A 104,455-nucleotide genomic window follows, 5' to 3' on the forward strand; every position below is an offset into this window, starting at 1 on the left:
ATGCTGGTCTCAAATTCACAGAGATCCGCCTGCTTCTGCCTTCCAAGTGCTGGGATTAAAGGCATGAGCCACCACCGCCTGACCATTTCAACACTGCTACAATGAGGCTGAACCAGACCTTGACATTCTAGACATGATATGTGCTTGTAATCCCAGTATTCAGATAGGCTAAGACTAGACTCTGAAGCTGGAGGCCTGCCTGGGCTTTGTTTATGCATAGGAGACTCTATCATGAAAGAAAGACAGACAGACAGGAAAGAAGGAAGAAAGGAGAGATGAGGGGGCCAGACAGGAAGGGAGGAGGAAAGAATGAAAAGTGCCAGCCATTAAAAGGTGAGGCTTTTTAAAAGATCGCAGACAAGCAAGTAAAATGCACTGCTCTCTGACCCCAATTGCGCATCAGCTCAGGGCCCTGCCTGCCTGCCTGCCCTCCTGATTCTTAGCTTTGGAGGTTTTCCAGTGCAGTACATTTCATCAAAGAGAATACACAGCACAGTTGTGGTGTGGGATATTTGTGTGAAGGTATATTGCTGTGATTGGTGTAATAAGAAGTTGAATGGTCAATAGCTAGGCAGGAGTTGTAGCTGGGATTTCCGGGGAGAGAAAGGAAGAAGAGGAGGAATCTAGGTGAACAGGAAAGGAAAGGAAACAGGGGGTGCAAGATGGAAGAGAGGTAACACAATGTGATAGAATGTAGATTAATATAAATGAGTTAATTTAAGTTATAAGAGAGAGTTAGGAGCAAGCCTAAGCTATAGGCCGAGCTTTCATAAGTAATAATAAGTCTCCATGTCATTAGTTGTGAGCTGGCGGCCCAAAGGGAAGTCTGTCTACACAGCTGGGCACCCCCTGCAGAGATGAGAGTGGATGAACCTCTCGAGCATGTGGACCTCACTCTCACCTTTGGTTCTGTCCTTCACGTCTCAGATGACTGGGCCTGACTGGTCAAGAAAAGCCCACTGGCCAGGGCCTGAGCCAGGGAACAACCTGGGTTTCAGTGCCCCACTCAGACATCTCTTAACGCTCCTCTCCTTCCAGGCATCTGATCCATTTGTCTGCTAGTACAGAAGTCTGGTCCCTCCCTCCAAGATCCTGGGTAACTGTCTCTGGTCTGAAGTCGTTGTATGTATGTACGTATGTGCATCAGTGTGTGCCTAGTGTCCGTGGAGAGCAGAAGAAGGCATCGGACTCTAGGAGAGCCACCGTGAAGAGTGCTAGGAATGGGACCCTGGTTCTCTGCAAGAGCAACAAGTGCTCTTAACGGCTGATCCATCTCTCCAGACCCGTCTCTGGTTTAAGGTGAGGGGCTGGCCACCTTCTGCCATATATATGCCTTAGTTTCCCCAGAAGTCATACTTCAATAGCGGGTTTCTTGCAGGAACTATTGTACTGCATTCCTAGTGCATTGGCTAGGGCTGTGAGGATGGAGGATTTGACCACCTGTCGCAGGCTAGAAGAAGTCAGACAGAGAGAGGTCAAGCCACTGTGGAGACTGGCAGAGGATGAGACTTCTGAAAGTGGGGTTGGCTATTATCAGTCTGAGGGGTCCAGCCCCTCCAGGCACTCCTCCCTAACCCAGGCCGGGGTTGCAGACCGGCTGAGTTTAGAACAAAAGGCAGGGGAAGGCGGGGCGGTGGGGGGGTGCGGTCCCGGCGCCGGCGGGGGGCGGGGCGAATGCTATAAGGGGCGGCAGCCCTGCGCGGCCCAGCAGGCCCAGCAGCCCCGGGGCGGATGGCACGGGCCGCCTGTCTCCTCCGCGCGATCTCGCGCGCCCTCCTGCTCCAGCCGCCTCTGCTGCTGCTGCTGCTGCTGCTGCTACTGCTACTGCTGCTCCTGCCGCCGCCGCTGATGGCCCGGGCCAGGCCACCGGTGAGTGCCCGCCGCTCCTCCCCGAGGGAGGGCTGGGCACGCGGGCTGGGCCCACTGGCTGAGCTTGACCCACCGAGCGCCCCCGGCTACCCTAGCGCAATCGGTCCCTGAAATGCCTTTTGGGTTTCTCTGGCCGTGATAATGAGCTTCCCGTCGCTGGAGGTGTGCAAGTGGAGCCTATGAGGCTGGTTAAGCGCGACTGTGCGCTGGACTCAGCTTGGGGACCGGCTTCGCCAGCCCCAGCTAGGGATGCTGGAGTGTGTGTTGGTAGAGGCAGCAGAGGGAGTGGGTACCAGGGCCCCTTGGTTCATCACAGGAAGGAAGCAAAGCAAGTCTAGGGGAGGGTCGGGGGTGGCAGCCTCCGGTGATCACCCCTGCAAGGTGTGAACAGTGGATGGAGAATAAAGGAAGAGCTGGGGAAGGAGAAAATGGGGCCCACGTTGAGAGAGGTGCCTCCACCTGCAGAAGGCAAGTTTGGGAGACTTGGAGCCAACCGAGAATGTACCTGAGAGAGACAGTGTGTATGAGCATCGGGTGGCAGTCAGAATAAAAGGGGGCACTGAAACTGGGTGCTGTAGACACTCAGGGAACAAAAACACAGGGAGAGAAAGGAAAGGGGGTGCAGAGAAGGAGGCAAAGAGGGAGAAGAAGGATCGAGGGGCTCACAGCCTGCGTGTCCCAATGGCTGCATCTTTCCAGGCTGGCCTTTGAGGTACCTGCCACAGTAGCAATTAAGTGGGCTGGGGCTGGAGCGGGGACCACTACAGACCTACAATGCCCACCGGGTACCCTGCCCTTAGCTGCCAGCTGAGCTCAAGGAATGATGGGAGAACGGTATGACAGGCAGGTGTCCTGGGACTGGCCCCTCAGTCCAGCCACACTGGTCCATCTGCCAGTTTTGCCCCACACTGGCCTCGGGAGCAAAAGCATTTGGAAAGGGGGGGGTGGGTATTGAAGGAGGGTGGGTATCATGGATCAGGAGCTCCTCAGGCAGAGTATGGAGTTTCCTGCCCTAGAACTTGGAGCACAGTCGCTAGCAACCCCCACCCCAGCCCCACTGCCATGGATTGAACTCATGCCTTTGGGAGTTTGCACCATGAAACCTTGAGTGAATGCACCCCAAACTCCTTGGTCTATACGAGGACAAAGCAGGAGGGCACGCCAGCACCTACTGTGGGGCACTGAGGATAAAACGAAGCAAGGCCAGGCGCACTGGAGGAGCGCGGTCCCCTGTAGCTGTCACCACTCACCATGCTTGTACAGGGCCTGGGGGAAAGCCTGGGGGGGGGGGGGGTCCGAGCTGAGGATCTGTCATTCTATAGATGCACAGAGAGGGTCACCTCTAGTGTTTTTAATCCCTAGACTGCCATCAGCAGGGCCGAAAGAGTTCTGTAAATATTTATTCAGCCCAGCCCCCAACTTGCTGAGCTGGTGAAAGCCCCACAACCCAGTGGCCAGGGAAGCTGCCTTCCCTTCTGGAGCCAGAGGGGGAGGGGTGGGAAGGGGGTGATTAGACAGAAGCCCAAGTCTGTGTACCAGCTGGCTGTATGACTTGGGCTCTTTCCTTGCCTTCTCTGATGCTCCCCTGCCTCATCACCGCCTAACCAAGTGATTTCCTCTCAAGGTTGCCTACTACTGACCCGCATCATCCGCATTAACTCAAAAGCGGACTGAGATTCGGGAAGGGGCACCACCAGCCTGGTCTTCCCCAGTGGCCTCCTAGTCTGAGGACTTTTCTTATCTACCTTCCGCTGGGTTCCTTCATGGTCTGGATTCGACGGTACTCCTAGGGCTGACCTTGATTGTTTGAGCTATGCCAGGAGGCTGGGTCACCCAGGAGTCCCTTGAGTGTGTCTGAGGCTGTGGATTGGCAGCTGCCAGGCCAGGGGAGGGTGGGGCGGAGTGAGTCAGGGCAGCCCGAAGGAAGGCTGCTAGCTGAGAAAGGAGTGCACTAGAAACAGAAATGCTTCTTCTTAGGAATGTGGGTCTTGGAGATGAGCCAAGCTGGTGGGGAGCGGGTGAGTTCTGCGGAGAGGCATAAGCCCCAGCTCTGAGCCCAGCTCTTGTCTGGCTTGCTGTGTGATCTTGGGCTAAGTCTTTAACCTCTCTGGACTCTGTTCCCATGCTCTGTGATGTTGGGCATTTAGGATAAAATTAATGACTGCTCCCCCAAACTCTCCAGAGCTGTAGATGAGGCCAGGGGTGCTCTGAGCTTACCAGTCTAGCTCATTGGCTCCCCAATAGTCCTGGGAGGGCTGAGAATTTGGGAAGAGGAGATTGTGGGAGTAAAAGGCCTAAGGGGGTAGAGTCCGGGAAGGCCCTCTCGGGGAGATGCTGCTGCAGGAGTTACAGTGTGCCTCTCCGCTCCTTCTTCTGGCACTCTGGCCATCTGACAGACAGAGACGTGGAAGTTCAACAAAGACAGTGACTTGTCGGGGTCACCAGTGCGTAGAATTTGGCTTTCAGAAGCTCACAGCTTCTGGCCATGACCTTGGTGCCTCACAGGGAGGAGGGAGGTGTTGAAGGGACCGTGGTGGAGATGGGAAGAGCTGTGCATCTCCTTTACCTTTTGTTCTCTCATGGCTGCTCTACCAGCCTCACTGGGTGGCAACGAAGAGACACCAAGCAGACAGGCTAGACTTTGAGCCAGGAGGGCCTCCTGGGGGATGACAACACCCTATTAGGGTCTCTAGACTCGCCTTGTTAGAACTGCCTAGGGGAACCTGCCTCTCCTGCTGGCTGCTTAGACAGGCCCTTGGAGCTGGTCATATAGAACCAGGTCATATAGAACCACATCTTCACTGTGACGCTTTGGGGTCCCCAGGTGGAGTTTCAGTGACCCCCTGTGTGAATTACCTCGGATGCTTTGTAACTTTCCCAAAGAAAATCATTGTAATCTTGTCCCCTCGGGGGGAGAATATGGGAAGAATGTGGGAAAACGCAGCTCTGGTCACCATTGCCATCTGTGGTCCTGAGACACTGACAGAGTGGGAACTGATTGTCCTACCCTTTCTGCATCAAAGGGGCAGGAGATCACGGATCTGGCAGGGTGTGGGCAAACGTGTCTCTACTCGGACTGGAATCTCACAGGGATGGGATGCTTCTCAGGAGTAGAGCACAAGAACAGTCAGCCCTGAATTTAATGACCAGCACACCAATGTAGGCCACAAAAAGGGAACTCTGACCTCGGCTACCTGATGCCCAAGGCCTGTGCTAAGTGCTCAACGTGCCTCACCTTGTGTCCTCCGAGCAACACTCATTGGGGTCTCATCCCCATGTGTTAGGCAAGCAAGCCCAGGACCACACTGCAGGCTGGAGCCCCTCCATGCTGGACGAGGGTCATAGGAGCATCCTTAGGAGCTTCCTGGGTACATTTGGAGAACTCAGGGCTTCATAGGCTCATGTTCCCCTAGTTTTAATGTGTTCCCATCTAGACCTCCTTAGCCTGGTCGATAGGAGCTGGTGACGGACAGCCCAGGGCCCTCCAGCAGGGCAGGAGCAAGAGGAGAGAGCCTGATGCCTTGGACAAGTATCAGGACACCAGAGGCTCAACCTAAGGCCAATGGACCCAGCCCTGTGCCAGCATACCTTCCAGCTCCTCCGTTGGCACAGCAGTTCAGTGGGCTAAGCAGGCTGCATTAAAGAACTACCTCTAAAACCTTAGGCTCCGGGGATCTGAGCTGACTTGGTTGTTGCGTCGTTTTTCTTGCCCAGGACAGCCATCGTTACCACCCTGGGAAGAGAGGGCACCAGCTCCCACATGCAGCTCCGCCTAATAGCTTGACATCTGCCCCTGCCTCCCGTTGGGCCCCTAGTCCTGCTAGTAGCTCCAGACCTCCACGATGTGGTGTGCCTGACCCACCTGATGTGCTGAATGCCCGAAACCGACAGAAGCGCTTCGTCCTGTCAGGAGGGCGCTGGGAGAAGACAGACCTCACCTATAGGTAGGGACCAGAGGGCAGGGGAGCAGGACTGCATGTTATCCTTATACCTTCATCCTGAGATGCCCGAGGCCTCATTCACACAGTACACAGACCTGCATGCCCACTGATCCTCCTCCCCCAGCCATTCATGGACCAGTAACCTGGAACTTTGGTCTAGACACGCAGATTATGCCCTCTTGCAGCCTAGAAGAATCTCAGCGCACCTGGGGAGAAGATTTCAGACACTCAAGGCAGGCTTTTTGTTTTGTTTTGTTTTTTCAAGACAGGGTTTCTCCGTGTAGTTTTGCTGCCTGTCCTGGATCTCGCTCCATAGACCAGGCTGGCCTCGAACTCACAGAGATCCACCGAGTGCTGGGATTAAAGGCGTGCCCCACTGCCAACTGGCTTCAGACAGGCTTTATTAGATACCTCTAAGGCTCAGGCCTGGGACCAGTAGTGAATGGGACAGAGCTGCAGCCCTGGTAGATTGTTCAAATCTACCATAACAACTTAGGCCTTTTGTAGGTGGACACGAGTAATGGTGGACTACTTGTTAGTGATACAGGAGGTCCCTTAGCAGGTGGCGAGGAAGCCGAGACTTAGCCTGAGAGACAATGGTCTAGGGTCATAGGGCACTGGAGCTGGGATAGGGGCGCAGAATTTCCCGGTTGGGAAACCAAGTTCCAGCACAAGGCTCCTCACAGTGAGTTGTACTGTCAGGTCTTGGGACTCCTGGTCTTGTAACCTTTCCACTCAGTGTGTATATCTAAACATACACAACCCCATACAAAGGTGAACCCACGTGTAGAAAAAGTTCCCTAAACCTGAGACCCTGGACACTCCTGGCTGCAGCCCTGAATGCCCCTGCCCATTGACCACCCAAAGGCAACACTTCTTTCTTGTGGGGAGGATCTTCTTTCTTGTGGTGAGACAGGATCTCTCATAATTGCCCAAATAGCCCCAAACTCACAGAAATCCTCCTGCCTCAGCTTCTCCAGTGCTGGGCAGAAAAGGCATGAGTCACCACACTCAGCTCTAGGGGAAGCTTGACTCCTCAGTCCTCAGGGGCTTCCTTGCCCCATGCCCAGGCCCCTCCGCCTCCCCCCAGGATCCTCCGGTTCCCATGGCAGCTTGTAAGGGAGCAGGTACGGCAGACGGTGGCAGAGGCCCTCCAGGTATGGAGTGAGGTGACACCACTCACTTTCACCGAGGTGCATGAGGGACGCGCCGACATCATGATTGACTTCACCAGGTGAAACCTGTGGCCTGGGACCTTTCTGGGAACACACCCCACTGTCAGCAACCTCTAACTGTGTTCTTCCCCTCCCCCCACCCCCAGGTACTGGCATGGGGACAACTTGCCATTTGATGGGCCTGGGGGCATCCTGGCCCATGCTTTCTTCCCTAAGACCCACCGAGAAGGAGATGTACACTTTGACTATGATGAAACTTGGACTATCGGGGACAACCAGGGTATGTGCTAGAGACCCATCTTCCAGATGACGCAGCTAGGAAGCACTTAAGCCGGGATCTAGAGATGAATCTGGCGACTGGCCAGTGCAGGAGGTGGAGGTCACTAACTCACCACCCCCTTTTCCAGGCACAGACCTGCTACAAGTGGCAGCTCATGAATTTGGCCATGTTCTGGGGCTGCAACACACCACAGCGGCTAAGGCCCTTATGTCCCCTTTCTACACCTTCCGATACCCACTGAGCCTCAGCCCAGATGACCGAAGGGGCATTCAGCACCTCTACGGCCGGCCCCGGCTGGCCCCCACCTCCCACGCCCCAGCCTTGGGCTCCCAGGCTGGGATCGATACCAACGAGATCGCACTGCTGGAGGTAAGACTCTGTCCCTGTTCCCTGTGCACCCCTGCGGGCCTTACATGGCTCCAGTATGTGCTCTTTTCTGCCTCCTCTATCCCACCCCAGCCGGAAACCCCGCCGGATGTCTGTGAGACTTCCTTTGATGCAGTTTCCACCATCCGGGGCGAGCTCTTCTTCTTCAAGGCAGGCTTTGTGTGGAGGCTGCGCAGTGGGCAGCTGCAGCCTGGGTATCCCGCTCTGGCCTCTCGGCACTGGCAAGGATTGCCAAGCCCCGTGGATGCAGCTTTTGAGGATGCCCAGGGGCATATTTGGTTCTTCCAAGGTGAGTGGGGATTGGAAGTCGGCCAGGAGTAGAGACAGAGGAGTCGGGGACACAGTGGGCAGGGAGACAGTGCCCTGAGGACTTAGAGCCAAGGGAGAGTGGGGCTTACAGATGAGTCTCCCAGAGGTGGCAGCTTTTAAGATCCAAATAGCACTGAAGGTCTTGCACTCTGCAGCTGCAGGCTGATATATTCAACCCCCAAAGCCACCATGTGGGGTGGGGCTTCAGAGATGAGGACTTAGACTCGGGCAGAATGACTCACATAAGGTCTAAAGCTTGGAAAAAGCAGAGCAGGAAACTGATCTGGGCATAGTGACCCTGGAGCCTGTGATTTCAACTCTCATCTGGCAGAGATGACAACCTATAATATTCCAGGTGGCAGGACTTCATAAACACAGGTGAGGCATGGGAACCCTGTATGTGCATTCCAGGGTAGCCAAGGGGCCTGTTACAGGTGGGCTGGGTCCCAGGGTGGTCAGCACACATCTGCAATGGGCAGCCCTCTGTTGACGAGAATAACCTTAACTTGGGCTTATTGAACCCAAGCTTATCTTTCTTCTCAGCCCAACTCATCCCAGCTGGTTCTAACATCCCTCGTGGGGGAGGGTTGCTGAGAAGGTTGCACTATTGGCCAGCAGTGTTTTGCAAGCGAAAGAAACAGGCTGGGAGAGTCCCTGATGGTGGCCAAGCAGATCCACAGTGGCTGGGCATGGCAGTGGTGGCTTGGCAGCTCCTGGCAGCATCTCCTCTCTGGCAGGTGCTCAGTACTGGGTATATGACGGTGAGAAACCAGTCCTAGGCCCTGCACCACTTTCCGAGCTGGGCCTGCAGGGGTCCCCGGTCCATGCTGCCTTGGTCTGGGGTCCTGAGAAGAACAAGATCTACTTCTTCCGAGGTGGAGACTATTGGCGTTTCCACCCCAGAACCCAACGTGTGGACAATCCTGTGCCCCGACGGGCCACTGACTGGCGAGGGGTACCTTCTGAGATCGATGCTGCCTTCCAGGACGCTGAGGGTGAGCTGCGGGGGAGGTGGGGGAGGGCGGGGAGCGAGTATAGTAGCCCTCACACTTCTACACAACAGTGGCTGTCATCCTGTGTGTTGACATCATGTGTCGTCCCTGACCACACACACACACACCTGACTTCATGAGGCCCGGCTCATCCTCACAGGTCCTTTGTCTAGTGTCATCTCCCCTCCTGGTGGCCAACCAGTGTTATGCCCCATGTTACAAATGAGATTGAAGGCCAGAGAGGTACAAGGACTTGCCCAGGTCCCTTGGCCAGAGCCAGTGCTTACCAAGGGCAGACAATGCTTCAGGCACAGCACCAAGTCCTTCCATGTCTCAGACAACTCTGAGAACAGCCTTCTGACATCACAACAGCTGCTGGTTGGTTGGTTTGAGGCAGGGTCTTACTATGTATCCTGGGCTAACCTGGGACTTGCCTTATAGACCAGGCTGGGCTTGAACTCACAGAAGTCTGCCTGCCGCTACCTCCAAATGCTGGTATATAGACAGTGCCCCACCATGTCTGACCATAACAGTTCTTACTAGCATAGTTCCAGAGGGGCAAACAGAGGAACGGGCAGCGAGGTTACTAACCATACCAGATGAACAATGGGAGAGCCAGAACTCCCATCAGCCACTGCTTGTAACCACTGGACCGCAGGGCTTCTCCCTAAGTGCAGAGAAGTAGAGTCAAGCCCAGTGGTTGCTTGCTCCTCTCCTTTAAGGCTGTGCCCACCCCACACTGGGACTCACTGTGAGAACTACTTTGAGTAGCTTCAAGCTCTATACCTCTGGTATTGCCTTCTGTAGTCTGTGGGTAGGTGTGGAAGTAACGGGGAGCTTGGTAACAGTGGCAGTACTTGCTTTCCTGAAAGGTCAGACAAGCTGAGGTTCCCAGTACCTACTGAACCAGACCCTGGGGCCAGGTAGAAGGGCTCCCTGAAGGGAAAGGAGGTTCTGGTAAGCCAGCTCTGGAATCTGCAGATTTATTTATTTCCTTATTTTGAAGGTAAAAGAAGTAAATAAATGTAGCCCAGGCTGGCTTCAAACTTGCTATGTAGCCAAGGATGCCCTTGAACTCTATCCTCCTGCCTGTACCTCCTGAGTGCAGGAAGTACAGACATGAAAGCCACTGTATCCAGCTGTGCAGATTCCGAAGAATTCAGTAGTGGCCATGGCCTGCTCACTCAGCAGTGTCTGTCCTTAGACCCAGCCTGACAGGCAGGTGCAGAGGCCAGTGTCCGCTTACCCAACCTGACTTCCTTCTCTCTTCAGGCTATGCCTACTTCCTGCGTGGCCATCTCTACTGGAAGTTTGACCCCGTGAAGGTGAAGGTTCTGGAGGGCTTCCCTCGCCTTACAGGTCCTGACTTCTTCGACTGTGCAGAGCCTGCTAATACTTTCAGCTGACAACACCTTGGAAGCATTCAGGGGTATTGACCCCTGCCAGGCCACTTATTAAAGAGACCCACAGCCATCTTTGTGGCTTCAGGCATGGGACAGATAGAGCCTATGTCTCCTCAGGGGAGTGAGTTGGGGTATGGCACCATTTGCAGGGAGGGCCATGCTGGTCGTGGTCACCTGTCAGCAACTGTCTCAGACTGGGCAAAGGCTTTGGCATTACTTAAAAATAAGGGAGGTCTTGGGCCAACAGTATCCCACTTACGTAGATTACAGTCTACCTGGCTGCCCAAGGCCTCTATCTCTGCCCCTCAAAGCAGAACCCCCACATGAATTCAGGAACCACAGTGTCTTCATTCGATTCTTGTAATGAGGTTCCTGTGGGTAGTGGTGTTAGTGATGAGATACCCAGGGTACCATTCTGCCCCAGCCAAGCAACTGGGCCTCAGGTCTAATAAGTCAGGTCTGGGGAGATGATGGACTGATTATCTTCTGGTAGGTGAGTCAGAGATGTGTTTCCTGGCCAAAAGGTACACAGCCAGCCAGCCAGCCAGGGAGGCAGTTGCTTCCTCCTGGAGACACTGAACCTCAGAGGCCCCACATACCTCACAGCCTTGCCCTGGGCCATTTCTTCTTGGGGTGGGGGGTGGGGCTTTCCCTAGCACAGGTACCTTCCAAAGCCATGTGAATGTGTATACAGTGTATAAAGCCTTTTTTAAAAAGCCGAGACTGTCATTAAACGTGAGTGTTTTCTAAGCGTCTGTCTGGTTTCTCTTTGCAATTGCAGTCAGGATTTGGGAGCTAAAGTCAAAGCCTTCTTCACCCAGAACTGTTTCCTGGGTCGAGGCCCAATGTTGAGGGTTTCTGCTACTCCACTCCTGCACAAGTAGAGAGGGGCACCTGCAGTGGCTTTTTAGCTGGCCGCCTGTGTTCGCATTTGCCCCTTAAGTCATCCTCCAAAGCAGCGGCCAATTTATATGATCATGCCTAACTACCCCCACCTTTTTTGGGGCGACTGGGGCATGATCTCATACATCCCTGGCTGTCCTAGAGCTCGGAGATCTGCCTATGACTCTGGAATTCTGGAGTGTTAGGATTAAAGGTGGGAGCCACCAGGCCTGGCCCTTAACTTAAAAACTCTGGTTCCCATGGCTATGGAACAGTGGACAAAACTCATGGTTGCCGCGGCCCTTCCTAGCTCTTTAGCATCTCCTTCATAGTGACATACATACTTTACGTATCTATATAAAATCCAGAAACCACAAACGAGGGAAAACATACTTGTCTTTCTGAGATTGGCTTAATTTGTTTAATATGATTATCTCCAGTTGCATCCATGTTCCTGCAAGCAATATAATTTCGTTTCTGTGGCTGAAAAAAAAAAAATTCCATCGTGTCCACACCACATTTCACTTTCTGTTTTTGTTGGTTTATTTTGTTTTGTTTTCTGAGACACTGTTTCTCTACATAGTCCGGGCTGTCCTGGAGCTCACTATGTAGACCAGGCTTGCCTCTAACTCACAGAAATCCACCTGCCTCTGCCTTCCAAGTGCTGAGACTAAAAGGCCTGTACCACCACGCCTGGCCTATACCACATTTTCTTTTCCATTCTTCTATTGCTGAACAGCTACCTAGGCTGGGCTATAACTTAGCTCTTGGAATGTGCTACAATAAACATTGCTCAAACATTTGAGTCACTGCTCTGTTCAACAGATGGTGGACTGCATGGATATCTTCCAGCGGCACTGTCTTCCCGCAGGACTGTTAAGGCCCAAGGGACAGAGGCACGCACCGAGCAGGGCTGGGCTTGTGGGCACCAAGCTTGCAGAGCTAAGGGAAGAATGCAAGCGGCCCTTCCCGTTCACTTGGCACACCACCTGAATCTTTGAATAGCACCAACCTCCATCCAGTACTGTCATTCTTCCCTACTGCCTCGGGAACAGCTGTGGGCCTGCAGCGGAGATAGCTATTCCTAGAGAACTTTCGGGTGGAGAACCTGAGGTCCTAGCCTGGGGTCGCCATCCCACCCAGACTCTCTCAGGCTTCTAGATGGAGCGGTCCTTCTCTCCGCTTTTCGTCTCTTTTCTTCACCCCTGGGCGGAGCGCCAGCCCTGGCTGTGCGACCAGGAAAGCTACCGCCCGAGGCAGGGCCTCCGTGGCTATTTATGTCGCTGAGAAGTTTTCCTCCATACCAGGCTTGGGAGGCAGCCCCGGGAGCGAAAAGCGCTCGGGTTCCTTTAAGGGCCCGCGGGAACGCGGTCGGCCTTGGGTTGCGCAGGCGGCGGCGCGCACGTTAGCGTCAGCCCCCCGCGCATGCGCACGGAGGGCGGCCTGCTCGTCGTCGCCGCGGCCGCTAAGGAACCCAGTAGTGGCACGAGCGCCCGCCCGGCTCGCCCGGCCCGCGCTTCACCTCCCGGCCTCCGTTCCCTTCGGTCCAACGCACCTCGGCCCCGCCCCAGCCCACCGGATTCTTTCCAGCTCGACCCCGGCTGCCGGATTCCCCCGCCGCCATGATGATGATGGCGTTGAGCAAGACCTTCGGGCAGAAGCCTGTCAAGTTCCAGCTGGAGGACGACGGCGAGTTCTACATGATCGGCTCCGAGGTAGCCCGCGGCGCATTCTCGGCTTCCGGGGCACCGGCTTGCGGGCTCGAGCCCGGAGCCGGCCTATGTTTCCCCGCCCCCCCCCCCCCCGAGTGCGCGCCTCCATTCATCGCGGAGGCGGGCGCGTGCTCGCGGCCGGGGCGGGGCCTGGTGGGCGTGGCCGGCACACTCTTGACCCTCTGGGTTGACTTTACCATACTTAACATTGTTCATAACCCAAGCATCTGCCCTAGCTTGGGGCGTCCAGCCGGTACACTGCAGGCAGATGCGAAAAGGATGTCCCGGAAGCCCCTGGGTGCTTGGCGGTGGAGGTGCAGTTCTGCTCTTGAACCCTTTGGCAGCTCTCACGCGCCCCACTGCCATGGTCTTGAAACCTACTTGTAAGCCTGAGGCTTAGGAAGGCCTCCCTCCCCACCTCTTTGTTTTCATGCCTCTGAGGTGGGCTGCGGAAGCGTTATGATCTTTATTATCTGTAGAAAGTGGTTGGAGAAGGATGTTTGCTTTTGGGTAGATGAGGCCCCGAGGCCAGAAGCACCAACACTTTGGACATCTGTGAGCTGATTTTGAGATTTTATAGGGGATAAATCTGAAGGGTCGCTAATTCATAACTGGACAGCCTCTGTTGAAGCAGATGGACACGTTTTCTCAGGAAAACCCTACAATTGGCCCTTTGCACCAGCCAAGTTGTATGAAGGTTTTTTTTGTTTTTGTTTTTGTTTTTTTCTTAACAGATTATCTCAGACTAGCCTTCTTCCATCTAAGGGCAACCACCAGCTAGTTTATTGCCCCCCCCCCCCCCCCCCCCCCCCCCCCCGCTTTTGTTTTGAGACAAGGTCTCACTGTGTAACTCTGGCTGGCCTTGAACTCACAAAATCCACTTAGCCTCTGACACCCAAGTTCTGGGAATCATTAATAGCATATGCACCACACCAGCTTATGTTCATCTTTTTCCAAAAAAGAAAGAAAGAAAGAAAAGATATGGACGGCCAGTCACTGGGGTGCACCTTTAATCTGAGCACTCAGGAGATAAGAGGAAGAGGGTGAGTTTGAGTCCAGCCTGACCTACATAGTGAGACCCTATCTCAAAAGAAAAAAAAGAAAGAAAGAAAGATATGGGTATAAAGTGCAGATGTGCGGATGTCAATTTGTAGACATAGAAGACGTGTGAGGAGGTGAGTGCTGTCCACCATGGAGAGCTAAAGCCATTTCAGATACCAACCTTTACCTCCCGGCAACTGTTTCCAGTGCCATCTACTCCGTTTCATTAGTGTGTGGTTGGATTTTGGTTGCTTGCTAGGTGTTTTATTTTGTTTTTGACAGTTTAGTGCTGCATGATGACTAAAACCTCACAGCAGACAGAGGCTTTAAGGACCCCTCGTGGTTCTTGACATAGCTGTATCAGGGAATGGGGCCAGTGCTGTCAGAAGCTTCAGGACTTAAGCGTTGCCATTTTCACTAAACAAGAAGTGGGAGGTGCCGTGACATGTTCGCACCCTCACTTCAGTGCTGCTGTTCCTCAGTGGCTGTGCTGGGGACGAGCACTCAGTGCCTGTCCATCTCCCACAGCTGGGAATGGTCCTTGTTAGCCGACGGGCATTTGCTCAAATGCAGGGTATGTAAGGCAGTTTCAGCAGTCTATACAGAACAGCTTGTTGAAAGAAACGTTTACCTGATCTAACGTGTGAAAGGGTAAATCTGGCCCTAGCTCTGAGTGGGTGGTGGTAGTTTTGAAAAGAAAATTCTCATCTGGTGGAGCAATTAAAAGACAGCTGATCAGTTGGGGTGGGAAACTTCTCTTTTCTCATGCTCGGAACTGAACCTAGAGCTTTGTGCTCTTCCGTTAAACTCTGTTCTTGGCTGGTCCCATTTTTCTCATGCGTATGAGATGCTTAAACTGGAGATACATGGCTTTTTGAGGTCATCGTCATAGCAGGTTTTAGGTTTTAGAAAGCTAACCACAATCTTCTTTCAACCTGTTTATTCTTGGCCCTCCCAGTTGAATGAGAATAATTATCCTGAGACCAAAATGGACAGGGGTATTTGCTCTTTGGGGCCTGGCTTTGGTTTTGGGAAGAGCTTAGGATCGTGTGGTCCTTTCTGTGGTTCCTGTGGCAGTACTGTCTAGATGATGGTCCTTGGCCCCTTCCTCTTAGACAAAGACTACAGCATTCAGACACCTGGACCAGATGTGGCAGCGCTTGCAGCGTCTCAGGCATTGGTGGAGCTGCTGTGGGAGGGCATCTGCCGTGGGAGGGCATCTGCCGTGGTCTGACTCTGTCAGCGCCATCCTGCCATGTGCCACACAAGTCACAGAACTTTGAAGAATGAATACCCAAATCCAGAATCTTTATTTTGTATTCCAGAGAGGGAAAAGACTGATTTAGGAAAAGCCAAGCCATCTAGCCTTAGTGTCCTAAGCCCTGAAGGGACCTTAGGAAGGAAGGCTCTGGTACAGAAGCCCTGCAGGACCCTCACAGTAGCTGTGGGGGCAACATTGCTGACTTGTTTTTGTTTTAAAGATTTATTTATTCATTCCTTTATTTATTATGTATACAGTGTTCTGCCTGCATGCCAGAAGAGGGCACCAGATCTCATTATAGATGGTTGTGAGCCACCATGTGGTTGCTGGGAATTGAACTCAGAACCTCTGGAAGAACAGCCAGTGCTCTTAACCACTGAGCCATCTCTCCAGCCCTGACTTGTTTTTTAAAATGAATGAAAACCGTACTTTACCTTTGGATAGTAATAACCCACAAACCAAATAGTACCAAGGAGTCTTTGCTGTTCTCTATATAGACCGCTAGGCTCTGGGGCCCAGCAACTCTGGCTGTTGTAAATCAATCTCTCCTGGAAGAAAAGTGGAGAAATGACTTTGTCTTAATAAATATATGCTATGATGGGTAGAGAAGATGAAAAAATAATAGGAGTGATCCTCTCGAGCAGAATTCAGACTGGAGGGCCTGGCGTGGTGGCACGTACCTTTAATCCCAGCACTTGGGAAGCAGAGGCAGGCCCATCTCTGTGAGTTCAAGGCCAGCCTGGTCTACATAGCCAGTTCCAGGCTAGCCAAGCTACATAGTGAGAATCTGTCTCAGGAAAAAAAAATCAGAGTTTTTAAACATTTGACAGGGGAGTAAAGAGGCCCAGATTTGCAGATGGAGCCAGCACCTTGCACCGTATCCCCGGTTGTCCCCATAGTGTGGCTGTGCAGACATCATTTCTGAAAAGTCAGTGAGACCACGGATCTTTAAGAAAATAGTAGGCCTAGCTTTTCATGAAGGCTGTGCTTACAGTATTGCTCTAAACAAGCTGAAGCTAGTGCTTGGGGGAAGTCGTGATTTCTGTGATAGTCAGGGATTATTAATACAGTGCTTTTTAGATCCTGGAAGATCCTTTGGTGTCTCTGGTTTGAGTTTTGTTACTAAATAAAGCAACCCAGGCAGCAGGACAAATTATCTTGCATCTGTCTAAAATTAAAGACATTTTGGTGTTTATTGCCTTGTAAAAATATCAAAGTCTGCTTCTTAAGATGAAAGGAGGTCACAGGAGTCTTAGATTTCAGAAAAGTGCCAAAAACTCTTTAGTCCAGATCAAAATCACAAGCTTCTTACTGAGGTCTGGGATCTGCCCTATTAGACATCTGGCCAGGCCTTTTGGAACTTGGTTCTGATGTCAGGATACAGATTCCAGCCAGATGTGCACTGCTGTTGAACCCTTGATGTCAGCAGAATGTGTTTTATGACTGCTGACAGGCTGGCGTCTGGAGGCCTTGTATCTCGTATACTTGATCCAGCAAATCCTCTATGCCAGAGCCCTTCAGCATAGTGATAGATGGCCTGACCCTCATAATGAGCCTTCTTGCTTTACTCATAGGTGGGAAACTACCTCCGTATGTTCCGAGGTTCTCTGTACAAGAGATACCCCTCACTCTGGAGGCGACTAGCCACTGTGGAAGAGAGGAAGAAAATAGTTGCATCGTCACATGGTAAAAAAACAAAACCTAACACTAAGGGTGCGTCTTCACGAGGGTTTGTAAACCTGTTTCAAAACCACTCGCTTATGTCATGAAGATAAAACGTTTTCACTCCAGTGTCTTCATTGCAGCCTGACCTTAGGTGGGTAGGGAGCATCCTGGGGCAGGCCACCCTGCCAGCGCACACATGATTCAGGTGAGAGCGGAACGGGGAGTCTTCGGTGCTCCGCTGTTGTGTGTTCCTGGCTGGGCCAGTGGGTGCGTGCGGGGCCGGGGCCAGGGCAGTAGCAGGTGCTGTGAAGACATGTTGGTCTCAAAACGTTTTAGGAATGCTGTGATTTGCTGCCATTCGCTGTGAGTGTGTTGCTGTAGTCACCTTCGTGCAGCCCTAGTAGCAGATGGTGGTCCCTTCACTTTCCTCTGGGCCTTTCACCGCTTCCCTTCAGAGCACATTTATCCCGTAATACTTCATCTTGGCAACCAGTGTGCTAAGCTCATGTGCATGTCCCCATTCCATGTGGCCTGCCCTGGGCCGAGCTTGCTGGGCGAGCCGCCTGGTGCTAGTGAAACCAGTGCAAGCTCTGGGCTGTGGCAACTCTGTGCAGAGTGAAGATGCTCTTTAGACATTTGGGGCCTCCAGCAGGGACATTTGGGGATGGTGCAACATGCCGTTTGGCAGGTGGCAAAACTGCTTTCTACTTAGCAGAGGCACCCTGTAGAGAGCTGCCGTGGGCCTGGGTGCGTGTGTACGTGCATGCATGTGTGCTCACTAGCACTTTGTAGTGTGTCTTGTCTGTAGGTGCAAATGTAGTTTTGTCTGTTGTGGTATATTGGGGGTTCTTTTAATGCAGGAGCCAGAGCTGCTTTTTATCCACGACTGAAAGAGATCCGCTGTTACCTAAAACAGTTTCCTTTGTGTCTCCTCTGCCACAAGTGGCGTCCAGTCACTAGCATGGTGGCTGCCTAACTTTGCCAGCCCTTCCCTGAGTTCACATAAGTCTTAGTGGTCTTTCTGCGGTGTGCCTTCCTTCCCTATAACTAAGTGAGTCCTCCAGCAAAGCTAAGCAGGTCCTGCAGATAAGTAGCAGCTCTTGACAAAGGTGAGCTGGGGATCACGTGATATGAAGTCCTGCCTTGCTTTCCAGACAGCACATCTGGCCTGACTCAGGGATGGTAACTTGCTTGGTGTGAAGCAGTTCTTTCCAACTCTCTCTGGGCTCTTGTTTTAAAAGGAAAGGATTCATCTTTCATTCTATCTCTTCCTTGCTTTGTGTTTTAGATTGTGGTGGTGTCAGACCTCTTCCCACTGGGGTGTGTTACCCTGAAGCCTTCCTGGCAGCCCCTAAGCTGCAGCTACCCCAAACATGTCTGCCCCTGAGCTAGTGCTCTTAAGAGGCAAATTTGTCCAAATCCATCCCACCAGAGGCTTTCTCCACTGAGATGTCTAGGTGAAGCCTCAGTCCAGATTGCCCTTTTGGAAGAGGCCAGCACTCAGCAGTAGTGAGTTTGACACCTTGCTTTCCCCACCTCCTGCATGTGAGGACCTCATGTGCTGTATCAACTTGGCTGGCAGCTTGTTCACACTGCTGCAGGATGACCGCAGTGGGGTCTCTCTGCTTACAGATCACGGGTACACCACCCTCGCCACCAGTGTGACGCTGCTGAAAGCCTCAGAGGTGGAAGAGATTCTGGATGGCAACGATGAGAAATACAAGGCTGTGTCCATCAGCACAGAGCCCCCCACCTACCTCAGGTACGCCCTCCTGATCTCGGTGTGTATGCTTCAGGGACATGCGGTAGGTGGGGGTTTCTCATGAAGAACAAGTTAAAGTGAACTGAAATGTCTTTCAACACTTTACTCACTGTGTTTATAACTGCCTGACCTAGGTTTCTAAGTTTCTTCTGTATCTTTTGGAATTTTTAACAAACAGAGGCCAAGTCTTGAATTCTGGAATATTCTGAAACGGACTCATTTGCCCAAAAAAAAAAAAAAAATTGTGACTCAGATAAATTCCCGAAAGAAATAAGATTTGAATGTACACAGGTAAAACTTTGAAAGAGCCTTTTCTTTCCTTTTGAGATAGGGTCTCATGTAGTCCAGGCTGGTCTTAAACTTGCTATGTAGCTAAGTATGGTGTTAAACTTAGAATCCTCCTGCCTCCACCTCCTGGATGCTCTGATTACAAGTGTGTGCCATCATGCCTGTTTATAATAGTGCTGGGGATGGTGCCCAGGACTTTATGCGCATCAGGTAAGTACTCTACCAATTGAACTATATCCTCAGGTCCAAACTTTGTTTTGTTTTGTTTTTGAGTCAGGGTTTCTCTGTGTAGTCCTGGCTGAGTCCTGGAGCTTACTCTGTAGACCAGGCTAGCCTTGAACTCAGAGACCACCTGCCCCTCCCACACCAGTGCTGGGATTGAAGGCGTGCACCACCACCACCACCCAGCCAGGAAAAAATTTTTGTTGTTTTTTGTTTTTTTGGTTTTTTTGAGACAGGGTTTTTCTGTGTAACAGCCCTAGCTGTCCTGGAGCTCACTCTGTAGACTAAGCTAGCCTCAAACTCCGAGATCTGCCTGCCTTTGTGTGGTAATATATTGTGTACCCTAATAAACTTATCTGGGGGTCAAAGGACAGAGCCAGCTACTAGACATAGACATAGAGGCAAGACAGTGGTGGTACACACCCTTAATCCTATCACTTGGGAGGCAGAGATCTGTCTGGATCTGAGTTCATGGCCACCCTGGAAGCATGGTGGCACACGCCTTTAATCCCAGCACTAGGAAGGAAGGAAGGAAGGAAGGAAGGAAGGAAGGAAGGAAGGAAGGAAGGAAGGAAGGAAGGAAAGAAAGGAAGGAAAGGAAGGAAAGGAAGGAAAGGAAGGAAGACGGCAGGGCACAGAAAGGTATATAAGGCATGAGTAAACAGGAAGTCTCTCTCTAGAGGCTGAGAAGTTGGTAAGGTGAGGTTGGCTGTGGCTTGTTCTGTTTCTCTGATTTTTCACCCCAATATCTGGCTCCAGGTTTTCTATTAATAAGACCGTTTAGCAATCCGTGTTATATCTCTGGAGTTATTTTTAAAAATAACTTTTTCATGCGGTATTATCGTAGGGCTGGAGAGCTTGCACGTGTGTGACATGGCATGCATGTGGAGGTCGGGGGCAGCTTTGTGGAGTTGGTTTCCTCCATCTTTACATGTGTTCAGATTACCATACTCCCAAACAAGTGCCTTTACCCACCGAGCCATCTTCCCAGCCTAGAATGGAACTTTTATGAGCGTATCTGTGGCAGTCAAGAGGCGAGTAACTAAAAATGTACTGTATGGTATGTGGTGTCTGCACATCTAGACTTCAAACTGGAGACTGAGGACTCCAATAGATTTGGGGAGGGGTAGTGGTGCTAGAGGTTGAACCCAGGACTCCGTGAGCTTATGTCCACCACTGAGCTACACCCCAGTCTGTAAAACACAAATAACTAGAATGTAGTCCACATCTAGAAATACAAGAGGTAAACAAACATGGGAAGAATGTTTGTCCTCTTCTGTAATCTTGTTCTGTTGTGGGTGGAGTGGAGAATGGAGCCCAGGGCCTCTTCGCTAAAACATGTTCTACTGTTGAGCTACATCCCCAGTCACTCATGTCATTTTAAAAATTCAAAGCTTAATAATAAAAGCTAGTCAGTGTGGCCACACCTGTAATCCCAGAACTTTCGAGTGAAGGCAGGAGGGTCTTGACCTAAAGGCCTGCCTGGGCTACATAGTGAGACATTATCAAAAAACAGAGTGAGAAAAGAAACAAATGTTAATGTATAAAACCCAGAGAGTAGGAAGGGAGGAAGGTATTGTTCAGAGTGATGTGGCTGTGGAAAATCATTTCCATCCGGGTTTGTCTTCATCTTTGTTGTTAGATTGCTTTTCTGGTCCCCCTCAGTCCCCGGAGAAGGTGGCATGCATCCAGGCTGGTGGGCGCTGTAGACGCTTGCTCAGCAGATTCTTGTTTTCCCCACGGGATGTGGTAAGAACATAAGGATAACTGGACCTTCCCAGAAGTTACAGAAGGAGTTATGTACATCTGGATGACACTTTTATGTTTGCACATGTCAGCTGGGAACCCTTTACACAGCGGTAAACAGTTTCTGGATTGTGTCATATGAGCACCAGCTGAGGGAGTAGATGTCCATTGCCTTGGAAGCCAAAAACAGGGATAGGGGTGTCCAGTGTTTGAAGTTAGCAGCTCCACTGCCCAGTCAGCCTGACACTGGGCCTTGCGGTTATCCTGTCACTGGATAATTTGTCCCCTCTTAGGATTCTTGGCAAGTTCTTTTAATAGGAGCAAGGTTGGAGATAGGCAGGATTTGAGGGTCAAGGGGTGGGGTCAGCACAGAAGACTAAATAGTGAAGATCTGCAGTTTCCAGATACAAGCCCAGCTGCACTGGAATTGTCTGGAAGGTGCAAAGAATGCCAGCCCTCTCCAGAGATGGATACTCATTTAATCTGGATAGGGCTTAAGAATTTGCTACTTAAAATTTCACATTCTCATGAACCGTTTGTCCACAGAGGCTGAGATGGAAACTGGGCTTGCTGTCCCAGATGTTGAGCATGTACAGATTAGTCTCAGTTGCTGGGCTGTGGTCCAGGTCTCAAAGGTGAAAGCAGACCTTAAGGTCAGAGTCAGACCTGTGGTGCTGTAAACTTGGTAAAGTCCTGGCCAAACTCGGCACTGTGGTTCATTCCCTGCCCACCCTTGCCCAGAGGGTGCTTTAGCATTACAGGTGTTAAGTGACGCTAGCTTTTTTTCTTCAGGATAAAGGTTACACTTAAAGGCTCTGCCCCCAAGGACGACGTCCTGACCTTTCTTAGAAAGTGCTCTTGGCTCCCTTTGAACTCGAGTGGACAGTTACTACAGGAACCCTGAGTGCAGTAGTGGGGTAGATAGGTCAGTGTTCTGGTTTCCGTTCTGCTGCTGTGCTAAAATCCCCTGGCAAAAAGCAGCTTAGAAGCAGGACCAAGTTTATTTGGCTTACAACTGAAGTTAAGTTCACCATTGAGGGGCAGTCAGGGAGGATCTCAGCTAGTCACCTCACATCCATAGTCACGACAGAGAGACATGTACCCATCTTGCCTGCTTGCATCACCAGCTTGGTTTGTATTCTTTCTGTTTTTGATTGATATTTTTTATTTAATCATTTAATTATTATAGTTAAAGCTAACGCACAGTGGGCAGCACATAGTGGCTCCCTATCTGCCAGCCAGGGTCTCACTAGGAAAGACACACAAGCAAAGCATAGAAGGTCCTAGTGTGGAGTAGCTTTGGGAATTTTCCCAATAGTAACAGCAACCTGGAGTTTGTGGAAAGAGAGAGTTTTTCATGTTGCATGGGCTGGTTGATTATCTCCAGTGCTATTTCCTAGATTATACTTATCAGTCCATTTTCCTCACTTGTATAGTTCATGAGTTTAAAGACTAGAAGCCTTGGCAGTGCATTTTGGGATGGCCAGCACATCTAAAATCACAACCAGCCATCTCTGTAGCCCCAGCTACTCAGAAGGCTTCATTTGAACCCAGGAAGTCAGAGCCAGCCTAGGCAGCATATCAAGACATCGCCTCAGAAATCAATCACATTGATCCTTTTAGGCATTTAGGGACTCCTAGCCAGCAGCTAGGCAAGAACTCAAGGGACGCTGTAATTGGAGCCCTTCACCGAGGCAGTGTCTTTCTCCTGCTGCCGCCCCCACCCCCTCCGTCTGACAGCATCACCATCTTTTGAGAGAGGGTGGAGCGGGAAGGGGTCAGAGGAGCCAGCTTGGCCCCATCATGTCAGGTCTCTATTGCTGCAGATCTTTGCCCACCGAGCCCTGACTCACATCTGACTCCCCTTTCCAGAGCATTCTGGAAAGGCTGTGTCTTACTCTCCTTTCCCTGATAAGGGATGTGCTTCTCTGCAAACCATGTCTGCGAGCATGTAATGCAGTGCATCATGGCCGTGGTTAAGGGCCAACTTGTGCCTGGCTGTATCTAATACCTCTTTCTTTGTCTGTTTTTTGAGAGTGGGTCTTACTATGTAACTCTGGCTGTCCCGGAACTCAAAAGAGATCCACCTGCCTCTACCTCCTGAGTGTTGGGATTAAAGGCTGCACCACCATGCCCTGCCCTGTATCTAATACTTTTGTGCCCTTCTCACACAGGTACCACTAGGTGCCAAGAAGAGTCCTACAGTGTAAGAAATGTGCAGATGTCCTCCACAGGAGCTTGGAGACTAACAGGGGCACAGTAGTGCCCACTGAACAGGAATAAAGTCCAAGTGAGCAGAACCTGACTCCTGGTCTGAAGGGGTTACTTTCTCTCTCTGTCTCTTCAGGGAACAGAAGGCCAAGAGAAACAGCCAGTGGGTACCCACCCTACCCAACAGTTCCCACCATCTAGACGCTGTGCCATGTTCCACCACCATCAACAGGAACCGCATGGGTCGGGACAAGAAGCGAACCTTCCCCTTGTGGTGAGCAGGCGCTGCTGTGCTTGGCTCTGCACAGATGCCCCCCTCCTTTCTCCAGGGCATTTAGGCTCATTCCCAGAGAGGCCCTGTTCAGTGGCCCGTGTTTTCACAAATGCTACCCGCCACTGCCTCAGATGCTGTTCTCTTACTTCCAGGACATCATCCTTGGCTTTCCCCATCCTCCCTGGCTCGCTGCTCTGTTCTCTCCCATTCCCCCCTTCCCTAGCATCTCAGTGTAATTCTTGGGGACATAGTCCCTAGGCCTTTATATGGGTCATCTGATGCCCACAGCCAACCTAGGGGGTTTGGGGTGATATCCACGTGGCTCCCACTCTATCAGTTCTCTGTGGCTGCTGAAACAAAACACTAGTGGCTTAGAACAGTGCAGATTTATGCTCTCCTAGTTCTAAAGGCAGGAGTCTGAAAGAGGTTCACAGACCAAATCAAGGTGTGAGCAGGGCATTGCTCCCATCAGAGGTTCGTTACGCTTTCACCTAAGGCCTTAGTGTTTTTCCACCCCTCTTCTGAGGTGTTTGCTGAGCCTCAAGGGCAAAGGGGTAGTTTTTGTTGTTTTGAGACAGAGTCTCACTCTGTACCCTACAGTGACCTACAATGAGTCCAACTTGGCAATTCTCCTGCCTCGGCTTCCCAAGTGCTAGGAATACAGGCATAAGCTGGCATGTCTAGGTTTTCTTCTTTCTAGAGCAGCAGCTTCCTGGCTCTTCGAGTGCATTTGTGAAGCACATTGCCCCACGCTGTTGCAGAACCTAACCCTAGACATGTTTGAGCTTATTGTTTTTGCCCCCCGCACTCCCATTAGACTGGCCTCGGGACCCCTGTAACCTCTTCTGTGCTACCTCAGTGTTAGATGACAAATGCTTATAAGAAATGGCCTGTCCGTTCCAACCATATTTACAGTGACCCACAGTGCAAAGGGAAGCTAGAAACTTGTGTCCCTGGGGACCTAGGCATAGGGATCCCTGGAGCCCTGACTGACAGCTGCTGTGGTTTCACTTTCAGCTTTGATGACCATGATCCAGCCGTGATCCATGAGAATGCATCACAGCCTGAGGTGCTGGTACCCATCAGGTTGGACATGGAGATAGATGGGCAGAAGCTGCGGGATGCCTTTACCTGGAACATGAATGGTATGTGGATAGTCAGCTTTGCCTGGGCTTTATATGAAATTGACCCACTTTTCAACCAACTGCCTGTCAGGCAGATTCTCATCTTGACATTTGAAACTTTGTGGCATGGTTCTTAAGGCTGCAGATTCTGGGTTCATCCTGGCTCTGCCACTGTGCGCTATTCCTTGTGGACTGGGCATGTGTCTTAGTTGGTTTTCTTTTGCTATAACCAGAACCTGGGCAATTTCTAAATAAATATAAGCAATTCACTCTGTTGTGTGTCTGAAAGCTGGGAAGTTCAAGGTTGGCTACTAAGTAAGGTTTTTTCTGTTGAGGCCTCACACTGCTTCAACTCATGACAAAAAGCAGAAATGAAGTTATTTAGAGAAACTTGAGGACACACTTAATGACAGTCTACCTTTGTAGCAATGAAACCAACATAACAAGAATGAGCTCTCATTAGAGAAGACTGTGCCTGCCTGCATTACCTTCCAGCTTTCAAAGAATAAGCAATACCTTATCTTCCCAGCTGCTAATAAATAATTAAATGTGTGGTTGTACATGGCTTTAATGGCTGGCTTGGTCTGGTCAGCAACATAGAATGTGGATGGAAAAAAAATCAGCATGGGCCGGGCGGTGGTGGCGCACGCCTTTAATCCCAGCACTCGGGAGGCAGAGCCAGGTGGATCTCTGTGAGTTCGAGGCCAGCCTGGGCTACCAAGTGAGTCCCAGGAAAGGCACAAAGCTACACAGAGAAACCCTGTCTCGAAAAACTAAAAAAATCAGCATGGAAAAAAAGTGCATTTCTAGAATTAGGCCCTCTGTCATGTACCTATAATCCTAGGTCTTGGGAAGTAGAGGCAAGAGGATTGCACAATCATGATCAGCCTGGGCTGCATTTGTGAGGCTCTAACAAAAAAGCAAGCACAGCAAAAAAAAAATACAAATAACGACGTCATATGTGAATTTCAGGTTCTGCCTTCCTCCTGTGAGTCAGTTAGCTCTCGAGTGGCGGTTATTCTACATATCAGATACTTGCGTTACGATTCGTAACAGTAGCAAAATTACAGTTATGAAATAGCAATGAAAATAATTTTATGGTTGGGGGTCACCACAACAAGGGTCACAGCATTAAGAAGGTTGAGAACCACTGCTCTAGGGGCTTGGTGTGGCAAGGATGTCTAGTTTAGTGCTGACCAAGGTATTGCTTAGGCTCGGTCCCGTGCCTCCCCACAGCTCCCCTTCAGCTTTGTCCCTGATGTCACAAGGCCACATGTGTGCTCTCATGCCTCTATCCTCGCCCCTTTCTGAGCCCTACTGGTTTGTGACAAAAAGATGCAAATGCAGTTGATTGGAGGAAAGATAGTCCTTTGGATAAAATTATGCTGGAGCAATTGATTATCCAAAGATAATAAACTTTGACCTAATCTCACAGTGAATACTAAACTCTAGAATCATAGACTTGATGTATATAAAACACAAAACCATGAAACTTGTTGGGGAAAGTGTAAGAGAAAATCTTGGGTGTTCAGGGCTAGACAGAGAATCACTAGTCACCATCCGCACAGTCCAGAGCAGAAAATACTAAAACTTGGACCTCATCAAAACTTAGCTCTGCAAAAGACCCTGTCAGAAGGGTGAAAAGACAGCCAGATGTGAAAGTGCATGCCTCTAATTCCAGCACCCAGAAGGCAGAAGCAGGTTGATCTCTGAGCTCAGGGTCTACAGAGCAAGTTACAGGCCAGCCAGGGAGGGCTACATAGGGAGACCCTGTCTCAAAAAGAAAAAGATAACAGGGAATGGAATATGATCAAGATACTTTTATGAAAGAACAAATTGTAAAAACTCAAAGCAAACTATTTAAAATAAGGACATGGGCTAGAGTTAACTCAGAAGTTATGAGCACTGGCTGCTCTTCCAGAGGACCCAGGTTCAATTCCCAGCACCCACATGGGAGCTCACAACGGTCTGTGTAGCTGAAGTTTTCTCTGGTCCTGCCCAGTCCCGTGACTCCGCAGCCACTTATAAAATAATTACTCAGAAGCTTATATTAATTAAAACTGCTTGGCCGTTAGCTCAGGCTTACCACTGACTAGCTCTTACATTTAAACTCAGCCCATTTCTGTTAATCTATATGTTGCCACGTGTTCCATGGCTTTACCTGTGTACTGTTACATGCTGCTTCCTGGACGGCGGGCTGGCGTCTACTGACTCAGCCTTCCTCTTCCCAGAATTCTCCTCTCTGCTTATCCTGCCTATACTTCCTGCCTGGCTACTGACCAATCAGCATTTTATTTATCAACCAGTCAGAGCAACACATTCACAACATACAGAACATCCCACAGCAGGTCTGTAATTCCATTTCAAGGGAATCCAGTGCCTTCTTGTCTCTGTAGGCACCAGGCATGTAAGTGGTGCACAGACATACATGAGGACAAAACAACCACAGACATAAAAATCAATCTAAAGTCCTGTAGAACTAGGACAGAAGACATGAAGGTACATTTCACTGAAGCTATTCAGATGGGAACCGACATTGCAAAGGAGTTCTGCTTGATTAGCTATTCCAGACATGCAAATTAAGACTAGTGACAATACCAGTGAGGAAGGGAAGAACTGAGTCCCTCACACTGGTGCAAATGTAAATATCTGGGCTGTACTGCAAAACCGTTCAAAACCTAAACCTGTTTTACAGTTTGACTACTATATGAGCAAGCAGCTTCAGTGTAGAGCATGTGTCCCAGAGAAGTTCTGAAGGCATCTGTTTACACTGAAACCTACATGTGAATGTTGACAGAAACTTTATGCATGATAGCCAGAAATTAGAAGAAGCCTAGATGCCCTTCAGTGGGTAAATACTTAAATGTGACACCACCACCACCACCACCCACACAGCATACTAATCAGCAATAAAAAGGAAATAACAGCCTGCATGGATCTCTGGAGAACTTTTGGTTGGTTGGTCAGAATGTAGCCCTAGTTGGCTTGGAACTCACTATATAGACCAGGCTAGCCCCGAAATCATAGCAATTCATTCGCCTCTGCCTCCTTGCTGCTGGTATTAAAGGTATGTACCACCATGGCTAGCTTCTCTGAAGAATTTTTCTGACTAGAAAAAAGTTACTCCCAAAGTTGCATAAGGTATGATTTCAGTTCTTCAAATGCTCAAATTATAGAAACATATCACAGATGAAGAGTGGTAGGAGGCAAGTAGCTGTGGGTGCAAAAGAACATAGAGGGATCCTGGTGTTGATGGACATGGCCTGGATCTTGACTGCCCAAGTGTGGTTTTCAGAGCACACTCTGGTTTCATAGGAGGTGAACCATGGGAAGATTCCCCAGGGGCAGGAATCTGAATGATGTGGGCCAGAAGGGAAAGGACGCTTCTTCCTCTGCTGCTCTCAGCGTCTGGGAAGGCCACGCTCAGTTGCCCGGTCATCCACATCAGCATGAGGGGAGGTTTGACAAAGGAGGAAGAAATAGGAGGAGCCAGGACAGGTGTGAGCACCATAAAATGAGGCTCTGCAAATAGCTTGGAATGTTTGCGTTTTCTGATTTCAGAGAAGCTGATGACCCCTGAGATGTTTTCAGAAATCCTTTGTGACGACCTGGATTTGAATCCGCTGACTTTCGTGCCAGCTATTGCCTCTGCCATTAGACAGCAGATTGAGTCCTACCCCACAGACAGCATCCTGGAGGACCAGTCTGACCAGCGCGTCATCATCAAGGTAGGTGCAAAGAGTACTCAGCCCTTGGAAGTCTGTCAGGGTTCCTTGCTTGAGATGCAGTTTCTGGGAAGGCATCTTTCAGCAACAGCCCGACTGTGTCCTCAGGAATGGGAGGGCTGACTTTTCAGAGTGAAGTGTCACATTGAGGGTAGGACAGCCAGTGCTGCTTTATCTGTCAGGCGCTGAGCCACTCCCCAAGTTAGAAGGTGAAAGCAGGGGCTGGAGAGATGGCTCAGGGGTTAAGAGCACTGGCTGTTCTTCCAGAGGTCCTGAGTTCAATTCCCAGCAACCACATGGTGGCTCACGACCATCTGTAATGAGATCTGGTGCCCTCTTCTGGCCTGCAGTCATACATGCTGTATACATAATAAATAAATAAATCTTTAAAAAAAAAAAAAGAAGGTGAAAGCAGCTGGTGGTGAAGTATGAAAGCCCTTAGTGAGATGTGCAGCATGGATGTAATATTCTAGTTAAGTACTGGGCCAGAAATATTTCATAATTCAAATACTTGTTTGTATCCTGCTTTCAGTTCTTCGGGGTTTATACTCACAAGTTCAGATTGCTAGATCACTTGGCTGTCCTTTAATATTTTGAGGACCTACCAAACTTGCACAGCAGTTGAACCATTTTATATTCCCACTAACAATGCACAAAGGTTCCAGTATCTCCCCATAGTTACCAAAAGTTGTATTGCCTCCCTTCTTTCCTTCATCCCTCCCTTACTTCCTTGTTTGGTAATAGTCATCCTGATGGGTGACTTTAGCTTCATTCATTTGTTTGTTTGTTTTATTACTACTTCGGTTTTTGGTTTTTTGAGACAGTTTTTCTGTGTAGCTCTGTCTGTTCTGAAACTAGCTCTGTAATCCAGGCTAGCCTCAAACTCACAGAGATCCACCTGCCTCTGCCTCCCAAGTGCTGGGATCAAAGGTGTGCGCCACCACCGCCCAGCATTTTTAGCTTTATTATTAGTTTGTGTGCTATGATGCATGTGCCTTGCTGTGTTGAATTTTTTTCAACTATTATTAGTATGTGTATGCCAGGATAGATGGAGGTCAGAGGGCAACTTTGTGGAGTTGGTGTTTGGGAATAGGCATGTCTTTCTAAGGGGTAAGGAGTAAATAGGGCAGGTGCACCTGTGGGCTGCTTGGCAAGATGGTTGTAAAGCAGTGACTTTAGGGTATAGACAGTGGCTTAAAACAGACTCAGGGACCCTACGTGGTCAGCATAGCTATATAAAGATTGATCGCCACAGGTGTAAAGGACAAAGAAGACACTTGGTCAGCATGAGATGACAAGGGGGATGAGAAGAGAGGGTAAGGTGCGAACTCAGTGTCTGTTGACAATCTGGGAGGTGTGTGAGGTCAGTCCTGTTTTGTAAACAAGAACTGGACAGACAAGGGCCAGCCTTGGTTCTTAGCTCCTGGGTCATGGGCAGAATTCATGACAACCGAGCATGGCTTGTCCCCACCTCCTCACAGCATCCTGGGCTGCCCTCACTTGTGCTTATTGGTTCTTGCCGCAGCTGAACATCCATGTGGGCAACATCTCCCTGGTAGACCAGTTTGAATGGGACATGTCAGAGAAGGAAAACTCCCCCGAGAAGTTCGCCCTGAAGCTGTGCTCAGAGCTGGGTCTGGGTGGGGAGTTTGTCACCACCATCGCATACAGCATCCGGGGACAGCTGAGCTGGCACCAGAAGACCTACGCCTTCAGGTAGGAGAACTAGCATGCTCATCCTTCCCTCTGGTCTCACGTTTTTGTCCTCTTTCTTGTCTACGTTGGAAAAAGACTCCCCTGGGAACTGGAATGCTTAGCAAAAGCAAGAACAAAGGGCTTTTTGCAAAGACATGGCAAGTCAGGGAGTTTGTTAGTAGGTTTTGGACTCAGCTAAGTTTACCAGACATCCCAAGAATCAGCTTCCATAGGGCTTTCTGTCAGTATGAGCAAGAGAAAAGGTGCTGGAGAGAGGGAACTTCTGTTCGATAGGGATCCAGCGTGCTCTGTGAGCACAAGGAACATAAAGGGTATGCAGACATCCATTTAGGCAATACACCCAACACATAAAATAATAAAAATGTTTTGAGCGAGAAGGAACGAGGCACATCCAAAAGGGTATGAGCCCCCTCAGCCGAAGCCTGTGACATGCTAAGCAGGCACGTGCGTTGCTTGTTGTCACCCTCTAGTAGCCCACTGGCCAAGCAGCTCTCTTTTAGTCTTGCTGTCTGTCCCATGCCTCACCATTCCTGCAGAAAGCCTGCTTATGGGTGCAGCCAAAGTGTCCTTTCACCTTGTATGAAGCCAAGGCCGGGAGGCCTGAGAGCCAATGTAGGACGGTTTTGTTCCCTGGGGTCCAGTCTGAGGTCCTGTGATGCCTGGTGACATTGTATGGGTCCTGGGAGTGACAGTGACACAGAGGACCCATCCACAATCAGTAGTTGAGGGGAGCCCGCTTCGAAACTGTGCACATGCAGCTGGCTGCTTCTAGCAGCAGGTACCGAGTGTTGGCCTTCACGGTGCTGTGTGGCAGCTTCAAGTGCTATGGTCAAGGCTTGAGAGATGCAGCTTCTTGAGGCTCCTGCTGGCCCCTGCTGACATCATTTTCTTCTGTTACCAACTCTTAGCAGCATTTACATTATCAGATCCCAAGTGGCTTCAGGTCCTTGATAAACTCCTGGTCACCTGCAGTTCTCCTGTGCCCCAGAGCAAACCCCCGGAAGCCACCCAATAGTGTTAGGTTAGGACTCAGGGACCATTGCTTGAGTTCTCAGTTATAGACAGGAAGGGCCTGGCTCTGCTGTGGTCCTTAGTTCTGAGTTCAGATTTCAAATGCTTGGGAGTAAGTATAGTTCCACCCTGGGAGAAATTTGAGCAAGCAAACGTCCCTCCCACCGTGGCCTGCCTGGACTCCTGGAACATGTCCTAAGCACTTGTTTTCAGAGTCAGAAAGGGCTGCTTTATCTTCCCAGCCAACAGGACCTGGTGAGCTCTCAACACCAGTCCCTTGTGTTGTACCATCTGGGCAGCTGGGATGCTACCCACACTGCAAGAGACCTAGCAGTGACAATTGGGGTACATCAGAATCAGAGTCTAAAAATCTGGAGGACGGGAGCAGCCAAAACTGATGCTTCCTGTATCCCCAGCACTGCGTCACCTCACCTCATGGACATGTGAAACTTGGGATTTCTTAACCACTTACCACAAGACAGTGACTGTGGTCCCTACCGTCCTTGCGGTTCCTCCCTGGGAGAAGGAGCCCTGGCCTGGGTTCTGCCATGTACAGAGTATGACAAGCACTGAGTTCCATGACCCCTTAAAACAGGTTTCAAGTTCTAAGCTCTGACACTTCATGTTGAAAGCACACTAAGTGTCTGGTGGCCAGTTTGCCTTTCTCTGCATGTCCATGTCCCATCATCCCCTTCCGTACCCATCCCACGATCCCTTGTCTTTGGTTGTATCCACAGAGTAGCAGAGAGAGCTGCTGGTCACAGGGCATGTGGAGCAAGACCATGATGCCCGTGCATTAGATGGCCTGATAAAGGCCATGACAGGAACAAGAAGCATGGCGGGGAGAGGGGGTGACAAACTGGTAAGGGTTCCAGGCTCCTAGAGTACAGAACTGAATGTACAGAACTCCAGCACCACATACATCTCAGAACCAGAATGAGGACAAAAGGGCTCTGGCATAGCTATGTAGGGATGGATCAGAGGTTAGAGCGCTGCTGCTCTTGCAGAGGACCCAGAATGATTGCCAGCTCCCACATGGTGGCTCACAGCCATCTGTAACTTGTTTCAGGGTATGTGGTGCCCTCTTCTGGTCTTCATGTGCACCTAGTACACATACATATATGGAGGTAAAGTAACTCATACACATAAAATTATAATAAAGCAGATAAAATTTTTTAATTCTTTTTTTTTCTTTTTCTTGTTTTTAAGAAGGGCTATGATAAATATGGGGAAATGGGTTTGATGAGGAATGGAGCTAGGTTAGGCAGCAGGGGGCTTGCTGCTCTTAGGAGAATTGTCTACAGAAAAATTACTGATAACTTCTCCTGAGCCAGCCCCTTTGCTCCAAAGCCAGGGACCAGCAAACAGCATCCTGTCTGGCACAGGAGAAAGACATGTGTGTTATGTGTGGCTGCCAGTGTGCTTTGACCCCTAGTGTACCCAACGGCTGGGGGTGGGCACACAGCCTAAGGTGAAGCTGGCTGGGTTAGGAAGGGTAGAGCAGGTGTTCGGATGCCCACTCCAAGCACTGTGTGGAGCTCAGTCACTAGTGTCTATCCCTGGGGCTGCTTGTACCCACAGCCCCGCCAGGATCATGTGCTGGGCAGAAAGGTGAAGGTGTACTCGGTCAGAGGCTTGGCAGCTGAGCCTAAGTGAGGGAGAAACATGGTCCTCTGCTGGTGTAGCATCAGCAGTTAGGTGGGGGAACCTGCTAGAACCCCTTTGAGCTAGTTAGGTGTGTACCAGAGAGGGTAGGTACCCTAGTAGAGCTCCACCAGCTAGCCCAGCCTGGGTTTTATTTTTGTAACAACCCATTGAGAGACAGTTCACACCACACCACTTAGCCGTTTGTTGTACTTTAAAATTTGTTTAATTTTTGCATTTTTAGAGATTGAACCTAAGGCTGTCCTGGAACGTGCTTGTAGACTAGCCTGACCTCAAACTCAGAGATCTGCCTGCTTCTGCCTTCCAAGTCCTGAGATAAATAAAGATTTAGTGTCTTTTTACTTTTTGATTTTGAAGTAGGGTCACACTGAGTTGCTGGCCTTGAACTCATTCTGTAGCCCAGACACGTCTTGAACTTCTGATCTTCATGCTTTTACCTTCCTTCCAAATGATGGAATTATAGGTCTGAGTCACTCTGCCTGGCCTTCTTAAATGTATGTTTGGTTTGGTTTGGTTTGGTCTGGTTGGTTTTCACTCTATGGAGCCAGGGTCCCGCCACAAAGCTCAGGCTGGCACTATTTGGTCTTATAAGCCATATTCCTAGGATAATGTGTTCAGCGGTCATCTATGTTGTAGCATTATCAGAACTTCAGTCTTATGGCTGAATAATATTCCATTGATTAAATATATACATTTGACTTACATGTTCTGCTATGGGTTGCTTCTACTTTTTGGCTATAGTAAATCAAGCTAAGGACATTTGTATGTTTGTGTTTAAACACTCTTGGCAGTTCTCTTGGCTCTCTAATATTTTTGGATTATGTTGTTCCTGGTTAACTTGTGTTTTGCTTGTTTTATTGAGACAGGATCTCACTTTGTAGCTCAGATTAGCCTCTAATATATAGTTCATGGCAGTCCTCGTGGCTCAGCCTCCTCTGAGGCTGGATCATATGATGAGCTGTCATACTTGGCATTTGAGGAGCTGCTAAGCTGTTTTTCACAGAGGCTACAGCGTCCTGCAGAACCCACCAGTGCTGTGGGCCCAGGCTTTACACCCTAGCCAGGGCTTGTCTTGCTGTTTTGACTAGCTATCCTGGTGAGTGTCAAGTGATAGGCTGGAGTTGTGTTTTCTAGTGAATATCTCTTCATTATTATTGGCCCTTTATGTATATATGTCTTTGAAAGTGGCTTGTTCAGGTCATTCACCCCAACCCCAGTTTATTTTTTTCGGGGGAGGGATATGTGCATATACACATGTGTGGATGTCACAGGACAAATTTAGGAGGAAGTTCTTTCTTTCTACCATGTGAGTACTCTGGATTGAACTCAGAACCTCACACTGAGCCATCTTACTAGCCTGTGTTTTTAACCAGTTTTTCTTTTTCTTCTTGATTTCTAAGAGTTCTCCATATAATCTGGATATACATTCCTTAGTAGGTATGATTTGTAAGTATTTTTTCCACCCTCTGAGTTGCCTTTTCACTCTTGATAGTGTCCTTTGCAGCACAAAAGTTATTATTTTGGTAACAGTCCAGTCCACCTGGCTTTTTTAGTTGGTTGCTGTGTGTGTGTGTGTGTGACATTTTAGAAACCATTGCCTAATGCAGAGGCATATTGTATCAGCAGTTTGCCCACAGATTGCCCTTTCCTAGTGAGTATGTGGAACTCTCATCCTGTCCTAAGGGGCATGGCAGCTGTGGCTTGCAAATATAAGGGTGAGTGTAGAATTCGGTCTCCTTTCCCCCCAGTTAGGTGGCCTTAGACAGGTCATTTCTTTCTGAAGTCTCCATTCTCTTCTTCATACAGGGAGGATGATACTGCTTTTCAGCTTGCCTGTACATCACAGAAAAAAGTCCTACATCCAGATCTGGCATGTTGGCACATACCTTTAACTCCAGCATTTGAGAGGCATAGGCAGGTAGATCTCTGAGTTCGAGGTCAACCTGGTCTACATATTGAGTTCTAGAACAGGCAGGACTACACAGAGAAAAAAACAACAAAACTCTTACATCAAAAGTCAACTCGAGGGCTGGAGAGATGGCTCAGAGGTTAAGAGCACTGGCTGATCTTCCAGAGGTCCTGAGTTCAATTCCCAGCAACCACATGGTAGCTCACAACCACCTGTAAAGAGATCTGATGCCCTCTTCTGGTGTGCGGGCAGAACACTGTATGCATAATAAATAAATAAATCTTTAAAAAAAAAAAAAAAAGTCAACTCGAATCCACTCCATTAGCGTCTTCTAACAGCTTTTAAAGGGGTGTTTGTGTGGTCGGAGAATGTCTAGGGTCCTGGCTTACAGACTTGGGGCTCAGGGCAGCATCTCTGCTTGTGTGACCCCATAAAGCCGAGGCAGCTAGTGTTGGCTCAATGCCCATTCCTTCATAGTCAGCTCTAGTAGTTCTATTTTTGAACAGACCCATGGTGTGAAATCTTCCCAGAGTCAAGGAGGTAAACAAAGGGGCCTCTGGGCCTGTTTGCCAGCTCTTATTTAAATTCAGAGAAAAACATGTTTTGCTTCCTTCTGCCTGGGCTTGGCGCCTTTCAAGCCTGCCCTCCCAAGGGAGATGACCTGGAGATGAGGGATGAGTCTGCCTGGGCTGTTCCTGGATTTCCAAATGAAGCTGCTGAGAAGAGGCCTACCCTGGGACCGCGGGGTGGGGGCTGACTGGTGCCTGGCCTCTGAGTCACTAGTAAGAGTTTGGGCTTCCAGGTTCTATGGAGCCTGTGGGTATAGATGTTGTCAGCCGAGCTTCAGTAGTAAGTCAGACCTGTGTCTGCAAGAAGCCAGGGCTCCCCCAGTCTGTGGAACCAGCTTTACCCATACTCTGGCTTTAATCCAGGCTCAAGGTCCCTGAAACCCTTATGCCAAGAATTGGCCCAAGCCCAACCTTTCAGAGTTGGGCTAGGGTGGGCTCTCAGATGCCAGGTTTGGCCTATACTGGCTTAGTGCAGTGATGAAGAATTGTGACTCTACAGTCCAGTCTGGTGTAGGAGTTTGCTTTTGTGAAGTCCACCATTCCTGAAGCCTGGGAGAGGCTGTGTAAGGACTTGTCTGGCTCTGAAAAGGCCTCTGCAGTGAATGTTGGCTGTTTAATGTTAAGCCTCCCGATAGTAAACTCTGCTGCCATATTTCAGACAAAGACCGAAACAACCCAGTCAGCTTGTTTATCCCATTTTTATCTGCCAAGTATCACTTGGGCTCTGTCTCCTCCTTTCCAGAGCTGACAAGGTACTGCAGGACAGCAGGTGGGCACACACCTGATTAAGATTGTAGGTAGAGTAGGGAGGCCATCTCCTCAAGTGACAGGGAGGCCACCTAGCTGGAAGGGCAGTGTGACAGTGGAGGGAGAGGACCGGTTAGAGCCTTGCTGTGGGGCTTCCTGCTAGGCTAGGGTTTGCTGTGACACATTGGGTACCTCCTTAGCTGCCTCTTACAACTTGGAAACCAAGGTGCAGAGCGGCGCAGACACACACCCCAGTACGTGTACCCTTGTAGCCTTCCTCCCATTTTCTTCACACCATTGTGTCCACTTGGCAAGAGGCTTGAACAGATGATTCCCACACACTCTAGGGTGCAGTTAGGTGCTCTCTGAAGGACTCTAAGCCTTGAGATATCATTTCTAGGCCCAGGTCTCTGCCAACCAGCTGTCTGTCTCAAAGCAAATAGGCTGGCTTCTCCAGGGCTTAGTGTGAGAAGTGAGCCAAGGGATAGGTGTATATAGAACAGTTCAGAGCAGGCCCACCCAGTGGCCTTCTGTGAGGAGCTTGAGGCCTCTGGAGAAATCCTTTTACAATTCCACCCCCATCCCTTTGGTGTTTGTGGTGTTTCCCTGATCAGTGGGTCTTGGTGGGTACTGACGCTGGACAGTGTAAGGTAGACAGGCCTGGCTACAGTCTCTATCAGTCAGCTGTACCTGAGACACTATTCTGTCCAAAGAAACTACCTCCATAGCCAGCAGCTCCCTCAGTTCTTCTTATGGAGGAGAATTGGCCTTGAAGGGAGACTGCCTAGGGTGTAGGTCGTACTGTTTCTGCTAGACAGGTTCTGGCACCCTGCATGAGGTTCAGTGACAGAAGTCATTCCGCAGCTGCCCATCGGCATTGCTGCTGGGAGGGGCTGGGACAAGGAAGTGGGCCTTCCTGCTGTGCTCTGGCCATCTGCTAAGGAATAGCAGAGTAGAAAGCAGTGGTTTCGGGGGGACTTCCGAGCTGCCATTCTGTTAACTAGTCCTGGTTCCTCTCCCTGTTTCCCTTCCCTCAGTGAGAACCCACTTCCCACAGTTGAGATTGCCATCCGAAATACCGGAGACGCTGATCAGTGGTGCCCCCTGCTGGAGACCCTGACCGATGCCGAGATGGAGAAGAAGATCCGGGACCAAGACCGGAACACAAGGTACCCCAGGCACCTATCTCCCCTGGCAGAGGCGGGGGCATCTTCTCCCTAGGAACCTAGGTTTAAGGGGAAGTTTCTGTGGGTATCAGGCCCCAGGGTCCATTTCCTTGACGAGAACAACATCCCCTAGCAGGTCTCAGGGTTTTTATAGAGATTAACAGGGCCAGTGCAGCGGACTGGCAAGGTCAAGAAAAAGGCTGGAGACTGTTCCTTCTAGATGGGCCCCACACCACCTACTCTAGAAAAAATAACGTACCTAGGAGGGTGGCCACCCAGAGCTGTGACTGGCCCCAGCTGACCACCTGTTCTCCTACTTCAGGCGAATGAGGCGTCTCGCCAACACTGCCCCAGCCTGGTGATGAAGCCATCCATGCTCAACTTCCACGGAGCATCTCAAAAGACTGCCTTTCCTTCCTCTGTGGTAAAGAGAGAGGCAAAGGGACAGCTGGTGCCATCCTGAGGAATGGGGTAGGGTCTCCCGGGTGCCTTCCTTCAGCACACATTCCATTTGCTAAGCTCCAGCACTGTCCCCCAAAGTCTAACGTCAGGAAGCAGCCTCATTTGGGTTGGTTTTGTTTTTGTATAGGAGCCCTAGACAGAGCTAGCAACACTTTTTAAATAAAAGTAACCAGTTGAGCTTCTTTGGTGTTGAGAGCATAAAATGTGAGCTAGAGCCTGTGTGGATGGAAGAGGGTTTAGTCAAGGTTGATGTGCCAACCCTGCCCTTCTTGCCCTCAAATTCTCAAGTGAGTAAATGGAGATCACTGGGTCTCCACAGCCAGCCCCAAGGTCCCAAAGCAGAGCCAAGTCATTGTTGGTTCTTGTGCCTTCCAGCTTCCCTGTGCAGCTCTGTGCGCAGCAAGTCTCTGTAGAGGTTGAGGCTCATTTGCTGGCCTTGATCCTGTGCATCCAGACGGGCTGCTGCCAGCTGGGGGGACCATATTGCTCTAGAGTCCTTTCTAGAGGACTTGGTCATGTGCGGGCAGCACCTGGACATGACATCACTAGTACACAAACAGGAAGTCTTTTGTTCTAGCAACCCAAAAAAGGTTAACTAAACCCATCTCCACTGTGGCCAGGACCAGCTTCTTCCCCGGCCTGTTGTGAGGTTAGGGAAATAGAACACCAGCCGTGTGCCATCCTTTAAGTTGGCAGTATGTGGAGAAGAGGTACAGCCCTCTACCCCCACCCCAAGCTGTGTGGTAATGAGGTAAGCTCCTCATTCCCCTTGTCCTTGGTTTGTGGTGTGGTATAGAATAGACACAGCATCCATTAAGGTGACAGATGGGTCTGCACTTAGCAAACTGGGCGTGCGGGTTTGTAATTGAAGACAGTGATCCCAGTACCACAGCTACAGTCTACTGCTACCCTCTCTCAGGGGGTCCTCCTGGGGAGTGTTCTACCCCTCTCCCCGTACACCCCTAGAGTCTGCCTGCTTTGAGCACTTCCACACAGCAACACAGCTTCGGCCCCACCAGGTTTCACTATGAAATTGAGTCAGACTCAGTAGAAAACATTTTTGTTGCCATAGAAATAATAAGCAGTGGTTGGGGGAATCCCATGCTGTTGGGCATCCAGGAGTAAGCCCCAGGGGAGCACATGTACAGCAACAAGGAAAACTGGCCACATTGGCATCCTCAGTTCAGAGGAGGTGCGGGTAGGAAGGACTCACAGGCCTTCAGCAAACGGAATGTCCTAGAACTACCTCTGCTACACACAGGGTTCTGCTAAGATAGAGCTCAAGGTCCTGGGCTCACTAGAGTGGCAGAGGACCAAACTTGTTCTCTGCACCTGAGCCCATGGGACTTTTGGGTCACCAGCCGGAGATGAACGTGAACACTTGCTTGCCTTAAAAGAGGACAGAGAGGTTAGGAGGGTGGGCATCAGCCCACAGGCACCCCAGGCAGGACACCTGTAGACTGGGCATGATCCTGGGTGGTGAGGACTTGTTGCCAGTGCTCCAGCAAGGCACTGGCAGCATGAAGATGAGAACTGGAGGTCTGTATTAGTTGAGTTCAGAGCTCTGCTAGGCATCCGTTGGCAGTCTTCACCCTCTCTGGGCCTCATGTCCTACCACCTACAGTTGAGCAGAGATGGTACAGGGGATGTAGGGTGTTGCTGGCTGAGGCACCAAGGTGGGCCTAGCCTTCTGGATGGGTTGCTTGGCATAAGAGAAGGTAGAACTCTGCCAGGAGCCTCAGGCTGACCAAGTGGGCTTACTGCTCCAGGGGCTGCACTCAGGGCTCTGGTTGTTCTTCTGGAAGGGGCAGGTAATTGGGGTCCTCCTGAGGGTCATCGAGTAGTAGCTTCCTGTGGGGAGGGGAAAACTCTACTGAGCTGCGGTAAACACAAGTTTCCCCATGGAGCAGGTAGATTGCCCCCAAAGGAGGGAAAACAGTTGTCCCACACTCACAGAAAGCTGGGGGTCAGCAGCAGCCTCTTGCCTCCAGGCTGGTTGGGAAAGACATCTTCCAGGAAGTAGTAGATGTGGCCCACAACAATGCCTGCAAGAGAGCCGAAGGCTGGCAGAGGCCATCTTTCACAGCCCAGTATAGCCCCAGGTTCCAGAGCACAAGCACCCTGTTATCTGCCATCAGGGTAAGATCAGAACTGGCTTTGAAAGGCATAAAGGGGCCCAAAAGTGGACAGTACCTGGGGAGGGGGAAGGACTAGGGACCTGAGAAAACTGGGGGAGTAGGAGCCAGGAAGCAGAAACTGTAACCACCCCCATGCAGGACCAACTCTGGTGTCTTCAGGTCAACCACAGATGCAAATCCTGTGGGCCAGCTGGACTGCTTGAGGGGCATTAAGAACATGACAGTTAGGACAGGAAGAGGAATTTGGGAGGTGCACGGGAGAAAGGTCTGGTGCAGGGGGAAGGGATATGTGTGTGAGCTGCATACCCTGATGGGAGCAGCTGGCCTGAGGTGAGTGGGAAGGGTGGGCAGGCTCACCTAGCAGGTCTGTGAGGACGGAGTTGCCCAGCAGCATCGAGAAGCCCATGAGGGCCCAGGGCAGGAATGGTGCCTGGAAGTTGAGTAATCCAAAGAAGTTGACCCTCACCTGAGGGCTGCGACGGCTCCATACATAGACCAGCATGGCCATGAGGGCCTGTCCCAGGAAAAAGAGGCTGCCCAGGAATCCCAGCAGCTGGGCCAGAGTCAAGGTGCCCTGGAGCAGTCTGCTGCCCACAGTGCCTCCCTGGCTCTTTCAACAGGTTTCCTCATATCCCTGGTCTATTCCATATCAAGCAGAGCCCCCTCTCTGTGGCGTCCAGGTACCCAGGCTCCATCCATGACTGCTCCTTTCTCTGGCTCTTACATTCATGTTTCAGAGCCTCAGTATTCTACCAGCCTATCCTGTTTCCTCCCTGTTGTGCTCTGCAGAGACACTGATCTAGCTGGGGCATCTAGACTACATGGCTGCTAGGCCCTGAATGTTTGTCTCTTCCGGCCTGGGCACTTCATGTCGAACCCCAGGGCCACGACATAGACAGAGGTGTCCCTTGGCCCAATAATAGTGAGCCTACAGGAAGGATACAGTCATAAGAACACCCCCGAAGAGAAACATGAAGACGAAGTCGGCCTTTCGACCACGGAAAGAACCCTCCTCCAGCATACGGCAGTAGCGGAACCTGCAACACTGGTATAGGAAGTGCCACGCGGACTGGGCCTCAGTTTCCCCGCTCCTAGCCCAGCACACCCCCAATCCGACCTCACCACCCACTCCCGTGGCCCAGGATACACGAAGAGCATATTGAAGAAGAAGCCGAATCCCAGGGGCCCGAAGAAGAGGAAGGTAGTGATGAGCCTCCAGACCTGCAAAGAGGTGGGGGTGGCGGTGAGGCGCGGGGCTGGAGGGCGAGGGCCTGGCTGACAGGTGTCAGAGTCGGGGCCACCTCACCTGGAACTTCCGGAACACCAGGTGCGGGTTGAAGTAGAGCTGGAAGGGGCTGAGGAGTTCCAGCTGCTGTGGGACGGGGAGCGTGTAAGACGCCGGAACCCAGCGACCTCCCTAACCCCCTCTGGCCGGCCAGGGACAGTAACCATGGCGCCACCACGCCCGCCCGGCCGGCCCGCTCACCACTGCGGCGGTGGTAAGGACGCAGGCCGCGGTGTAGGCCCGCGTCACCGCGGGCACCTGCAGGAAGCCCGCCGCCAGCCCCTGCCCTGCCATCGAAAACCCTAGGCGCGCGCGCGCCGGCAAGGCCGCGCTCTTAACCCGCCCCAAGCCCCGCCTCATTCCCTAGTGACCAATCAGCGTCGGAAGAGCCGAGCCTGGGACTGAAAAGCCAATGGGAAGAGGGAGCGGGAAGTCAGGTGTATCGAGGAGGCTGGCCAATGAGGAAGTCCCACGGTAGAGCACGTGGCGGTTGTTGTGGCTGCTATGGAGGCGTGGGGGGGGGTTGTGGCCAATCAGAAATGGTCGCTTGACAGCATCTCGAGAGGGACCAATAGCAAGGACCCACGAGGTCGCGTGGCTATGAAAGGGGGCGGGGCTATGAAAAGAAGCGCAAAGAGACCGACAAGGGGCGGCCGAGATGCAGGGGCGGCCGAGATGCTGGGCCAGCCTCAGGCCGCTCTCCCGCCGGCTGGTAACGTCCCTTTTAGCTTCTGAGAACCCAGGCCCGCTTCACCCACAAGTCCCTAAAAAGTCAAGTCCAGGTAACATTTGCGGGCTCCTGTCCTGATCTTCCTGGGTGTGCGCTGTGGGGAGGACTCAGCCAAAGGACTGAGCCAGGCTGGAGCAAAAGGGCAGATTGGGGAGGCACTTGAAAATTTGGTAGAAGAGAAAAACGCCACTAATCAACCATTTATTGAGGACCTACTGTGTGTTGGGTATTCTGATAAACGCTGGAGATCCTGTCGCCAACAAAGACACTGTCCATTATGGTCCAGTCAGTTCAATACTACAGCGACCTAACGCTGTCTAGACAGGGCCTTGATGGAAAAATAATACCAGAGATGGACCTCCACAGTAAGTAAGGTGACCTGGGAAGCCTTTATAAGAAGGGGACATTTAATTGTCACTTCTAAAAGATCCCTGTGCTCAGTAGAAAGTTATACAAACAAAACAGTAACAAGTGCTGTCACGGTATGAAAAGATCTTCCTGTGGGTTTGTGGGGATTTGTATTCCCATAGCCGCTATGGGAAACAGTAAAGCTAGTACTCAAATATTTAAAGTAAAACTATCACTGGCTGCGGTGGTGCATGCCTTCATTCCCAGCACTCCAAAGGCAGAGGCAGGCAGATCTCTGTGTGTTCGAGTCCAGTCTTTCAACACAGAGTTCTAGGCCAGCCAGGGTTACATAGTGAAACCCTATATCTAAAAAAATGAATATAAAATTATCACATAGGCCTAAAACCCCAGTACCAAAAAATTGGAGGCATAATAGTGAGTTCTAGATCATGACACCTGAGCTACATAACAAAATCCTATCTTGGAAAGCCAAAATAATAATTATTTCATTTTATTTAAATGAAACATAGAATTACTATATAACCTTTAGCAAGTCTACCCAGAAGAACTTAAAGAAATACTTTTGCGGGGCATAGTATCACAGGCCTTTAATTCCAGCACTCGGGAGGCAGAGGTAGGTTCCAGACCTGCTTCCTTGGACTGCTCAAAGCAGACACCTCTGGCCCATTCAGCAACTCTCTACCCAGAGAGCTATTGGTGAGGAAAAGCTCTGGAAACTCCAAGTTCTAGAGAGCTAGAGACACAAGCAGTGCTGGGCACTGTTGGCCTGAGCTACCCTCAAATTCCTGGGTTCAAACTAAATCCCTGCCTCCCCAATAGCTGAAATAATAGATGTGTACCACACAGCCACGTACCCTGGAGGTCCTGTGAAGAAACAGGAGGTGATGGGAATGTCCCCACTCCCAGAGGTCCCTCCTGTCCATCAGAGGGCCACCTTTTCTGAGGGTTTGAGTGTACAGGATCTACCCCTTACAACACTGTAAGTGAGTCTCCATCACAGCTCTAAATAACCCCACCCACAAGTGGCTAGATACTTTGTTGGCCCTTCTAGGCCATGGAGTATTTTTAGCACCAAATTCTGAAACTGCACAACAGCTGTGCTCAGGACCAGAGTGAAAAGGCAGCATACAGTCCAAGTAGGCTGGCTAAGGCCTAGACTTCAGGGCCAGCTACGTGGCCGGACCCCTCTGGGCCTGGTTGCTGGATCCAGACTTTCCAGGAAAGTGTAGGCCTCTGGGTAGGATAGGTAAGAGGAGGAACAGCCTATGTGAAGACCTTGTGATGGCTGGTTTTCTGTCAGCTTGACACAAGCTACAGACATATCTGGGGAGAAAGAATTTTAATTGAGAAAATTCCTCTATAAGGATCCCTGGGCAGGCGGTCCTGGTGATCCAGTCTAGGGGTCTTAATTGGGCTTGTTTTCTCTGCCAGCTAAAGAAACAAAAGGCAGGAAAGATCTGGAATGTGAGAGGTGGCAGCGGAGAAATCCAACACTGCAGACAGAATCAACAGTTGAACAACGGTGTTTATTAGAGGTGAGGAGACACACGTGCAGCAGACACACAGAGAAAAACCAGAGATTAGCTAGACTCCTTGGTAGGTACACAGGTAGGGAGAGAGGGGCTGTGGCCAGGTAATAAAGCTGGTGAACTTCCATGATGGCCGGCTTCTTCCTCACCCTCCCGACTTGAGACAAAAGCCTGGCAGCTCTAAACAAAGGCCTTGTAGGCTTTTGTCTCCCACCAGCAGACCCCCTGCTGATGGACTGGCCCAACAAGGCCAAGGATGGATCAGGACATGTCACACAAAAGTGTGTGTGGTCATTCACCCACTCTCATGGAAGAGACATGGAAATCCTGGTGGATACCCTCCAGATCCTGATCCAGGCCTATAACAGGGATATAAGTGTCTCTTTTTAAAATATTTTCGCTCTTACCAGGATGGCTGAAAGCCAGCAAGCATTAACTGAGTTCACTGCTGATGGAGGCAGAGGTCCCAAAAGACCAGAGGGGTCAGGTTGAACTGGTGGCCGTTCAGCCTACATAGTGAGCCTTATATAGTGAGTCTTATATAGTGAGCCTTATATAGGGGTCCATGTTGCTGTAAGAATAACCCCAGGGAGGGAAAGGAGGGCTCTCAGAGGACCCTAAAAGGGTCCCGGGTCTCAGTACCAGATGTAAGAAAAAGGAGGCGGAGAAGCAGACAGACTGGTTCTCAACAGGCTGAGACTGCTGTATGGGAACATCGAGGGCTTAGTCTTTCTGTAGAATGAAGGTTGAGCACACTTAGAGGGGCCGGGGACAAGTATATATACATCTGTGGGTAGCTTCCAGGTACTTACAGCTATTTCTTGGAGCTTGACTGGAAGCAGGGTGGCTTGTTTTCCATACCCAGGCATATTGTTTTCATGGGTGGAGCAGATCCATCAGGCCAGTGCTAAGCTATTCTTTATGGCTAGTGGCTACTGCTTAGTACTGCCTGACTCAGTTCCTCATAACCTGAGGCTGTTACCCCACAAAAGGGGATTTATCTACCATCGTACAATATTGTTAGGTCAAACGCAGAGATGGGCTAAAGACAGCCCAAGATAACTTGGCTGCAGATCTGCAATACCCCAGATCTCCACAGTTGTAGACATGCTAATCAGTCAGCCCTGTAGTCTCTTTAACACCGGAGGTGCAGCTTCAGAACGGGAGTTGATGGAAAGATGCTCAGGAGAAGGACAAGACTTGCCCAAGCATAGATGCAGGCTTCTCAAAAGAGTTGTGCTTCCACATCGTGGCTGTAGTCGTATATAAATTTCAGCGGCTCTCAAGCTACATTCCAAACGGTTGCTAGGAAACTCCTTTTCTCTCTCTCCTCCTTTTCCCAATTGAGACTATAGGATAGCTCTCCAGGTTCCTTGGATAGGACTACAGTCAATAAGATAGAACTGTATGGGCCATGTGGAGGCCCATGATCAGGAAATTAAAGTCATCCTCAGCTGTGTAGTGATTGTGAAGCCAGTCAGGGTTACTCGAAACTATCGAAAAACAAAACAAAAACACCATGGGTCACAAGGGTTGCTCATGGGGGTTAAGACATGTCTTTTACCGTGGATGAGGTTTCCTATGAGATGCTTAAAAAGATAGTGCCTTTATGGGAAGGGTGATGAGGAAGGCCTCTACATCAGTGATTCACGAAGTTGCCCCAATTTAACACACTTGTTTGAAACATCTCTATATAAAAGTAATATCTTTGGGGCTGGAGAGATGGCTCAGGGGTTAACAGCACTGGCTGTTCTTCCAGAGGTCCTGAGTTCAATTCCCAGCAACCACGTGGTGGCTCACAGCCATCTGTAATGGGATCAGATCCCTTCTTCTGGTGTGCATGAAGACAGAGCACTCATATACATAAAATACATGAATAAATATTTTTTTTCTTTTAAGGATTTGCTATTTATTTTATATATATGAGAGTTCTATCTGCATGTACGCCTTTATGCCAGAAGAGGGCATCAGATCCCACTATAGATGGTTGTGAGCCACCATGAGGTTGTTGGGAATTGAACTCAGGACCTCTAGAAGAGAGCAGCCAGTGCTCTTAACCACTGAGCCATCTCTCCAGCCTGAATATTTTTTAAAAAGTAATATTGTCTCTTATGTAAGTGGCCACTCTCATAGCAAACAATTATTCGGTAATTCTTGACTGTCAGCTTTTGTCAGATTCCAGCCTGAGGGACTCCTTTTCCTTCCAATGTCCCTTTAATTTTCCCTGTCTTGCTGGGTGCTGGTGGCACATGCCTTTAATCCCAGCACTCAGGAGGCAGAGCCAGGTAGATCTCTGTGTGTTCGAGGCCAGCCTGGTCTACAGATTGAGATCCAAGACACTAAAACTACACAGAGAAACCCTGTCTCAAAAAAACAAAAAAAAAAAAACACCTTTCCCTATCTTTTTTCTATCCTGCCTCAATCGCACACATGTGACAGATAGGGTGTCTTCCCCGCCCCCCCCCCCCCCAGTCTCAGAGGACTGGCCATTTCCCTACTCTCTTCTTGGGGAGTCTGCTGACAGAAGGTACTCATACACAAGGATGCAGGCTTCAGGGCCTCCAACAAAAGCTGGTGTAACTGCCATCCCAAGTCCCTGGACTCTCACCCTCCCCTCCAGCTCTAGTTTTAGAACAGCTACTATGGACATTGAAAGGACAAGTATCAGCTCAGGACCCTGCTGAGGGCTGTGGGAGTATACAGCAGGTGACAACTAGTGTCTGACAAGTCGACCCACCAGATGTATAACTCCCTGATGGGGAGCCCCACCTGGTAAAGCTGTGGGGTCACTGGTTGTTTTCTGTCTGTAAATTTCTTGGGTGTCACTGTTATGCCTCCTCATAAGAACAGCTGTGGGGTGCTTTGCACAGCCCTTTGGCAGTGTGTTTTACATCTCTGGACACACGTTTAGTTGTGGATTTTTGTTTAAGCTGTATAATTCTGGTGAACAGAAGTATTACCAGAATATTCTTTACTGACATAGGAAAATAACAGTATTCTCAGTCTCAAAGACAGGCTTTTACACATTTTGCAAAGACCTTAGAACTAGTCCAAAACAGACCAAGCTGTCCCCACAGACTATATACAAAGACTAATTCCCAGGTGTTGTTTATTGCTAAATCAAGGCCAGACTGTTTACATCAAAACACAGTCCTTACAGTAGCTCCCTTTCTGCAGGTACCCTGACCGCTCAAGGTTCAGTCAATTGTTTACTGTCTAGGACCCCTCACCTACTTAGAGCTACGTGCATGAGTCAATGTGACATTACTAGCCTAAGAGAAAATACGTGACTTATCTTGTGTTTTGAGAATGGGTAGGGTCCTGAAAATGTAGAGCTATGTGTGAGCTGCTGCAGAATGTGAGTGAAGTGTGTGTGTGTGTGTGTGTGTGTGTGTGTGTGTGTGTGTGTGTGTGTGCTGGGTGAGAGATGAAGGAGGAGGAGGAGGAGGAAAGAAGTGTGAGGGAGCAAGTGAATGAAAGAGTGAGTGAGTAAAGAGAGAGAACAATGTAGAAGTATGTGTGTGTGTGTGTGTGTGTGTGTGTGTGAGAGAGAGAGAGAGAGAGAGAGAGAGAGAGAGAATTTCGAGCTGCTGCTATGTAGAGGAGCTGTGCCTAGGAACTGTGTAAGTGCTGTATGGTGAGAGAGCATGTAAGTGAGATGTCTCGCTGTGGCTGTGTGGAGATTTGTAACCGTGTTGACAAGGAAGACGAAGCTGTATAGAATAGAGATATAGAAGAGAAATGTATGTAAAAGATAGATGTGTAGACATGTGAAAACAGATGTAATATGTATAGAGATGTATGGCTATATGTGTAAGACATGTAGCTGTATGTGTAGAATGTAGCAATGTGGAGATATGTAGCTGTGTGGAGACAGAAAGAGTCAGAGACTATTCTTAAGATGAAAGAGAAAGTTAACATCAGAAACATGTGTGTTTTCTTATTTTACCAGTCAGATAGATAGAAACTTATTTCTAAATACCCTCAGATAGTCTAGCCCTCACTGCCTTCATGGATTTTCTTACATTACCCTGGAGATGGCCTTGGAGCAAGCTCTCCAATAGGCCCCCGATAGGACCCCCAAGACCCAGTTCTCAGCACAAAGGAGATTTATTTTCCCAGAGGGACAGAGGGCAGGGAAAAGGGACAAAGAGTGGAGATAGAGGAAGAGGGAGAAGGGAAGGGAATGAGGAAAGGGAGCAGGGTATTTGTCCCGGAGGGACAGAGGACGGCCTCTGGATAGAGAGGAGACAGATGTGGCACATAGGAAAATGGCGGTTTAAAAAGGTACAAGGTGGGGGCTGGAGAGATGGCTCAGGGGTTAAGAGCACTGGCTGTTCTTCCAGAGGTCCTGAGTTCAATTCCCAGCAACCACGTGGTGGCTCTCAACCACCTATAATGAGATCTGGTTCCCTCTTCTGGAGTGCAGGCATACATGCAGTCAGAACACTGTATACATAATAAATAAAACTTAAAAAAAAAAAAAGGTACAAGGGGAAACCCCATGTTAAGATGAGATGTTTAATTTTAATTGGGCATGTTAATTAGGTGAGCCAAAGGAGGAATCTGATTGCTGGACTTCAATACTTTGACAGCTGGACCTTGGTAGTCAGCCTCAGGAGGAGGAAGCGGCCAAATAAGGGAACAGACCCTGGTGGCTAGCTTTAGGAATGTAATCTAATGGTTTTTAGCAAGGCAGAGGGAATGGGGGAGAAGGGCATGGCATGCCAGAGCCACATGCTCAGTGGGCTAGTGTCCCTTCAGACATTTTTTCCCTCCTCCTCCTCCTCCTCCTCCTCCTCCTCCTCCTCCTCCTCCTCCTCCTTCTTTTTTGTTCTCTTTTGTTTTGAGAGGCTCTCTCTGGGTACTCCTGGCTATCTGGAACTTCCTATGTAGTTCAGGCTAGCCTGGAACTTCACAGAGATCCACCTGCTTCTACCTCCCAAGTGCTGGGATGAAGGACGTATGCCACCACAGCCCCGCCACATTTCTCCTCCTAATTACACTGGTTTTACATCTCCCCTCTCCAGTCAGCCGCATTGCTTAGTCCTCAGATATCAAAGAACAGCCAGGAGGTGACCCTCGGCCGCAAGGCTGAGTTTATTTTCACTCTTTCTGTCTTAAGCCATTACATTGAAAATAAGATCCAGAACTTGAGTGAACCCTTGCCAGCTCCAGAGATGAGAGGAAGTTTGACTCTGGGTTCAGAGCTGCCCCAGGCCGTGGCCACCCCATCCCCAAACCTGACTTGAGCTATGTAGCAGCTGTTTAACATTCATGGCCTGAGTCTGTCTGGGAAGAGTGTGGCGTCAGCGGAGCTCGGTGTTCACAGAAGGCTTGGTACTGGCACACACAGGGACCTGAGGGCATGACACCTGTGCCCTGGGCCAGTCAACTCTTATACTGTCCCTGTTTTCCAGGTGAGCAAACAGAGGTCGGGATAGAGAGAGCATCGGTAAGAACTGTAAGAACCCCATTGGTATTGCCACAGCCAGCCCTGTGTCTGTCCTGCTAGGCTTAAAGGTGGCTCCCTACTTGCCTGGTTAGCAGGATCTGTTATATGAATGTTAAAAGGCCTTTTAATAAAAAACCCAGTACCAGATATTGGGGTAAATGCTGAAAAGATCAGAGAGACAAAGGAACAAGCCACTGCCACATCTTCCCTCTAGGACTCCTCAGCCTGAAAAAGCTCTAGCTGAAAAGGCTTCCTCAGCCGAAAAGCTCTACTTCCTGTCACTTCACACCTTATATACCTTTCTCCACTCAGCCATATTACTTCCTTCCTAGTGCTGGGATTAAAGGCGTATGACTCCCAAGTACTGGGATTAAAGGTGTTTGCCATCACTGCCTGACTCTGTTTCTCTCCTAGACTGAGTCAATCTCATATAGTCCAGGGTAGCATTGAACTCACAGAGATCCAGACAGATCTCTGCCTCCCACGTGCTAGGATTAAAGGTGTGTGCCACCAGGTTTAATCTAGTGGCTTGTTCTGTTCTCTGATCTTCAGGCAAATTTTATTAGGGTACACAATGTATCACCACAAGGATCTTCACCTTGAGTAGAGGGAAACAGAGAAGGCTGAAGTGGGGAGGCCCCAGCACCCTGAACTCCTGCAGCCACAGACTCTGCTATTCTGCACTTCCTCCATGCCACAGCAGAGCACAAAGACGGGGAGGGGCTGCGGGTCGAGGCTGGAGCTGCTTCGCTCACTGGGGATAATATACAGGGCCTATGAACTCCCCTGTGCCAACAGTTCTACAAGGCTGATTGTCAGAACATGGTGACTATGGGGGTTTGGACTCCTGTGCCTCTAGAGCCACGACTACCCCGGGCTGTCTTGAGTTCCTTTACTAGCCTTTCATTGTTTATCTCTCTACCTGGCCTAGCATGCTCTAGAATCGGGTAAACCCTTTAGGATGATTTTTATCAAACTGCTAACTTCCACAGACCCAAAAGCTAAGACTGGTACCAGGCAGCATCTAAAACCTGCAACTGTGACTTCCTGATACCCCACTCTTTTTTCTCAAGACAAGAGTTTCTCTGTGTGCTGAAACTGTCCTGGAACTCACTCTGTAAACCAGGCTGGCCTTGAACTCCCAGAGTGCTTCTGCCTCCCTGAGTGCTGGGATTAAAGACATGCACCACCACCACCTGGCTGTTTGTTTGTTTGTTTGTTTGTTAACTGACCAAATTCCAGAGCCCAAAGAGGCCTCATTGGAATTTTAGGTACTGGACTAGGATTTTTTTTTTCAAGAATCTTATCATTTATAATGAGCAAGAAAAGTTACTTTACAGATTAAGTTTTTAAATGTTTCTAAATGGCTAGAGAGATGGTTTGGTGACTAAGACCACTTGTTGTTCTCCCGGAGGACACAGGGCCCCTGATTCCAGTACTCACATAGGCGTTCACAACCATCTGTAACTCCAGTTCCAGGAGATCCTCTGCCCTCCTCTTCACTCTGAAGGCATGCATGTGGTACACATCGACACAGGCAAAACACTATGTGCATGAAATAAAAATAAACTTTAAAAAAAATTTTCTGAACCTGCACTAGGAAATTTAAGACAAGATAAATTTACTAAAGAAAAGAACAAAGACATACCCTTTTTAAAAAATTAATGTGGGCACTCGAGGTCACTCAGCGGTTCAAGGTGCTTGCTGCCAAGCCTGATGACCTGAGTTTGATCCCTACAACCCACCTGCTGGATGGGGAAAACAGACTGGAAGTTGTCCAGTGACTTCCACATATGTACTGTGGCACATGCACACACACAATTAAATAAAATTAAGTCTGGCTTCTTCAGAGTATGTAGTCTGTCGCCCCCTGGCGACAAGAGTGTCTGCGCCCCGTGGGAAATCCCCAGAATTAAAGCAGGACGGGGTGGAGCCGGGGCGGGGCAGAGCTGGGAGAGGCGGCCCCCGGCTGAATCTGTGACCAATCCTGGCGAAGCTCCTGCGACCCGGCGCGGGTGGGTTCCCAGTCTAGGACACCCGGAGGAGGCGCAGAAGAGCAGGTGGGCTCCAAGGGGCACCCGGGAGAGGCAGGATGCCCTCTACTGTTCCTGCTCTGTGCCCTCTCCGGGCCTCAGGTCTGCTTGATTTAGGAGCGCAGAATAAAGGAGCAAAAGGCAAGAAAAAGACCAAAATCTGACTTCAGCAGCCTGCGTTTGTTAGCATGGCATCGAGGGGCAGCAACTTTCCCCACCAGAATGGAAGTTGTGCACAGGGAGAGAACTGGTCAGGGCTCCTATAGGAGTGGGCCCTGGGCTTCGGTATCGTGAAGTCGATGCAGCTGTAGAGGTTATGTGTAGGGCAAGACAGGCTTGAGAAATTTGTGACCTCTTATTTATTAACTTGTTTATTTTTTTTTAATTGCTCGCTCAGGCAGAGCAGGCTATCTTGAGAACTGTCTATCGCAATAAACAATTCTCCCTGAGATACAAATGTGTCTGACCAGATGGTTTCAGGAGAGGGATTTCTGGTTTTCTATGGTTGGGGCATTCTATCATTCCCTATCCGCAGAATAAGTGACCCCAGCGTGTAGGAGGGGGCGGAGCAGTTGGTGTCCATGGCCATCTCACCTCCATCTTAGCCTTCTCCCTGGGTAAAAATATTGAGGTGAGGGTCCAATCCCGGAAGCCGGGGGCTGGGAGTGCGTGTGTGTGCGGCGGGGGGTGGGGGTGGGGGAGTCTTTGGACACTCCTGTCCCTAGCTGGTGGGTTTGGCCTCACCTTTAAGCAAAGCCTGCTGGGTTTCCAGACTGGACTCGGCATTTGGATAAAACCAACTCCGATTTTCTGACCAGCTGTAGGCATTATAGGCATGTGCTTAACCTCAAGGTTTCTCTACACAGAAGGCAGAGCCACCCACGTGTGGGGCGTTGAGGATTAGAAACCGGAGAGCAGAAGTGAGTGTCAGGCTGCTGGAAAGACAGCCGTGATTCCAACATCCCTGTCAGTTAACGTTGCTGAGGACCTTGCACTTCCCGGTGAGAGGTTGAGGAAGGAGGGCTTGCACCCATCATTCCCCTGACCCTGACGCTGTGGGCCGGGTTCAGAGTGCCTAGGAAACATCTCAGGGAGATGAAACAAACGGAAGAAACCACCTATCCCTGTAGCAGCGATGGGCACAAGCAGTGTGACGCCTGTTTGTGCCTGCCCCTCCGAGTCTTCTTTCACTTCATGTGTGTGTGTTCTTACAATAATGTAACAGTGGTGGCAGCTACAGATGTTGCAGCTGTTTCCCCCTTCTCCTCCCCCAACCTCCTCTTCCCGTTCTGTCTTTGACTGTGTTTGTGAATCAAGGTCTCCTGTAGTCTAGGCTGACCTTGAACTCTTGCCTCTACCTCTCCACTGCTCGGTTTACAAGTGTGTGTCACCATGCCTGACTTCCAACTGTAAGGCCCCTACAAACAACAGTTATTTCTGCATATGGCAGCACGATGGTTTCATCCATGCCCATACTCTCCCTCTGGTCCAGAGGGAGGTTATTCTATCATATACCAAGATTTATTTCTTCTCTGTTTGCTTGATGAGTAACATCTAAGTTGTTCCCAGTTTTCCTAGGCTGCAAACACTGCTGCATTTGTGAAGAGTTTTTGAATGTGAGAGTAACAGTTTCTCCAAGGCAAACCAAAGACCTGCTGGTCAGCGCTATTTGTCAACACCCAAACTTCTCTCTTGTGTTGCCGTACCAACTTACGTTTTCATGGTCAGTAGAGCAGCAGCAATTTCAGCCAGTCTCCACTGTTGACACAAAACTATGGTCCTCACCTCAGAGGGAATTGGGGATAGTTTATTCTGCAGCCGAATGAGTAACACAGATTTAGGTTTGCACAAATACTGTGTTCCACTGTGGACATGGTTGCAGTAGACTTTATTAGTTGTAGAACAAAGAAAATAATAAATCAAAGTACTTACTGTGGTGGGGGCTGCAGGTCGGGGGTTATAGCAAGTGGGGGAAATTCTACTACAGGCTCCTGATAGTAGCTGGTGACAGTCTAAGGTTTTGGACTGTTAAAAGCTAGTGGTCTGCCAAGAATACATTTTAAGATGTTGTGTCAGACACGGGGTAGACAATGAAGGCTTTCAGAGGGACTAAAAGAGCCCGAGATAATTTGGCTCTGGCTTGCAAGGTCATTTGGCCTTGCAGAATCTTTAACACAAGTGCATCCCACCCCACCCCTTTCTCCTGGGAGCTCCAATTCATATCACCAGCACTTGGCATTGTCAGAATGAAACTGTTCATTTAATGAGGTGGAAACTGTTGAGGGTTTTATCACAGCATGCTGTTGTGAATTTAACTTACAGGTCCTGTTTGCCGATATATGTTGTAACGGCAACGCCCGCGTTACCGTCACCCGTTCACCATGTCCGAGAGAGGGGCTGCGGATTAAAAAATAGAGACAAGAGACAGCCCGTCATTCGCCACAGCTGAATGCCGAATGCCAGCCGAATGCCCTTTATTGAAAGAGGGAAGAAACCTTAAATACAGGCTTACAGCACAATGGCGGATTCCCGGAGGGCAGAAGTTCCCCACATTCTTGCATCTAAGTTGTTTACACCAAATGTAGGATACAGGAACAAAGAACCTCCAGTTGAACGTTAGGTGAAAAGGAAACCCGCAGGGAATCTGAATAGGGAGGACATCTGGTCAAGGTTGGCAAGCAAGGCGGCAGCCACTCACAGTGGGGGGCCAGGGCCCACAATATGTGAGACTCTTGTATGGCTGTAATGTAATTGTGTATTGATTTTGATGGGTGGAGGGGCCTAGCAGTAAGGTGCAGCTCCCCTGATGCCATGCCCGCTCATGCTCTGCTGAGTCAGCATAACGGAAAGGCCTAGATGGAGGATAGACCCAGCCACCCTTGTAGCCTCCAATCAAGATGAGTTGTTGGAGGCAGAATATCATGTATCCTAGGCTGACTTTGATCTTTATGTAGCCGGGGAAGACCTTGAGCTCCTGCTCCTCTAGCTGCCTCAATCCCCATCCACAAGTGTGAACTACCATATCCAGCCTGTTTGTGCTTTGAGACGGGGCCTTGCTGTGTATCCTAGACTGTCTTGAACTCAATGCCCTCTTGCCTCCCACTCTGCCTCCCCAGTTCCCCAGTGCTAGGATCACAGGATACCACCATCTATTTACTCGCTCTTCCCACAGGCATTTACTTGCATGCCATATTCACTGTAGATTCAACAGACCAAGGAGGGATCACTCCATGGCAGGCCTCAATCAGATTCTATACTTGCCTCTCATGAACTATCACCGGCTCTCAAAAGTGAGACTCTTTTGAGCGCCAAGGCTTTTCCTGATCTTTTGGATGCCATTAAATAAAATATTCCATTAAAGGAAATAAGAAATGAAAAGCTCAGTGACAGCCATTAAGCCATCACTAAGGAAGACTTTATTCAAGGGGAACCATGGCAGCCATAGGGACCACTGCAGGAGAAACTGGCCCTACACCTGAATCTACCACCCTTCATCACCTCTTGTAGGGAAGCCCAAGATTAATACTTCATCTCTAACCAAAAGGGTGTCCAGGTTTTCTCCATGCACAGTCTTTCCTAATCACATGGCTTCCAATCATAAGCTGGAAGTGGCAGCTCTGGAGTGTGGCACTCTATGGAAGCTGAGCTACCTGTATGCAGCCTGATCTGTACCTGGGGCTCTATCTCTATGAGCCCAACTCCCAGTCTGAATGGTGAAGAAAGTAATGAAGTAATACTCTAATAAAACACAGCTGTCCTCAAGTATCCCCAGGAGATTGGCTTCAGGACATTGTGTGAATCCTAAAACCTATACGTGCTCTGGCTCCTTATAAAATGGTGTGATTTTTGCACAGAATCTACACGAATTCTCTTGTAGACTTTAAATCATCTTTATATTACTTATAATACCCTGATAACAATGCAAGTGCTGTGTGAACAGTTGTTATAGGAAGTAATGACAGAAAGTGTTCATATTCAGCACAAGTATGATTTCTTTCTCTAGTATTCCAATCTACAGTTAGTTGAATTCAGGGATTCAGAACCTGTGAATACAAGGGATTACCACTCCCAAGAGCTTGCCCAGACAGAGCCTCTTAGAACCTCAAGACACAAGTCATTTTAGGTACTACAGAGGACAATTCACAAAGGAATGCATGAGGCATTGAGAACACACGGGGAAAAGGGCAGTCGTGCAGTCAGGAAAACTAACAGTCTTATTTATTATCCCTTATCATTATCTGATGGCCATATGACCAAGGTTCCATGAGAGGAACATTGCTGTGTTCCCCTATGCCCAGCCAGTCAGCAAGGGACTGGATAAGATGATTCTCAAGGCAAAAGCAGGGTGGGGACACCAAGTGGTGGGCTTGGCAGATTGTGTAACTGGAACTGTATTTGGTCCTTGTCCCTGGTTCCTGATGCTGAGCTGTTTAAAACCCTTGGAATTTCCTGAGTGATGAGACCACCTCTTATTATTTGGAATGATCCATTCTGGTCATACTTGAGTTCATGCTCGTGATGTGAGTTAGGTCTGAAGCCCTCAGCAGCCACAGAACGGAACCAGTCAATAGAAAAGCCAAATGACAAGGGTCAGAAATTCCCCATGCCCTGACCTCTGGAAAGGAGAGGAAACTAAAGATTAAAAAAACACAAAACAAGATAACAACTCTTGAGGCAGGTGAGGTAAGATTGAGATTCCAAGACCAGTCTGGGATATATAATTAGATATTGTCTTAAATCCTACCCCTAAGGGGGAAAGAGGGGAGCAGGGGAGGTTTGGTTTGTTTGTTTGTTTGTTTGAATAAGAAGATGTAATGAGCTTGCAGGTTTGAGAATACTGTGAAGTGCTGGGAAGGTGATGTGCCAAGAGAGGAGATGGGAACTTCAGACACCAGCCTCTCTCTGCCCTATGCATCTCTTTCATCTGGCTGTTCCTGATTTGTATCTTTATAATAAGCCAGTAAACAAAAGGAAAATGCTTATTTGAGTTTCATAAGTAGTTCTAGCAACTTATTAAACCCAAGGAGAAGGTCAGAAGAGCACCCAATTTACATAGCTGATCCGTCAGAATACAGGAAACCTGGACTTGAAATTTTCATTTGAAATAGGGTCAATCTTGGGGACTGAGCCCTTCAGTTGGTGAAAGTTGATGGTAACTTTGGGTAGATAAAGTCGGGATTGGATTACATTGTAGTATTAACTCTATTGCTGTGAAGAGACACCATGACCAAGGCAATACTTATAAAAGAAAGCCTTAACTGGAGGCTTTAGTCCAATATCATCAGTTACCATCATGATGGGGACATGGTGCTGGAGCCACATCTGAGAGCCACATCTGAGAGCCACATCCTGATCCGCAGGCAGAGAGAAAGAGACTGGACCAGGCACGGGCTTTTGAAACCTCAAAACCCAGTGACACCCTTACTCCAACAAGGCCACACCCCCTAATTCTCCTAATTCTTTCAAACAGCTCCACTCCTTGGTGACTAAGCATTCAAATATATGAGCCTGTGAGAGCCATTGTTACTCACACCACAAGCTTAGCATTGGTGTGGAGACAGTTCATGCAGCATTCGGTAAGTAAGCCCACCCCATATTTGTCAGAAGTACTGTGTGAGTGTGTAAAGGGGTAATGTCATCTGAGGTCGGTCAAATTGAGATGGCCATGAACAAAAGAGTGGTTCTCAACCTTCCTAATGCTGTGATCCTTTAACACAGTTCCTCATAGGGTGGTGATCCCAACCATAAAATTATTTTGTTGTTACTTCATAACTGTAATTTTGCTACTGTTATGAATTGTAAACATCTGGAGTTAGGGGTACAGCTCAGTAGCACAGCACGTGACTAGCATGCCTGAATCCCTAGGTTTAATCCCCCAACACCAGATAAATAAGCAAATGGCAAAAAGGATCTGACTGCTCTTTTCTATTCACGAGGCTGGAGGCTGAGTCTTCAAGGCTTACCTACTACTCTTGAAGACCCCACTTTCTCATGCCATTACACTGAGGATTAGGTTTCAACATGAATTTTTTATGGGAACACAGATATTTAAAACATAGTACTGGCATAGTGATTAGGACTCCCCCCAGTGCTAGGTTACATTATTGGGGTACGCATCTAAACTATGTGGGAGTAGGGGTACAGTGCCAAACAAAAGTGGGGCTCTCTCTGTAAAAAGGAAGGAGGCAATAGTTATCGTCTGAACATTTACTGATTCCCGGCAGTCTTACCCTAGATGAACGAAAGAAAGAAATGGGAACTACTAATTCAGCACCTGTGCCTTTCTCAGTGACATCAGATTGCTGTCTCATCCCCAGTGGCAGGGAGCCAGCCTCACGCTTCTTCCCTCCAGTAGTTAGCTGGAGCCTGCTTTTAAGTCGATTCTTTCAGGTATTTTTGCCACAGTAACAGAAAGTTGCTCGACACGGTTATGTAAGTGAGCAGGTTCATTAGGCAGCACCCATGGTAGAGTCCACGTGCATCTTCTGTTCTTGCTACCCTTCCCCTTTGTTTATGAATGGACAGAGCAAACTCTGAGAAAGGCAGCTGAATGCCATGCACAGAGTTGGCTTGTCTGTGTGATTATGTAATCTCTCCTGCCATTGGCCAGAGGCTCTGGTGAGCAGAAACGCAGAGGCACTGGGCCAGGTTCTGAGAGATCTGCCTGTTTACCCTTTCCTTACACTTCCCTGGATCCAGTCTTCAAATACTACTGTGCCTGAGACCTTGCCAACCAAACCCTGTGGCCTTCAGCTTTTGCTTTTGTCACCATCTAAGAAGGGCAGTGGGGCACTTCCCAGTCCTGTTTCCCCACAGACTATGGGGGTGTCATGTGGGACCTGGGGGAGTAGGCCTGAGACAAGACCCTGCAGCTGCAGTAGTCACAAGAGCCTGGACAGTGGTGAGCATCCAAGATGTGGTCCTGCCCAGCTCTTCTCAGAGACTGCAAGAGTCAGCATCCTGTTGCTTTAGAGAAATACTTACCTCAATTAGCTTATAAAAAGTTCCACTACTACTTCTGGAGGTTTCTGTCCCAGATGGAGTACAAGAGCATCATGGTGCAGTGGGAGGGTGTGAAGAAAACCACTCCATTAACAAACCAGGAGCAAATAGGGAGAAGAGGAGACTGGGGTTTCACAATCCCCTTAAAGGGCATACCTGCTGTGAACTAAAAGACCTCCCCCAAAGGCTCTGCCTCTACCATGGCACCTCTCACTAGCAATTCCCTGGCGACCAAGTCTTTAACACAAGTACCTTTGGGGGATATTCAATCCATTGCAGAGACCTCCACACCTAGAGAGATCACATGAACATATGGGGCTACAGTGGAGGGCTGTGATGGGAGCCAATTTGAGAGATGCTTTCCTCACAGAAGTCCAGAGGGCCAGATCTGGGGGCGTCTTGTTCACCCCTTACAATGTATGGGGTGAGAGTGGCCCTTCAGTCAGGTTCCAGACTGAGCAGCGCCGAGGGAGGTGTCACAGTGATCTCTGTTACTAACTGATGTCCCTTGCTGAGCACGTGTCCAGGTGTACGCATGACCATCCAGCCCATGAACCTAGGAGGGTGTGCCCTCAAAGAGCTATGGAGTGCTGTTACCATGACCTCAACTGTCTACACATCCCTGGGGATCGAGATGAGAGACAGGTAGTTAGACTCCAGCAAGATCCCTTAGTGTGTGTGTGTGTGTGTGTGTGTGTGTGTGTGTGTGTGTGTGTGTGTGGTTTTGTTTTTGTTTTAGGTGTATATATATATGTATGTATGTATGTATGTATGTATGTATGTATGTATGTATGTATACAGTGTTTTGCCTACATGGATGCTTGCAGGCCAGAAGAGGGAACCAGATCTCATCGTACATGGTTGTGAGACACTGTGTGGTTGCTGGGAATTGCATTCAGGACCTCTGGAAGAGCAGCCAGTGCTATTAACCTCTGAGGCATCTCTCCAGCCCCAATAAAACCTTCTTTATGCCTAAAATTCTCGCCTACCTACCAAGTGAATTAAGGCATTGATTTGTTTGTTTTGCACAAAGCAATCAGAAGCCTGAATACATCAGTGTGTCTGATATAAAAAGGATATCAATCAACCACATGGCATGTAAATCGCCTTCTCCCAGGACTGGGAATCAAGAATAGGTCTCACCAGAGAGGAGAACAAAAATGTGGACTTTTAAAAGGCAGTATGTCCTGATAATCCTAGGGGGAAGAAGAAAGAGAGCAGGACCCCTGGGGAGGAGATTTACTACGGATGAGGAAGGCAGGGGCCCTGCCCTCCCGCAGTGCCCAGCTGGGTAGAAGGAATGCTGATACTGAGTAGGCAGAAGCATAGGGCTTTGTGACCCTCTGTGAGCCGGAGTCTTGGGGGAAGCTGGTAACACTATGGTAAGGAGGTATCACACTGCCTGTTTTGTCTTTGCCTCTCTAAGGAGCTCCTGGGTGGCCCACAAGCCTGGCCCCTGATGTTAGCCAGCTGCCCGGTACCTGGAGTGCTCCAGCTTGCCTCTCTACTCTTGGTTCTACACTGTCTCATCATTGACTATGGAAACACTGAAGCCTGCCCGGCAGGTGACTTTGGGTCCCCAAGCTACCCTTGATCTAGAGGTACATTTCACCGGAGTCTGTGGGTCCTTACTTCTTGAATTTGTTTGTTTGTTTATCTATTTATTATTATTGTTATTAAGAAAAGGTTGGACTGAGTGTGATGGCATACCCTTTTAATCCTAGCACTTGGGAGGCAGAGGCAGAGGCATAGGGATCTCTGCAAGTTCAAGGCCAGCCTGGTCTACATAGTGAGTTCCAGGACAGCCAGGACCCCACAGAGAAACCCTGTCTCAAAAAACAAAAACAAAAACAAAAAACAAAAAAAACAAACCCAAAAAACCAAAACAATCATTTACTATATCTTTTACTGATTTACTGGGCTGGTTGTGCGATCTGCTGATGTCAACTGTGTTATTCATGGCACTCGGGGTCACAGCCAGTCAAGGCTGGGCTGGGGCAAGTCAGTGATGCAGAAACATCTGTCTTTTCCCTTGTGATTCAGATCGGTTAGCCTAGAAATGTGCTTGTGTGGTGGTGGCAGAGGTGTGAGACGCCACACTCGGAGCACAGTGCTTTCTGATCCTTTAGCTCACTAACTGTTGGCCAAAGAGACTCATGCTTCTGAGGGCAAAGGTAGGAATTGGAAAGTCAAAGACACACATCCAATTAGGTGGACCTGTGAAGGTACTCCACCCCGTTTACCAGCATCCTGTCATCAGGCATGCCTCTGCTGTGTGCAGTGTGTTCAGTTCTGCCAGCATCCAGTTATCATGTGTGTCTCTGTCATGTGCAGAGTGTGTTCAGTCCCACCAGAAGCCCCAAAGTGTCACCCAGCCAGTGTGGGGACTTCAAGTCCTGGATTGGAAGATGACGTTAATTCTGTATAGACCTTTGTTTTCCTTTCTTTTCTTTTCTTTTCTTTTCCGCTCTGTCTCCCTCCCTCTCTCCCTTCTCTTCTTTCTTTTTGACAGTTTCACTATGTATTCCTGGTTGGTTTGGAACTCACAGAAATCCACCTGTCTCACCCTCCAGAGTACTGCAAGTTAAGGCATGTGCCACCACACCTGGCTTTTTGTATGCCTTTATTGACACACAGAGCCAGGGTCTGAAACAAGAAGTCTCTCTGCATTCAGAAATGTAGCAGAAATGTCTGTAGCACTCAAAGGGAGAGGTGGCAGGGGAGGGAGATAGGGAGATCTTGAGGGGAGGAGTCCAGAACTCAGCCCGGAGGAGGCTCAGCACCTCCTCCCCAACTCACCTCAGCCCTACAGCACTTTCGAGGGACATGGGTAAGGAGATGGAAGAGGAGCAGGCTGTGTGCCAGGACTACCAGGCATGGAGCCCATGGGAATAGCTCCAGGGTTGTGCCCTGTAGAGGCACGTGACCAGCCTTGTGGTGCTGAGCAGTGCCACGGAACTCTGTGAGAATGACTCTGGGAGGCCCCTGCTCTGCCCTGTCCCCAGTGCTGGTGAGACTTTCAGTAGCTTGGAGTCAGGGAGCCAGTGCCTCACAGGTACCCCTCCACTAACTCAAACTCAGGTATATGCCTGTGCCTCCTCAGTCTTCCAAGGGGCAGGAATGCTGGCTAAGAAAGTCCAGTATGCCGCCATCGGGACTGGGAGCTTCGAGCTGTGCACAGCTTTTGTTAGTGTGAACCCACCCTCCACCAGCCCTACTGTGGGAGGGCACTTGGGTTCTAATGCTCTTTGGCCTGGAGTTATCTGCATCAAGCCATTTTCTATTCCACTCTGGTAGGACACAGTGAGCTATAACGCACTTACCGAGTGACCAATGTTTGCGAGGTGTTCGCACCACTGTTCTGAGATGAGAAGTCAGTTGGGTAACTGATTGTCCAAAGTTGCCAGGCAAATCAGTCAAGTCAAATTCTCCTGAAACAATAGACTGTCTTGTTTCACAAGGTCTGATTCCCCATTGTCTGTCCCCAAAAGGGACCGTGGCTTGCTGTGGGATGTCTTTCTGTATGCTGTGAATATGTGTGGCTCCCATTGGATAATAAATGAAGCCGTTTTGGCCTATGGCAAGAAAGCTTACAATCAGTCAGGAAATCCAAGCAGAGATACAGAGAGAAGAAGGGAAGAGTTGGGGGAGGTAGAGAGCCTGCTGCCAAAGGAGCAACGAGATGCCAGCAGACTGGTAATATCACGGCCACGTGGCAACATATAGATTTATAGAAATGGGTTAATTAAAGATGAAAGAGCTAGTTAGCAAGAAGCTGAAGCCATAGGCCATACAGTTTGTAATTAATATAAGCCTCTGAGTAATTATTTTATAAGTGGCTGTAGGAGCTTGGTTGGGAGAGATTCATTTGGACTAGGCAGGATTGGAGAAACTTTCAACTACAGTGGCTGGGTGTGGGGGTTTTAACTCAGAGCTTTTCCTTTTGTAGAGTGTGGTGATTGGAAAGGTGGGTGCTGCTGCTGCTGGGGTACTCTCTTATGACCTGCTGGGGAACTATCTTCACATTGGCCCTGTGCCTACAGGTATCTGGATCGGGGAAGGAGTAGCTGGATCCAGCCTGGATGTTGTCTCACTCCTACCCAATCTGCTGTAGAGTTCCTTTCCCAGGATGCCTTACCTGGCCGTATCCTGCATCTTCGTCTTCATCCTCAGCTTTGGTATGGGCTCTGATGAGTGGTCCTGAGGGCCTTTGGCCTTTGAGCTTTGCTGAAAGAACAATGGATGTCTGAATGAGTGATAAAGTAAGGGTGAATGCAATATCACCCATGGACCCTAGAGTCACCTACTAAGGCTTCTGGGATGGAAATGGCTGGAGGAGAACACCCATGCTCACTGGGCAGAGGCCAGGGAGAGGCAGGGCAGGGAACTCTAGCTGGCTTTCTCTTGTTGCCTCTCTCTTGTCCCATGTGCAGCTGCAGTGACAAGGATCCTGGCAACAGAGCTGTGTGACCAGATAGCCTGGCCTGCTGCCTACATGGTCTGTGGGACAGTCTTGTGGTAGGTAGGGGGCCCCGTCTTAGTTTTTGTTCTTGTCACCATGAACACTCTGGTGCTGGGAGACCTCCATCCAGAGAGACAGAGAGACCCTATGTGAGAAAGGGGGGAAGCTGACTTCCCTTCTACTGAGGGCTAATGGGGGTGGTGCTCACCAGCTCTGGGGTCTCTTCTAACCCAAAGAAGGGCTTGTCTCTTTTCCTCTACATTCCTTTCCTCTGTGCCTGTGGGGCCATCTACACTCATTGGTTCCTTCCTGAGATCAATGACAAGACCATCCTAGCAATCACTGAGGAAATGTGCAGACTCACCCTTGCCTAGGAAGACCAGCAACCTCTAATGGAGTCTACTGAGCTCTAGCTGTAAAGGTGTGACTGGGGCCAAAGCCATTTGCTGCCCTTTGTGGTAGGTACACCCTGCATCCACTCACTCCTGCATAGCTAATGCTTAGCATTCAGTCAGCGATGGGACAGGACATTGGATCACTTGGTGCGCACTGCCTATGAAGACGAGCAACTCACAGGAAGCTAGTAAAAACATAATTGCAAACTTGGAGAAACTCAGGGGAAGAGAAACAGGTGGTGTTGTGTGCATGGATTTTGATCTACTAACTTTGCTGATATATAATATATAATCATATTTATCCTTTTTAAGTATGCATTTTTAGACACATGTATACACCCATGAAATACCACCACAATCAATGGATGGTTCACATCATCACCAGGCATCTTCATGTTTCCTGGACCCTCAGCCTACCCTAGGCAACCACTGTCCTTTCTGGCAGTATCAGACATAACTGTTTTAGAATTTGATATAAACCATACACTATAGTACTTTTGTGTCTGGCTTTGCCTCAGATAAAATTTTGAGATCTAGGTACATATTACACATACTAGCACATGTTCCTTTGTGAACATTTTCCACATATGGACACTCATTCCCTCTGGGTGGATATTCAAGTTGTTTCTAATTCTTGATCACCATCAATAAGGTTGATATCAACACTCCTACACCAAATGTTGTATAAACATGTTTCATTTCTGGTGTGTCTTTGTTTGGGCTCCTATAACACAATACTCTAGACTGGATGATTTATAAACAGAAATTTCCCAGGGATCTGACGCCTTCTTCTGTCCTCTATGGGGACCAGCACCAGCACATGTGGCATATACTCACACAGCACGCACATGCATACACATTTAAAAATTAACTTGAAGTTGACCAACAGAATGTAAACTATAAGCCAGAAACATGGTAAAGCTGTTCACTGTGCAAGCCGGGCAACCTGAGTTCAATCCTCAGACTCCACGTAAAGGTAGAAGGAGAGGACCGTTATCATAGAGTTAGTTGTCCTTTGACTTCCACACATGTGCCATAGCACACATGCATGCACACACACACACACACACACATACACACACACACAGTAAATTTAGAGGCTAAAACCTTCAAACATTTAGAAGAAAACAATATTTGGAATATTGGCATAAGCAAAGATATTTCTGGACACAAGAAAGCATGAATAATGAAATTTTAATTGATAAATTGGACTACATCAAAATAAAACTTTCTGTTCTTAGAAAGACTATCACATTCTGGGCCGTGGTGGTGCACGCTTCTAATCCCAGCACTTGGCAGATCTCTGTGAGTTTGAGGCCAGTCTGGTCTACAGAGTGAGTTCCAGGGCAGGCAGTGCTGTTACACAGAAAAAAAAAAAAAAAAAAACAGAGCCAGATATTGGGGTAAATGCTGAAAGATCAGAGAGACAAAGGAACAAGCCACTGCCATGTCTTACCTCTAGGACTCCTCAGCCTGAAAAGCTTTCTAGCCAAAAGGGCCTCTAGATGAAAGGGTTTTAGTTCCTGTCTCCACACTCTTTATATACCTTTCTCTGCCCAGCCATCACTTCCTTCTTAGTGCTGGGATTAAAGGCATGTGTGCTTCCCAAGCAAAGGCGTGCGGTCTTCAAGTGCTGGGATTAAAGGTGTGTGCCATCACTGCCTGACTCTGTTTCTCTCCTAGACTGAGTCAATCTCATGTAATCCAAAGTGACTTTGAACTCACAGAGATTCAGATGGATCTCTGCCTCCCTACTGCTAGGATTAAAGGTGTGTGCCACCACTGCCTGGCATCTATGTTAATCTAGTGGCTTGTTCTGTTCTCTGATCTTCAGGCAAATTTTATTAGGGTACACAATATATCACCACAGAAACCCTGTCTCAAAAGACAAAAACAAAAGGCAAGCCAGGACTGGTAGAAAATATTTGCAATTCAGCAGCTCATATATTTAAAATTTGACAAACTACTGGCATTCAGAATGTATGCTATGATTCAAAACGTGACAACCCAATGAAAATAGTGGATAAGACAAAAGTTCTTCGTAAAAGAAGGTACATGAAAAGTCCTTACTGAGCTGGCCTGGGCTGGGGATGGAAGGTTTCCCATGCGAGCCGGAGGGTATGGAGGTCAAGTGCCAGCCAGCAGGAAATCACTGAGACTAAAGAGAACCAGAAAATGCAGAGAGGTGGCGCCCAGGTGCCCATCTTGGTGGCCTCAGAGGGGAGACCACATTCCAGGGACAGATGTCAACTTCCCATCTCTTCAGCCACATAGGCTCACATACGTACCCACACATCTGCACTTGGAGATAGCATGGTCTACTATGGAGGCCATAAAAAAAAAATGCTTTCTCAAAGGGCCAAGGGGTGAGGAAGCCAAGGAACAGGTAGGTGTTTATCTGCAGTGTTGGAGGGGATCTCATGGTCAGTGCAGGTGTTACTGGAGACAGAGAAACTCCGTGAGTAGACAGAGGGAAGGTGCTGGAAGGCAGCCCCAAGCCCATCTGACCTCCAAGGAGAGGAGAAAAGGTGAACTCGAATCTGAAAACCAAGGAAAGAACTGAGCCGGACGCTCTACTGGTCTTTTCCATGTCACCCCGGGGACCAATGTCCCCACACACTCTGAGGGGCTCTCCTTGACCTCGAATCATTTGACAGACCTTTCCATACTACAAGAGGTGATGGTTCCTGAAAAGAAGCCCCAAAGGCCAGCACTAGAACCGGTCCCTGTGAGTTGCTCACGGCTCTTGTGAGTCCGGGCTTGGTGTGGGGTGGATCCTGAGAAGCCTGGCTTTGGCTTTGCGAGGATCTAGAAAGGGAGAGTGGCTACACAGTAGGAAAGCACAGCTCTTACTTGGTACTGTTAATATTCAGGCATTATGCTGGCCTTCCCTTGGGGACCTAGCAGAATATATCACCAACTACAACTACTCTCTATGTGCATGCATTTGCTAGCATTCAGGTATTACGCTGGCCCTCCCCCAGGGTCCTTACCTGTAGCCACTAAGAGCACCTGCTGTGCTCATGTGCTCGCTAACATTCAGGCAGGTACCTGGCCAGCTCAGGGTCCTGCAGCTACTATGTCACTACATAGTCTCTGCACATGCGCTATGTCACAGTGTAGCCTCTGTGCACATGCACTAAGCACCTTTTAAAATCGAGCTCTGCCGCTTCCTCTCTCTTTTTCCCGCCACTCCTCTCCAGAGGCCGGTCTCTGCACCCTTCCCCTTCCCTTTTCCCAATAAAGCCTCCCACGTGAGTTTGTTGTACAGTGTGATTTGGTGCCGGAAGACTCGGCAGGCCCTCCTGGCCCTCTGAGGCACGCTGGGACAGCCTCACTTTCCAATTAACCGACCCTTGGGCCCTTTGTCCAACGCTGGCACAGTTGGTGATTTGCCTTTATCCCGGTCGGCATAAATGTGTTCCTGGACCCATGGGAGTGACTGTTGAGTGTCCAGCCCCCCACTGGCCTATTTGGAAGCAGGGGAACAACCAACCACGGTCTTAAAGGTTACAGTTGACCCCCTTCGCTGATAGTCACCCCTGGCCATTCCCCACGAGTGAGGCCTCACCTCTCGACCGTGGTTTCTCACCTCTTGGCCCTGCCGACAAGCCCTAGTACCAGGCAACCCACGCCTCTCTCTCAGGCTCAGAGCCCTGGCCCCTGCCCGGAGTGTGACAACTCACTGAGCAGCCTGTGCCTCCTCAAATCAATCGTTCCTGAGTTTTGGGGGATGCTGAAAATTCCAGGCCTTTGGATCTCGTTTTTTCTGCTTCACTCATGGGAACTGTGCCTAGCAGTATAAGCCCAACCTCCCCTCTGGGACACCTTTTAGAGAACCTCAAACCTCTATGCTTAGCGCCCAGCTTAAGGACCTCTAAACATATCCGCCTTTGCAGTCAGACATGGTCTAAATACCCCTTAGACAATCAATCAAAATGGCCACCTGACGGCAGTTTAGACCCCAGTATTTTAAGGGACCTTTCCAACTCTGCCAGCAGTCAGGTAAGTGGAAGGAGGTACCTTATGTTCAGGCCTTCACTTACCTTAGCTCCAAACCCTCTCTCTCTTCTTCCTGTTCACCCACTTGGGTCCTTCTAGCCATGCAATCTAAACTAGAGGAACCCTCCAACTACTCTGGACCCTGATAATGAACCCCCACTATTCCGACCTCGACATACAACTGCTCCTTCAGCTCCTCCAGCCCCTTCCTCCTCTCCAGAAACGGGCTGTTCTAACCCTTTCGCTCCTCCTGTTACACATTCTCACACCACCATGGGACCCCCTCCATCCCTCTCTACCCATTCCAGCCTGGCCACAGTTCTCCCTTTGCGAGAGGTTGCTGGGGTGAATGGACTGGTTAAGGTATGTGTCCCCTTCTCATTAGGTGAACTTCCTCAAATAGAGAAAAAACTGGGGTCTTCTACATGTAACTCAACCTCTTTCATTAGAGAATTCCAATAGATCACCCAGTTATATAGTCTCACCTTTCATTTTATATATATATATATGATCCTAGCTAACAACCTACTTTCTCCTGGCCAGGGCTGAGACATCCCACCCGGGACGCCCATGGGACTAGAATACCCCAGAGGGCATTCTAGCTAGAGATCAGTTTACAACCTGCCTCCTGGCCAGTCTCTGTAAGGCCCTTAAACTCTGGTTAACTATGAAAAGCTCCCAAGAAATCATCCAGGACAAACAGGAAAATCCATCTCAGTTCCTAGAACGCCTCACAAAGGCCCTCTTACAGTATCTAGACCCCACAAACCAAGAGGGCAGACAACTCCTTATGACTGATTTCCTTCATGCCCCTTGTGGCATGGGGACATCAGATGCATACCACCCTCCGGCCAACCTTCTAGGCCTCGCCATGGATGACTGAGGGTACCCAGTCTCTCTTGACCCAACTATTGTCATCTCTGACAGGGAGCCCTGGGTGGTCACCACAAGCGGTAGTTTCAAGGCGGCCCATCTCCTTCCTCTTGGACACCAGGGTCACTTACTCGGTCCTGAGGGAGTTTTGGGGACCCACCTCTCATTGTCTCCCATTGTCAGGGTAGGGAGACAGCCTTACCTACCTCATCAATTGCATTTTCAGGGGGATTCCTCTCACTCATTCATTTCTGATGGTGCCAACTTGTCCTGTCCCCTTACTGGGAAGGGATCTTTTAGCCAAAGAGGGAGCTTCTATTTCTTTTGTTCCCCACATTTGCCTGACCACCTGCTCTCCTCCTAGCCGCCCACCTTACTGGTCCCAACATGTCATTTTCTTAGCTAGCCTCCCAGGTGGACCCCCAAGTCTGGGACACCCAAAACCCCTTTGTTGCTAGACACCATTCCCCCATTATCATCCAATTACAGGACCCTGTCCAGTACATTACCCAACCCTAGTAACCACTCTCACTCCAGAGCCATAGGGGACTTCAGCCTATCATCTCTGGCCCTCTAAGAAAAAAACTGCTTCGTCCTACATCTTCTCCTTTTAACATCCCCATACTTGCAGTTTAGAAACCTAACGGGGGGGGGGGGGGGGTGGGCTGGAGAGATGGCTCAGAGGTTAAGAGCACTGACTGCTCTTCCAGAGGTCCTGAGTTCAATTCCCAGCAACCACATGGTGGCTCACAACCATCTGTAATGAGATCTGGTGCCCTCTTCTGGCCTGTAGGGATACATGCTGTATATGTAATAAATAAATCTTTAAAAAAAAAAAAAAAAGAAACCTAACAGGACCTACTGCCTGGTTCAAGACCACTGGTTCATTGATTCTGCGGCGGTCCCCCTCTATCCTATGGTGCCTAACCCTTACACATTCCTCTCCACTATCCCCTCAGGAACCTCCCATTTCTCAGTTCTGGATCTCAAGGATATTTTTTTCTCTATCCCTCTCAGCACTCAGTCTCAAAATACCTTTGCTTTCATCTGGACTGACCCTGACACCCACCCCTCCACCTTTGTATACAGATCATAAATATAAAACTCTACAGTTATGCACAAGGTCAAAGTTGCAGATCTTACCAAAGCTACTAACACAAAACACCCTAAGAAAAGCCTGCCAATTCTTCACTTGCCAAGTCTGCTGATAAAAACCTATGTCTCAGAGTTTGTGGCACTGGGCACTGCACCCCTCCCTCTGGTCCTGAGACTGTGGAACCTTGTGTTACTATGGTAATGGCTCTGCTCCTTATCTCTGTTCCAGGAATGTGCTATGACCTTGAGGGCTTTGAAACTTTTCTCAGGATTGCAAGGAGTCTCCTGTCAGAAATGTGAGAAGTCAGGCAAGAGAGGAGAATGAGAGCTGAAAAGAGGCTGTAGACTTAGAGAAGGAACAAAGAGAGGACAGCGAAGAGATTAGGGAACTGACTTAGAACGATAAAGTGAATGGACTGAAAGAGTATGGTGTGTGTAGATTCATTTGATATCCTTCAGATTAGAATCCCAGCCACTTGTACACATCTTTTCTGGACTCTGAGAGTTTGTGATAGAGGTCATTGTTTATATACTGTACATTTGTTTACAGATTTTTTTCTTTCTTTTTTTTTTTTCCGCTGCGGTGATGGCGTCAGCGAGACACTCAGACTCACCAGAGGTCATCATTACTCAGATTGCTTATTTTTTGTTTTTTGTTTTTGTTTTTGTTTTTCGAGACAGGGTTTCTCTGTGTAGCTTTGCGCCTTTCCTGGAACTCACTTGGTAGCCCAGGCTGGCCTCGAACTCACAGAGATCCTCCTGGCTCTGCCTCCCGAGTGCTGGGATTAAAGGCGTGCGCCACCACCGCCCGGCCAGATTGCTTACTTTTAATGTGAAGCCTTAGTCCTTAGTTTATTTAGGTAGATAAGACTTACAGATTAATGGTCACCTATGCTTGTCATATTTATAGTTATGTTAGGTTTTCCAGATTTACAGAAGTGTATGTCAGATAGACAGATAGTCTTCAAACACTTCATAGACCTAGAAGCTTTACCCCCACAACCGTACTCAACTTAGCGGATTGGGAACCCCATACGGAAGTGGATGTTTTCCTTCCTGACCCCCTCCATGTTCTTCTGTCTTTATAATTACAACCTGTTTCATCGATTTCTTCTCTATGTATCTCCAATGACATGTTCAAAATCTCTAATCAACTAATTTGCTGTTGTTACAGGACTACCAATCATTAGTCACAGAGCTGGAGGCGTACACACACCCCCAGACAAAAAAGGAGACTCAGAACAGATTTCAATGTAGCTTTATTATTGACTGCTGTGGTGGTATTGTGTTCCCTGAAATACTGTGCACCCTAATAAACTTATCTGGGGTCAGAGACAGAACAGCCACAATATTAAACATAGAGGATAGGCAGTGGTAGCACACGCCCCTTTAATCCCAGCACTTGGGAGGCAGAGCTAGGCAGAAATCCATGTGTTCAAGGATACAGCCAAGCATGGTGACACACACCTTTAATCCCAGAAAGCGAGCCTTTAATCCCAGGGAGTGATGGTAGAAAGCAGAAAGGTATATAAGGCGTGAGGACCAGGAACTAGAAGCATTTGGCCTGGTTAAGCATTCAGGCTTTTGAGCAGCAGTTCAGTTGAGACCCACTCTGGATGAGGACTCAGAGGCCTCCAGTCTGAGGAAACAAGACCAGCTGAGGATCCAGCGAGGTGAGGTGGCTGTGGCCTGTTCTGGTTCTCTGATCTTCCAGTTTACCCCAATACCTGGCTAAGGTTTGATTTTATTAATAAGAACTTTTAAGATGCCTGCTACAGACTGCCCTCCGCAATCAACCACCTGTGTCTCCTGGGTGTCAAGGGGATGCCGTGATGATGGGAAAGGAACAGGTACTTTAAGGTTTATTTATGTGAAGAGAGAAAAGCTTAATTGGTGATAAGGAAAGATGATTTGAGATGTATAAAGGAATGAAACATGTTCAAAATTCCTCTCTCAAGCTATGTTACTATCCATAACTTTAACATTGATAGAATTCTGATAAGCTATCAATCTGGCTCTAGCAGAGTACTAAACACTATTCTCTACCACTATAGTATCATGGCCACAAGCTCAGGATTCCAAATTCCCTTTGGTTGCTTTCTAATGTGTCTAAAACTCATCTCTTTTTGTTAACTCAAAGTTCTTGTAAGCTCCAGGGAGTGGGCTTGGACCCACCCCTAACAGCATCGTGCCAGGCCCAAGTGACACTGGTTCCACAGAGCCTGGACAGTGAAGTGAAGCAACCAGCCACTCCAGGACGTGGCCAGCACCCCAGCTTTCTCAGGTCAGCAGGAAGCAGTCTCAAGAACTAGGCGCTGTCATTCCACCCCACCTGCTGCCCCTAACCCTCACCTCTTTATAATAAAAGGGAGGAATGTTAGCATTCAGGCACTGTGCTGGCCCACCCCCAGGGTCCTTACCTGCAGCCACTAAGAGCACCCCCTGTGCACATGCACTTGCTAACATTCAGGCAGGTACCTGGCCAGCCCGGGATCCTACGACCACTATGTCACTACATAGTCTCTGCACATGTGCTATGGTCTCTGCAAAATCACTAATGCCCCCTTTAAAAGCTAGCTCCCCAATGAAAGAGATATCTTGATAGAGGGAGCCATTATGTGGTTAGGGAGAAACCTGGTGCTAAGGAAGTTCCCAGGAATCTACAAGGATGACCCCAGCTAAGACTCCTAGCAATAGTGAAGAGGGTGCCTGAACTGGCCTTCCCCTGTGATCAGATTAGTAAATACCCTAACTGTCTTCATAGAACCTTCATCCAGTAACTGATGGAAGTAGAGGCACAGATCCACAGCTAAGACCTGGGCCAAGCTCCAGTCGAAGAAAGGGAGGAGGGATTATATGAGCAAGGGGGGTCAAGACCATGACGAGGAAACCCTCAGATATAGCTGACCTGAGCCCGTGGGAGCTCACAGACTCTAGACTGACAGCTAGGGAGCCTGCATGGGACTGACATGCATGTGGGTGACAGTTGTATAGCTTGGTCTGTTGTGGGGTCCCTGGCAGTGGACTAAGATCTATCCCTGGTGCATGAGCCAGCTTTTTGGAGCCCATTCCTTATCGTGGCATGCCTTGCTCAGCCTTGATGTATGTAAGGGGGAGGGGCTTGGTTCTGCCTCAATTTAATGTACCAGGCTTTCTTGACTCCCCATGGGAGGCCTTACCCTTTTGGAGGAGTTGATGTGGGGGAGGGTGGGGGAGATGGGAGGGGAGATGGGGGGAGGGGGAGGGAGAAAGAGGAGGGGTGGGAGGGAGAACTGTGGTTGGTATGCTAAACAAACAAATAAATAAATAGATGAGCTCCACCCATTCCTCTCTCAAGAGGCCGGTCTCTGTACCCTTCCCCTTTTCCCAATAAAACCTCCCACGAGTTGGTTGCACAGTGTGATTTGTCCTCTGTCATCACTGCTAACCTACAACAGGTACCATTAGGATTTCCATCCCGTGAGCCAATCTCATGCTTCAGGATGCTTGGTTACCAGGACGTGAGTACAGGGAACAGTTACTGGGCAGCCTACTCTATGGTAGTAACTTGGCATCTTATCTCATTTAGTCTCACACATATACATGGAAAAGGACTCACCTCTTTTTGAAATGAAGAAACTGCACTCTGAGAACGTATATAACTCAGCTGGGATCACCCTCCTGTTCTCAAGGTCCCAGTGTCCTCTAGAAAGACTGGCCATGGTCACTTGTTCTGTGTTAACTTCCCACTGTGGCAACGTATCTTGAAAAAAAAAAAACATATGGGGAAAGGGTTCCTTTTGCTCCTGGTTTCAGAAGTCAGAACATCACGGATGCTATAGGGTCAATCAATCTCCACTGTCAATTTGAGACCTAAGTCATCTGAGAGAAGGAGCTTTGGGCAGGCCTGTAGGGGTTATCTTGATTATGTTATTGGAGGTGGGGAGACCCATACTCAAAGTGAGTTGGCACCATTTCCTAGGCCTGCGTCCTCTAGAAAGCAGAAAGTGAGCTGAGCGCCGGTGTTCATCCCCCTCTGCTTCCTGACTGCTTCATAGGGTTGAATCATGGTGCCTGAGGTCACCTGAGGAGGAATTCACTTTGAACTTTGGGTTGTTGGCAGATTTCCATTCCTGCAGGTGGTATAAACTGAGAGGACTGGGTGGCCATGCCAGGGCCCTGACAGGCTTCCCTAGCAGCCCTGACACAGACCAGGCCTTGGTTTAGGTTCACTAGAACGGACGGACGGGGCTGAGCAAGCAATTCTCAGGAAAACCACAATTTAGGGGCAGCCAATCAGCAGGCGCCCCCCAGCCTTCTGCTGGCTCAGCAGATGCCCCCCAGCCTCCTGTTAGCTAAAGAAAGCTTTTCCTACCCTCCCATCAACAAGCCCCTAACAACTAGACACCCCACCATCACCAATAAGCCCCTAACTGCTGTGGGATGTTCTGTATGGCAAATGTGTTGCTGATTAGTCAATAAATAAAACACTGATTGGCCATTGGCTAGGCAGGAAGTGTAGGCGGGACAAGGAGGAGAATAAAGCTGGGAAGTGGAAGGCTGAGTCAGAGAGACACTGCCAGCCGCCATGATGACAAACAGCATGTGAAGATGCCGGTAAGCCACAAGCCATGTGGCAAGGTATAGATTAATGGAAATGGATTAATTTAAGCTGTAAGAACAGCTAGCAAGAAGCCTGCCACGGCCATACAGTTTGTAACCAATATAAGTCTCTGTGTTTACTTGGTCGGGTCTGAGCTGCTGTGGGACTGGCGAGTGACAGAGATTTGTCCTGACTGTGGGCCAGGCAGGAAAACTCTAGCTACACCTAACCACTACAGCCTCCAGCCAATCAACTCCCAGACTAATCTTACCTCCGCCAATCAGCTCCCAGATAATCCCTCCTCCCTGGAATTCCCCTGACTCCCCTTAAAAGGAGCTTGTGACCTATTTGCCACCCCAACCTATTGGAAACACTAAACACTTCTGTCAAATTGCATATGTGACGGTTGGTCTATCTTGGGGGCTTCTCTCAGACCCGAACATAAACGGTCTCTGCCCTCCTGCATCTGCGAAGTCAACAACAAATGTCATTTTCAGGGGCCACAGCAGCACCGTGGCTAGGCTTCTCCTGGCCCCAGCCTCCACTAAGCGTTAAGTGTGAGTTTTAATTTAGTTTCAGTTTCGATTTCTGTACCCTGTTAAAGCAGGAAGAGGAGGTCCAGCCAATTGGGTTCAGGCTGACCTCATCCCCTCCTGGCTGCCTATAAAAGGAGTTGGTGCACCAGGTGGTGGCGTACACCTTTAATGCCAGCACTCAGGAGGCAGAGGCAGGCGGATCTCTGTGAGTTCGAGGCCAGCCTGGTCTCCAAAGCGAGTTCCAGGAAAGGCGCAAAGCTACACAGAGAAACCCTGTCTAGAAAAAAAAAAAAATGGTAGCAGCCATTCTGGTGTCTGGCTGGCAGAACCCTGTGGTGGTATTTTACTTGTACTGAAATGTGATTTTAATTGTATGTTAATAAATAAAGTTGTCTGGGGGTCAGAGCTATTAGAGCCATAGCAAGTGCATGGCGGCGGTGGCGCACGCCTTTAAGGACCTGGAGGGCGGTACATTCAGGCAGTGACGAGGCAGTCACATGTTTGGGTTTACAACCAATGAGAAGGCAGAACAGGAAGACTTTAAAGACAGACACACAGGAAGTAGGTCCTTTTCGGAGAGCTCTCTTGGCTGGAGAGGATCCCTGAATCAGGAAGGGTGAAGCTCTTAGCTCTGACCTCTTGGCTTTCTTCTCTGAATTGGCTCTGTGTTTCTTATTTAATAAGACCGTTGGTTACATCTACAGAACCCTGAATGCTGGAATAAACAACACTCTTGTTGATTGCATATGTAAGTGGTGGTCTTTGCTTTGTCCAAATTTCCATTCTCTTCTTTTGAATTTGACATCTGTCACAGCTGACCAACTTAAAGAAATTCTCTGGTTTTTAAGGGGTCATGTGACTAGACTGGACCCACCTAGCCACTGCATGATCATCCCCCTTTTAAGGTTTACACCTCTAATGATATAGGTAAAGAGCCTCTTGCCATGGGATGCTGCATATGTATAGGTATGAATGACTCTGGGGGTCATCTTCCTGATGTCAAAGGATCGAGGAGGTAGGCATACAGCAGTGGTCAAAAAGAGACTGTCTTCCCACCACCACAGGGGAGTGTTTAAACATGAAGCATTAACTCATATGGGAACAGATTCCAAGGACAGGCAGATGTAAGGCACATGTAGGACCTAACTGGACCAGAGCACCCAGGGATGAGATTTACTGGTGACAGAAAGTATGGGCAGGCCACAGCACAGGACCAAGACTGCATCCAGGAAGCTGCAGGCTGGCCCTGATGGACTCAGAAAGGACGGGAGAGGCTGGCACGAGACTATCTCACCCAGGGCATGAGACAATACGACATGCTGGGATTAAAGGCATGCACCACCACTGCCTGGCTTCAAGTCACTTTTAAAAACTTGTGAATGCACACACACAAATGTTGTAGGCATAAGAGCACACATATCACAGTGCGTGTACAGAGGTCAGAGCAGAGCTTTGTGGAGTCATTTCTCTCCTTCCACATTTATGTGGGTGGGTTCTGGGTATTGAACTCAGGTCCCTGGGCAGGCGCAGCAAGTGCCCTATCTCTGCGCCATCTGCCAGCCCCGGGTCTCCCACGTGTGCCCCACATGTGCTTCAGTAACTGCATCTGTGCTAACCTGTGTGCCCTCAAGTGTGTTTTGGCTGTTGGTCGTATATGTCTCTTCCAAGCATCTCTTTCGTCGTGTGTTGAGGTCACTTCATTCTATCAGATGGAGGTGGCACTACCACACCCAAATTGGTGATTCCCTGTGTTTTGAGACACTTATTTTGTACTAGCTGGGCTCTGAGGGGAACTTTAAGGATATGCAAAAGTACACTTTACTTTTTAATGGCACGTAGTATGAGCAAGCACATGCACGTGCACACGTGGGCACACAAATGTGCAGGAACACACCATGGTTAGAGGACAACTCTCTGTCATGTGGGTTCCAGGGATGGAACTCAGGTGATAAGTGGCTTACCTGCTGCGGAGCCATCTCACCATCTCCCCAAAGCACATCCCAGCCTTCCTTTAAATGTGAAACCCTTCTCTGGGAAAGATTCCTCATTCTGCTCCTGTCTTCATGCTGGTAGCCTACAGACATGTCAGAGCAATAATAGCAGATGGCAGTTCGTATTTGGGTGTCAGCCCACCAGAAGTTCGACTCTCTGATGGGGTTGTCTTGCTCAAGCAAGGCTTGCAAGAATACAGACTCCGGAATGTACTGTGCTTCTGTTGTGTCCCTGCACACTTGCTGCTACTGTGTGTATGGTGTGGGGAGTCTCCCACTGCCTATACTGTATTGTGTTCGTCTCACGAATATACTCCATCTACTGGAAACATATTTGTGGATCGTCAGGAAGATGATTTCTCCTTAAGCTGTATAATTTTGATGAATAAAAAAAATATGTTCCACGAGAACTGTGAGACCCTTAGGGCCTGTTTTATATCATAGCTCAGGCTGACATAGGAAAATAGTATGCAGCTGCCTTAGTAGCTGGAAATACAGCTATTAGCTGATTTAAAGCCTCAAAGTAAGTTCTGATTAGACTAGGTTCCTTGCTAATGTGTTTTAAGATAAACATTTCCCAGGGAAAAAAAATGGTAATTCACAAGGACAAAATAGCTGGCTGCCTGATTTGTTGAACCAAGGTTAATGGCTGCAGTGCCAGTCTCTCTCCTAGGTCTGGCTAATTATCTAGGACAGCAATTAACTCTCTGCACATATTCCTAACCTCAGTTTTATGATACAGGCATATACCTGAAAACGCAAAGTTCAGCCAACTAAAATTGTGCAGGTAAAAAAAAGAGTTACGAGTTTCCTTTTTTATAGTCTAAATTTACATGCAGGGCAGAAAAATATATTTCAAGATGTAAAACGCTTTTAATGTCACTGTGTCTGGGAAAGTGCCAAATGGGCTTATATAGGAGACTTAAGGTAAACCTGAGAGTCCAAGAAAGCCCAGCATTTCTGTTCATCACAAAATGTTAATCACACTCAAGCCGGGCGGTGGTGGTGCACAACTTTAATCCCAGCACTCGGGAGGCAGAGCCAGGCGGATCTCTGTGAGTTCGAGGCCAGTCTGGGCTACCAAGTGCTGTGGGATGGTCTGTATGTCAAATATGTTGCTGATTGGTCAATAAATAAATCACTGATTGGCCCGTGGCCAGGCAGGAAGTATAGGCGGGACAAGGAGGAGAATAGAGCTGGGAAGTGGAAGGCTGAGTCAGAGAGACATTGCCAGCCGCCATGATAAGAAACAGCATGTGAAGATGCCTGGTAAGCCACGAGCCATGTGGCAAGGTATAGATTAATAGAAATGGATTAATTTAAGCTGTAAGAACAGTTAGCAAGAAGCCTGCCACGGCCATACAGTTTGTAACCAATATAAGTCTCTGTGTTTACTTGGTCGGGTTTGAGCGGCTGTGGGACTGGCAGGTGAGAGAGATTTGTCCTGACTGTGGGCCAGGCAGGAAAACTCTAGCTACAAATGGCGTCCAACATGGTGGCAAGAGTTTCCACCTAAAAACTGAAAAAAGATTCTAAAACGGAGCTAAAAACAGTTCCTAATTGTCTCTCTCAAATGAGCAGCAGCTGCCTGTTTGAGCTACTGGTGGGTTCCTAGCATGTGCGCTCGACCTGCCACTGTATGGCGGGAATGAGGCCTCTGCAAGTGGCACATTAAGCTGCGTGGTGGATTTAGCCTTTGCTAGTACAAAACAAAAAAAGAGGTTTCTGGGCTACACGCTGCTTGGATGAAAGCATAGACCCACTATTTCTGAGAGTTGATGGCTCCCAGAGCTGGCGGAAAACGTACCATTGCCATGTTGGGAAGCTGAAGTGGGCGGAGCCAGCAGCCATAGCGCCAGCGCCGTTTCAGGCTTAGAAGGCTGCAATTTAAAGCAATAGGCTCAAGCCAATATAAAAAATAAGCCATGTAAAGATGAATATTACACAGAGAATCTGGATTGTGTTGTCTTTGGGATTTTTAACTGCAGAAAAACATTTGATTGTAAAAACTGTTGAGTTATGCCAAAATGTATTTTTTTTTTTTTTTTTTTTTTGGTTTTTCGAGACAGGGTTTCTCTGTGTAGCTTTGCGCCTCTCCTGGAACTCACTTGGTAGCCCAGGCTGGCCTCGAACTCACAGAGATCCGCCTGGCTCTGCCTCCCGAGTGCTGGGATTAAAGGCGTGCGCCACCACCGCCCGGCTAAAATGTATATTTTAAAGGTACCTTGACTTCAAAATTTGGATATAAGGATATGTTGCTTTGGAAAAGAGTCTCTGCTTTTGTTCCCACAGAAAGCCAAAGGCTATGGATTTGTTCCAGATTAAGATACATCAGGTTTGACCAGCCAAGACCCCCTGAAAGGTCTCTGATGACACCATGGCCCAGATGATCCAACATCCAGAATGGTTTGAAGGCAACTGGCTCAGGCGATACAGCCTCATGGACTACTCCATAATCCTAAAATTTTCTTTGTGTCCCCATAAGATACAGCGCCCCTCTCCAGCAGGAAGTAGTAAGAGAAGCTACGCCCAAATTCCCAAATATACCAAGCTGACTTTGGAGATGTGTAAAGGTTAAAACCTTCCTTTTTAAGAAAAGAAAAGGGGAAGTGCTGTGGGATGGTCTGTATGTCAAATGTGTTGCTGATTGGTCAATAAATAAATCACTGATTGGCCCGTGGCCAGGCAGGAAGTATAGGCGGGACAAGGAGGAGAATAGAGCTGAGAAGTGGAAGGCTGAGTCAGAGAGACACTGCTAGCCGCCACGATGACAAACAGCATGTGAAGATGCCTGGTAAGCCACGAGCCATGTGGCAAGGTATAGATTTATAGAAATGGATTAATTTAAGATATAAGAACAGTTAGCAAGAAGCCTGCCATGGCCATATAGTTTGTAACCAATATAAGTCTCTGTGTTTACTTGGTCGGGTTTGAGCGGCTGTGGGACTGGCAGGTGAGAGAGATTTGTCCTGACTGTGGGCCAGGCAGGAGAACTCTAGCTACAACCAAGTGAGTTCCAGGAAAGGGACAAAGCTACACAGAGAAACCCTGTTTCAAAAAACCAAAAAAATTACTACACTCAGAAATATAGGATATATGCACTTATGTTTGAGATTTCTCAGTGGTTTGATTTTATAAAGCTCTCTCTCTCTCTCTAAATAGATAACCATGACTGGTTCTTTCTTTGAAGCTGGGGCTATGAGATTATAGCCCACCAATTAGGAAGCTAAGATTTATTACAAGTGTTTTGTCAGGATGACTCTGCTTCTTATCATTTACTAAATGAAATGTGACCCTCAAATGTAACTTTTATAGTGCCTGAAGGATTCTGTTTGGATACATACATAGCTGTGAAGAACCAGAGAGTAACCATCAGAACACGTGTGTTCAATTCTTACCCCTCAGACAGAAAAGATTTTGCGATGCTGTGGCATTCTCTTTGAGCCCTGCCTGCAGCCCTGAGGCTGGCTCCCTGGGAATATCTTCAGAAGTAACAATTGTCACTGGGAGCCAATGGGGATTCCATTGACTGAAAGTTCCTTGGGGGCTGGAGAAAGGACTCAGTATTTTAGAGCACTGGTTGCTCTTGCTGAGCACCTGGGTTCAATTCGCAGCACCCACATGGTGGTTCACAGCTATCAGTAACTCCTCCAGTTCCAGTGTATCTGATGCCCTTTTCTCACCTCTGAGAGTACTAGGCATACATGTGATGCATACACATACATGCAAGAAAAGCATTGATACACATACATTTGGAAGGTGGGGAGGAAGTTACTGGATTTGGGATTCAAAGGGGACAATGAGGCAGATTGTCTTTTGGGGTTATAAGAGTTATTAATGCCAATAGACAATAGCATGGGAGATCTGAGGAGCGTTAAGATGCGCGGGGCGGGGGGGGGGGAGGCAGGGGGGTTCCCCTTCTTATAGATTGCAGAGGAGGTGTTAGGTTTCATGCCATACAGTTGAGTAGTCCACACACAGGCCTGTAGTCAAGCTGTCCCTGATTCCGAGGGAGAAAGGAATGTGTTGCCCTGAGGATATGGAGAAGGAAAGTTAGTTAAGGTGTATGTATCCATTATGTGGGTGGGTGATGAGCTGTCCCTGGTAGCCTGGTCTTTGAAGTCTTGGAGTCTGGTACTCTGGCCTGTAAAGTTCCTTGGGGAAATGAGAATTATGGTACCTGCTATTCCTCTGGAATTCAGGCACCTGAGGAGTCTGGGGAGTTAGGGGGTTACAGAATCACAGATGGTCTCCCTGTCATTTCTGATATAGGAAGCCATGAGAAAAAGGCTGCTATGGCAATTGGCAATTAGCCTTTAGCCCTTAGCCCCAAACCTAACATCCATAACCTGTTAAGTATAGCAAATTCTAGCTGGGCAGTGGTGGCTCACACCTTTAATCCCAGCACTTGGGAAGCAGAGACAGGCAGATCTCTGTGAGTTCAAGGCCAGCTTGGTCTACAGAGTGAGTTCTAGGACAGCCAGGGCTACACAGAGAAACCCTGTCTTGAAAAACAAAACAAAATAAAACAAAAATACAGCAAATTGTGTAACCAATATCTAAGGACAAACAGAGGCAACAGAGGTGAAAGCTACAGAGAGCATGGAAGGCGTGCCCAGGGAAGTTCTAACAGCCTTGCCAAGTTCTCCCACTGGTGGATAACTGTTGACGAGCCAAAATTACCCAGATATCAAGTATCCTCCCAAGATCATGGGAGAGCTGTGCTCTAAGATTGAGGACCCCCTGGACCAGGACCCAGAAAAATAACCTTGGAATGAGGAAACCTCTGGCTCTATTGAAATCAGATTTGTCCATTTTACCATCAATGCTCCTGGAACTATGAGGGTCAGATCCTGGGCCCTGGCAGTCCTTGGGCACACATCCTCATTAGTCCAATTAAAGAGACAATAATGAAAAGCAGAGAAAGGAGATTTATTTCAATGTGGCCACACTGGAAAGAAGAACAAATAAAAAGTCCAGTGTGGTGGTTTGAATAAAAATGGCCCCCATAGGCCCATAGGAAGTGGCACTATTAAAAAGTGTGACATTTTTGGAGGTGGTGTGGCTTTGTTGGAGGAGGTGCATCACTAGGGGGTGGGCTTTGAGGTCTCAGAAGCTCAAACCAGTTCTCTTCCTGCTTCCAGAATGTAGAATTCCAGATGTAGAACTCTCAGCTCCTTCTCCAGCCCTATGCCTGCCTGCATGCTACCATGCTTCCTGCCATGAATGGGCTAAACCTCTGAACTGTAAGCCAGCCACACTTAAATGTTTTCTAGGAGTTGCGGTGGTCATGGTGTCTCTTCACAGCAATAGAAACCCAAAGACATCCAGTGAGCCTCACCCTCAAGGTCATCTTCCGGGCCTGTGATATGAAGTTTAGGTTTAAATAGAGGGCAAGAGGTATGCATAACTAAGCCATCCTGGTCAAGGTGTGGTCCTCCTAGCGTCAGTTAGCTCTAGTCCCTTCTGCAGGGTGGTCTGACAAGCTTCCAGAGCAGTGTGAAATCTCTTCCAGGGAGACAAGTTCCTCCTCTGCTGCACCTGCCTTTAGCCTCTCCTCAGTCCCAGCCTGAGACGCCTGAGGAAATTCCATTTCCTTGGGAACCATTGTTTCAATAGTCTGGTAGCCAAATGGAGGGGCACAAGTGTCTCTTTAGAATATCTTCATTTCTGCCAGAACCATTACAGGACCTCATATAAACTTTGAAGTCACAGACAGAACTGTCATCATCTACAATGCATCCTGTTGACTTGCTGGAAAATTTTTAACAGAAGTGCAGAAGAATTAGGGAAACAAAGGGAGACCCAAGATCCCAGTGACATTTCCTGGGCACCTGCCGGATATCTGGCTTGTTGATGAGAAAGCGATACAAAGTCTACCAAGGGTTTAGATGTGGGTATCTCTGCTGGATCTAATTTGAGCAGTGCCTCCCTGAGGGCTGACAGTTGCCCAGTTTAGGATTATACCTTAAGGCCTGGAGGAAGAGAACTGGTACCTTTGGCTCAAAACCTGTTCCTTATGCCTCCCCCGAAATCTCCAAGCATTCTCACTTGCAAAGAACAGCAAGGATGCAGGGAACTGACTGGATGGTGGCTCCATTCTGCCTTCTTCCCCATCTACAAGGGTCTACAAGTGCAGGACTGTACGCTTTGTGGACACATGTCCTGGGAGGCTCAGGACACACAAAAAGTCTTAGTTGAAAGTGGCTGGGTTGAAGGTGGCACTGTGCCAGGGGACCGAGGCTGATTTGCAACAGGAGAGCAAAGACCACTAAGGGATGGAGCTCAGCCGATTTCACAAGATTAGAGGAAGTTCCCAAGGTAAGTAAGGGTTGTTCTTTCTCTAAGCACAAGCCATCACGCTTTTGGCTCATTATTTGAGGTTAAATCGTATTCAGTAGAGCCAGTCAGTTCTGGCCCATTGGCAGGAGAGATAAGGCCTGTAGCACCGCTAAGGGTTAAAGTTTCCTCTACTTGGAACAGAAATTTCTTAGACCTGAACTTGCGCTTGCTGTCCGGTAAATCTGTAGCATCTACCAGGAATGCTTCGACAAATCTAATAGAGTCAAGTCCTCGTTACCTAGCTTACTACATGATGCATCCCTTCGTTTCTATCTTAGGAAACAAAGAGCCAAATACACTCCCTAGTGCGCAGAAGCGGACCAAGCGCAGCAGAAGTAGTGCGCAGAAGCGCAGTCACGCCCCGCTTTGGGACGTAACCTTACGTCATCAGAGGCGGAGCGAGGGGAGGAGCCGCAGCCGGCTTGGGGCGGTACTGAGCTGGGTCACGTAGCTCAGGTCCCTGAGTTTGGGCCACATCCCGTGTTGCACTGTCCTCTCGTCCCCGCGTGCAGTCCCTCCGCCACCATGCCGATGTTCACCGTGAACACCAACGTCCCCCGCGCCTCCGTGCCAGAGGGGCTTCTCTCCGAGCTCACCCAGCAGCTGGCGCAAGCCACGGGCAAGCCGGCACAGGTTTGCAAGGAGGGTACAGGAAGAGAGTGGCGTGGGCCCGCCGGGTAGAGGAAGAATGGGAATGGGAGCCAATGCAGGCCGGCGGGTGGCGGCTGGAGCTCTCTGGGAGACCTGTGGCCCGGTAGTCTTTCAGGCGGGCTAACCGTGTGGCCCGGTAGTCTTTCAGGCGGGCTAACCGTGTGTCTATCCCCCCCGCCCCCCCGCAGTACATCGCAGTGCACGTGGTCCCGGACCAGCTCATGACTTTTAGCGGCTCTAGCGACCCCTGCGCCCTATGCAGCCTGCACAGCATCGGCAAGATCGGCGGCGCGCAGAACCGCACCTACAGCAAGCTGCTGTGTGGCCTGCTGGCTGATCGCCTGCACATCAGCCCGGATCGGTGCGTGGTTGGGCGGGGGTGAGGGGCGCTGGGAGGTCGGCACGTGGGGGACGGGCGTTCAGAGGGCACCGTCACGCTCGCCGAGACCGCGCGTTTGGCTGAGCCGGGCTTCATTCTCGCAGGATCTACATCAACTATTACGACATGAACGCAGCCAACGTGGGCTGGAACGGTTCCACCTTCGCTTGAGTGCTGGCCTAACTTACCTGCACCGCTGTTCTTGGAGCCTTGCTGCACGCAGCGTTCTGTTTCGTCCACCCGTAGCGATGCCCACCTTCCGTTCGGGAGAAATAAATGGTTTAGAGACCACGGTTGCCTCAGCTTCTGCTTTCTTTGGCTTGTGGAGGAACTGGTTCAGGGCGGGGACGTTGAATGGAAGCCCAGGCTGCAAAGGTGGGGTGGGGTGTGATGGCGGGCCCGGAGTTGGCCAGTTTGGCTCTCTCAAAAACTGTGGCTTAGATGTCCTTTTGTCCAGGCTTTTCTATGCCGCCCTAACGTCTAAAAGAGGCTGACTTATCTCCTGGGGTGTCATACCAAGAGTCGAATCGGAGCTTCCCAAGCAGTTGTTGCACCCTGAAATAGGTTCTCTGCTCTGGGCGGGAATCCCCAGTTGTGCTCTTACCACAGTGGCAACTGGGGCGGTAATGTGCTTTCATGGAAGAGGGGGTTGCTCCGGTGGGGATTAAATTGATTGGATAGTGGACTGGCTGGTCCTGCACTTTTCTCAAGCCCCACTTTCCCTCCCCAAGAATCACTGCGCTAAGCCGAGTGTTCCAGTTTCTTGTTCTGAAACTGGGCCAGTTTTTAGGCATGTTGGTAGGAGAGGTGACCAAGTTACAAAGTTCTCCCTAGGCCACACTGCCCACTCCCCAACTCAATGTCTGTGCTCTGCTCAGAGGGATAACCCCCCGGCCCAAATCCCCACCTCAGCAGTTCCCTGAGAATGCAGGAGGGTGGAGGAAGTACTTGTCATCTGTTATCATTTATGTTAGGATAGAAAAGGTGCTGGCCCTCAGGGCATCTTCATAAAATCATTGGCAAAGGTCCAATGTGATTTAGATCTCTTCGCCTGGAGTCCTTCCTGCCAAGCCCAGGAACCCCAATGGGTGGCACTGGGCAGAATCCCTGCTTGGGCCATAGGAGCCTACTGCCGCTCCTGAAGGAATTTCTCACTACTCCCCAGTATGAGGACCTACCAGCTAGGGAGGCCCAGCTAAGATTAATCTGTCAGGACTGGCTTGAGTCTTTCCTAAAGAAAAGAGCCGAGCCAGGTGGTGGTGGCACATGCCTTTAATCCCAGCACTCTGGAGGCAGGCATCTCCTAGTTCAAGGCCAGCCCAGTCTACAGAGTGAGTTCTAGGACAGCCAGGGCTACACATAGAAACGTGTGTGTGTGTGTGTGTGTGTGTGTGTGTGTTGTTGTACCACCCTGCCTACATTGACTGCCCTTCCAGAGAAGTCTAACAACAGCTTCCATAGAGAGACTCTTGATGCATGCACCCCATTCCTCAGATTTAGGAAAGGTGGCATCTTGCCTCAGTGGATGCCTGCTGGTCCCAGTTGCCTTGTTCTTCAGCGTCTTGTCAAGGTAAGGACATTCTAGATGAAATGTGGGGTTTTCTTTGTTTTTTTAAGAATCTCAAGGAATTCAAATTTGCTTTTGGAAGCTGAGGGGCCCTGCCTGGGAAGAGGAGCCCCTCAACTCCTGACCGGGAGTGAGGAACTTGCCTGTCTGAGCCTGACAACTGACAGAGGCCTCCCTGTGTGTGCAGAGAGACCTGAGACCTAGTGTGGGTACAGAGTCCTTCCTGGGCACGATTGCCAGGATCCCTGCCCATTGTACTTCATCATTCGTGGAATATTCACGAACACCCACCAGGCCAGACTTGAAACCAATAAGTCGTGGGCATCTTCAGAACCATCCAGGCCCTAGAGGTTGCCTAACCCAGTTTAGGTGCCACATAGATCCACACCCTCTCCTAACTGGCATCTACTGCAGCCTTGGCAGTGCCTACCTAAGGCATGCATCCCGGGCAGCTTGCTAATCTCTTGTGCTGCTTAGGTTTAGGAGTCTTGTGACTCTGGGAGAAGGGAAGCCCCATACCAGACACCACCACCCCCAGCACTAGATCAGGACAGAAGTAGGGACAGGAAGAGTGATGTTTAGAAGGGAGAATCAAAGCTCACGAGATTGAATCTGCAGGCGTTGAGACCCCTTCTCTGTGGAGGCCAGCCATACCCGGAAGTTCCCAAAGCAAGACCCTTCCTAGCTTACTATAACCCACGAGGGGCCTCCAGCTTCCCTCCATCTCATTGTGCATTCATGAAGGCACCTCGCTGCATGCCTCCACACTGGGAGGCAGGCCCTTTCTGCAATCAGAGGTGCAGTCTGGGACCCCTCTTGAGTCTGAGTACCTCTTGTGTGGAGGCTACCTTCCCTCCTCAGCCCAGGCCTTTGCCACATCCCCTTAGTTCCATTGGACCCGTAACCACAGGGTTGGGCTTTACACAAAACTGAGTCCCAAGTCAAAACCTCTTATTTCTGCTGATCTCTTGTCTCGAGCACCTGACCCCACTGTGTGCTCAAGCAAGACTCCCCCCCCCCTCCCCTTCTGCTCTACACAGAGAAAGGGAGGACTCAGGCCTCCCTTGATTTTAGTCCAACTTCCTCATTTCACAGATGAGGACACTGACCCTGAGGTATCTGGCTGTATTACTGCTGTCTCCCAGGGCAGGCTCATGGACTTGCTCAGCGAGGTCTCTGACCAAGCCACATGTGAGCCCGAAGTTACGGTCTCTGTGGCAGGCTCTGGCCCAAGGGCCACATGTGAACCTAAAATGGAGGTCTCCGTGGCGGAGGAGGCAAGTTGATCACCTGCTGTGTGAGAGTGGGGGGCTTGGAGGGAATCACATGAGCCAGAAGAGCCACTCCCCTAAAAAACAAAAGCCTCAATGTTTGTGACTCTGTAACCAGTGGGAGCATCTACAAAGTGGTCACACCTTGGTACCCAAGGAGAAGATGGAACAGGGCCCTATGACTTCAGCCCTTCACAGTTCTTGGTCAGCCTAATGTGTTGCAGGAGGCAGCTGCTGTCTCCCTCCTTCATCCCGGTCATCCCTGACCAGCCCCACTTTCTCCAAAGCATGACCCTTCACTACCCACTGAATGAGGCTGGTTCCTTCTCAAAACCAAGGCCCATGGGCCAGTCAGCTTTCCAAGGGTCAGCTAAGTGGCATGTGCAATGATACCTCAAACCTCCAGGTTGGATAGGTGAAGTTGGGCAGAGAATGCCCCCTGTTCTCCCACCATTGTTCCATAGGGCCATGGCATCTAATGATACTATCAGCCTATATGGTGACCCCTTACCTGTACCCATGGTCACTGTTTGCCAAAGTTGGCCAACTCTGGCAAGTCTTACACCTTTTCTTTCAGGTGCTTTTCCTTCCCCATGGAGTTGCCCAGGCCCACTCTATGTGTGTTCTTCTGGTGCAGAAGACACAATGCCTCTTGCTGTGGGATGTTCTGTATGGCAAATGTGTTGCTGATTAGTCAATAAATAAAACACTGATTGGCCAGTGGCCAGGCAGGAAGTGTAGGTGGGACAAGGAGGAGAATAAAGCTGGGAAGTGGAAGGCTGAGTCAGAGAGACACTGCCAGCTGCCACGATGACAAACAGCATGTGAAGATGCCAGTAAGCCACGAGCCATGTGGCAAGGTATATAGATTCATGGAAATGGATTAATTTAAGCTGTAAGAACAGTTAACAAGAAGCCTGCCACGGCCATACAGTTTGTAACCAATATAAGTTTCTGTGTTTACTTGGTCGGGTCTGAGCGGCTGTGGGACTGGCAGGTGAGAGAGATTTGTCCTGACTGTGGGCCAGGCAGGAAAACTCCAGCTACAGCCTCTGTCTTGGCCCAAGCCTCTTAGATGGGTTGTACCCGAGTGGATTTCCAGGGCTCCTCCCTGCTCTGGTCTTCCGGGCTGCTGCCCTGGGACCTCTTAGAGCTTGGCCCGCGGTACAGACTCTTCCCCAGAAACTCCCTCCAACCCTGCCCCTCCTATCAGGTACAACTGCATCTCAGAGACAGCTCCCCACCCCACCTCCAACCCCTTCTCCAGAACTCGTGCCTGAGGGGCCACCACCCCAGCCCACCCCAAATCCTCACCAGCTATTTCCTTCCGAGAGTCAGATCTCAGTGAGATTAAGATCATCTCCCCGCCTTGGGCCTCAGTTTTCCCCATCTGTGAAATGAAGAGGTTCACCGTTGAACTTGACTAAAAGTAACTGAAGATATTCTACATTGCGGGCGGCCTGTGCCTGTACTCAGGTCTTGATAAATTGTGAAACCCCTCCATTTGTGCAGCACAGTCAGACATGGGGTGTGTGGTGGGACGTCTTAGCTTCCTGAAAGCAGGGTAGTATTAGGCAGATGCAGTGGACAGAGGCCTGGAGCACAGGCTTGAAATGCAGCTGCCAGGAGCCAACACACCCGCTGCTCCCCCCCTCCCCCCCCTCGCTGAAGGGTCCACCACTCTCTAAAGCTGGCAGGTAGCATGACCAGTCTGCTTCACTGCCTTCAGAGCGGCGGCTAAAAATGGAGCAGGGTGGATCTTCCAAAGCAATGCCTCAGTTGTTGGGAGAGTTCAGGAGTGTTCCCGAAGTTTTGGTTGTTCTTCGTTTGTTTGTTTTGTTTTAAACTGGACACTCAGATTCATAACCTATCCCCTTCATTTCTTTGTATTGTAAATGTTTAGGAAGTTTAGGAAACCAATTGGTGAAGAAAAATGGATTTATTTACAGTTTTGGCCAAATTAGTAAGAGGAAAATGGTTTTTGAGTTTTTCTTTGGCTTTCTTATATGAGGGTTTCATCTCCTATAGTAAAGATGAACCAAAGGCTAAAACAGCTTTTGGAGGTACGATCAGCTGGAAGGCAGGTTACTAGACTTTTTAGGAGGGGCATCTCTCCTGGCATCAGCTCAGGCTCTCAACATGGGAGGGAGCACCTGGAGAAATCCCAGTTCCTCCATTTAGTTCCTGTGTTTCTTGTGCCACAGTGATACTTCTAGGCCACTGATCTTGAGTCCTCATGCCTGTGGCCAGTTAAATGCTGTCCCCACACTGCTTCCATTCTCAAGAGGCAGTTCGAAATGAGGTCCCAGACCTGTCTAACTAACTGCCTGGGTAAGTTCCAGCACCAAGAGAGAGACGTGATGCAAACAGACCCACCAATGGATCTCATAGCAGCCTTTGACCCCTACGTCAGTGAAGGTAGGGAGTTAAGATGTTCAGGAGTTGGCCCTGGCCCCCAGTTCTGGAGCCCTAGTGCCCTCTGTCTGGTGAGCATGGAGCCTGTACTCACAATCACCAACTTACTGGAACATTCTTAAACTCACTAAGAGCCAGAGTCCAGTAAGGCTCCAAACTGAAAAGCTGCCAAGGAGACCTCATTCTTTTGACCATAGCCACCTGTTCTTTTGTATATTTCTTATTTTTATTTGTCCCCTCCCTTAAAATTTTTTTACTATTGAGGCTTCGCTCATTGTACTACATTTTCATCAACCCCTTCAGCTCTTCCCAAGTTACATCCCCCCAAATTCATGGACTTTTAGCTATTATTGTATACATATATGTGTATTATATATGCTTATATATATATGCATGTACTTACTATATATATACATATACATACAGTATAATACTGTAAGTGATACAGCTCTGAAGGGAAAGGTATCCTGGCAGTCAGGAGCCAAGGAATACCACAAAATCACACTGTACAACAAACCTCACACAAGAGATTTATTGGGAGGGAAAAACGCAGGAGGGTGGGATGCCACTACTCTCCTGAGAAGCAACAGAATTGAGCAGAAGACAGGGTTTATATAGGATTTCGGGGTGGGGTAGCCAAGTTTTCCAGGGTGGAGATTTCCAGGGTGGGGATTGGTGGGATTTCAAGTCCAGAGCTTGAGCGTCTCTGTAGGGTAGGTGCTGGGTCCGGCTGTTAGAACAGTTAGAATGTTCTCTGAGTAGAGCCTGGCCATTGGAACTCCTCAGGGGGAGGGGCTTGGCCACTCACATGCCTCCAGGAACTTACATATATATATATATATGCATAAATTTATAAATACAACCTGGTGAGTCCCTTTAGTGTTGTTCAATATATATATTATATATGTATATGTATATATATACACATAAGTTTATACATACAACCTGATGTGTACCTTTAGTGTTGCTCATGTGTACATGTGTTTAGGCCTGACCACTAGGGACTGGATAATGTACCAGGGGCCCATCCCTAGAGAACTCCCTTTTCATGTTAGCAGGTAATATATTTAGGTGGCCAAAATTTGGGTGCCAAGGAGCCCCAGAGAAAGGATTCTCTTCTGCCATCTCCCTCTCACCCCAGGGTGACCTTATCTCAGGTCTCTCCAGAGAAGACTTAAGTTCATGCATACCACTCCTACCCCCTCACACCCACCCAACTCCAGCTTTCTCCACAAATAGCATACTTGTTTAAAACTTGGCCAGAGTAACATCTTTTAGCAAAATGTTTAGTTCTTCTCCGTGCCAGACTGTGGCAAAACAGGCCATCCTTTTTCCTACCACGTGTTTGCTGAGACCAGCAAAATCCCTGTTAAGAGCAAGGGCAGTGCATACCTGAAGATGTATCTTTCCTAGAATGGTTTTTATCTTTGCCCTATGTAGTCTGTAGGCAGTCACCTCTGCTGCTTCAACACTAGGGGGCGCTCTGAACCCAGATTTGCATTTGCTCTGGGTGTAGATGGCCGACCACATAAAACAAAAGCTTGGTGAACTGGCGCGGGAGTTTTAGTGGTACAGCCATCCATGAGTAGCCCATGCCATTGTAAGTAATCTGAACTTTTATCTTGCCAAGGTAGATTTGTCAGAATCTTTCTTTGATTTGCTGGGCTCTTGTAATCTGGGGTCAATCGATGTTTCTTTTCAATCTCCCTAGGAAAGTCATACAAGTTTTTTGTTTTGTTTTACTTAAAAGTCTACTCTGCTGACTAAAGATTTTTCAGCTTCCCCCTCTCCCTACCCCCCATGCAGGACAGGCTAGTTAGATCCAATCTAGTGACACGTTCAGGCCATTTTTTTCAGCCTTTGCCCTTTGCTTTGTGTGGAGCTCAGAAAATTGCTTGCTCAGAGATGCTCTCTCTCTCTCTGCAGGGCTCTACTTTCCTTTCAGAGGCAGTGGCCCAGCTGGGCAAGACACAAGAGGCTCTCCCATCCTCATCTTGTCATTTGGGGAACTTCTGGTCTCTCCCAAGCTTTGGCTTTCTACTGGGGCGCGCGCGTGCGCGGGGTGGGGGTGGGGGCAGGAGAGGGGGATCGGGCACCTATCCAGAGAGTGGCCAGACTTTTTCTCACCATTTTGGTCAAACGCTCATGCCCACTTCCCACTGGATTGTTTTTGCCTTAGGAGTTCTTCATCCATCCAAGGACCTATGTCTTGGTTAGTTGCAGCTATTTCCTGGTACTCTCATTGGCCTTTTGACTGTATGTGGGCTCTGTAGACATGCCGCTATCTATCGCCGGCCACTCCTCAGGGTTCCTGCCAATCAGTGTTTTCCCTGATTCACTCCACAGTGGACAAAAACTCTCCTCCATCAGTTCACTTAGGACGTCAGACGATTTTGTTTGGACAGTTACACTTGCTGTCTAGAATTCCTCATTGTGTGGGACATATGGCTCTCTCCTCTATTATTATGGCTAACACTCCTATCCCTTGCCATTTGTTAGATCCCCATGCACTAAAACATCACTTTTATCCCAAATTGATCCCTGCTTTGGCACTTAGGTCTACTTCTGAACTCTTGACCCTGCTCTCTGTATCCATCCACCCTGAAGTTACAGTAGGCAGAGGCAGTTTGCCTCCCAGCCTTGGTGTCACCAGTCATGACAAGCTGGGGAAGTTTTCTATCACCCCTTCAGGGCCTTTCCAGCTCAGGCTTTGCCCTCACCCCACCACAAACCCCCTTTTTCACTGATTCCTGGCTGTCTTCATTTTCTGTGGTTGCCTATCTCCACCCCACCTGTTGAATGCCCGCCCTTCCAGTTCTGTTTTCCTAAAGTGCTCCTGCCAGCCAGTGAGGGTACAGGGGCCTCAGCTGTACCTCGTGTAAATAAAGCAGTTCGCCAATGCTTGGATGGCACGAGGAACAGAAAGGCAGCTGTGATCCATTCCAAAGCTGGCTTAGGGGCTGAGATCTCCCGCCTTAGGAATCTATCCTCTCAGAAGAGCCGGTCTGTCTCAGAGGTATTCCAACCTTCTGCTCTCTCACGACCACACAATATCCTGCTTGAGCATTGCTGACTCTTGGACCTTCTGGATAGTAAGCCCAGCCCATTTAAAAAAAAAAAAAAAAAAAAAAGCTATGTAAACCAGAAGGAACCCAGGTGGAACTCTTTGGAGCTATCTAGCATTTCTTCAGGGAAAAGCCTTCATTCTGCAAGCAATGACTCTTGATTCTAAGATCAACCCCTTTCTTCTTGTCCAGAGGGAAGTGAACAGAACCCTGTAAGTTACAACTGGTCTTTCCTATTCTGCTTATAATACAGGTCAACCCCACTGTTGGATCTTAAGGGAAACTGCAGGTATGGGAGTCAACAGTAACGTGGTGGGAATGGCAGGCAGCAAGATGCCCCTCTCTTCCAGGACCCTGAGGCTCAAGAGAAAGTTGTCTTTCTACTCATTTCGCTTAGAGTTGTATCTCAAAACAGTGGTCACTAAGCTTCCCTCAGGAATACATGTCAGTTACTGAGATACAAACTGTTCTTTGTTCTGATGTTAAACTTACATCCAGGAAAGAATTATGTCCTCAAGTCCATAACATGGGAAGCATTTCTGCCATGCAGCAACTATGCAGGGTCATCCCCCATCCTTGAGGGTGGTAGTGCATTTCCCCTACAGAATATGCTCTGTGGGGCGGCTACCCACCAACCCACAGTTCCCCAGAGTTTTCTTAAGTGAGAGCAACAGGAAATACTAAATAGAAGGATTTAGAGTGTGGAGATAAACAGATAAAAAAATACAGGATAGCCTTGAGAGGGCCTGGAACCTATTCCAATGGGCCCTGACTGTCTCTACTCTAGGGTATTTATAGAAATGCCAAGGGGTAGAGCAAAAGTCGTGGTGTCTCCACCCCACCCCCCCCACCCCCGCCAGCACAGCCAAGTACAGACCATCTCAGACACCTGAACTCAGGCCTGTGGTCCTAATCATCCTCTCTATGCAGACCTGCTGGGTAAAGCCACTAGGAACCTGAGAACAGGCTCCACAGGTTCCCCTTTCTTTTTTTTTTTTTTTTTTTTTTTGGTTTTTCGAGACAGGGTTTCTCTGTGTAGCTTTGCGCCTCTCCTGGAACTCACTTGGTAGCCCAGGCTGGCCTCGAACTCACAGAGATCCGCCTGCCTCTGCCTCCCGAGTGCTGGGATTAAAGGCGTGCGCCACCACCGCCCGGCCCCCTTTCTTAATATATAAAAAATAATAAGAGCTCACAGCAATCTCCATGGCTGTTACACCTCCCAGTATGGGAGCAGAGGATGATAAAGATGGCATTTCTCTTTTGGACTGGGTCCAAGATGACTACAGTAGTCTTTAGCTGCATCCAGCCCTTTCTAAACCAAAAACTCTTAATGTAATTGCAAGCTTAAAGAGTCCCTTATTTCATCATTACCTGTAGCAGGTAAACATTAACACTTTGAAAACTTTTAGCAAAACATTCAAAAGTAGTTTAATAAAACTCTTTACACTTTAAAGTAACCTCTGAGGACACCCATTTGCATTTCTTACTAACAAAACATAACAATCTACTCAAGAAAATATTTTTTAAATTAGACTAAGGAATATTACTTCTTCCTTTTTTTTTTTTATAAATTTTTTAAAACAAAATCTCAAGCCTAGTTAGAAAACCCAAACTTTTCCATTTAAACAGTTCCATTTGTAACACAAAACTAGTTCCATAAGTAACTCCATTTTTACATAAACAGTTCCATAAAACAGTTCCATTTTTAACACAGAACAATTCATGAATCACCAGCATATATGCATACACAAAACTGCATCGAGTCAAGGTAGAAACAATAAATTTCTTCATTTAAACAGTTCCATTCTTAACACAAATAATTTTAGAAAACAGTTCCTAGGTCATCACCATAAGTAAATTCAAAATTGTCCCATTGCAATGAAATCACTATTGTTCATTTCTTAAGTATCAAATTTCAAATAATAAATTCTGGTACCAGCCTTCCGAATATGAAGAAATCCATAACAAAACCCTTTTTGTAGTTTTATCTCTCTTTTTTTTAAGTTCAAAAAGTTTTAAAAAAAAAAAAAAAAAGTGAATTCTGGTATCAGACTTTCACTTCCAAATATGAAGAAGCATTTTACAGCCAAAACTTTTTTCAGTTAAGAATTTTAGTTCAAACAAGCGTCTCTGCAATTTTCATTCTCAAGCCAGAGACCTTTGTAGTTACAGTAATATTTTTTTTTAATATTTATTTATTCATGATGTATACAGAAGAGGGCACCAGATCTCATTACAGATGGTTGTGAGCCACCATGTGGTGCTGGGAATTGAACTCGGGACCTCTGGAAGAACAGTCAGTGCTCTTAACCTCTGAGCTATCTCTCCAGTCCTAGTTACAATAATATTTTAAACTGTACCGCTTTTGCTGTTAGCTTAGGTTTTTCTGTGTTGTGTTGATTTTCCAATAGGTCTCAGCTGTGGATGCTGACATCCGCCATTCTTAGCTTCTTAGTGGCTTCTGGAGCTTTTGGAACCACCTAGACTGCATGCCTTCCAGTCTACTAGAACACTACCTTCTGTGTCTGAGGTTCTTGCACTATATACATTAAGCAAAGACTCACACTCAATATTTATACTTTTTCACAAACACGTTTAACATATGCTTAAGCATAAACTCAATTCAACATTTACACTTTTTTTATAAACTCACATATAACATATTAACATATACTTATTTATACTTCTTACTTAAACTTGCATACTTCTTAAAAGCTTATTATAGGACTACCTTACATATTCTTAAACTCTATAGAACTACCTTAGTAAAGATAACTATATACTTCTTATTTAAATTTACATCATGACCATTTTTTACATGTCTTAAAGAAATTCTATAGATCTATTTTAAAAACATATAGGGCTACCATTAGCATATATCTAACTTAGGAAACACCTAAAGATTTCTTAATACTTAGAAGAGATTTAACATTTTCTAACAAGACATAATAATTTTCTACTTCTTAATCTTAATTATAATCACTATAAATATTAGAAAGAGTCTCTTAACTAGACAGGAAGTACACAAATATTTCTAAAGTTCAGAGATTATAGACAGCTTTGATAGTTCTGAGAGTTCTTTTGAAACAAGAATCTATTTTTATTTATTTATTTATTTTGGTTTTTTGAGACAGGGTTTCTCTGTGTAGTTTTGCGCCTTTCCTGAAACTCTGTAGACCCGGCTGGCCTCGAACTCACAGAGATCCACCTGCCTCTGCCTCCCGAGTGCTGGGACTAAAGGCATGCGCCACCGCTGCCCAACAAGAATCTATTTTTTTAAATGGCTCTCTCTTAACTCTGGGATTTACTGAGTTCTGTTGCTAAACATTTCAGATGTTTTACAACAACTTTTTTTTTTTAAAGATTTATTTATTTATTATGTACACAGAAGAGGGTGTCAGATCTCATTACAGATGGTCGTGAGCCACCATGTGGTTGCTGGGAATTGAACTCAGGACCTCTGGAAGAGTAGTCAGTGCTCTTAACCCCTGAGCCATCGCTCCAGCCCCTACAACAACTTTTTTTAAGAGCTATGTCAGTTTATAGCAAACCCAAAAGGAAAGAAAAGAGAAGAAAAACCTTGTAAGGAATATTCTGTTTCTGAATTGCTTAGCTGGTCATTCCATAACAGGCAATTTCCCAGCAGGAGAAGACAGTTGTCTGAGTTGGAGTGGGGGTTCCAGACCTGCAGCTTTCAGGTCTTCCTATGTACAGAAACATTGCTGAAACATTTTAAACTCCTCAGCAGTCTGGGGCTTTTTAGAGAGATTTTTTTCTAAATTTTCCAAGAAAAGCTTTTAGTTTAAGAGAAAGATTTTTTTTCCCAAGAGAGAAAGACCAACTTTTCCCAAAACTTCTGAACTTTAAACTTTTTGGCTACTTACACCTGAATTTTTGCCTCAGGGAGAAATCACTTTCTCCAGCCACTTGGACTTAGTATTTTTAGCTGTCCCCAAGCTAAAAGCTTCCATAGGAATCCTTTTTTCTGCCTGTTAAGCTCAAAGAAGATAGATTTTTCCCCCCAGTTTGTATTCATAGCCCCCAAAGTTAGATTGAAAACTTAGTTTCTCTGTCTAGTTGCCTAACTTAAGTGAATTTTTCCACACTACCTTACACTTCTACGTTTTTCCTGCACTGTATTGCTACACTCTACCTTCCTTATTTATATTAGAAATTGAGAGAAGGATAGAAATATAGAAATCTTGATAGAGGAGATTTTTGTGCTGCAGGATTGGACATCTTTCCAGTGTGTTTTTTCCTTTTCTCTTGAGGATAAAACCCCCTGTCCTATTTAATATTTATATTCCATTTTGACACGGGAATATCCCTTTTCCACTGGCATGGGATCACTCCTACTTTCACAAAAAACTTGGCATAAAACTAAATATTACTTTTATTATTTTTCCTTTGTCTTTAGTCCCTGTTTTTTTTTTTTTTTTTTTTTTTTTTTTTTTTTTTTTTTTTTGATTTTTCGAGACAGGGTTTCTCTGTGTAGCTTTGCGCCTTTCCTGGAACTCGCTCTGAAAACCAGGCTGGCCTCGAACTCACAGAGATCCGCCTGGCTCTGCCTCCCGAGTGTTGGGATTAAAGGCGTGCGCCACCACCGCCCGGCTAGTCCCTGTTCTTTTGTCTTTAGTCCCTGTTCATGGTGCCATTCTGTGGGGAGGCTACCCACCAACCCCACAGTTCCCCAGAGTTTTCTTGAGTGAGGGCAGCAGAAAATATTAGACAGAAGGATTTAGAGTGTGGAGATAAACAGACAGAAAATACAGGATAGCCTCGAGAGGGCCTGGAACCTATTCCAATGGGCTCCGACTGTCTCTGCCCCAGGATGTTTATAGAAATGCCAAGGGGTGGAGCAAAAGACCACCCCCCCCAGCACAGCCAAGTGCAGACCATCTCAGACACCTGCACTCAGGCCCCTGGTCCTAAATCATCCTCTCTATGCAGACTTGCTGGATAAAGCCACTAAGAACCTGAAAATGGGCTCCAACAATGCTCCCTACCTGCTGAAAAGAAACTGTATTGTGTGGGAACAGAGTCCAGGCTTTGGGAGTGACTCCCTGTGGACACCGCATTAGCTGCTAATTTCACTGTGTGTGACAACTCCTCTTGGCTTCCTGTCCTGATCCCATTCCCAACCAGAGGTGGAACCTCTGAGTCCATGACAGGAGCAGACTCCTCCTAGGGGCACACAGCTTTGGGAAGAACATGAAGGAATTTGTTAGCTCACAGTGTGATGCTGATGTTGCTCAGCTGATGTTGTTCTGAGCATCCAATTATGGGAGCCAGACTGAAGAGAAAAGGCTAGAGGAATCAGCTGGGCAAGAGGTGGCAAAAGTCCTACCTCTCCCTTCTTAATGCAGTCTGACAGATAACCCTTGGTCCAACAATATTTGTTTTCTCAAAAACAAACGAGGCATGGAAGCCCTTTAAGAAGAGGTATGTGGGCTGGAGAGATGGCTCGGTGGTCAAGAGTACTGGCTGCTCTTTCAGAGGACCTGGGTTTAATTCCCAGCAAGGCAGCTCACAACTGTAACTCCAGTTCCAAAAAAACTTCTCACTGAGAGAGAGAGAGAGAGAGAGAGAGAGAGAGAGAGAGAGAGAGAGAGAGAGAGAGAGAGCATGCACCAGGCAGTGGTGGCACACACCTTTGATCCCAGCACTCTGGAGGCAGAGGCAGGTGGATCTCTGTGAGTTTGAGGACAGCCTGGACTACACAGACTCAAGAAACAAAAGGGGCATGCGCCTTAGCTGTTGACTCCTATCCGCTCACAGAACTCCTCTTGCCACAAAACATAAATCAATGTTGTGTGCTAAAAAAAGAGCTGGGATAGATATTTCCAGGAATGATATGCTAAGGTAATTTCTTTTTTTTTTCTTTTTTTTTTTTTTTTTGGACTAAGGTAATTTCTTAGCAAATTGTTTCTGGGCAAAACAAAAAACACAGCCAACAAAGAAAGAAAACAGTTTTTAGAATCCCTCTAAGGACTTAGCTAAGCATTTTAAGGATCATCTTTGTGTTGACATTATGGATAGTAGTGACCATGGGCAGCAATTTTTTTAAATAACGTAATTCTTTATTGACTCTGTAGGAACTTTACATTATGCACCCTAGGGTAGAATTTTTTTGGGGGGGAGTAGAATTTTTAAAAGCCTATAGTTGTATAGTTTAAATATGTAGTAGTTTAAATATTTAAAATATAGAGTATATATATATATATTAAAATTTTTGTTTGTTTTGGTTTTTCAAGACAGGGTTTCTCTGTATAACAGCCCTGCCTGTCCTGGAACTCCCTCTGTAGGCCAGGCTGGCCTTGAACTCACAAAGATCCACCTGCCTCTGCTTCCCGAGTGCTGGGATTAAAGGCATGTGCCACCATTGCCTGGCTAAACTGTATTTTTAAATTCTAATAAGCAGGGTGAGAGCATGTGGACTATGAGTCAGACAAGCAAGAGAGTACATATTTCCATACATGCAGAAATAGACATTCCCAGGGTAAAATATGACTTCATGGGTACCATACAGACTGTGACTTCATGCATTTAAAGAAGATAAAAACTGAGGAGGTGGGTGAAATAGAGGAAGAAAGAAGTATAGGTTGCCCAGTACTTATTACAGTAATAAGTCCGAGAAAAACCCTACAGAGAAACAGCTCAAGGTCATTATAAACAAGAGATTAGCCCACTTGTTGACGGAAGGCAGTGTTGTGAGGGTAACCAATTGTGGGGTCACCACAGACTCAATCAAAACTCCATTTTTTTTTTTGAGACAGGGTCTCACCTTGTAGCCCTGGCAGGCCTGGAACTTTCTAGGTCCCTTGAACTGGCCTTGAATTCATAAGAGATCTTCCTGCCTCTGCCTCCTGAGTTCTGGAGCCTACCCAAAGCCTTTAAAAACATTGTAGATTGACAACCCGATTCTAGCATTTGTGAGATTCTAAAAAGAGCCAAATTGTTCCTTAAAGAAAACTAGGTACAAGCACTCGTTTTCTTGGTGTCAAGGCAGGTTATCAGGCTACATAACCCAAATGAAATGCGGGATTGGTACACAGGCAGTAATGAGATCAGTAGGAGGAAAGTCAAATATGCCTCTAGACTCAATAAACAGGTGAGCAGGCAGCACTAAAATCCATGTAGAGTGTAAGAAGAAAACACACACACACACACAAAGTATATGCCTCCCAAACAACTGATTTTAAAAAATATGAAAGGAAGCATTATTCAACTAGGAGATTTGGCCACCTGCTACAAGGGGAGAGAAATTGAACTCCATATCTACAAAAAAGAAATCAGCTTTATATGTATTAAAACCATAAAGAGCTAGGTAATGGTGGTGCATATCGTTAATCTTAGCACTAAGGAGGCAGACAGAGACAGACAGATCTCTGAGTTCGAGGCCAGGCAGGACTCTTACACAGAGAAACCCTGTCTTGAAAAACAAAGCCAATAACGAAAAGACCATAAAGACTTAAAAGCTCAGTCAGGAGAGTAGCATCTTGATGATTTATTAGATGAGATACAGGAAGAATATATTGATAAGAAAACTGACACCAGAATCAGAATAAGAAGACTTGCTGGCCTTTGCAATTCATATCTTGAGTGACTGGAGGCCCCCCATCAAGAATATATAAACAACAAATTGCTAGTAGACAACTGTTATGATTTGGATCTTAAATGTCCTCCCTGAGGTCATGTGATGAAGGCTTGGTTGTTGGGGTATGTTGTGGTAGTTGGGGATGGTAGACCTTTTAGGACTTACGGTCTTGTGGATGGTCAGGAGGGACATGCTCACCAGGAGGTGGACACCTTTGCTCTGCCACATACTTGTCATCACAGTGCCACAAACCAAAGCAGCAGGACCACACAGGCCTGCACTGAACCCTCTGGAATTATGCAGGACCATGCGGGGCATACGCTGAAACCTCAGGAGCTGTGCCGTCAAAAGCCTCTCCCTTATAGGTACTATTTCAGGTGTTTTTGTCAGTTACAGAAACCTAACACAGCAACTGGATATAGATGAGCAAAGGACTTCAGAACAACTGCATTAAAAATCAGAGACCTGAATGAAATCCATCAAAAGATCCTTCGACAAGCGCCCAGCCACGCTAGTTCTAAGGAATGCCCACTTCTAGGGATATAAACACTAGAGGAATTGGTTTCTGGAAACAACCCAAATATATACCCAAGAAGGATACTGGACAGATTGTGGGATGCTCATTCATGAACTGGTGCACAGCAGTGAAATGAAAAAGACGCAGGTGCTTGGGTGACTGTGGATGGCATGCCATGCAAAATGTGAAGGAAAACCTACAGACACAGATAATATGCCCCTATTTGAAGTTGAAAAGCAGGCAACCCCAAGAAGCTACATTGTGCAGAGGTCCGGGTGCAGGTGGTAAAGCGTACAGAACCTAGAAAAGGGTGCTCCACATGGCACGCGCTAGATCACAGCCCCTCTAACTGCCGCCCCCCCCCCCCGCCCCCCCCCCTGCCGCCGCAGGAATCACATCCCGGGGCAGCTGACAAGAAGGCAGTCCAACCCCTCCCCCTCACAGCTGCAAGATAAATATATAAAATTATGGGACTACCCATGTAGGTTAAGCCAGACTAAATCACATGGTGTGGAACTTCCTGCCAGCCCCTCAAAACCTATGAAGGTCAGGAGATCTCCTTTGTTCAAAGGGATTTCTCTGAATGCCTCTCCCCACCTCCCCACCCCCGTTTCCTTTAGGCCCCCATCATGCACATTGCAACTAATTCTCTTAACTCTTTCACTTAAAACCATCTTGCCTAATGAAACTCCTCTCCGGGCATTATCTTTCCTAATTCACTCCCACCTCAAGGTCAGATCATAGCACCCCATGGTCACAAGGCTCTCTCTCCTAATCTCATTCTCGAGGGTGATTTTGTGATAGCTTCATTCTCTATGAACCAACTGAACAGGATATCTGTTATGAGAGGACTGTGGTGCCACTGATGGATGGGTATGGGTGTGTGTGTGTGTGTGTGTGTGTGTGTGTGTGTGTGTGTGTGTGTGATGGGAACTGGCACCTAGACTAGTCATGTGGTGGTGGTTTCCTCTCCCTGTCTATCTGTCTCTGTCTCTGTCTCTCTGTCTCTGTCTCTCTCTCTCTCTCTGTCTCTCTCTCTCTCTCTCTCTCTCTCTCTGTGTGTGTGTGTGTGTGTGTGTATGAGAAGACAGGGTCTCACTATGTAGCCCTGGCTAGCCTCAAACAGAGATCTCTCTTATTCCCTAGTGCTGAGAAAAAAGGTGTGTACCAGACTCAGCCTATATGGTTTTATTTTTTTTTTCTTGTTCTTGCAAATGCCTGTTTTGTATTTGTATGTCATACTTCATGACATAAAAGACATGGACCAAGGTAAAGGGCAAACTGCTACAGGTAGTCCATTGAATATTATACCGTGCAGAGGGCTTCCCAGTCCTTTCATGTCTCTAGGACTTGACTGGGTTCTGGTCCATGCAGACAGCTGGTCCTATGTTTCTGCATTCTCCCTATCCCATCCCTAGCCTCCCCGAGCTTCCACCACGGCAGTGTTCCTCTGGGATTGGGAGATCCTTCTGTTCTCATCTCATCTTTGTCCCTAAGGTGCTGTTATCCCTGGAGATCTGCTCCCCGCCCCCCCCACATCCCCCCAGGCTCTGGAATAATGTAGGAGACAAGCATCTAGGCATAGCTGTGAGGAATTGTTTAGATGCCTTAGTTTGTGGGCATGCCTGTGAACGATTCTTCTGATTGGGTCGAGGCAGGAAGAGCCAGCCTAATAGTGGGATTCGGTCCTGGACTGTACAGAAGGAAGAAAGCCAGCACAGACATTCATCATTCTTTGCTTTCTGACTGTGACAGTGGATGCAATTTGACCGGCTTCCTGAAGCCCCTGCTGGCAGGACTTCCTTGCCACCATAGACTATACCCTCAAACTGAGAACCAAGAAACCCGCTCTACCTTGAGGTTTGTTTTTGTTAGGATATTTTATTACAGCAATAAGTAACTAAGAGTCACACTTTCTGCACCCCTGAACTGCCCAGTCTGACCCTGCTGGGCACAGGTTGTTGTATGTCTTTTCCTCTCTAGGCATAACATTGCTATTTTGGAGTAGAAATTACCTTGGCTCTGACAGCCATGTAACTAATTGAACAGAATACAGCGATAGCAACGTCTGTGGTAATGGTAATGGCGCTACCTATGACTCCCCAGGAGGAGGACGGAGGGGAAGTTCATAGAACCCTCACCTGGAATTACAGAAGTCCTTTCTCCCGCTCTGCCCTAGTGTGATCATGGACCATGCTCGAGTTTGTATAAACTGGGTTAACTGTAAGGGGGAACACAGTTCCTGTGAATTCTTCATCCGTAGTGGAGTGGAATTCTGAAGTGATGGAGCTGTTTGGGGGTCACTCACCATCCCGTAAATTACCCAATAAACTCATTCACCAGGTTGGACTTGGGTGGAGTCATTCCTTTAGTCTGTGGCTGGTGCCCTGTCCAAGGCAAACAGGCATATGTTCACATCTCCCCAGGAAAAGTTAAGGCAACAGCCCGCTTAGCAGTCCCTGCGTTCTGGCGTGTGCTATTAGCACTGAGGATGAGACCCAAGGCTGTAATTGGACAAAAGGGACGTTTTATTTTAAGCTCCTTCAAACCTAACATCTTGTTCACTGGCTTTAAGTCCAGGTGAATAATTCCTGTGAAAAATCCCAGGGCTTTAGGGGTGCTTGTGTGTGCATGATGGGCCTCCCGGGAGCCCAATAGGCTCTGTGCTTGCCAGTTCCTCACAGTACTTCCGGGGTTGTGTGGTGGCTGGCTTTTAATTAGGGTCCTTGTGTGGGTGGATGGTTCCTCCCTCTTCCTAGGAGTAGGGTCCTATGGGAATGTGACAGAAGTAGCTTGGGGTGGAAACTCGGAGTCATGTTCTTTAGTAGGTGAATTGTCAGCAGAGCCTGGGCTGCAAAGTCAGGTGAACAGCAGGAGATTAACCTCCCCCCACCCTCCCCCCAGCAGCACAGTAGAGGCAGCAGAGATTGGAGGCAGGATGCGGGTGGACCCCCATTTTAAGCAAGGCTTGCTGCCCTTCCTGTGTGCTCAGTTTAGTCTGCTGTCAGCTCTTTCAAGGGCAATTTCAACAGATCTGAAGCATACTAACAAGCTCCCCCCCCCCCCCCCCCCCCCCCCCCCGCAACATTCCCAAAGGTTCCTACTGGAACCGGGGTGAGGGAGGGTCCCTCCTGATTGGTCCCCTGTTCATAGACTTGTGAGTTCCATCAATTCTGACTCGAGTCATGAAAGTCAGGGTGTTGTCGGTGGACAATGGTATTAAAAGGAATCGGGGCTCTTCAGAGAACACGCTATTTTCTTGGGTTGAGATAGAGAAATAACTCAATGCTATCAATGTACACCCCGAAGTCTGCAGAGAGGCCATATGAATGATTTACTCACATGGAGCAGTCATATCTGGTGAATGTTCGCTTGGGAGACCCAGAAGGAACTAGGATGGCTGAGAAAACATGCCACAGTCTTCTCCTCAGAAGTGGGGTAGTAGGAACCGAGCAAAAGAGATCAGTTATGGAGGAAGAGCTTTAAAGATGAGGGGTCAGGAGGCAGGCAGGTCAGAGATGGAGGGGGCTAAATGAGACTGGATAAGGGTGGACAAGCCAACTTGAGAGACAGGAGGAGAAGCAGAGTCTGACAGAGGCTGAAGAATAAATAGCCTTGAGCTGGTGGCCAGTCAACATGGCAGACAGGGGACCCAGTGAGACCCAGAAGTTTTCCTACAAATGGCCTGGAGACTGGGGAAATCTAAGGACGGAAGGGCATCGTTAACCCTTCGTAAGACTTGACATGTGTGAAGACAGCTTGAGACCCTAGTTTTTTTTTAAAATATCTTGAGGAAGGCCCAGTAAAGGCCTCTTGGGAGGACAGCAGACCCATTGAGGAGAGAAGTAGCTGGCGTTGGGTGACCAATGGAGAGACCAGAGCCTGAGACCAAGCAGGATTGACTGTTTTTGCTGTCTGTCCCCGTGGGAGACCCCCAAAAGACAAAATCTAGAGGAATATGTCCTAAAAGACAAGCACTTGGGTTAGCAAGCAAGGAGAAAGTGAGAACAGGGAAAACATTGAGATCACCACTTACGGGTCTGCCCTGGAGGAAAGGGGCCAAGACTTTCTGCCAGGGGCAAACAGTCATGTAGAAGCGGAGCTGAGTCATTCTGGAGTGACATAGTTCCTGTGAAAAATCCCAGGGCTTTGGGGGTGCTTGTGTGTGCATGATGGGCCTCATGGGAGCCCAGTAGGCTCTGTGCTTGCCAGTTCCTCACAGTACTTCCGGGGTTGTGTGGTGGCTGGCTTTTAACTAGGGTCCTTGTGTGGGTGGATGGTCCCACCCTCTTCCTAGGGGTAGGGTCCTTTGGGAATGCGACAGTAGTAGCTTGGGGTGGAAGCTCAGGGAGCCATGTGCCTGGGCCGTCCGAGGAAGCACAAGTGGAGATATTTCCTCAGCTACTGAGACCTGTACTGCCGCAGCACCAACAATCCCAAGTGGATGACAGCCAGTGTCCAGAGCCCACGGCTGGAAAACCGTGGCGAGCCTTCTAGGCTGGAGGAGAATTTCTCAGGGTTGAAGACACCTGGTGCTCAGGTGTGCAGAGAGGGGTGGGTGGAAAAGTATGAGATTTCCAACATTTCCGTTACAGTTGATCCGGCTGTCCCCAGGGCAGCTCCGGGAACACAGGAGTGGCACAGAGCACTCAGAGAAGAG

General features: G+C 48.5%; 5 protein-coding genes and 1 non-coding gene across 8 annotated transcripts; 4 read left to right on the forward strand and 2 right to left on the reverse strand.

Annotated features, from left to right (window-relative positions):
- The first annotated feature begins 1,672 nt into the window (after positions 1–1,672).
- On the forward strand, positions 1,673–11,106 carry Mmp11 (matrix metallopeptidase 11). 2 transcript variants are annotated; one of them, XM_052744662.1, is made up of 8 exons: positions 1,673–1,869; positions 5,584–5,813; positions 6,901–7,044; positions 7,132–7,265; positions 7,393–7,634; positions 7,725–7,941; positions 8,699–8,956; positions 10,226–11,106. In XM_052744662.1, exons 1-8 carry the CDS (start codon positions 1,732–1,734, stop codon positions 10,357–10,359), a joined length of 1,497 nt encoding a protein of 498 aa, XP_052600622.1. In that variant the 5' UTR covers positions 1,673–1,731; the 3' UTR covers positions 10,360–11,106. The 2 variants fall into 2 exon arrangements, with proteins under 2 accessions (XP_052600622.1, XP_052600623.1); XM_052744663.1 differs by lacking the exon at positions 6,901–7,044 and having other exon boundaries at positions 1,674–1,869.
- A 665-nt stretch (positions 11,107–11,771) lies between these two features.
- Smarcb1 (SWI/SNF related, matrix associated, actin dependent regulator of chromatin, subfamily b, member 1) lies at positions 11,772–37,696 on the forward strand. Of its 2 annotated transcripts, none has more exons than XM_052744665.1 (9): positions 11,772–12,953; positions 16,827–16,938; positions 18,550–18,679; positions 23,283–23,420; positions 24,438–24,565; positions 28,106–28,272; positions 29,795–29,985; positions 36,924–37,055; positions 37,375–37,696. In XM_052744665.1, exons 1-9 carry the CDS (start codon positions 12,861–12,863, stop codon positions 37,412–37,414), a joined length of 1,131 nt encoding a protein of 376 aa, XP_052600625.1. In that variant the 5' UTR covers positions 11,772–12,860; the 3' UTR covers positions 37,415–37,696. The 2 variants fall into 2 exon arrangements, with proteins under 2 accessions (XP_052600625.1, XP_052600624.1); XM_052744664.1 differs by having other exon boundaries at positions 11,773–12,953; positions 16,827–16,965.
- An 862-nt stretch (positions 37,697–38,558) lies between these two features.
- Positions 38,559–41,272, reverse strand: Derl3 (derlin 3). Its single transcript, XM_052744666.1, has 7 exons — positions 41,139–41,272; positions 40,959–41,024; positions 40,800–40,873; positions 40,596–40,689; positions 40,010–40,205; positions 39,469–39,559; positions 38,559–39,365 (listed from the first exon to the last, which is right to left on the reverse strand). Exons 1-7 carry the CDS (start codon positions 41,229–41,231, stop codon positions 39,293–39,295), a joined length of 687 nt encoding a protein of 228 aa, XP_052600626.1. The 5' UTR covers positions 41,232–41,272; the 3' UTR covers positions 38,559–39,292.
- A 311-nt stretch (positions 41,273–41,583) lies between these two features.
- Positions 41,584–62,910, forward strand: Slc2a11 (solute carrier family 2 member 11). The gene is given in 8 exon segments (XM_052744530.1): positions 41,584–41,719; positions 58,583–58,703; positions 59,089–59,149; positions 59,482–59,646; positions 60,762–61,348; positions 62,172–62,233; positions 62,489–62,573; positions 62,757–62,910. Coding segments are annotated over 8 exon segments (1,359 nt in total). The 5' UTR covers positions 41,584–41,595.
- A 6,548-nt stretch (positions 62,911–69,458) lies between these two features.
- Positions 69,459–69,513, reverse strand: LOC128115109 (small nucleolar RNA SNORD48). The gene has a single exon (XR_008220002.1). It is a non-coding gene; the product is annotated as a small nucleolar RNA SNORD48 (small nucleolar RNA).
- Positions 69,514–82,737: 13,224 nt separating this feature from the next.
- On the forward strand, positions 82,738–83,654 carry Mif (macrophage migration inhibitory factor). Its single transcript, XM_052744667.1, has 3 exons — positions 82,738–82,966; positions 83,173–83,345; positions 83,468–83,654. The coding sequence occupies exons 1-3, from the start codon at positions 82,859–82,861 to the stop codon at positions 83,532–83,534; spliced, it is 348 nt and encodes a 115-aa protein (XP_052600627.1). The 5' UTR covers positions 82,738–82,858; the 3' UTR covers positions 83,535–83,654.
- The last annotated feature ends 20,801 nt before the right edge of the window (positions 83,655–104,455 follow it).

The sequence above is a fragment of the Peromyscus californicus genome, unplaced genomic scaffold, assembly GCF_007827085.1.
Source record: "Peromyscus californicus insignis strain IS unplaced genomic scaffold, ASM782708v3 Scaffold_19__1_contigs__length_69161282, whole genome shotgun sequence".
In the NCBI taxonomy this organism is placed as follows: Eukaryota; Metazoa; Chordata; class Mammalia; order Rodentia; family Cricetidae; genus Peromyscus; species Peromyscus californicus.

Bases quoted from the DNA above. Each gene is read 5' to 3' on its own strand.
- Mif (XM_052744667.1), top strand. From the start codon at position 82,859: ATGCCGATGTTCACCGTGAACACCAACGTCCCCCGCGCCTCCGTGCCA. The intron at 82,967-83,172 runs GTTTGCAAGGAG...GCCCCCCCGCAG, and splicing joins CCACGGGCAAGCCGGCACAG to TACATCGCAGTGCACGTGGT. The intron at 83,346-83,467 runs GTGCGTGGTTGG...TCATTCTCGCAG, and splicing joins CTGCACATCAGCCCGGATCG to GATCTACATCAACTATTACG.
- Derl3 (XM_052744666.1), bottom strand. From the start codon at position 41,231: ATGGCAGGGCAGGGGCTGGCGGCGGGCTTCCTGCAGGTGCCCGCGGTG. The intron at 40,874-40,958 runs GTGAGGTGGCCC...ACCTCTTTGCAG, and splicing joins TGGTGTTCCGGAAGTTCCAG to GTCTGGAGGCTCATCACTAC. The intron at 39,366-39,468 runs GTGAGTGTGGGA...CCCTCCCCACAG, and splicing joins CTGCTGACCCCCAGCTTTCT to GAAGCTACTACTCGATGACC.
- Mmp11 (XM_052744662.1), top strand. From the start codon at position 1,732: ATGGCACGGGCCGCCTGTCTCCTCCGCGCGATCTCGCGCGCCCTCCTG. The intron at 1,870-5,583 runs GTGAGTGCCCGC...TTTCTTGCCCAG, and splicing joins TGGCCCGGGCCAGGCCACCG to GACAGCCATCGTTACCACCC. The intron at 7,635-7,724 runs GTAAGACTCTGT...ATCCCACCCCAG, and splicing joins ACGAGATCGCACTGCTGGAG to CCGGAAACCCCGCCGGATGT.
- Smarcb1 (XM_052744664.1), top strand. From the start codon at position 12,861: ATGATGATGATGGCGTTGAGCAAGACCTTCGGGCAGAAGCCTGTCAAG. The intron at 16,966-18,549 runs GTGCGTCTTCAC...CTCTGCTTACAG, and splicing joins AACAAAACCTAACACTAAGG to ATCACGGGTACACCACCCTC. The intron at 29,986-36,923 runs GTAGGAGAACTA...CCCTTCCCTCAG, and splicing joins CAGAAGACCTACGCCTTCAG to TGAGAACCCACTTCCCACAG.